Source organism: Dendrobium catenatum, unplaced genomic scaffold (genome assembly GCF_001605985.2).
Source record: "Dendrobium catenatum unplaced genomic scaffold, ASM160598v2 original_scaffold_76759, whole genome shotgun sequence".
NCBI classification, from domain to species: Eukaryota; Viridiplantae; Streptophyta; class Magnoliopsida; order Asparagales; family Orchidaceae; genus Dendrobium; species Dendrobium catenatum.
This window is the reverse complement of record NW_021395205.1, coordinates 587,349-731,527: the sequence shown is the minus strand read 5'-3', so window position 1 is coordinate 731,527 and position 144,179 is coordinate 587,349. Positions and strand designations below refer to the sequence as shown.

The 144,179-nt window shown below is 33.5% G+C and overlaps 7 protein-coding genes across 16 annotated transcripts in view; 4 read left to right on the top strand and 3 right to left on the bottom strand.

Annotated features, from left to right (window-relative positions):
- The window catches only part of LOC110095135 (DEAD-box ATP-dependent RNA helicase 22), a 26,493-nt gene extending 11,870 nt beyond the window's left edge, over nt 1-14,623 (top strand). The window contains exons 6-9 of one of the 6 annotated variants that reach the window (XM_028691869.1): nt 4,649-4,801; nt 5,362-5,413; nt 12,816-12,884; nt 14,280-14,623. In XM_028691869.1, the coding sequence (XP_028547702.1) occupies nt 4,649-4,801; nt 5,362-5,413; nt 12,816-12,856 (246 nt within the window). In that variant the 3' untranslated portion in view covers nt 12,857-12,884; nt 14,280-14,623. Of the gene's footprint in view, nt 1-4,648; nt 4,802-5,361; nt 5,428-12,815; nt 12,948-13,373; nt 13,837-14,279 lie in introns of those variants that run through there. The other 5 variants (XM_028691868.1, XM_028691866.1, XM_028691867.1 and 2 more) reach the window with 5 other exon arrangements.
- A 3,333-nt stretch (nt 14,624-17,956) lies between these two features.
- LOC110095713 (snakin-2) lies at nt 17,957-19,376 on the top strand. The gene is made up of 3 exons (XM_020821358.2): nt 17,957-18,319; nt 18,409-18,511; nt 19,182-19,376. Exons 1-3 carry the CDS (start codon nt 18,260-18,262, stop codon nt 19,364-19,366), a joined length of 348 nt encoding a protein of 115 aa, XP_020677017.1. The 5' UTR covers nt 17,957-18,259; the 3' UTR covers nt 19,367-19,376.
- Nucleotides 19,377-24,373: 4,997 nt separating this feature from the next.
- Nucleotides 24,374-27,167, bottom strand: LOC110095678 (xyloglucan endotransglucosylase/hydrolase protein 2). The gene is made up of 4 exons (XM_020821313.2): nt 26,953-27,167; nt 25,691-25,791; nt 25,035-25,231; nt 24,374-24,934 (listed from the first exon to the last, which is right to left on the bottom strand). The coding sequence occupies exons 1-4, from the start codon at nt 27,155-27,157 to the stop codon at nt 24,550-24,552; spliced, it is 888 nt and encodes a 295-aa protein (XP_020676972.1). The 5' UTR covers nt 27,158-27,167; the 3' UTR covers nt 24,374-24,549.
- A 14,241-nt stretch (nt 27,168-41,408) lies between these two features.
- Nucleotides 41,409-82,121, top strand: LOC110095149 (GPI ethanolamine phosphate transferase 1). Of its 2 annotated transcripts, XM_020820567.2 has the most exons (18): nt 41,409-41,849; nt 41,943-42,134; nt 47,025-47,180; nt 49,198-49,491; nt 50,958-51,175; nt 51,259-51,333; nt 51,526-51,592; nt 51,784-52,112; nt 61,121-61,354; nt 61,453-61,640; nt 67,730-67,871; nt 67,964-68,072; nt 70,705-70,807; nt 70,948-71,134; nt 72,277-72,375; nt 72,470-72,528; nt 80,304-80,409; nt 81,772-82,121. In XM_020820567.2, exons 1-18 carry the CDS (start codon nt 41,639-41,641, stop codon nt 81,934-81,936), a joined length of 2,934 nt encoding a protein of 977 aa, XP_020676226.1. In that variant the 5' UTR covers nt 41,409-41,638; the 3' UTR covers nt 81,937-82,121. The 2 variants fall into 2 exon arrangements, with proteins under 2 accessions (XP_020676226.1, XP_020676240.1); XM_020820581.2 differs by lacking the exons at nt 51,526-51,592; nt 51,784-52,112 and having other exon boundaries at nt 81,772-82,120.
- Nucleotides 82,122-84,022: 1,901 nt separating this feature from the next.
- Nucleotides 84,023-91,464, bottom strand: LOC110095168 (UV radiation resistance-associated gene protein). Of its 2 annotated transcripts, none has more exons than XM_028691862.1 (6): nt 91,095-91,464; nt 90,214-90,420; nt 87,363-87,528; nt 85,778-85,944; nt 85,252-85,479; nt 84,023-84,298 (listed from the first exon to the last, which is right to left on the bottom strand). In XM_028691862.1, exons 1-6 carry the CDS (start codon nt 91,320-91,322, stop codon nt 84,182-84,184), a joined length of 1,113 nt encoding a protein of 370 aa, XP_028547695.1. In that variant the 5' UTR covers nt 91,323-91,464; the 3' UTR covers nt 84,023-84,181. The 2 variants fall into 2 exon arrangements, with proteins under 2 accessions (XP_028547695.1, XP_020676251.1); XM_020820592.2 differs by having other exon boundaries at nt 87,363-87,531; nt 91,095-91,461.
- An 11,683-nt stretch (nt 91,465-103,147) lies between these two features.
- Nucleotides 103,148-104,624, top strand: LOC110095178 (peroxidase 31-like). Its single transcript, XM_020820613.2, has one exon. It carries the CDS (start codon nt 103,262-103,264, stop codon nt 104,243-104,245), a length of 984 nt encoding a protein of 327 aa, XP_020676272.1. The 5' UTR covers nt 103,148-103,261; the 3' UTR covers nt 104,246-104,624.
- A 6,201-nt stretch (nt 104,625-110,825) lies between these two features.
- Nucleotides 110,826-143,712, bottom strand: LOC110095186 (chaperone protein dnaJ 16). 3 transcript variants are annotated; one of them, XM_020820630.2, is made up of 12 exons: nt 143,191-143,712; nt 136,338-136,461; nt 136,038-136,120; nt 135,847-135,958; nt 135,661-135,765; nt 124,532-124,582; nt 116,449-116,535; nt 116,245-116,353; nt 115,999-116,147; nt 115,857-115,910; nt 112,292-112,509; nt 110,826-111,019 (listed from the first exon to the last, which is right to left on the bottom strand). In XM_020820630.2, the coding sequence occupies exons 1-11, from the start codon at nt 143,343-143,345 to the stop codon at nt 112,294-112,296; spliced, it is 1,245 nt and encodes a 414-aa protein (XP_020676289.1). In that variant the 5' UTR covers nt 143,346-143,712; the 3' UTR covers nt 110,826-111,019; nt 112,292-112,293. The 3 variants fall into 3 exon arrangements, with proteins under 3 accessions (XP_020676289.1, XP_020676296.1, XP_020676280.1); XM_020820637.2 differs by having other exon boundaries at nt 110,826-111,010; XM_020820621.2 differs by lacking the exon at nt 110,826-111,019 and having other exon boundaries at nt 112,164-112,509.
- Between the last annotated feature and the right edge of the window lie 467 nt (nt 143,713-144,179).

Sequence of the window (144,179 nt, the reverse complement as noted above, 5' to 3'; positions counted from 1 at the left end):
ATTGGACAAGGAGATGTTGATATCAGGATGTCGGATGGTTCAATTTGGAGACTCAAGAATGTTAGTCACGTTCCTTGTCTGAAGTGGAGTTTAGTTTCTGCGAGTCAGCTTATAAACTCAGGCCATGTGACATCATTGGTGACAAAAGGGGCTATGGTTATTGCTCGTGGCAGTATTGAAGGCACCATTTATGTTATCAATAGAAGAGCATATTCTATTGTAGTAGATTCAGATGTTGATGGAGGGCTTTGGCATCGAAGGCTTGGCCATATGAGTAAGAAATGTATGCATCCACTTCTTACTAAAGGAAAGCTTCATGGTTTAAAATCTATATATTTAGATTTTTGTAAAGACTGTGTATATGACAAGCAATATAGGGTGAGTTTTTCAAATATTGGTTCAAAGGTCAAGTCAAAGAAGTTTTAGTTAGTGCATACTGATGTATGGGGTCTTACTCTAGTTACTTCAATAGGAGGATCTTTGTATTTTGTCACATTTATTGATAATCATAGTAGGAAAGTATGGATGTACTTTTTAAAACTTAAGTCAAATGTGTTTGATGTTTTCAAGAAGTGGAAGGCCATGGTTGAGCTTGAGACTGGTCTGAAGCTCAAGTGTCTCATATCAGATAATGATGACGAGTATCATGATAAGGAGTTCAAGGGGTATTGTGATTTGAATGGAATCAAGCATGAGTTCACTATTCTAAGAACACCGCAGCATAATAGTGTTGCAGAGCGCATGAATAGAACTATCCCTAAGCATGCTTGAAGCATGAGGTTACTTGCAGGTCTACCCAAATTGTTTTGGGCGGAGGCAGTGAATTATCCATTTTATTTGATCAATCGTGGTCCTTCAATTCCTCTGAATGAGGGATTACCTGAGGAAGCCTAGAATGGAAAGGAGGTTAGTATATCTCACCTCAAAGTTTTTTGTTGTTTATCCTATGTTCATATAGATGAAAGATCTATGAGTAAGATTGATCCAAAATCAATTAAGTGTACATCCAATGAATATGGCTTAGTTGAATTTGGCTACAAATTTTGGGATTATCATAATCAGAAGTTCATTAGGAGCATGGATGTCAAATTCAATGAAAGTGAAATGTATGGGGTTAAAAATGAGACTCATGAAGATTCTTGCAAATATGTTGAAATTGAGGATGATGATAATCAAGAAGATAAAATTGATAAAGCATAAAGAGTACCCCAAACTCCTGTTACTGAAATAAGGAGATCAAACAGAATCTCAAGGCCAGTACAAAGGTATTATCGTCCCTTGTACTATATATTGCTGATAGATAGTGATGAATCAAAGTGCTATAATGAAGCCATTTCATAGGGATGTGGAGGAGATTGTGTTTAGGTGTGAGATATGTCAGAGAAGTAAGTACATGGCTATGGCTCTAGAGGGATTACTTCAACCCATAGCTCTTTCATACAGAGTATGGGAGGAGGTCATCATGGATTTCATAGATGAGCAACCTCGATCTGAGGGGTTTACAATGATTCTAGTGGTGGTTGACAGGTTAAAAAAATAAGCTCATTTCATTCCCTTACGACACCCTTACACGATTGTGACAGTGGCAACAACATTTAGTAGAGGGTGGTCAAATTATATGGGGTCCCTGACTCGATAGTTTTTGATCGGGATAAGTTGTTCCTCAGCTATTTTTGGAGAGTTATTCAAATTGCATGGCACAGTTCTAAAAAGGATCACCACTTACCACCCTCAGACAGATAGACAAACAGAGGTAGTGAATAGGGGTTTGGAGATTTACCTGCGGTGTTTCGCTTCAAAGACACCTCGGCTGTGAGTCAAGTGGCTAGCATGGGCAGAGTACTGATACAACAGTTTATATAATTTGAGCTCCCATATGACTCCTTTCAAAGTGTTATATGAAAGAGACCCTCCACACTTGGTGTATTTTGGGCAGAGGAGTATAGCAGTCTCTTCAGTATATCAGTATTTGGAGGAAAGAGATAGGGTGTTGGAGGAATTGAAGAGGCACCTATTGAAGAAGCAGACAGATGGACACCAGAAGGATATCTAGTTCAAAGTGAGGGAGAGGGTGTTCTTAAATTTGTATCCCCACAGATAGAGGACGGTCGCCAACATGAGGAATGAGAAGCTGGCCTTAAGTTACTTGGCTAATATGAGGTATTGGAGAGGCTTGGAGCAGTGGCGTACTGCTTGTGATTGCCACCTACCACTACTATACATCTACCCAACTAAAGAGAGTCATTGGGGATCATGCAGCTAGCTCAGAGTTACATGTGACATTGACAAAGAATTTAGAGGTGTTAGTAGAACCACTGAAGTTGAGAGGGTTCTAACAAGGAGACGAAGGGACCAGGAGGTTTTAATAAAATGGAAGAACTTACCAGACTATGATGCCTCCTAGGAGCCATATGAGAGGTTTGAGCATCAATTTTCATCTTTTCACCTTGATGACAAGGTGATTCTTTCAGAGGAAGGTATATTTAGACCGGTCCAGCCGGCCTAGCACTAGGGCCGGCCTATAGTGTATTCCAGTTGGATCAAGCAAGTTGTAGGCCCCCTTGTGGGGCCCATAATATGAATGCAAATTTAAAAAAGGAGGGGGCGGTTTAGGAGGGAATTAATTTGAGAGGGGCTATTTAGTAATTATCATTATATTAATATTATCTAAATAGGGGGGAAAGTGTTAGGGTTAGGGTTATGTTATGTGTTGGCTGAATTTTATTTTATCTTTGGTTGCTTGGACTCTAGCTGCCGGACTCTAGCCGCCGGCTAGAGATTGGGAGAGCCAGATTTTCCTCTCGAATTGAAGATCCATGGTATCTTGTTTGTTTTCTTCTATCTTTCATCAATTATCAAGTTTGCTTAGTGTTTTGCCTCCAAATTTCTCTCAATTTCTGCTTTTATATTGCTGAAATTCCAAATTTCAGCCAAGATCTTTTAATTTCTGAAAGTATTCCTATAAGTATGCCATCAAATTTCATCATGATGAATCTAGTTTGATCGGAAAAAGCTTGCCTGGTCTCCCTAGTTGTAAACTTAATTTTGTTTGAATTTTAAATTCTTTTGCTATCAATTAAGGTTACTCATTACTTCAAATGGATTCTAATAATGCCTTCCTCTACATTGACCTTGCTGAAGCTGACCTTGCTGAAGCTATTTATATAGAGTAATCTTCTAGGCTTGTTGAGGTCAACCTTCATATTAACACAATAGATCACATCTTCATCAGCGTCACATCCTCAAGGTCTATTATCTCGGTTGTCTATTAGCAATATTCTTCTCACAGGGAGTGATCAAGAAGAGTTAACTATGGTAAAAAAACTACTTCAAAATAATTTTTTTGACCAAGGAGCTGGATAGTACCAAATACTTTTTAGCATTAAATTTATCCACAACAAAGTAGAATCTGGGTTAGTGCTAAGGCATAGCACAAGACTGTGGCACTCTACACATGATATGATTCGGGTTAAAACACTTCCAGAGGAATTTTATTTTTAGATTACATAACTTATTGTCTTATATTGTGATAATCATGTGGCTGTCTATATTACCAATACTTAAGTATTTTATGAAAAAACCAAACACATTAAGGTTGACTATCACTTTATTTGTGATGTGCTATTAAAAAAATTATTAGTCATGTTTCAAATCAGAGTAGTTTGCAGATATACTTCAATGCTTTGAGCCCATTTTAGTTGCAGAATTATGGAACAAACTAAACTTTACTGATATATATGCTTTAGCTTGAGTTGGAGTGTTAACGTTATCATTTATCCAAGAAAATTATTCATAAAATGGCTAGTGGTCCTCTGTGATATAATATTATTTCTTCTATTATAAGTAGGAGTCCTTCCTTCCAACTGACTAAAGACCAAACCTTTTTCTCTCAACAATTACAATGAAAATTTCAAAAATTTAATAGTAAAACCTCAGTTCAAGGATCAATTGACATGCTAGAATTCTTCTAGAATGTCATATTTTTGCTACCCTCAATTTAATGATGTTATATAGCTTTAAAAAAAATAAAGCTAACTTCTTGCACTATTATTTCAGCGTAGTAAAAATCTGAACTATACTTCATGGAGTAACAGTTGCAGCAGCTGCAAAAATCCAAGAAGCATAAAAAATGATCATTATTTGAAAGATCTTATATGAGAAGACGAAGCCAGAAATAAAGAGTAAATTTGTGGGAGGAGAAAATACCCAGGAAAAAAATAAGGATTTGGAAGAGAGTCATTTTAGACGTGGAACAAGACCAATGGGCTAGCCTGATACACTTCATTTTCCGTAGTTTCGTTTCCATTTTGTTTTTTAATATGAAGTACGATAAAGAGGGTTGCACAATTTAAGTACAAATGATATTTGCTAGTTGCTGTTAAGGAATATGAATATCTAGAACTGTAATAGATGAGAAATTGCATACCATAAAACATAAATTCTGTCCTTTCTTTCTCCTTAAGAAGCCATTGGCACTAGCATGAGGTATTCTCATTGTAATGTAGATTAATCGAGCTTCATGATTTGCATTTCACATGCAAATTGAAAGTCTTGTTTTATTTTTTGTTCCTCGACAAGAATAACGTCTTGCATATTTGGTTTTGAAATAATGTCATTTTGCTCATATTTTTTTACTTTGAAAATTTAGGCTGAGTTTGCAAGCTCTGCTGTAGACTTTTTACACAGAATTGGTCGAACAGCTAGAGCTGGTCAATCTGGGATTGTCACGAGCTTATATACATATTCAAATAAAGATCTTGTAGCTTCTGTGCATCTGGCGGTGGAAACAGGCCAGCCTGTGGTAATCTTTCATTACATATACTTTTTAAATCGTCCAAGAATTGATCCCTACCATACTAATATGTAGTTACTGAATCAGTATTGTTACTATCTAGCAATTATATTTAAGTCGCTTTATGAGGCTTCGTTTGGGGCGGCTTTTTTACTGCTTCTTAAAGCAGTTTTTTTGTACAAAAATTATAATTTTTCTGCTAGAAAATTATTTTAAGAAGCAGTAAAAATGCCGTCCCAAACTAAGCTTAAGTAGGCTTAGTGTTTGTTTGGGGTGATGGACTGTGCATAGTGGTGCACTTTCTGCTGTTGGGGGCCGCATTTGATGTCTCTGTGGCCAGTCACTTTCCTGCCAAACTTCTGCAGATTAGCCGCAGAAAAAAAAGTAACATAATTTCTGTAAAGTTACTGCCACCGCTCCAAACAAACTCTCAGCCGCACATTCCAAGCGCTCTGAAGCATGAAACAAAGATTAAAAGCGCAGCTTTACTGCCCTCCATGTTGCTTTACTGCGTCTACTTGGAACAATCTTCTAATAGGTAGAGCTTTTCTTTTTTCAATGCTTTTCAGGAGAATGCATTTAGCCGGAAAAGGAGCTTCAGGAATAAGATAAAGAAAAGAGGTATGCTTCTCAAGGAAAGAATGCTGATCACGTATGGATGTCACACCTAATAAAAAGGACTATATCGGGTTTAGGACTAAAGAACTTTCTAGATATGAAGATTCAAATGCTCTTAACTAGCTACCTAATCATTTAATTGACTGCTTTAATATTTATTCAGGCAACACTTACACATAAATTATCATCATCATCATTACATGTTTCGACCTTTTACTTATTTCAACAAAGGCCTTAGGATGTAAGACAAACATGCGAAGAGTTGCTTTGGAATTGTGACAAATAAGATAGAATTAGTACATTGCTAATTAGTAACTCATGCTTCAATCAAGTTAAATTCTTAGAACTTTCTATTGGAAGATTAAGTAATGGTAATCCGGTACAAGAGGTTAGCAAGACAATTGCAATAACAACAAAATTTAAATAGTAGTTCTAATAGCAACTAAACAAGAATCCAAAGCGTAACATCAAGACATGGTCACTTAGAGTTCCTACTCACTCAATCACTCTTAGGCTTAGCGGTTGAAGATGAAGCATACGATGAGAGAAACTGCCACTAGAAAGATAGTACCGAAGGTCTTTGTTGATGGAGAGGTAGCCACGGACGGAGAAGGGGTAGATCTCCCAACGAGAAGCCAAGGCGTCTTGGGTTTTTGGAGGTCGATCGTTTCCTCTAAGCAGTAGAGGATGCGCTTAATGTATCTTTCCACAGTCTCGTCGTATTCCCAATCAGGATCGTAGAAAGGAGAGAGAATAATGTCGATCTCCCCACGATCTTTGTAGTTGAAACCGTGATCAACCTTGGGATCGGCCATTCATCATACGCATGAGGAGGGGACACAAGAAGGAGGAAGAAGGAGAGAGATGGTGGTGGGGAGGGAAACCGGGGGCTTGAGTAGGAGGGAGAGGGGCCGGCGGCTTGAAGAGGGGAGAGGGGCTAAGGTTTGAAAGAAGATTTTAGTAAATATGAAATAAATTTCAGATTTAATTAGATTTGGAAGGAATCAAATTGAAAATCAAATTCAAATTCAATTAGGATTGAAGCCTCAATAGGAAAGACAATGGGAGAGCCCATTAATGGGGCCGGTGGGTTCAAGAGAAGCGAGAGGGAGTTGTGGGAGCAATTTGTGAGCTTCCAAATCAGCACATAGGAATTAGGAAAGTTATTATGAAATCCACCTCAATTTGAATTTCAAATCAATTTGGATTTAAGTACTTTCCTAATTAGGATTTGCAAATAAGGAAAGTTGAAATTTGAATTTCAAATTTCAAATTTCAAATTGTGGTAATTACTTTCCTTTCTATTGGAACTAAATTAAGAGGGGAGTTATGATGATTGAAATCATCATAATGAGGGAATTCATTGGGTGGGCCAGCGATGGGTTTGGGCTTGGGTGGGGACGGGTGGTGGAGCCGGTGGGTTTGGGCTTGGGTTGGTGGGGTTAAGTTGACGGTGGGCTTGGGGAGGTGGAATTATGTGGTGAGCTTGGACGGTGGTGGGGGTTATGAAGGCCGACGGGTGGGAAGGAGGAAAGAGGTGGAGAAGACGAAGATAAATGAAAAACCACGAGTTGAGGACTCTTCCAACGACTGGTGGGCCTTGCACTTGCTCACTTTGAGCTCTCTCCCTTCTCTCTAGCTCTCATGCAAGATGAAGAAAAGCAAATAAAATTTCATTAAAACATTCATCATCCTTTTACAACACAATGGGCCACTATATATATGCCTCTCAACATGAAAAGAAAAGTACAAACATGTCCTCCGGGCTACAATGACAAGATATTCCCCATAAGGGTAAAAGCAGAAAAATAACAAAAACTAAATAAAACATCATGCATACAACTAGATAAAACATAAAGCGTCAAAAGTAAATACACTGAATCGTAGCTGTCGATCTACGATTTCGTCGCCGGTACATGTGTCTGAATCTCTGAGCGTTGTCCTCATCGCCTCATTATCATTTACAATAAGCGTATATGTTAATTGAAAATTATGTTGTATTTTATTTAGTTAATTCTAGTAAAGATGTGTGTTTTAGTTGATGTTATGTAGGAGTTGTAGTAGCTCAAACTCTTAACTATTGATATATTGTCCACTTTAACCTAAGGGACTCACGGTTTTGTCCTGTTAATATAACTTCCTATGAGGTCACCCATCTCAAGATTTCTCCAAGATGAGCACACTTAACTGCGGAGTTTCTTATGAAATTCCAACAATTACACTAAAAGGCGCCTAGATGTTTAAGAGTTTAGCTTCTTTTTATTTAAGGGGTTTCACAATTTCCCCTACTTAAGTAACTGATGTCCTTGTCATTATCTTTATTCTAAAATTATCTACCAGACATATAGAATTCTTGAGGTGGCCCCTACAAGTTCAAGTGATCACTTCCGCCTTGTAACACTTTCTCCCATACAGGGTTCAAGAGGTGACTCCCATGATGTAGCACTTTGTCTTGTATAACACTTATTTTCCAGCTTTTGGTTGGTGTATTGCTTTGATATCATTTTGTAATCTCCCAAACTCTTAGCTATAAAGATATTGTCCGCTTTGGTCTAAAGGCCTCACGATTTTGTTCTGTTAGTGTTACTCTCAAGAGATTATCTATCCCAGGATTTCTTCGGATGAGCACGCATAACTGCTAAATTTCTTAATAAAATTTCAATCATTACTCCAAAAGGCGTTTCAATGTTTAAGACTTTAATTTCTTTTCACTTAAGGGTTTTCACAGGAATGTCTAAGGAAACAAAACAAAATTTGCAAAATTTAGAACAAGTGTTGCAGCGCCACCACTATTAGTGCCGTAGCGTCTTCGACGCCCTGACTCCGATTTTGAACATTACAGTGCCTGAGTCTCAGGAAAATTTCTCTGAAGTCAGTTTTCCAGCGGATCAAAGGATAGCATCGCAATGTTGAAAGTGAATATTACAGTATTAGAGTCTCAGGAAAATTGCAAATAATTCAACGCTGGAGCCCCAAACTATGAATCACTGCAACGCTGGAAAGCACAATCAAGCGTCGCAATGCTAATCTTTTGTAGTGTCGCTACAGAATAGTTAAGGAAAAAAAGCGTTGCCCTGATTCTACCAAAAGTCGCATCGGTTTAGTCAACAACTGCACCGGGTCACCTGCAGAGCAATGTAAGCATCATTGAGGCGCTAGGTCATATTCAAGGGCATCAAAATGGGTCTTCAGACCCGAACTCGACTCGCAACCAGCTGACCCAATCCGATTAGGAAAATAGGTCGGGAATTCGAACTTTGGGTCATCCCGAAATGACCCGCCTACCTTTTTTTCTTAATTTTTTGAAATTTTTGCTATTTTAGATTTAAGGCTTTAACATACAATGAAAATCTCGTATACAATTTAATTGCATATTGCAACCACAACCACAACCACAACCACAACATTGTATTGTTGATTAATTGTATATTGCATAAAGAAAGCATAATATACTGACAAAAACATAAGCCAACAATTCACAGATCATGGTTCCAACAATTCATGGTTTTTATGATTTTGACCTAAATGATTGCTACAACAAAGAGCTAAAGAGGCAAAGACTAATAGAGCATAATATATTAACCCTAAACCCTAAAACAAAAAAATCATAATACTAAAAAATTCCTAAATAGACGAAACCCTAAATTCAAAAAACACTAAATTCAGAAAACCCTTGAATGATTGAAATAGGCAAAGTGATAGTGAAATTTGGATACGAATAACTACTAAACCGACGACGACAAGAATGGAGGCTGCGAGATATAGCCTGTAGGCACGACCCGACGACGATGAGAGTCAAGAGGAAGTGAGTAAGAGCGACAACCATCCAAAACCCTAAACGGGCACTCGATAACTTGAGAACGAGAGTCGAGAGAGAACTGATAGCGACTAAACGAGTGAACGAGCGAACAACCCAAACCATGCATCACAGATTTATACGTAGGGTTTAATTAAATTTGGTTTGAAGTTGGGTTTTAGTCGGGTTCTCGGGTCAACCCGACCCGATTTTAAATCCGGTCAAGTTATTAAACCCGAACTCGACCTGTTTGATAAACGGGTGACCCGAACCCGGCCTTTTTCGGGTTGGGTTTAGGTCAGTTTTCGGGTCGAGTCAAGTTTTGACATGCTTAGTTATATTCAAACCTGCAGCCCTACCTTGTGCACTACGAGGCTCGAGTCCATTTTTGTATTAAGTATAAATAGTTTTTCTGTCTTTTTTTTGTGGGAGATTTTTAGAGAAATCTAGAGGAGAGTCTGATAGAGACCAGAGAATAGTGAGATACATCTTCTGGAGTGGTCGGTCAATATTATAGTGAGCAACAAATCAATTGTAGAGGAAAGGAGTGCGGATATCAAAATTGTAAGGGGAAATTCACTTTGAAAAGGGTCCATCCGCGGGATCTGTTTGAGATTCTTCATTTCGGGTGATGTTTTCTTCATCTTCTCTACTTGTACTTTCTTTCTTGAGCAAGTAATAGAATTTGTGGTGTTCAATTTTTATTCAATGGCCGGCTAAACTCATAATTTTGAATTGATGCTGTGAAAACCTTTCTAATTCCTAATGTAGACTTGTGTTTAGCGTATGAATGGGTTTTTTTAATAACACTCACTCTTCATTTAATTTATGCAATAACCATGTATAAAATTAACATATGGTGTGATACATTGTCTCGGCAGAGGAATGCTGGAACAATTAGGATAATTGAGATGGAATGCTTGCATCCTTATTCCTTAGATATATGATATTTCGTATTCTTAGGTCTATGAAGATTTAATAATTATAGGAAGTCCAATATCCTTATAAGCTCGATAGAGATCTGAGGATGGATATGCTCTAATTTATATTTTGACTGTGAATCAGAACATATGCATCTTTAGATGTGTTTTGGACTGGTGACAGTGAATACCCTAAGTTTTCTTAAGCAGACTCCTCTATATTAGAGATAGAGATTACCGATGATTACATTTTGTTGGATAAATACCGTAGTTTGAGTAGATGGTACTAGAACATTTATGTGTAGCACAATATTTCCTCGTGTGATCGACACTTTCTCATATACTTATTATTTGATCGACATGTGCACTTGCATTTATTGGAATTATATTCAAGCAAACAAATTAAACAAAGCCCCCTATCAATACGTCAATGTACCTTAGTTTGAATTTCCTTTGCTATCATGTTAATAATCTACAATCGTATACATACTTATTGGTGATACTTGAAGAAAATCTACTATGATAAAAAATTTATTGGTTAGTTGACAATTAATTTTAATTGTAATCAATGTTCCATCCTATAACTTTTTGATATCATCAACATGCCTATGATGTATACTTTTTTTATCCTAATGCGCTCCAAATGAATTACCATGATACTCAATTATATGCTTTCTTAATATTACCACAAATAATCTTTTTTTCCTTCTATATTTTTTCATTAATTACCGTTGAATAAAGTTTGTTCATAATGGACTTTCCTAGCATAAATTCAAATTGATTCTTCCATTTTGTTATCCAATATCATTTTTCATTACTCTACCAAAACTTGCATGAATGACAAGCTTAAATCTCTAAGTACTACAATTCTGAACATTTCCTTTATTTTTTTCATATTGGTTCGTAAATGTATGCTTTCCTATCATATGCATACTGGTAGTCTATGATATTTCATTGTTAATATTTGTTAATTAAATAACTCTAATGATAAATCTGCAAATCTTATTGTTATTTGATCTTTTCAAATTTTTTACTTTCATGCATTTTCCTTAAAATCAACTCTATATTTTTTAAGATTACTTTATAATATACCTCATCATTTTTACTAGGCTCCTTAACAATGGATTGTTTATTAGAACTCTTGATTGTTTCTCAAGGTAAAACTTTTATGATAATAAAATCTTAGTTAGAGATGATAAAATCAAATAAAAATGAAATTAAGAAAATAATACATATATATATATATATATATATATATATCTTTTAATTGAACAAGTCATATGAATTCACTTTAAGTTTGGCTGAGCTATATAATTCTAATTTTATTTTATTTAGAACACATTTAAGATTAAAAATTTATTATGTTTGAAGCTCGTGGTATTTATCTTGAGACAATTGTCTCTTTTATTCAAATGTGTTCAATGTTGCTTGGTCAATGTTTTCCTAAATCACTCTAAAATCATTGCATAAGATTTATTTTTTTCGTCAAGTCTATGGATGATTTTGTCACTTCACTTTTAAAAGAAGTTATGTGATATTTGTTTTTAAGTAGTTGTTAACTGTTATATTGTCATATACTACTGATGAATCAAGCATAACATCTATTGTCACATTTTTTATCTCAAATTTCACACCATGAAGCTTCTCATGGCTATATCTATTAGAACTTAGTACATCTACAACCGAACTTGAAACAATTGTTTGTTGTTCGCTGTCATCTCCACTCGAACTTAAATTTCAGCCTCATTTTCGTGACGTGAACAGTTGCACTGATCACAAACGGTTTTTTTTTTTTAATTTAGAAAATCATTCTAAAATGATTAAAGAAAGAGATGAGAAAGAATATGTACCGAATATTTTTTTTTTAATGTTAAGATATAGAGTTTAGTTGGAGCTGACTTACTATTTAATATGATTGTTATTGTATTTTGAAATAAAAGATGAATTTTTCCATTAGAGATGCCCTTATATTTCTATTTAAGTTCCTAACAATAATTATCCTTTCTTTACCCAATATAGATTATCATAATTTGTCCTTTTTTTCATCAAGAATTGACTATATTTATAGTGTCTTTATTTATAATCAGTTTAATATCAAAATCTTTTTGCTAACTATGTTTGTGTCATCAATTTTATTTTTCAATTCTGTGTACGTTATTAAACCTATGCCATTTTCTTAGCCATTTATACTATTGCCTTCTTGATGCCCAAGTGAATGAGTGGTTGACACCTACCGTTGTTTGTCCGGGTGGTGAAGAGTCAGCTAGGTAAAGCCTAGGTCCCTGATTCAAATCCCTTGGGAAGTAGTGAAAGTCTTAAGTGTTGTCCTGTGTAATTTGGTGTGGGTTGCATGTTAGGTTAACCGGAATTTTCACTGACTTAAGGCAATGCTTTCTCATTAAAAGAAAAAAAAAAGTGATTGACGGGATGAGAAACAGTAAATAAAATGTCAGATGTAGTCTATATGATTTAATCAATTAACTAGGCCTGTCATAGTTAAATCAGAGCTTCAGATATATTAAATGTCCCATAAATATTTCCAAGCATTCTGTATTCCATTCATCACCAAATCTGTCCTGTAAATAAAATTTCTTGGAAATGGTGTTTCGATTAGCATTTATTATTTCTCTGAAAATTCATTGATCTCATTGTCAGTATTAACTATTTCAATTTATTTTTTACCCCACAGGACGCAGCAGGGCTGAAGAGACATTCAGAGTATCAGCATAAGGCTGGTTTGATTGGGACTCCTTATCATGTAAGTGGTTGAGAAGAGTTAAAAAAAAAAAAATACAAGCAGTTTCACTCCATTTTTAGCAAATTTTTGTAAGTAAAAGTAAAAAAATGAAGTTTAAGCTTTTTCTTAACCAAATACGGGTTGTCTTTGCAACAATTTTCTAAAAAACCAATAAACAATGCTAGAAATTATCCTGTGCGGATGTCGTACGCAGCCCAACGTCCGGAGGTGAATCAAGTGCAACTACGTCGGCAATACCAAGCTGCGGTACTGAGCTATACCGACCCGTACCAAGCCACGGTACCGAGCGAAGAGGTGATGTGACACATTCTGGTTGGTCTCCGGACGGACGCCGAGATGACGTTCGGCGTCCGCACAGAATAATTTTCCAACAATACAGATTGGGCCATAAAATTTTCAAATCTAGATCATCAAACAATCTTTAAAACATAGAATTAACTCTCATTATCCACAGTAGAGTGCATGTTTGTGAAATCCTGATCAAATCAGGTGGTTGAATCGGTGCTCAAATCGGTTCAATTGGATGACAAAACTGATTTGCAGCTTTGCGAAGTGCCAAAATTAACCAGTAAAAATTGGCAGTCAAATCTCTCAATTCTTAAGTTGGAAGCGTTTGATCGATGTGATTTAAAATTCTATAGCAGAGACAGTTGAAATTTAATATTTTTTATGACATGTTTCATCTTTATGTATTATGTATTATCATTATTATAAATATTATGGTATTTAAATAATTTAATTTAATTTCATGATTTGCATTATCATAGTCGAACTCTTTCTTAGATCTTGGTTAAATTTTTGAACCTTGGATTTTTCTTCCACCCGCTTAATATCAAGATCCTGGTAGATTGGATTGTTGAAATTTGAGAATTTTATTCTCTAATTACTAACGACAACAGCAACATCAAGCTTTTATCCTACTATGTGGGTTGGTTATATGAATTATTTTCCTCTATTGTATAATGTTAAGAGTCAAATTCAACATGATAATTAGACATAAAAATTTTGCTTTCAAATTACCATGATAATTAAATATAATCCGAGTCCTAAACAAGGCTTAGGCTTTGTTTGAGACAACTTTGTTGCTTTCTAAAATGGTTTTTTTGTACAAAAATTTCTTGAATTAAAAATTTTTGTATTAAAAATCAGTTTTATAAAGTAGCAAAAAAATTGTCCCAAACAAAGTTTTAGTCTAAAGCCAAAACTAAGGCTTTGGTTGAGAAAGCTTTCATATTGCTTTATAAAGCAACTTTTTAATAATTATTTTTGTTTAAAAGATCATTGTACAAAAAAATTGTTTTAATCAGCACTAAGAAAGTTGTCCCAAACGAAGTTTTAGACAACTTGCACTGTACTATTTCAGATTTTTACTACTAACAAAAATTGTTTTTTCAGATTTGATACTTCACCAGGAGAGAGAGCTGCAGCTTCAGCATCTCAGAATTTCTCCTCTTGGTGATAAAACAGTCTCATTTTATTGTCATTGAAAGGTAAAATTTACGCTGAGATAAATGTAGATCATCGGTGCTTGAGGAAGATAGATGTCAAGTTCAGCAAGTAGAAAGCTGTCGAGTGTACTTCAACATATGTGATCGCTATGGAGCTTTTGAGATATGATTATTCAGGCTCTGTTGAGGTAGAAAATGAAAGTATATAAAATTTTTTTTGTAATATTAACCTATGTTGCAGAGAAGAGTTGATAAGAATTTGATAGAAAAAGATTTCTCAGGTTGTTTTTAGTTCTTATTTGAAGCTTTTGAGGTATGATTATTCAGTTCTTTGTGTTATATTTTTTGTGGATAGAAGCATTGAGTGTCACGACCCGACCCGAGACGAGACGGATCCCGCCCGCGCTGGATCGCGACGGAGCTGCACTAACCAGGATCTAGCTTCCGAGTGGTACCGAACGGTACCGAACACTGTTTTATACTAGTGTGCAGACGGTTCTCCAGTCCGCACTCCGTACCTAATTATTATGTGCAGACGGTTCTCCAGTGCCGAGCGAAGGGGTGATGTGACACATTTTGGTTGGTCTCCGGACAGCATTCGGTGTCCGCACATAATAATTTTTCCTGAGACTCACATGACCGTTTGTTTTATCAATTCATTAGGTAATTTAAAAAAGTTAACTAGAGGTAAATGCACTGTTTTGTTTGCATTAAGTGAGAGGTTTTGAGATAAAATTAAAATGAAATCTTCCTATAAATAGTTTATTATGTGCTTTTTTTAGTGTAAGTAGGCGAAGTTTAAAAAAAGGGTTTGTTGTATGATAAAACTAAGAATGATGGAAGAATATGAGAGTTTTGACTCTCAACAGGATAATGGAGAAAAATAATTCATGTAACTGATTTTACGTAGTGAGATGAATGCTTGATGATGATGTTGTTATTGGAAGAATATGTGATATGTTAGATAAATGTTAGTGTAAAGGAGTTGAGTTGATTATCTACCTAATCAAGTGAAGCTCATTTAATTTTTACGTAGCTGAAGCTCATTTGTTGAGCTCAAATTTGGCTAGTTTGAAAGTTATTAGCCTCCTCGTCTGTTTGATTGCTTGAGCTTGTTTTGAAAGCGTGAGTTCTACTCGAAAAAATAATTAAAAAATATTTAGTATATATTTTATTATATTATTTCAAAAATAATTACTAAATATACTTTTTATATGTAAATGAACGGCTTGACAAGCTTATGAGCAGAGTCATATTGAGCTCAACTTGTAGCTTGTATAATGTACATGCTTTAGAACTCTTAGTTCGTTGACTAGTCCAATTTGCGTCAGCCAGCGAGCCTTGCGAGCTCATTAATGTATCGCATTCAAGCTGAACTTGTGAGATTTTTATAGGTTCGAGCTCATTAACGAGTGTAGGCTTGAGCCCAGAACTCATGGCTACTCGTGTCAGTTTGTCTCACGAGTTTGTTAACGAGTTGAGTGCGAGTCAATTTGCTCTTTTGCAGCCCTACATAAATGAAATTAATATATTATTTGATACTTCTATGAAGAGAGAGAATTGTTTAAGTTAATATAAAAAGTTGAAGTGGTTGATGATGACAGCAATTATTTCGGGGTTTGAGCTCTGCCAGCTGTTAGCTTATTTTCGAGGTTCAAAATTTTAATTTTGGATCCAATCACCTTGAAAAAATTAAACAATTTGGGAATGATAATTGAGCTATTATTTTTAAATGGCTATAATATTTAAATTTAATTGATATACAATTTATAATATTTGAATATTGTAAGAATAGTGTATTATATTGTTGATTAATTAAAATTTATATTATATTCCTTTAAAATCAATATTTTTAGTGACTCAATTTTTTTTTTAATTTTAATTAGGGCTTTGAAAGGTGTGCTAATCCTTTGAAAAGGAAGAAGGTTAATTTGCAATAATAAAAAAAATATTGATACAATGCAATACACGATAAAGTGCATTGTATTTTGGGATCTAATTAGTTGAATAAATTTAAAATTTCTTTTAATATGAATGTAATATTATAATCAAATAGATATTTTAAAATTTTATTCTGTTTGCGTCCTAAAATATTTGTGATGGTAGAGAAATAAACGTAATAACTTTGTACGAAGATCCAGCACGGTTATAGATAAAAAGAGATGGTACATCATCAATAAGAGATACCAAGATTTTTATGTGGAAAATATTGAAATGGTAAAAAATCAAGGGGCCTAACTCAGTTTGAATGAGTCAACTATTATTTGCAGTTGATTACAAATAAGGCCCTTCCTTTGGGGGGGGGGGGGGGGTACTTTAAAGTATCACGATCGATATGTTTGTTGGGCCGGCAGAACCATAGTCGATAGGCGAAAGATGTTACTTTAAAGTATCACGATCGATATGTTTGTTGGGCCGGCAGAACCATAGTCGATAGGCGACGGAGGTCGGATTATCCCCTCTCCCCTTACTATTTTGCTTTGCTATGAATGACTTGTCCAAAATGTTGGAAACCTCTATTGATGTTCAGTCCTTTAAAGACATTTTTGCTGCTATATTTAAATTATGGTCAATGAAATTGGGCTCTTCTCCTATTTTCAAAAAAAAAAAATAATAATAATCTCCTATGATTAGATTTTCTTTTTAATTTTAAAAAAATCTTATAACATAGAATCTTTGATTGAATTCTGAACAACATTAAAGAAAAACACTTCACCTAATATGACAGTTCAATGCCAGAATAAATGAATTTGAAAACCACTAGTTGCAATGACACACTGTGATCTGAAGTCTTCATGTCTTCTTCAAAGTGTCAAACCTTTCAAACTGATCAAACTCTCTCACCCCCAAATTAATATACATATATATAAAGCTCCCTTTCATGGCACACAGCAACACATGAAGTTCACAAGGCATGACCTAAGCATTAATGTACAACCTTCAATGTTCTATGTTGTTGTTATCCAGGCTAACCTTCAATGTTCTATGTAATTTTTTTCATCCTTTTTTTTGGACGGGTCGTTTGGCAGTGTGGCTAATCTTCGGCTAAATTAGAAGAGCCGCCAACTCCAGAAACTTGCTGGCTCGCACTATATTGGGCTCCACTTTAGAGGCTCAACCGTAATGACCTACCAATCAAACTAAGCAATGACTGTTCTCTTGTAGGGATGTCAAAATCAGGTCATGGGTCGGGTTGGGGTCCAACCAGAAATTGATCAGACATTGTTCAACCCGATCCGAACCCGACCCATTTTTGCAAATTGGTCGATTTTTCAAACACGAACCCAACCCGCTTCAGATATAATTTATTAAATTTTTTATTTAATTCAATTTATTTAAATCTAAATCAAATTAACGTAAGATTTAATTCAATTAATTTAAAATAAATCAAGATTAATTTAATTTGGGCAACAATGTGTATAATTTTTTGAAATATTATTTCTTTATTTCATAAAAAACCTTTAAATCCCTCCTAAATTAATTAAAAATGGGTCAAATCGGATTTATTTCTGGTTTCTGGGTCAACCCGAACCCGACTCAATTTTACAAACTGGTCGAAATCCCTAACCCGAACCCAAATTGGATCGGATTCGGGTCGGATTTTTAAACCGGGTCAAATATTGACACCCTAATTTCTTGGTATTTTAAACTTTATATTATAGTGATTAATACAAACAATAATGAGGAGAGATAAGAAAGACTCGAACCCTACTGAGTGATAAGACTTCACCTTCCCACATCACATGCTCATGCGTCCTTACCCTTTTTGCTTACCTTTTGACAGCCAAGACTGTCCCATCTTACTTGCCTCCTCGATCCCATTATATCTCCTTCCTTCCTTCCTTCACTCTCTATATAAGAATCAAATGGTCTCTTAGCAGTATTCGAACTTCGAAGTATCTCCTCTTCTTTGACTTCAGCTTTTCCATGGCTCTCAAAGCAGCCATCTTTGTCCTGGTCTCCCTCCTGTTGGTCGCCTCTACTAGAGTAAGTCATCGATCTCTGGCTCCAGTCTTGATTTCTCTCTATTCGTCCAATATTGAACGTGCTTTGACCTGAAACTTTGCTATATGTAGGAGGTGGCGACGCCGGTTGGGGGTGGCGCTGTGGCTCCTTCGCCAGCTCCGGTTCCTGCTCCAGCTCCAGCTCCAGCTCCCCACATATTTGTGAACTTTGAAGGTAATTTGATTACTTTGAGCTTGTTTGTTTGCTTGCTTTGTTTGTTTGCTTATGATAAATTAAAGTCAAAAATAAGAAAAAAATGAAAAAAAAATATTTGGATGTATTTAGCTGATATTTATATTTAAAAGAGTAAAATACTGTTAGCATTACGTACTCTCCTCATTTATTTTTATACTTTATGTAAAGTAATAGTCACTATTTTTTAAAATCATTTTCTTTACTTCAAAATAAGTCAATTTATTTTCATAAAACATTTGATTTTGAAGAATATTTAAATATTTTTATTAAATTTTTTGACACTATTTTGAGAAGTTATTATGTGCGAACAACGAATGATCTGTAGAATAATCAAAATGTGCCACGTCATCTGGTACATTGTAATACCGAGCATTAGTATTGAGCAAAAAAATAATATTGCGCCTGATTGGTCTCCGGATGCTATTCGGGTCCTCATAGTATAGTTTTTCTTATATTTTATTGATTTTATTATAGAATTTATTATTTCTTAGTTTTTGGGTGATATTGTTTTGATTCATATTTTTAAAATTATGAAATTAAAATAAAATTTTAAATAATCTGAGATTATTTAAATTATTCCAAAATAATTAGAGAACTCCTTATCTCTTAAAAATTATATTAACTAAGTATTTATTTGATTTGATTGCAGAGTGCCCGTTAGCATGCAAGGCTCGATGCAAGCTGCATTCAAGGCAAGGGCTTTGTAACAGAGCTTGCATGACCTGCTGCAAGGGTTGCAAATGCGTGCCACCGGGAACAGCCGGTAATCGAGAGCTCTGTGGGCCCTGTTACACTCTATGGACGACCCATGGCAACCGAACCAAATGCCCCTAATTAATCCATATAATATAATTAATATTAATTACATATCTATTTAAATTAAATTCGATGTAGTTTCTATTTTCTGTTGAAGTTTTGTTATATTTATGAAGCTTTCAGTGTGTGGTATGATTTCGGTATTTAACTGATGCAATGTTTTTTTTGGATGAAATTTTTATTATTTTTAAAGCAGTTATTTAGCACAAAATTAAACAAAAAAATATTCTAAAAATTATTTTAAGAAGCAGCAAGAAAGTCATCTCAAATGATCGATCCCTTTTCGTGTTAAATCTTGGATTTTTGAAATCCTATGATTCTATGATTTAACGTTCTGTTAGTGCGAGAGAGAAAAAGAGTCCGCTCGTTTTTAAGAATTTAATGATCTAAATTCAACTTAAATAAAATCCTGTACGATATATAAATAAGATGAAATAATTTTATAATTTTAAAATTATGGCCCGCGTGTCTGTCCAGCTGGACTCCACAAAAATAAAAATAAAAAAGCACTGATCGTGAACTTTTTTAGCATTACAATTATGAATTTGTAGGGGACAATTTATTTTTTTGCTGTTTTTTTATATAATAATTATAATTTTATTTTATTATTATTTTTTAAATATTATATTTATTTATTTAAAAAAGTTTATCTTGTAAAATAAAAATAATGGAGCTTTCATTTGGACAGTTTTTAATTATTTTATTTTTTAGAACATAATAATAATTTTTATTTGTACATTATTTTTTAAAATTATGAGTGGAATGGTGAATACTTTAACTAATATAAAGATCAATTAAGAAATAATTTAATCTTTTTCATTAATAAAAATAAATTAATTTTAATTTAAAATATTTCATGTGCAATAAAAAAAATATATGCCATCTTTTTAGTATAACATTTCAAATTGAAGCTTGTACATTATATATTTAAATTTTTTTATTCATTAGAAAGAAATAATTCATCATATTTGTCGATCTAAATGTACCCCTGCTTTTGAATTATTAAATTTACTAAAATTTGATAAAATTACTATATAATTCTTAATTTTTCAAAATTATATTGTTTGAAAAGGATGGAGAAAAGTTCCTCCAAATTATGATTTAATGATATTGTGAATTTTTTGGGATTATGTCCAACTATTCTAATAATTTATTATTAAAAAATGTAATTTATTGGAATTGTGAATTTGAAGGTTAAAACCATAATTGAATGCAAAATTTAAATTATCATAATCATAAATAATTACTAGCTTTATTCTCTTAAATTATGTTATGCTATCATTATTTATATAAGAGAAAATTGCATTTCACCCCCTTAAGGTTGACCTCTTTGTTGCCTTTTAACCTCCTTTTACTACACTTCAAAAAAGTTTTGCCCATGCGTCTGCTAGGGTTTCGCCCCCTTCGGGCTTAGCCCGCCGCCTCCCTCTTCTTCCGCTTTCCCTCTCTCTCTAAAAACAAAAAACAAATGCACATAACTCTCTTATAGTAAATAAAATATAACTATTTTTTGTGAAGAAATTTAAATTTATAACTAATTTTTAATAAAGACTTTAATTTAATATTATAATAAATATCGTGTATTAAGAAGAATACAAATCAATATCTATTAAAAAAAATCAATATCTATTGAAATCTATTGTTTTGGCATATAGAATAACTAATATCCACATATATCTTTATGTGGTATGTTTATTGTCAATTATTTTCTTATAATTCATAAATTTTATTGATTTAATTTGTGAATAAAATAGTATAATTTATTTATTTTTATTTGATTGGTTTTAAGAAATAAAAATCAAATAAAAAATAAAAAATAGAAAAAAAAAGGCAAATTCACAATTAATAACTTACTATTATTTTAACAATCAAATGGAACCTAAAAAAATAAAATAAAATGATCAATTTAAACCAAATAATATACACCCCCAATTACAAGTGTTTCTTCCTTAAATCCATTTAAGCCTCTCTTCTATATTCGATAGCCACATTTTTTTTATTGTGTTAGCTTAATGAGGAACAATGTTCAAACCAAACAAATGCAATTAGCTAAAAAATTTACCAATGGATGTGTGCTTTCATTCTTATTACTAAGGTTTTGTTTGGAATGAATTTCTAACTGCTTTTATTAAAGCAGCTTTTTAGTATAATAATTAAAAATTTTGAACTTTTTTTTTTTAATTAAAACCCGCGGAGGGGCCTACGTGTTAATATCAAAAATGAGGATACATAGTCCTTAAAAGGATCCACTAGCTCGCTAATGCTCGAATGAGCTACAAACAAAATGTAAAAAATACATATGAGCCTGTGGTTCCTTAATCTAATATTACAAGAAAAGCAAGGAAAATAACTAGGGCTGAAGACACTCAGCACCCAAAAAAGGAAGCTCAGAAGATTAGCATTCGGCATCAGCTTCCTGCAAAAAAGATAAAACAAAAGGGAAACCAGCATAAAAATAAACCAAAAAAGAGTTACCTAAGTGTCAAGGCAGTTCATTAAGAAAAAAGTGGAATTAAACCTGCAAGGAACTCTCCAAAATGCAAAATTAGAAGATAAAAAGTTTAATAGAGCAGTGAAAAAGAGCAGAAAATAGTTGGCAGAAGACTTGATACGATTACAGTAATATTTGTTGCAGAATAACACACAAGAATTCCACTGGCAGCAAAGATCCAGAATGATACAAAGATACCCCAGCTGCAGCACAAAACACCAGTAGTCCACACAATAAAACTGCATAGGACTCAAGAAACTACTCATCTTGCAATCATACATGCACCCAAAAAGAAATAACCTGCAAAGAAAACTCTCCAAAACAGTCTGAAAAGATAAGTAAAGAGAGGTACCAGGTTTTCTAATATCCTTAGAAGTTGAAAGAATCGGGACAAGGATATATCCCCAAAAAACGAACTGGCTCAGGAAATTAGCCTTGCTAATGATGCTATAAACAGACACAAAATTCTTACCAGCGACCATCACCAGAGAACCAAAAATCCAAACAACAACATACTTAAAACACTTACTTCCCATAGAAGTATTAATTTGAGCATGAAAGTCAAGAAATGCCTGGACGGACTCAAAGCTCACACCAAAATGGTCCCAGATAAAACAAAACCGTCTAAAAGAGTGATGGCAATAGGAACTAAACCAATTACTAAAACGAATCCAGTAAGAGTGATTACTGATATTCAGAATATAAAAGATATAAATTTCAATAGAGACACCCTTCAGCAAATCGTAACCAACAAAGAGGAAGATGAAATTAATCTTACCAACCAAACTGCCAGAACTAATGGAAGCAAAATGACAGAATAATTGAGCACAATCACAAACATTCCCAGAAGACATAACAGAGCTTAAACAAAGGTGCCCAAAAAAAGCAATATATCCTACACAACTTAAAGTTCCAGCCAAATTTAAAAAGGAGATAACTAGTAGCAACACCCAAATAACAAAACAAATCAGTCAGCACAGAGAACCCCAGAAAACAGAAAAAAGGGACAAAACAAAAACAACTAAACTTACTCATTCCTAATATAAGGCATACCAGCTTTATCCAAATTGACCATACCCTTCAAAACAGGATTTAACATCCTAATATCCAGCTCTTCATAATTAGATAAAGAGCAACCTTTTTTAGCTAACCAATCCGCACAAATGTTAGCTTCCCGGTAAATATGAGAAATAAAGAAATTCATAGAGGAGATACAGTGTTTAATTTCCCTAATAAGGTAAAAGTTTTGAGGATTACCAGGAATAGTATCGTTAATGATTTGTATGAGGAGCATAGCATCAACCTCAATCCAAACATTGTTGAAACCTCTATTTTTGCAAATTTTTAACCTGTAATTTAAAGCCAAAAGCTCAGCAGTAATAGCATTAGGACGATGGATAGGAGCAGCAAAAGCAGCCAAAATCGAACCAGAATTATCACGGATAATACCACCAGCACCCGCAGAGAGATTATTAACAGCACCATCCGAATTAAGTTTCACAAAAGGAGGAGAAGGTTTCCTCCAATTAACAATTCTCTCAGTGACAATATTATGCTCCATATCAACAGTGATGCCAAAAGAACTGATCATGTTTTTGCAATTTTTGAAATTTTGAGAGCTAACAATATTGTAACAAAAAGATTGCAGAACTTTAAACTTAATATTAGAAATAATCTGAAGGGCATTCATCTTAATAGAATTGTGTTTAGCATCATTTCTAGCCTTCCAAATATACCAAAATATAAGAATGGGAATAAAATTAAAAATATGACCTTTCTGAGCATAAGCCCATAGCTCCAAAACAGAAAAAACTGTATTGTGATTAGAATTAAAATTCTTTCTGGCAAGTTTACTGAAATAACTCCAAACTTCTTGAGCTATAGCCCCATTCACAAAGATATGATCAATAGTTTCCACGTTAGAGCAGCAATAGCATTTGGAAGGCATAGAAATACCTTTATTTTGAAGCACAACATCAACCGGAATAAAGCCTTTAATACATCTCCATAAAAGAATAGAGTAGGATAAAGGGAAATTAATATGCCAAAAGGCCGAATAAATCAATTTAGGCTCCTTCTTAATTCTGAAATTTTCCCAAGCATCTTTTAACTGAAACTTACCAGTGGAAGAAAGATTAAAAAGTAAAGTATCATTGCAGTTAACATCTAAAGGAATACTCAAAATAATCTTGACTATACTAACAGGAAGAATTTACCTAAGCTTGGCAACATCCCAACAATTGTCATTAAAAAAAGGCGACACTCTAATATTGGTAGTAGAGTGAGTGTAAAGCAGAGCATCAATATTAGAACAACCTAACCAATTGTCTTGCAAAAATAAATGTCACCTTTTCCCACTCCCCATTGGAGAAACTTTTCCGCCTCCCATTTAAAAATTTTGAACTTGAAAACTGCTTTAAGAAGCAATCCCAAACGATGTCTAAACTAATTAGGGACCGATGGAGAATTTACATCAAAAGTAAATGCAAGAAGTATATAATTTATAATGTATTGAAAATGGAAATAATTTATAATTACAAACAAACCCATCCCATAATAATTTTAATAATTTATGCCAAAGAACATACATCATTTAATTTAGAATGATTGAAAATGTCAAATATATATGATCCTTTACATTTATTCCATTTTCTTCATAAAAACAAAGCACATGTGTAGCATTTCATTCAAACTAAAAGTTCCAAATTCTTCATTGAGGGCACTCTGGTGGAGGGTTTGGAAACCTTTGAACATCATTACAGTAATCATAGGTCATATATGTTCTCCTGACGTTCTGATAAGCCGATTTTTCAGAAGCACTTAACTGTTGATATCTTGCTGAGTTCCACCATAATGAGGGAGATGAACAGTGAGCATCATGTGAACTTACTGAAACGCATCCATCTACATCAAAACCTTGAAAAATTGCATTAAATGGAGCATAAGACCAGTCTACTTTAGTCTTGCCTCCATCAGTAGCCCAGCTATCTCCATTCCACAAGCTTGCTATTAATTGCATTGGTTGAGATGGATAACCCACTCCTATATTCTCTTTGTTAGCAAATACTCTAATTGGTGTATCATCCACATAAAACCTATAATAGATTAATTAGTCAAATATGATGAAATGGATTAACAGTTTAATGATTTTGGATTAACTTTAATCAGCTAAGGATTGGATTAATCATAACTTACACTATTTGATTAGTGTTCCATAGTATTTTGTAGTCATGAAGGTCAGCAGAAGGATCAAACCATAATCTGATCCTTTGTTCTCTATTTCCTTTCCCATTTGCAAAGACATTTGTCTGAAGAATTATGGGTTTCCCTTCAAGGTTGCCAAGGAACTCAAAATCCAGTTCAGCATGGTTGGTACTTGAGTCAGAAGCCAACTAAATAAAATTAAAATATAAACTTTAGTAATTTGAATCATTAACAAGAATTCATTTGTGTTCTAGAAAGTGATCATATTTGAATAGAAAATATAAATAAAAATAATTGAAGCCTTGAGCTCAAATGTGTCTTTTGATTAAGATATATAAGAGAGACAACGGGTTTGTTTGGGATAGCTTTCTAAGTACTTTTTAAAATAATTTTTTAGTATAAAAATTTCTTAAACAAAAAGTTTTTGTACTAAAAAGTTATATTAGAAAATGATAAGAAAGCTGTCCCAAATAAAATCTTAGTACTATTGTGGTTGGCTGATTGAACCTTCCTTTTTTAAAATATTATTATAGTATAATTTTTATCAATTTTTTAAGCAAGTATATTAAAATTCTTGTAGTGTTTGAGGAAGCTTTGAGAATTGGATTATCCAAACAACAAAAAATGAAAGATTTGATGAAATTTACATAGAAAGCAGTTACAACTCCAGCTGAGTTTTTTCCTGGCAGCTTTATCTTCATATGGAAGAACCCAGAACCGTATTTAAGCTTTGATCCAAATCCAGAACCTGATAAAACAAACACGAAGCGTTAAAGGGTAATAATCATATATGTATTCAAATGCTCCTTAGGTTGATTAAGGCTTCGTTTGGGATGACTTTCTTATTGCTTCTTAAAACAGCTTATTATAAAAAAGCTTTCTAGCTAGAAAGCTAAAGCAATAAGAAAGCCGTCCCAAAAGAAAAACATGTACAGTTAATATATACAGACTGTATAAATTGGCCATAATATTATTTTAATAAAAAAATATCTTAAAAATGGTTTCTATGATAGATAGATAGATTATCAATCAATCTTGATACAATTATAAATAAATGATATATCATCAACGACTCTTCCTAATATGAACGGGATGAATAATAATTAAGAAGAAATTTAATTAAGGCTTTCACGGGTTAATTATCAGGTGATGTCGTGTTAAAGGGTTCATATACTAAAACATGCATCTTCCATGCATGATATTGACGTAGTATTAATCTGAAATATTGCCATTTAACCGCATAGATTAAAAAGAAAATTAAGATAATGATAATTACTATGTTTGTTAAGTACAGACATCTGGGATTGAAAATTATTTTATTATTTTTTAAATATTTATTTATGTTTGATGATTACAGACGTTAGGGTGTCAGTAACAATAAAAAAATTATATATACTCAATTGTTTTGCAATTTTAATCGCTACAAATGCCTCTATTATCGCCATTACAGTCTTTATTTACTGTAATGGAGTTATCAATATGGTTTATTAATTTTTACATTGAGCTTAATCAATGAATCCAATAAAAACAAGAAGTTCTTTAGCTTTTTAATTAATTTGGACTTTTCTTGAATTTGGTTTGATAGAGATTAACTTAGGCTTTGTTTGGAACAACTTTTTTATTGCTTATTTAAAGCAACTTTTAACTAAAAAATTCCTTTTAAAAGTAGTAAAAAGTTGTACCAAACAGAAGCATCAATTAAACTCCAAAGATGACAACTGTTAGCAGTCCATACTACTGCATAAAAAACCCCAGAATAAAATTGATAAATAAATTTCATGCTAAGAAATAATTTCTCCATAAATTTAAGAACAAGAGTTTGCATATCTCAACGCCTTAATTTTAACTATATTGTTATATCAACCCTTTTTTATCCCAGATAAAAATAAAAATATCAAAATAATAAAACCTGAAGCTTTGTCCATGAAAAGCGAAGCCTCAGTTTCCTTATTCAATATCTGTATTCGATCTCCACCCCATGATCCTTCATAATTTTCATAAAAACTTGTAGCTGGCCGATCACTCTTAGCCCAGTCCATGCAAGCAGCTAAGAGAAGAAGATGAAGAAGAAGAAGAGGAAGAGTAGTAGAAGCCATTGCTTTTGTTGGAATCATGAGAGATGAAGCTTCCAAGTTACTTAATGAGTTTTTGCATGAAACTGATCAAGTATTTATATATGTTAAAAGACATGCCAAACTTTCTTATGAGGTCCTTATCATAGCATAGCTAAGAATTAGTGAATATAATATGCGTCTCCTATACGCAACAACTTGCACTATTTTGAATTAGTCCCCTTTGTGAGATCATAATTTGGATGGCTACCTTTCTTTTTTGACTATTGCATTCACATTTTTTTTTCTCCTATGATATATATGAGCATCCACTTTGTATGGGATAGGTGATTTAATGAGCTTAATTAGGATAGAAATCTCTTAATTAAGAATATTTTTACTTTGATTTTATTTTCTTAGAATGTTTTGGAGCTGAGATTATTTTTATGATATTTAATATAAAATAATATTGAAATTTGTTAATTTTATGGGTATAAGTAAATTAGAATATGGTTGTTAGAAAATAGAAATTAATAATGATTTGATTAAGAAAGTAAAGCCTAAAAACTTAATTAGAGTAACAACAAATTAGATTTCTAAACAGTTTGGATACTAAATCTCTGAGAACACAAAATAACTATAATTACTTGTGAGTGTAGCCATGCTTAATTAGGATAGAAATCTCTTTAGCTTTTAGCCTAATCTATTGAGATTAAGACCTTAATCAAATATAGAAGAAAGAACATTTATGCATCATATCTTTTGATCTTTATCTTACCATATTTTTTCAAAATCATGGAACAGAATATCTCATGTGATCGAGTTACAATTTAGCCCACATACGTAGATCCAACTATATCATCTAGAGGTTGTTAGGATAATTCATTAATTATGCTTACATAATCAAGATGTGCCCATGCTTATATGAATGGTGCCTTGCAAGAGTGATTAATTGGTTTGGCCACCTTTCAATTAAAGATAAATAAAGTAGTATGAAATTTAAGATTTTTTTTTAATGAAATATGCTTTTTAAGGGTGGTTCTATCTTTTATTATAATTTTGAATATAGAAACCACTAATGTGATATAAACGGGATTAAATTCTAAGATTTTTATAATATTTTCTTAAAAATCATTATTAACTAAATGAAATGGCTTTAATAAATTTGTATAGCTTATGACTTTCAATTAATTCTCTCATATCACTTCTTCTATCCATGTAGAAGGTGAGCTAAAAAATTTTCAATCATTTATGAATATTGAAATAGTGTGCATGAATGTTGAAACACAATTAAAGATCAATGTAGCAATGCAATAATGGGTGATCCAACAAGAAATTAGTGGCAAAATTAGAATATAAAGTGATAGAAGGTGAAATGATTTCCTAAAAAATTATTGGGTGGGCAAGATAGTTTTTGGATAAGAGTTTCATATTTTACATGACCAAATAGGGTTTTGTCTAATGTAGAGAGCAAAAGCCATCCCAAACCCCATGATTTCACCATGACATGCAACAATAATAGAAGAAGTTATGATAACACTTAGGTTTCTTTTGGGAGAGCTTTTTTATTGCTTTATAAAATAATTTTTTTGTAAAAATTTTTTAACTAGAAAAATTTGTACTATAGGAAGCTGTTTTGAAAAGCAATAAGAAAGCCGTGCCAAACAAAGGCTTAGCCTTCGAAACGGTTTGAATTTTGTATGTATTTCTTGGCAAAGAAAACACTATAAAAAAACTACTCTTGCTATTACAATTAGAATACTGGTGGCTTATAAATTAAAAAGAATGAAACAAATAGATGATTGGTCTAATGAGGTTAACGAATTGTTTCATAATAATGACTCATTTGGCTCATCTTTTGGTTTTTGAAGTCTTTCATGTTTTTTTCTACCTGACTGTTTCTTTAACAATGTGGATGGATGATCATCAGAGCTTCATTCCTTTCGTGATTTCTTATCAGTCTAATTGTATTTGGATCTTTAAGAAGCTATGATGTTATATTTGAATATATGCTCCACTTGATCAAACACATGTACACAAAGGCTTCGTTTGGGACAGCTTTTTTATTGCTTCTTAAAGCAGCTTCCTAGTACAAAATTAAAATTTTTGTTCTAGAAAATTGCTTAAAGAAACAGTAAAAAAGCCGTTCCAAATGAAGTCAAAGTGTAAGGCTTCATTTGGGACAACTTTCTTATTGTTTTCTACAACATTTTCTAGGTATAATAATTTATAGTTCAAAAAAAAATTAGTATTAAAAATTACTTTAAAAAACAGTGAAAACCTCTCTCAAATAAAGCCTAGAACTTCATTGATACTATGAACTAAGCCCACTGATCCTTGCACAGTTTTTCATATTTTCCATCAAATAGATTTGGATGATCTATATATGATAACGACTGAAGAAAAAGGATTTATGTAGCCGATCCTACATAGTGAAATAAAGACTTGATGTTGTTGTTGTATATGATAACGGATTTGACTTTGTTTGAGATGATTTTCTAACCGCGTCTTAAAGCAATTTTATAGTAAGAAATTTGCTTTAAGAAGAAGAAAGCCGACCCAAACGAAGCTTTATGCTTCGTTTGGGACAGCTTTTTTCGTGCTTTTTAAAACGGAGTTCTAGTACAAAAATTCAAAATTTTGAACTAGAACTCCGTTTTAAAAAGCAGTAAAAAAGCCGTCCCAAACGAAGCCTTAATGTTATTTGGCTTTTGCCCTCAACTTTCCATGAAAAGGAAATCCCAACAGAACAAAGTTGTTGACGATTTATGGTAATGTGGCCATTAAGATTCTATATGGAATTCCTTATAAGTAACACCTATTTTTCCCTCATATTAATATTTTGTTCAAAAGTCTCAATAACTAATACATATTTGTGGTTAAACAAAAATATGCTTTGATGCAAAATAGAGGATTATTCCAGGCCATCTCCTAATGCTACAACCTGTCAATTTATGCTAGCTGGAGATAGGAGAAGGCCAGTTCAATCTGAGCTGTGCAGATTGGCTTGATCTTCTATGTTGATTTTCATTCCCATTGAAGGTTTCTCTCTGTGACTTTAGATTAAGAATTAATTAATCAGGATAAACATGATTATTAATTATTTATTATGATCATTAATGTCACTAAAATCTTTAAAATATTTGAAAAAAAAACATTATGATATATATAGGAAATAAGTTGATGCTAATTACCATTTTACAAATTCTTATTTGAAAAGAAAATTTTTACGTTAGAATATTCTGATTAAGATGAGCTTTAAAACCATTAAATTTGCTTTGAGATTGATGTAATATGAATTACTTATATATTGCAAGAGGCTTCTAACATTTGGAAAAATTCATCTCTATATGCATGAGGAGAGTTGAAGAGAATATTTTTAAAAAGTATTTAAATCATTTTATCATAATATATTTTATGATTCAAATGATAGCAATAAAATAAATTGTTTCAAAAATACAAAAACTTAAGTCCGCAATGTAAAAAGTCTAAATAATCTAAATTATTAAATTTAAAAATATGTTTTATTAAGTAATTCATATTTTTTAAAATTTTAAATCTATCAAAATAATATTGAATATTTGATAAATTAATATTTTGTAATACTTCAAAAGAAGCATAAATTTAGGATAAAAATTACAAAATAAAAATAATTAAAATGACAATTGATGGTTAATTAAGATTTATAAGATCTAAACCAAATGAATGGACAAGATTTTTTTTTGGGTGACGAAGCGTTAATTAAAGTTTCCTTTTAACACTAATATGGAAATAAATATTTGTCATAATATTATAAATATATTTAGGATAAAATTCACATTAATAAATTAATATCATCTTCATTTATTAAGATATAAGATAGATGATTAAGATTTTATAAAATCTAAAAGAATGAATGGACAATTTTTCATTTTGGTATAAATGCTAAACACTTTTTTTATAGTTGTAGATATCATGTATATCTTCGTGCTTAAATAATTAGTATTAAGTGGGCCTAACTAATCATAGATTAGTAATCAATTAGTTATTCTCATAAAAATTATATTTAATTTATTGTGGCTATATATATGCTCTATTATTTATGCATTAATGGAAGTTCATATTCTTAGAAAAATTCAAACTATTTGAGTTTAGTGATTATAATTACTATAGATATTATCAAAGCAATTATATTAACACTAAATAATCTTAATTAGAGTATAGATTCCATCGATTGAATTATTATTGTCGAAGGCATGATCATCCAATAAGAATGATCTTAATAAGAAGATTATTGAAGCTAATGATTTTTTATTTAGTACTAATCTCAATGTAAATCTAAGAGCTTTGAAGTATATTCTAATATAGAACCCGTCATAATATTCTTATATAGTTTCTTTAAAAATTTTTGTTCATATAGAGAGAGAGAGAGAAATAGTTGATTTTCATTGAAAACATTTGAAATATTCATTAAAAATTTTCCCATACGACTGAATAATATTGTCACATTCTCCTTTGACGAATAATTCGGTTTGATCCATAACGTGAGCAGGACTTTGTAGCAAAGAAGCAACATCTCAATATTAGAAGCAAGAGTCCCATGACTACACTCTCCTACATTTTCTTAGCCCCTTTCACTTGTCAATTCTGATCTGATGTAATCCAAATTAATTTTCTCGTGATGTTAATTGAATCAAATCCATCAAAAGAAAGGTTAAGTATTTATGATATATAATTTTAAGAATGGTTTCAAGTTTATTTCAAACTCTTATTTTTGATCGTTTGTTTTAAGGTTTTGTTTGGAACGATTTTCTTACTGTTTCTTAAAGCAATTTATTAGTTCAAAAATTAAAATTTTTATAATGGATAACTGCTTCAAGAAGCAATAACAAAGGTGTCTCAAACGAAGACTAAGAATTTTTTATTTCTTTTTAAAGCAGTTTTTTAGTATAAAAATTAATTTTTGTACTAGAAAATTGCTTTAAAAAGCAGTTCCAAACCAAGCCTAAGGCTAAGTTTGGGACGGCTTTTTATTGATTCTAAAAGCTTTCTAAATATATATATTTTAATATCTTTTTTTATTTATTCAATACCTAAATATTTAACTCACATAAAATTAACATTAAAATTAATTTATTTAAAGGTAAATACTAAATACACATTTATAAAGCTCTATTTGTTTATTTTAATATATGTTATTAATAAATATTTTGTCTTTTCACTAATCCTACTTAGATTTGATTTAAATGCCAAGAATACAAGCCTTGACAGCCCATTGGATTTCTGCATCTTACATTCTTACTGTAGATTTATATATTTTTTAGAGAATATAATAGTGATATATGATTTTATTTTATTTTAATAATTTAGTTTATATGGAGTTGGGCTTTGAACACTAATTAACCAAATGGAGCAAATACAAAATGAAATTATTATTATTTATTGACATAAATTGAAAAGAAGAACTAATCTAATAAGACAATGTGTCACACTAATTTGTGATTTAAAAATGATTTTTAATAAAATTTGAGCCCAATCACTTCATCTATTTATAATGTTTTTTTCTTTTTATCTATTCATAATTTTTTGGCATATTTTTCAACTTGCATTATGCTTCTCAAATCATAGAGCAAATATTTTATTTATTGGATACATCGCATGTTTTTTTTTTTTTTTTTTTTTGAATAAAACCCTCCTAGTTAGAGGCCTACGCGTTAATTTAAAGAGAAGTTATAAGTCCTTAAAAAAATCAAAAGTATACTAAAAATACATAATTTGAAGTAAAACCTAGGAGATAATAGTTCTACCTAATACAACAATAAAGCAAAAGGATAGAAAGAACTAAAAATAAAATATGAACAAGCCTAGAAGAAGCAGGTATGAGCATATCCACCGAAAAAGGAGCCACACGAACAGTCCAAACAACCTCATGGAAAAACTTAACAAAGGAGTCTGTAAAAGAAGAAAAAGAAAGAAGAAGAAAAAATAAACCCACCTGGGTACAAACAGAGCCATCAATGAACAACCACACAAAATCATTATCAAAACTGCCAACTCAGAGGACATACATCAATTGCTAAGAAGACCAATAGCAGTGCATCAAACACAAACAACAAACCCATTAGGAACAAAATTACAACAACTCCACAAGCCAGCAACCAACATAGGCCCAAAACACCCAAACAACCCAAGAACACCACGAGGAACTAAGAAAACATACAACAACCGTAGCCAAACCAGTTTCAAGCAGAAGGAGAATGGAGACTAAGCTTCAAAAGGAAGATTATTTATTTTTGGACTTCCTCCATTTTTGTTTACCAGCTTAAAAAAAAAAAACCTTCCTCATCGATTTGAATATCATTTAAGTTATAGGTTTCCCAATAATCCACCCCTTGCACATCAATTTCCTCCCCAACATCCCAATCAGGTGAAGATTCACAATCAACAAGCCAGACACCTTGAACCACCTCATTTTCCTTCGATTTGGCACCTAATTGAGCTAAAAAAACATCATTAAGTACAAGAGAAATGTGATGCCCCAGAATCTAAATTGGAAGAATTATTTATTTATCCTTTAAATAATCAACAACCATAACTATTTAATTTCATATATCAGTAATAAATAGTACAACATATTCTATAATTTAAAATATCAATGTATACATCTATATTCATTCCCAAAAGTCATATACACTACTCAAGATCTACACAATCATCACATATTTATCATGTCATGAGTATAAAAGAATAATTAAAAAAAAAAAAAAAACAGAACCTAAAGAACCCTGACCAGCCTCACACTCCTGCTCTTCTACCATGACCTGAAAATATTAACCACATATAATGAGCTTAAAAAGCCTAGCAGATCACCAAAACTTACAACTGAACTCAAAGCACGATAAAGGAGCAATATGCATGTTAATAGTTAAATCATACCAATTGCATCCATATGATAATTAAATCAATGCAGAAATAATAAAAGTCACAAGCAGCAGTAGTAGAATCTGTAAACAGTATAAAAGCCCATAAAGTAGTAAACAAGTACGAGTGTTAGATCTCTAAAGAAATCATCATATCTATAACATCAGTCAGTATAAAATCATAGAAAGCATCAAATCAAAATATCGTTAATGATTATTGAAATCAATTCAATGCAGTAAAATCATATCATAATGTATACATGCTATCTAGTTATTCTATATCATGAGCTCAGTATATCATATGCATAATATCAGTATAGTGAATCAGTAGTATCAAATAGTATCAGTGTCTATATCAGTAATAGTAACAATCTAGTGGCACGAACAGTAGAATAATACAATAAAAGTAAATCCGTGCAGTAATAATAAATCTAGATAATAATAAGAATAATGCCTCAAAAATATGTATTTCAATAGTCATACTAAACAAGTAGAAGTCTTGGCTATCACCATGTTTTTTCAATATTGTATCAGTATCAGTAAACTGTTGGATCAGTAAACAAAATCGTCACTCTTGGCCCGTCTGCACAATAAGCTTGTCCTTATAACTCTCAATCAGTATCACATGAATTAATAGAGGATAACACCAAATCATAGTATTTAAAGGAAAGCTCATCGGTCCACCATCCTGTATAGGTCAATCAGTATCCAAACAACGGGTCAATTAGCCTTTACTTGTCTTTTACACACACAATAATATCATAGTACTATAATAGTAATTTCAATCACATGTTCACATTCATTATATTGCAGCAAATAATGTAAAATTGAGCTTAATTAAAAAGATGTCAAATATTATAATAGTAGATAACAAATAATCCTATTAGACAAAAATGTATATTTTCAAAAAATTACTAAATTACCATGGATTATATAAAATGATATTTTAAGACTTTTATTTTACTACACTACTATATTTAGATATCAAAATAAATTTTGGAGTAGATAAAAATCACTGTATTTTTAAAATTACACGGTGAAATTTTTTTAATAAATAATTAAAATGCTCATAATCACGATCTCTATAACATACAAAAAGTTACGCGATAAAAGTTTTGTTAATACAAAGTTGTTCATATTTTTCAATAACAAAAATACAAAGTTGAGCGGAAAAATATAAAAAATATAAAATCTTTGAAATCATAAATAGGATATAGATTCCTTATAGTGAGACGAGCAAATCTCTCAATTGCATCGATGGACGAAAATCGCTCTGTGGCTTTCAAATCTAAACTTTTCTTTTCTCTCAATTATCTTTTTCTCACATTTCTCTCATGCTAACTCTCAGTTGCCGAACTCAAGAGAAGAAAAGGATTTTTAATGAATTTAGTTTAGTGCTTTTTTAGATATTTATAATAAAATAATATTATAATATTAGTATAATAATTATTTAAATCAATGTTTTAGTATAAAATTCAAATAAATCATTTTAAGACTAAAAATATTACATAAAATATCCATGAAATAAAACATGATATTTAAAAAATATCGATGAAATCGGTTTACAAATTGGACATAGAAGGTCCCAAAATCCTCACCTGTACATATAGGTACAAATTCCTTAAGAATTTTCACCGGTGCCCAAAAATTATGAAAAAATTCATGTAAGTAAAATAATTTGATCAAAATATCATGACAAAGATGGATTGTGATTTGGAGTTATTATAACTCTAGAAAAAAAACTGACAAAGTGAAAATACGGGCTATTATAAGAAATAGGAACATCAATGAGAGAAACTTCAACATTCGTATCCACATGATTTTCACCATATTAAGAACCAGAGCATCCAAACCAACCCCAACATCTCCACACTTAACAGGCATGCCCGAAACCAAAACAACCACAAGGCTAACAGCTTCATTTACCACAGGTTCCATAGGAGTAGAATGACCATCAAAATCCACAACAACATCATGACCACCTCCAGCATTAGAACTAGGTGACACAATGTGACTAGCTATAAGGTTAATTAAACAAGGGTTGGTGTCCAAAACCTCATTAACACCCTCTTTGTTTTCATAGAAATAGCCATAAGCAAGATAGCAGTTGATGGAGCAGCGATCTCGTTAGTGTAACTGACAACACCATTGCCGACATCCACGTCATTAACCATTTGTAAGAGATTATCCTCATTAAGCACCATAGCATTAATCGGCGAAGCAATTATTATAGTAGGGACATTATGTAAAATTTGCAAAACACTAGTTGCATTCTCATTAAAAATGGCATTAACATTACCAGGATTACTAGCATCAGTGTTAATCGTCACCGGAATAGAGGAAGGAGTGGGGAGATTGTCACCCTTCGAGTGCCGGATACATATACATTGAGCACAAAACAAAGGGAAATCCTCTATCGCAACATGTTGGATGTAACCAAGTTTTTCAAGATGTTGCCATATTTTATGAGAAATTTTTTTATTAATATCAAGCTCAACCAAGATACACGCTACAGGAGGACAACAACTCACAGTGGTAGCATTATCAACTTTTAACGGTCGGCCAAATAACAATCCTAAGCCGTGAAGGATTCTCGGGGAGAATAAGTGTGGCCGTAGGTTAGGAAAAGATATCCAAATAGGGATTATCAGAGACTCAACACCAATATCAACTAAGGGAGACCATTTGGTCAATTCCATGTAACAGTTGTTAACGAAGTAAGATATATGAAAAAAAAAAACTCTAATGTAGTCAAGATCATTACCCAACTTAATCAAAGCATGTGAATGATCCAACAAGAAAAAACTCTAATGTAGTCAAGAAAACTTCTCTAAAATCAGCACTGACACAATAGTGGCGGCCAGCGCCGCAAGGAGAGGGCTAGGGAAAACCCTAACAGAGCGAGGAGTGAAAGGCTTTGTGGAAAAAAATGAGTTATGTACTTATATATATATTCCTCCTTGTAAATTATGTGATAAATATTTAGATGTGTGTGTGTATATTATAGAAATTTTTATTTAGATCCAAAAGGATTTATATTTGAAGTTCATAGTATTTTTTTCAGCATGGATAAGAAAATTATCTTCCTTTAACATGCTCAATAATACTCAAAATTGGATAAATATGTTTGTTATTTTCTTTATTGGGGAAATATATTTGAAAGTTCTCTTCATACCAAAATAATCTTGAAATATGATGGGATTCTCTATTTTATCAGAGCTACCTTTCACCCAATAAATTAGCTGACCCCTCATATTCTCATTTCCTTTTTTTATCTCGGGTGATTGTTGTTTGTAAGTGAAAGTATTGTGGTAAAGTCCCAATACAAGGTTTTATTCTTTGTCTTTGGACAACTAGCGATTGTTGTTGAAGGTTAGAGATGTAATAAAGTTTTCAAAGTTATCATCTTCGATTATGTCATATATTTATACATTAAACCCTAAACGTCAAAGGACATTAATGGGATTACCATTTTTGAATATTTCTCAAAACATGTTTTCACCTTGATGGAAAAATATTCGGTTCATGATTGAACATTCTTTAAAGCTTATTCAAAGTATGTTTGTTTTTAGAATGAATATCAAATAATAGTTGAAGAAGTTTCAATTTTGTGTTGAAGATGGTTTGGTCAAACTTTAAAATTTTCTTATGTATCCAGGAACAACATTCAAATAACTTATATAGAAAGGTTGATAAAGTTTTAATCAAGTTTGATGAAGCTTAATGCAAAGTTTAAATTGTTGTTTTTGCGCCATCTTTTGAGATATACTAATTGGAGTTATTTTGCTATGCATGCAGATAAATGCTTGGGTCATATATAGATCTAAGGGCGTGATGAAAAAAAAAATTATTATGACATTTGAGTATTTTGAGGCTAATGATATTATTGTATTGAATGCAAGAAGCAAGCATTGAATGACAGAGAGATATCACATTACTCTCTTCGGATGTACGGATGTGATGGCGCTTTCAGTGGATTTGGTAGCGAAGATCACTGTAAAGCTTGGTTATTTACCTTCACAATTACAAATAAAAATGAACTTACTATTGCTTGTTGAAATTGAATTTAATCTACATGATGTAAATATAGATGTATATGATCAACTTTTAGTTATTTACAGTGATATAAATGTAGTTAGATAGGAGCATTTTATATGTAGTGATGTAGATATATTATAACTATTATTGCATTAAGTTTATCAAAGTTTTCAACAAGATAATGCAAAAATTTTAATTACTTTAATTTAATGGAAGGTTAATTTCCTATTAAAAGTTTATCCTCTTTTGTGTTTGTCTTACTATTTCATAGTTATTAATTAGTATTGATCCCAACTAAATAAATCTTATTCGAACATGTAATTTAACTATTTTATAATTTTTTTCTAACAAGTTCTTATTGAATATTATTATTATTATTATTATTTGGAGTAAGAACGGTTTATGTTCAATTAAGATTCAAATAATATTCAATCATAGATTGAATTTTTCAACCCATATGTTGCCAATCTTGATCGAATGTTATTATAAAGCAAGTAGTAATTACAAAATATGAAATTACTTTTGAAGAAACTTTAATTTTTTTTTTATTATTTCATACTTAAAAATCATTGATTTATTAAATATTTAAGTTTATTTTACATCAAAATTTCTTAATTTTTGAGCTAATAAATCAAATATTATTGACTCAAATTTGATATATTTTTTCGTCGAATTTCTATCACAAGCTATTTGTTAAGCCCAACACAAGCTAATTCTCATAAACCAGCTTGACTCAGTTAATCATTTGTCTGCATCTTTCTTTCTTTTCATTATATGATTCTCTACATTGAATAAAAAAAAAAAATGCTCTATATTGAATAACAATTTTTTTTAAGAGAAAGGGATAATGCTTAACAAATATTTATTGAATATGAACTATTCAAATTCATCACAGTGGAGTAGTTGAAATTCCATACAAAAAAGAATTTTCTACTCATTTTGTCTTAATCGAGCAGCTTGAATTCAAACATAATAGCATTGAATTTTATAGTTTTATGAATAAAAATATATTTATCCACATTATTGAAAATGCAGCACACTAATTATCTTTTTTATATATAATTTTGTGTGAAAGTGAATTCATTTGTATTATTATTCTTATTATTATTTAGGTTTCATACTGCGCTAGAAGACATGTGAAAACAATAATCTAGTGACAGGCCGATAATGTTTGGATGACTGTAATTGAGCAATGGTGGTTGAGGATCTGATTTGGCTGTTGATTATCATAAAATTGTAGTCAAGTGATGGTAGTCCATTGACTATAGTTTTGTTACGGAGATTGAAGGACAGTTGTTGGGAAATGGAAATTGGATGATCGTATTCGTGTGATAGAGATTGAGGACCGTAACAGAAGATGATGGCCAAAGAATTGTGGTTGAGTGATGATGGTTTGAGGACTGTAATCTAACGGTGGTGGTCTGACAATGACAGTTCGGTGATGGCCCATATATCCCGATCCAAATTTTGCCAACTCGAACTCGAAACAATTAATAAACAAGTTAAAAAGATTAATTCAAACCTAACCCGCTGAAACCCAAATGACTCTAACTATATCCATTTACATGTTTTGGTTAAAAAAAAAATTAACTTATTAACTATAGAGTTTGACATAATTTTTTAAAAAAGTAAGAGAAAATAGTGATCAAAAGTTTTCTTATTGCTTTATTTAAGAAAGCAGTAAATAGAAAAAAAAATTTAGCTAACCTCCGTGAGGAGCAATTATTACATCCAGTGTCCGAATGCATTCAGAGACAAATAACCACGCGCCACGTCACCTAAAACTCAGTATTTTTGACTCGGTATTGCTCAGTATGCATTCGAACCGTTTGGTTTTTGACCGGATGTAATAATTTCTCCTCCGGAAGGGGATAACTGCATAATATTGTCGTTGTGGTTCAAAGGCTGATTTGTAATACCTAGCAAATACAATGATTGTGGATTAGAGCTCATCGGAGCCCTAGCTTTAGTGGGCTCTGTGAAGAATGCGGGCCTTTAAATATTTGGGCTTTTAATAGTTATGGTACATTGGGATCCACTTAAGAAAATAATATAATTAATTTGAGATTTTGAATAATTATTTAAAAAAGAAAAAAATTATATCATGATACTCATATATAATTTGTATTAGAAGAAGATACAAATCTATAATATGTGTTATGTGATTACAACTGTAGATTACACTTATTATAAATTAAATAATAACTTTCTAAGGGGCTATTTAATTTGTTCAAAAAGTATTGAAAAGTCGAAGGAATATATTGTAAACTAAATAAAATATTTTTTAAAACATTTTAAATTGTTTTAAATAATATAAGAATGCATATAATTATTTTTTATGTAAACTAAATGCGCTATAAAATAAAATGATGATGGTGGCTTGCGACGATGGCTGACAGCGGTTGCACCTATAATTGGCTGTAATTATTGGCAATAACAACGATGAACGATGATAACGGTGGGTGGCAGCGGTCAATGAATGCAATGTAAAATTAAATGATGGCGGTGGCCAATGATCATGGTGTGCGGCCGTGAACAATAACAGACTATGGCAAAGTAGAGTGGCAAGCAGAGGCTGATGACAACACATCCAACATACAATGAAAAATAAATTAGGCCAATACTTAGATGAGTTCACAATATATGATAAAATGAAATATTTATTGACAAAAAAAAATTATTATTTTTTCATTCAACAAAACATTTTTTATAGCATAAAAAAAAGCGTTGGCTGCAGCGGGTGAGACGAGGATGAGAATTGTTGAGAGAAATGCTGAAGACGTGCTAAACTATGGGTGTAAGTTAGCCGAGCTGATTCGCGAGAGCTGAGTTATTGAGCTAACAAGTCGAACTCGAGCTCAAACTCCAACTTGTTTATTAAACGAGCTGATTTATTATTATTTTTATTTATTAAATATGAATATTATTAAAAGTTAATAATAAATATTTTTGAAAAATTTAATTAAATCCCATGTCCCGCTCAAATCGCTTTGGCTCAAGGTAGATGACCCACGCGAGGCAGACTCCGTTGGGCTTGAGTTGGAACTCGCGCTCAACTCTCTCGGATGATGCGCTCGACTCGCTCGGAAGATGCGGACTGCTGGTTCAGGACTCGCGTTCAACTCACCTGGACAACACGCTAGGACGACATGGAGTGCTGGTGCAGGACTCGCGCTCGACTCGCTAGGATGATTCGGAAGGCGGAAGACTCTCCTGGACTGTCGAGGCACGCGAGACGGTTTGAGCTCATTTATAATGGGTCGAGCTCTTATTTGAGCTCACTTTCCACCTCATAAGGTGAGCTCCATAGTGCCAATTAGACTGGACTTGTTTACACCTGTGGTAGAAAGAAAGGAGAGACAATGACGTGGACGACGCTGATTAGAGACAAACTTGGGTTTTATTGCGGGCGGGGGCGTGGTTCCTGCAATAGTTTAGACCACGGGCTTATGAGGGGTTTTGGCATTCTTTTGTAGATGATGCTAGGGTTTGTTAATCGAGGGAACCATTTTGTAATTTTATTTAAAAAACTGTGATGTTAGTATGGTAAATCTAAGTTTTTGAGTGTTATTCCGCCCCATATCGATCTCTGCCCCATAGATCTTTGATGGCCGGCGAAGGCATTCTATCCGGCGGCGAGCAGCGGAAGCAACAGGTTTGGCGTCGCGAGCGGTGGCTGGTAGCCCTAGGAATCGTCCTACACGCCGTTTACATGCTCAGCATATTTGACATCTACTTCAAAACCCCAATCGTCCACGGCATGGATCCTGTGCCGCAGCGTTTCCCCGCCCCCGCCAAGCGCCTCGTCCTCCTTGTTGGTTTGCTTCATTTATTGCCCTTCTTCTGGATCTCATCTCCAATATTCCTTATTTGACTCGTAAAACTCTGAAGTCTCTATTATCATTATGCAGCGGATGGGTTGCGAGCGGACAAGTTCTTTGAACCGGAATCTGATGGGAGGTTTAGGGCGCCATTCCTGCGTAGCGTGATACTGGAGAAGGGTCGGTGGGGGGTATCACACGCGCGACCGCCTACAGAGTCGAGGCCCGGACATGTGGCCATTATTGCTGGATTCTACGAGGATCCCAGCGCTGTCACCAAAGGTTTGGATTGTGATCTTTTTTTTTTGTGTTATTGAGGTTGGCTGCCTTGAGTTATGATGTAAGTGACTGTTGGGTGGTTTCCCCCCTGTAATACTGTTCTAGTGGTGATAAGTGCTTTGGCCTGTTTACTTCCAATTTAAGTTCGGATTGATCCTGCTGGAATGATCTTGATCTAGGAACTTGTTAAGGGGCTATTTTTTAAGTTGAAGTGACTTTATTATTTTTATTTAATAAATTTTGGCTTTAATTAAAAAACATGGGTAAAATATAATCATCGCCAGTTTAATTATATTATAGTAATTAAGCACTATATGATTTTATAATAGCATATGATTTTGTAATATCTCTTAACTCTTTGACTTTTTGGTGAAGTGAGTATGCACAAAAGATTATTGAGAAAAAGAAATGCGCTTTTAATGATAAAAGATAAAGACTTTTGAAACTTATAATAATTTTAAAATAGGTAAAAATATTGTAAAGAGGGTAGTGAGTAGTGACCGAAGAGAAAAGTTACTACTTAGTGATTTAGGTAATATACCAAGTACTAAGGAGAAAGGAGATATATAAAATAAATAAGTCATAGAGTTAAGAGATTTAAAGATTTTGGTTAAGAATTAGAAATGAAGATAATAACATCTTATTAAAGAGGAAAATATTAAGTTAGAAAAGTCATCTCGTACAATTATTAAATGATTTTTTTAAGGAAAATATTATATTTCAAGGGTATAATGGATGAATAATTGAGGTATATTATAAATTTCTCCAAAAAAAAAATGATGTTGAGTTAACTTTGTTGAATTTGCATATGGGTTAAACTTTAAGCTTAGATGAGATACATATTAAAACGTGGAGAGTTATGAGTGATCTTATGGTGATTTGGTTAATAAATTTGGAGAAGATGCCAAAGTATTGAAGAAGAAAATTCTTTCTTACTAATATATAAGATTAATGGTGATTAGATAGTAATTGAACATAGGAAAATTACTTGATATAGGATAATATTGTGTCATGCTAGGAAGATAAATTACGGAAGCAATTTTTGCAAATAAACAAGTAATGAAAAAGTATACGTAGTAGAGGAAGAATCATCATACGTTTTTTGTTGAAAGCTTATGTTCGAGTACAAGAATAGTGTATGTTGAAGTTGCTACAAATATGTATATGGAGCATTGAATAGTGTTATAAGTAACCATTGAGTGACCAAAGAGTTCCCAATTATCTTAGGATGAAATCAATGACTAATATTATGCCTTCTAAATTGTTTAATAATTTTTGAAGATGCTTATAAAGGAAATTCAAAGTGAGATGTTTGGGCATACATATTTTTTATAGATGACATAGTACTAATTAGTGAGACATCTGTTGAAATAAGTAAATATTTAGAATGATGGAGATAATGTTTATAAGATAGAAAGTTAAAATTTGTAGAAGCAAAGATAGATAATGATATGCATTTTTAGTGGGTGTGATATTAACAATTATTTATCAATATTATTAGAAGATAAAGTGATCCATTGAGTATCTTGGATTTATGATACAAATGAGAATTTTGAATAACACAATATCATCAATATTTTATGTTTTCAATAGATTTGGTCAATGTATACTTAATTTCTCATTAGGCTAAGGCCAAGCTCTAGGAGTCAAACTAGCCAACAAATAAGTTAAACCAAACTTGTTTTCATATCTTTTTGGGCCCCTTATCATTTATGACCTATGTTTTTAATTATTATTTTAGCTTTTTGAATTAGTTTGAATTTAGTAGGGACTATGATAGTTTATCTTGAATTAGGATTTAAATTCCTTTATACATAATATTTTTAGCATGGCCGTTGATAGTTGTTGCTTCATAGTTTTGTTTCCTCTAGGATTTGACTACTCAACGGCTTAAGGATTTGACATCAATAGCTTGAGGATTAACTATTGGATATCTTTTTCTTTTATTTTATTCCGATTTCCTATTTCTTTTCGCAATTCTGTTGCGTACACCGCATAGTTTTGGTATCAAATGGAATTCCTGTTGTTTGCTCTAATTTTGATCACTTTGTTATTGGTTTTGTCTTGATCAGAAGAACTTGCACTTTGCATCTTTTATTATGAAAAAAAACATTAGAAATCACATTTCTGTACAACCTTCTCTCACTCCTTACAATGAAAGGAAAATACTGAATTTCCACATGTCCCTTGCTACGTAATCTCCCTACATATCTCATGCTTTGCTTCTATTCCCTCTCCACTCCATCTCTTAAATTCCTTCAAATAGTCCTAAAATATCTCAATAACCATCTAAATCTGAATTTAAATTCAAAATGTAAAATTAATCTATTTGTTAACCAATTTTCAGCATTCCTCTACTAAATCGGTCAAATCAAATCCAATCTAAATTCAACTTAAGCACTATATATGATTCTATCTAGAATTTGGAAAGCAAAAAAATCGCGACTTAGTTTAGAATTTAAGAGAAGCCATGTATTCGGATATCCTAAGATGTGTATGCCTCTTAATCCCTTGAAATAAATGTGATGCAGACATCCAACCATCCATGCCAATCCGAGGAGCTGAAGATCGACGACCGAGATCACTTTGTTTTATTTTCATTTATTAAGTGTATTTTAATTTAGTTTCGCAATTTGCCTTTTTACCCTCTTGTCTTATGTAAGCCCAAGGGGCAAATGTGTCTTTTAATTTCTCTTGAGGCCTATATATAGAGGCTCATTCTCTTGTTAGGATGATGATTATGATTAATGAAAATTTCTACTTTTGATCTCTTTGTGAGTTCAAATTTTCTTGATCTCTTGGTGAGTTCAACACTCCTAGATCTCTGTGTGAATTCTATGGAAAGTCCAAAGTGAGGGCAAAAGCAATACCCGTCAATCTTTGGAAGAGTCCGAGGTTCGCAGTTCTTACGATCTCTTTGTGAGTTCGTTAGTTATCTCTATCTTTCTTTCTTTTTGTTTTTGTTCCCTCTTTTGTCCCTAGCCATCGTCTTTCTTCCTCCTCCCCTCTCAACCCCTCGGCCAAACCTCCATACCGAGCTCACCAAAAGCCACCGGCCACCCCTCCAGGAATTCCTCCAAACTGCCGGTCATGGCTCCCTAGCCGCCGGCCTCATCCTTTCCCCTCTCTCCTTAGACTTCCTAATTAGGAGTGCATGATATTAGAAACTAATTTGAAATTCAAATTGTTCAAAATTTGAAATTCAAATTTCTTTCCTAATTTAGCTCACCCATTTTTGGAAAGTGCTCAATTGAAATCATAAACCCATGACAAATTTTGGATTTCAAATTTCAAATTTGAAATTTTTCCTAATTGGGTTTGATCCACATTTGGAAGGATTTAACTCTCCAATTCAAAATTCAAATTTGAATTAGGAGTTAAATGCCCCCTCAATTTCCTCCCTTTAATTAAGGAATTAATCGCAGCCTTAAATCTGAAATTTAATTTCAGATTTAAAGATTAATTCACTTAAGTAATTGGGACCCACTTATTTGAAATCAAACACCTCTCCCTTCCTCTCTCCTAGGCTGGCCCCTCTTCCTCCTTCCTTTGCTTAATTAAGAGCCAGTTAATGTAATTAAATCAATTTGGATTTTCAAATTCAAATGGATTTTAATTAACTGAATTTCCTATTTTCCCCAACCAATTAATTCCCCACCACAATTGAGTGCATTAAACCCATATTTCCCATTACTGCCACCGGCCCCATCTCCTTATTAAATTGCCTTTGAAATCTATCCAGATTTGCAACGTATTACTTTGGCAAAATTTCCTTCCCGTATTTCCTGCTGGCCGAAATTCTCCCAGGTTTCCCTTACTGTTGGTCCTCTACTAATGTCTCCAACAGCTCACAAATCATGAACTCTCTTGCTCCCTAAAACTGCAGCCGAAATTCTGTGCCATTGGTTTGCATCCTAAGCGTTTGAAGGCCCCTACTTGCTGCCCATGGGCTCCCAGCCTCCATACGTGGTGGTCCAAAGTTCCCACTGCTTTATAGAAGCTGTCCAGGGTGTTCCTCAACATTGCAAGTTGCTGTCTAGATTGCAAGGAAGTAGAAAACTGCTGCCCAAAACCTCTCCAGGCTTCAATCTGCTGTCCTCTCTTTGTCGACAACCACAACGATCACACCTGAGCTTCGTTTCCTCCTCCATTGGTTGCTGTCCAGAATTCCTGCACATAGCCAGGCTGCTGTCGAAACTGCTGTCCTGCAGCCCCAACGACTTTCCCAGCTTGCAAGAAGGCTGAATTTTAACAATCCAACAAGAAGAGCTGCTGTCCAAGAGTATGGAAAACCCCAAAGCTACTGAGAGATCCTCTTCCACGCAAAGCCTCCTACCCGTTTCACATCAAAATGCGTGGTGTCATAACTGTTACATACTGTTTTTGGTATGACTTGTAACCGATTGCTTAGTTTGTAAAATAAAAAGAAAAGAAAGGAAAGATAAAAAAATCCTTATTTATCTATCTATTTCGCTTATAATATGTGGATTCCTGTTAGATCTTACAACAAATCTAACCAACTTCCGAGAACAATGCATTAAGATCAGTGTTTGATCATTCAACAACAATTTATCGTTATAAAGCATTTTTTAATGTTAATTAGCAATTCTAGTGTGTTTCCATTCCCAATAGGATGGTAGTTTGCTTGCTTTTGCTATTTTTGTGGTTACCCTTTTTCTCTATAGTTACATAATTTTATTTGTCATACTTTTTTTCTTTGTACAATCTTCGATATCTTTTGTTTTTTTGTATTATTTATATATGTACTACAAATTTCGCATCTATCAACATTTTGAGGGATTTTCCTTACATTACTGGTTTCCATGACCATCGTGATTTGTTTACTTGTTTTTTAAACCATAAATTTGGTAATTGTCCTATGCTTTTTTGCAGGATGGAAAGCTAACCCTGTTGAGTTTGATTCAGTTTTCAACCGCAGTAGACATACATTTGCTTTTGGTAGTCCTGATATTATCCCAATCTTCTGTAGCGGTTTGCCTCATAGTACTTGGGGTTCGTACCCCCATGAATTTGAAGACTTTGCTACTGGTTAGTTTGTAGTTTATCTTTCTATTTTTGTTGATATTATGCACTTGATTCTTTTAGGTATTCAATTTGCTTTGTATCTCCTCTTTTGGACATTGTTCTTGATATGGTATGCTTTATAAGTCTTTTTTTAGTATGCAAGACATTAAAAAAATGATAATAAAAGGCTTTTGATGTTTATTTATCAGATTAAATACCAAAGTAATCCTCCAATTACTCGTGTGGTAAAAAAAAATCCTCCAATTACTCGTGTGGTCAATTTAGTACCAGAGTATTACATTTGTTAATATAATTAATCAATTATGTAAAATTGATTGAAAATTGTCCTTTACGTAGAACTTGTGATAGAAAATTGATCCCAATTTAGTCCATTAACCATACAAAATTGATCCCATGTTAGTCGTTGAGGGTCCGTTGTGAATCAATTTTGTGTAATTGAGAGTCTAAATAGGAAAAATTAAATTCTCGGAGATTAAATTGTTCAAAGATAATTAGTTAGAGGCCTATTTTGATGTTTAATGCTTTATGTATCAGTCCACTGAATTTTGAAATCAGGAATTTTGCTAGACTATTTGCAAGGCTAGAAGCATTGAGAAACTTGATACTACGCCTAGGTACTTGGTGTTTGGTATTACATCAAGGGCCAAATTTAAGTTAGTATTTAGTTCAAACATGTTTGTTCGCTCTCAGGAGTTTTGAAACTCTGTCAGTCAAATTAAATATTTCATGAAGGCAATGATTCTTAGAGTATGCAGCTTGAAAATTTTCTCTATTTAATCATTGAATAGCTGCACGACTTGATAACTTTGCTTTATTATTGATTTCTTTATTATTCTATTTTATTCTGTCAAAAATTCTATTAGAGAGAGTTTAGTAATGCTAAATCTTATGTTTGTTTGGGACAACTTTTTTTATTGCTTTCTACAACAGCTTTTTAGCACAAAAGTTTTTTGAAAGCATCAAAAAAATAGTGGTCAAAAGCTGTCCCAAATAAGACCTCAATTATGTAATTTAAATCACCTGTTTGAAAGCTCCCTTGAGTGGAAAAGGAAAGGTGTCTTCTCCTTGGAGGGCACTTTGAATAACCAATGGATAGTGTCGGTTTTGACTTGAGCAAACCTTCAACATCTATTGAGCTCATTGAGCCGTCAACTGCTTGATAGAATCTCTATATGATTGGAGATGGAGGAATATTGCTTCATTCAGCATCACATTTGAGCAAACAAAGATTAGATATTCTAGCCAAAGCAACCTCCATAACTACATTTGTACTAATATGGTGAAAACCTATTCTTTATAAGCTCCAGAAAAAATGATTTTCAACTAAGAAAAAATGTTATTTACAACTCAAAAGCAAGGCTAAATTTTGTACCTTAAAAAAAAAGCAGCAGCAGCAGCCACACCTAGTTTGAGCAACCCTCCTCCCCCTCTTCCCCTCCCCCACTAACCAAATTGTGCTCTTTTTCAGTGTATGTGGGTTTGGGGTTTTTCTGGAGAGGGTTCTATATCTTCGTCTACTTCCTTACAAAGAAAAGTCAACGTTGATGATTCACTGATGATTAGCTTTACTGCATTTTGAAGTCTTCTAGTTTAGGTGATTCTTCTGTCAGTACTACTGGATAAGTGATGTCAAGCTGTAAAAGATACAGGCTACAGCTAAGCATGTTCATATGTGCCCTTGTTTGAATCTGGGAAACAGTCTATTATTGCTGTTTATGTGATTTAAATATAATATGACTAAGACCAGATCTATTGGGACATGTTCATAGCTAAGGTCATGTAAAGATTAGAACAGGTAAATCAGCTTCAGCAATTGCTATGAATAATTTATAAATTAGTTTTAGAGTTTATAATACGGGTACTGTTTTTCTGGGAATATCTTTTAATGTCATTCATTTGAAACTTCGACTTTGGTTTGGACATCAATTGATGCTAGAATTATGTATTATAATCAGGAACGGTTATTTTGTTTTTTTCTTTGTATTGAACTAGCTTTTATTGGAGCGAGTTTTTATTGCAGATGCATCTTTTCTGGATCAGTGGTCTTTTGATCAATTTTACAGCCTTCTGAACAGGTCCTATGATGATAATAAATTAAGGGAGCTGCTTCTGCAGGATAATGTGGTCATTTTTTTGCATTTGCTTGGTTGTGATACAAACGGGCATGCACATAGACCCTACTCCTCCATATATCTGAATAACGTTAAAGTTGTTGATCAGATAGCAGAGAATGTTTACAATATTGTTGAAAACTACTTCAAAGACAATAGAACAGCTTATATTTTTACAGCAGATCATGGGATGAGCGATAAAGGTATGTTTGGATATTTTGCATTCTTTTCTCTCTTTGTTTTTTTTTTAATGAAGATGAGTGTTGACATTGGAAATATTTTTAGGAAACTTCTCTAAATATGGCCAATTGAGCATTTTTATTTCATTGTAATTGGTCTAATTTATGATTCTCTTTTATAAATAGACAATTCATCTATTAATGCACTTCAGTTATTTTCCCTCTGATATGATTTTAGACCTTGCCCCTCGTGAGGAGCCTGCAATAACATCTTTTTTTTTCTACGATATCATTAGTGGCAGACCTATGCATGCTACCCAACCTCTAAAATTTAATAAATTAGTTTAAGTAAAGGGCATTTTAGGCATTTCCCCACCAGCAACAATATTTTGTGGGAAGAAAAAGACAAACTCCAGATCGTTCAAACTAGTAGAGCCGCAGGCGCCTGCAGCTGTAACCTTGTTCTTCATTTTTTCCATAATCCATACCGCGATTGCAATCCGTGCCAAGCTCCAAAAGTGGGAATGATTTGGCCATTAAGAGAGAATGGAGGAATAAGTTAATCACTTCAAGCTTACAAAGAACATCCCAATGGCATCCTCTTTTTGAGAATATATGATTTTAAATAAATTTAAATTTCAGTCCCAATCTAATTTAATTAAAAAAAAGGAAATTTTCTTGAATATCTTAACAATCTAATAAACAATAATTAAATGTAATAAAAATAATCTAAATATCCGTCCTTAATTTTGGATTTGCCTTTTATTGTCTTGATATTTGATGCCGACACCTTCATATATTCTAAAAATTATTGGGTTCATCTGGAAAGTTTCCTTGTTTTCTAGACTCTTTTAGAAAGATCTGGAATATTTTATAATTATTGTAATTTCTATGGCTGCAATCCTCTTGGATCAATGTGTTGGCCCTTGTAATTGAGATTCTTTATGAATCATACCATCATCATCTTTTGTTGTCTCAAGTATTCCACATCACTTTATAAATACTTCATTCCCACACTTTTTTTGTTACTTATTAGCTTAACTCTTTTGGATAACATTGCTGATATTGCTAGCTGAAATGCTAACCTTAGCTGTCCTAGTCTCCTTAATAACCCTTATACACTAATTGTGGCTCCCTACCTTATTAATGCTTATTCTATGGTTTTTAATGCATGAAATGCCATCTGAACTTTTTTGTTTCTATTACTTTATCTTAAAAAGTTTTTACCACCCTAACTTTGTGTAATTTACTCTGTTTTCATGGTTTGAAATGCATCCATCTCTGACTATTTCTGGTCAACTCAACTTTGCTGTGCTATCCCCTACTTCCAAAATAATAGGATATACATGAACAGTCATCTAATTATATGATACATTTTTATACTGGACAATTGATTGCAGTTTTCCCATATTGTATGGTTCTTTGCTAAACCCATGGTTTCAATTTACTTCTCAATTGAGTGTTCATCTCATTCAAGTGTTAAATTTCAGGAAGCCATGGGGATGGACATCCTACAAACACAGACACACCGCTTGTAGCATGGGGAGCCGGTATAAAGGGTCCTAAACGGCTATCCAACAGCTATCAACGTGATAACAATTTTCGTTTTGTTGATGACCACAAGCATGACATGCCTACCCCTTCTGAATGGGGCCTTACAGGCATAGAAAGAGTTGATGTAAATCAGGCTGATATAGCTCCTCTAATGGTTAGATGCTTGTGGACCTTAAAATTTTAATATGGTCTACATGTTCTTTCCGTTCATGTTTGTAGATTATGTGATTTGTGCAGGCCACACTTGTTGGTTTGCCATGCCCAGTTAATTCAGTTGGAAATTTACCGCTGCAGTATCTTCAATTGAATAAGGTCTGGTTTTGAGAACATGTTAAAATTGAATATCTTTTCAGTACACATTGTTTGACCACTTATTTTGTTTGTTTTGCAAATTATGCCGATAACTTCATACATAAATTTTTGCTTTAGCTGGGTGCAAAACTCTGAAATTTTTTCCTGACTCAACAATTACTTTCATTGCTACGTTTTGTTTGCTTTTTTTAGGGAGAAGAAGTTGAAGCTGCTCTTGCAAATACAAAAGAAATTTTAAATCAGTTTCTTCGCAAGTCACGTATCCTTGTTTGGTTGCATTTTTTATTTATGAGACTTTTCGTTCTGTCTGCTTTAACAAAACCTATTTCCTTAGGCATACCATGCCATCAATCATTAAGTGTTCTCCATTAGTTGTATTTTGCTATTTAGAAAGAGAAACAGTTTCCTGGGATTCAAAATTTATTTCTGTTTCCTTGATGAGTTGTTAAGAGCTAAAGCAGTCGAGCTCACTTCGTTTTAATCCATTCATGCCCTTGATAAATTATTCCTCTGTTCTTGGTCAAATTGAAGATTTCATATCTGCACATGATTATGATGCTGCAATGAAATCATCTGAAAATCTCAGAAGATTATCCTTGACAGGAATTCACTATTTCCAAACCTATGATTGGTTAATGCTGATGAGCACCGTAACCCTTGGTTATGTTGGATGGATAATTAATCTTGTTTTACACATACTACAGTCTTACACGTTTTTGTCAAGAAACCTTTCTGTGAAGAAAAATCAAACACAATCTCGTGGAAGTATGATGAAAAAAGTAAGGACATCAAGATTTTTATATATTTTTAATATATATTATTCATGATTCATTTTATGATTTTTCATATTTGATTTTATGGCTTAGTTGTATTTTGTTGGTTAGCTTAGCACCCTATATCTATTTTTAGTTATTGCTCAGGCTGTCCCATAAGCCATTTGCATTTTGTCTACCTTGCTAATGGCGTATGATGGTGATATAAAAATGTATTATTTGCTATAATTAGCTGATCTTAGTCGATTTGTTTTTGAGCATGAGAGTGACCTTTGAAAAATAATGGTTTTTGAGTAGCGCATGCAGTGATTATTAGGATTGACGACTTGATTATTAGGATTGATGACTCGATTGTTTTTAATTGACATGTATGTGCTGTAATTAGTTTTTATTTCGGAAAGTTTTTATTTAGTGATAAGCAGGTTTACTTATATATCTTTTAGGAGGATTGTTCCCTTATTATAATTATGAGTTTTAATACTCAAGAAGACAGTAATATTTTTTTTCCCCCTCAATCTGATCAACATAATATCAGAGCAGAGTTAATAATCTATTTATCACCCTTCCTTTCTATTTCCTAGCTTCTGCACAAATCGTCAGCTCCTAATCTTGCACGTGACATTGCTCACACACTCCAAAGCTTGATTCAATCTCATGATCTAGCGCTTGCACTCCCACACTCACTCTTCCTATATTAGTGCCGTTAACACATATTTATCTGCTTGCCCACTCGCTCGCCCACCCACTTAACTGCATATGTTTGCTCGTCCATGCCTGCTCTCACTCTTCAAACACATTTATAAACTTAATTAGCTATGTAGCCTTGTTGCATTCAAACTTTTGTCTTCTCAACTTGTTACCTTTGGATGCTGCAGCCTTTTGTTGCCATCACATTCTTGCTTGCTGCAACTCTTTTGCTACCCTAGGAGCACGTATCTGTTATCTCATTCGTTTATCATTCACCATTGATTTGAGTTAACTCACGATTTTCTATATCTATCTCTTATGATTGCCTTGGCTTTTCGATCTCCCCTTTATGATTGTAAACCCTCCATCATTATTAACACAATAAAATTCAATGGTGCTAATTATCTCATATAGTTGAGGGCCGTTGCTCTCTTCTCGATTCTCATGTCAAGCTTATTCACTTTGATTTGCCTTCTTTGCCTTACGATGACACCTCAAATTACTAAATGACAAGCTTTTAATTGTGATATTCTCACCTGGATGCTTAATAATCTCGATTCCTCTTTTGCCTCAGCTGTCATGCTTCATGAAAAGACCAAGACAATTTTGATTTTTTTTGCTTCACCAAAATTTTTAGGAAATTAACATTTCAAAATTATATATTCTTTACTTTGAACTATTTACTATTCAATATTTACCCATCTTGAAATGCTATAGTACTCTCTACGGGATAAGTGGGATGAGCTACTGCTTTACATACCTTTTACTACTTATTCAATGGTTCGACAAAAATTGAAATAAGGATTTTTTATTGCCAAATTTCTCAATGGTCTGCATCCGTCACTTTAGCATGCACAATCTTTGCTGATGCTTGATTCTACATTTCCCAAATATTGAGTTTGTCTCCTTCGTCAGTTTCTGATCAATCTATCCTTTGATTAGGGATATCATCATGGTTATGACTTATGATTGTAGTGGTTCTAATGATGGTTGCCATGGCCATGGGGGAAAGGCTTCGCCTTGTTTTAATTGTGGACATACTAACCACCCTTCAAAATATTGTTAGGTGAATTTTAACTCTCATCTCAACTGCTTAACAGCGTACGTGATTGCTGATTATGCTTCTGTTCTAATTACTTTTGGATCTGTCACTTAGAAAGATTATGAGCTCCCACTTTATTACTGTCAGGCATATGCATATGTTGTCCATGCCATTTTCTACTGTGGTTTTGCATTTGTTGTTTTTGTTACGCTTTAAATTTTAGATTATGATGCTTCATCTCATATGATAGCTAATCAATAATTACTCATATGATAACTAATCAATAATTATTCTCCTTCACCTATTTTCTCTGTCCTATCCTTATTGCTGATGATTCCTTCTTTCTATGTTTGTCTCTCTTTCCAAGGGCTCTTCGCTCCTATATGTGTTGAATGTTCCCAAAATTTCTCTCATTTGACTTTTCATTCATTGTATTACTAAATGTCCACAATTTACTTTTTATCCATCTCAATATGATGAAGTTAATTGGGGGCGTTGAAGCTAGTTGAGTCCATTATTTGATGAACGAGATCCCTTCTGCTTTTCCTCCACTAATCTGGATCAACAAAATTATCATTTGGGTCATTTTCTGCCACCATGTCTTTAAGATTTTGTTACTATCACCTCCATTCTAACTAAGTTTGAATGTGATGATTATGAGCTCGGTAAACATCATCAGATGCCTTTTCTTTCTTCAATGTCAAGTCCTATTAATGTCTTGTTTGATTTATTTCATTTTGGTATTTGTGGTTCTAGTCTTGTTCTTACCTAGTTAGGGTTTAAGTACTTATAAATTTTTGTTGACAGTAATTCTCAATTGTATGGTTGTTGACCTCTAATTAGCCAAAACGATCATCCGGGCCATGTTGGAAAACTTAATCAGCAAAAAGGCAAGACACTTAAAATGCTAGAGCATGACAAGAAGTTCGTCAGCATGATCATACTCCCATAACAGAGCCTGACCTAGTGCAGTACCCGATAAGTTTTGAGTTTTAGAGTTCAATAATTTCAACAGGAATGTTTGCTAATCACAATCTCGGACCTCTCACAAGAAGAGCACGAGGATGAACAATTCACTTTCTCACTAGCTATTAAGTATGTACATGAAGTGACTGGTATATTATCATGCTAGAGATAGCCAACACAACCAGCCTCTCCTCACCTGATCTTCTCACATTCTAACGTATGACACATCGCCAAACACGTTCCAAAGAAAACGGCTTGTATAAAATAAATGGAAATGAAACTTTTTGGTGGGGGCAAGAAATATAGGGAGCCTATACCCCTCGCCCACACGAAAGAGATGAGCACCCGGACACCCGCTAACACTCGAAAATAGACGAAAATTCTATGACGACGAGCAAACTCTTACATTTCAATTTAAAGACAGAAAAGAAATTAAAAAATTACAAACGACGACGACTTGCAAACTTAAAATTAAAGACGACACCCTAAAGTTGCTGCACTTGGAAGAAAGATACAGATGGAGTGGCACTTGCAGAGAGACAAAATAGATTAGAAGCCGAGACGAAAGGTTGGAAAGAGCTCGCAAGATTTCCGGAGGGGATGAGAAAGAAGACGGACAAAGCTCGCAAGCTTTTCCAATAACCCGCAGGTTAGATTCCAAAAATCACATATCATTCAACTTTAAAACAATACATAACCCCTTATATTTATAGGTATGAAAGGGGAACACAAAAGGACACTAACAATGAATTCACATAGGAATTCCAAACAACAAAAGCTATAAAAACCCAAATGCTTTTCACAGAAAAACAACCGAAGCCCAATAACCGAAGGAGCAGCCGCGGGAGCCAAGGAACCGCACGGAACCGAGGCGCCAAAGCCACGGGAAAACTCCCCCAGCTCGGAAAACCAAAAGCCACCGTGGGAATCAAGGAGACAATGCACGGAAATCAGCCACCCGTGGAAGCCAAGAAGCCAAGGCATGGGAAAACAAACTTTCTTGGGATTCCAAAAGCCATTTTTGAATCCCAAGAGACTAACATAAATTAAAACATAAAAACCATAAAAAATACATTTAATAAAAAGATAACTATAAACTAAAACGTTAGCTAATAATGATCTAACCCTTAGTTCAATAAATGAACTAAAGACCAGCTCATAAATGAGCTAAGATTTCAGCTCAAATTGATTGAGCTTGTAAACTCGGGGGAAGCCAAAATTGATTTATTTTGGATATGAGTTGACCCCCCTTTGTCTACATCACTTTTTGAACTTACGCTTACTGGAAATTGGAATCTCCGGCTCTCTTACTTTGGCGATCCTGTTCGAATCTGGTAAACAAGCTGCCTTTGATCCCGCTTTTGTTCACGGTACTTCCTGAATCCGAAGCCAGCCGCCCGACTCCTTCCCTTTATGGATCTCACATTCGATTCCACTGCACCCGCCCATCTGTGACTTAGGCCCAAACAACGTCCAAACCTCCCGCTCGACTCCATACCACGTGATTTAGCCCTCTTTCCTCTTCACTATTCGTCTACACATTTGAACGGACCAAACCGACCGAGCCAGATGCCCTTGTGGCATCAATTGGCCGCCCTCCCTTTGTTCATGAACGAACGAGTCCTATCCGGCTCTCACACCCGACTTCTGCTTCTCGCCTGCCTTTAGCGATCTGGCACGGAGTATCCATGCCCGAGCCACTTCTCCCGATCGCAATATCAGGCTGTCCCTTATTCCCCCAAATCAACGACGCCACCCTCTCTAAGTCCGAACGACAACAAATAATTCGACACTCTATGAGTTCAATCAACGGAACCTACGCCATTCCACTCTACTTATTGAAATAGTGAGTGTGCGATGAGCGATTATGTGCATATGATAATAATAATAATTATTATTATCATTATTATAATAAGAAAAAAAATATAATAATAAAATAAAAGCAATCACTGCAATCATCAAGTGGAGGACTTGAAGATATTCCGAGATCGATTTACTCCCCCGAAATCCTCGGTTATTGATTCGATCTGATCGAGTGGACCTAAAGGGCAAGTGGCCTCCCAAATCTCCCCTTGTGGGGAGGGGAATGCTGCCGAAATCCCAAGAAAATGCTAAATTATCGTGATCGTCAAATTGGAGAAACTTGAAGATCAATTTCGTGGTCGATTCACTCCCCCAAAGCCATCGCCGTCGATTTGATCTGCCCAAGCAGCCCTGAAAGGGCAAGTTCCCTCCCCAACCTTCCATCGTGTGGAGGGGATGCTAGGAGGCTACCAAAATTTTGTCAGGAGGCTACTGAGCCTACAATTTTAGAGTGCTACACTTATAAATTTAATAAACTAGTTAATTTAAACTAACTAATTTATTAATTAACTCAGTTAAAATCAAATTCCAAATCAATTAATTAATTGATTAATAACTAGTTAATAAATTTTAAATCTCCAAATTTAATTAAACTAATTAATTTGCAAGAGAGAACTCTTAATTAATAAAATACATCAATTTGAAATAAATTATATTAATTAAATAACTAATTAAATAATTGAAATCAGTTAATTAAACAAATTGAATCATAATCTAATTAGTTGAGTGACTAATCAATTTAAAATAAAATTCACTTTAATTAATATAATGAGTTAATTGATTAATATTAAAATTAAACCCCCTTTTTAATAATTAATAACTCATTTTAAATGAATTATTTTAAATTGAGACCTTATTTAATTAATTAAATTTGATTAACCACTTTAAAATAAAATTTAACAATTTAATTAAATTAAAATCCATTTATTTTAAAATAAAATATCATTTAATTAATTGAGCAATTTAAACTTTGATTTAATTAACAAATTAATTTTAAACACAAATGAATTAAACTAAGCAATTAATTTTTAATTAAAACTTAACTTTAATTAAAAATCTTTTTAATTAAAACTTAATTTTAATTAAAAATCTTTTTAATTAACTAATTAAATCAATTAAATCAAAATAAAGAAAAGTACATGAAAGTAATGTTTTACACTAAATTGATACTGAGTAACACACACACAAACTAATAAAATGATGACCAAAACATAAAATAGAAAGAAAGCTCCAAAATCCTAAACTAAACCCCTCCAACTCCTGGCAAGCTCTCCAAGCCTTAGCTCCGGGTAAACCCTGCAGTTGCAAGCTTCAGCTTATGTAACTGCTAGCCACAATGTACCTGCAAGTAAACAAACAAAGCATTAATATAGTGTAATAAATCAAACTAGTACTTAATTATTAGTAAACTAAGCAGGTACTGCAAGAACAAAACAAGCATTGGCAAAACAAGCTTGTACTAAAAGACCAAAACTAGTAAAAACAAAACGGGTATTGGTAAAACAAACATATACTAAAGTAGAATTGGTATTGAAAGCAAATAAAAAAAAAGCGGGTACTGAACAAACAAAGCTACTAAAATAAAAGCCAAACTATTGAAGTAGGAAACACTATAGGAAAAACGTCATTTTCCGGCAGACATTTTCGCCGGAAAATTGGCCAAAATCCGTCGGAAATTAGCATTTCCGGCGGAAATATTTCCGCCGGTTTGATGCGCGTCGAAAAAGATCTTTCGACGCTGAAAGCTTGGGTAGAAGGAAGTCAAGGAACTAATGTCGGGTGGTAGGGTGTGTAACTACTTTAAAGCTAGCCTAATACACAACTACTAGCTAAAGCATGGCAAATCCTAGTTAAATTAATGCACACAACCTTCCAAAGGAAGTTATGAACCCTCCTAAGGGGAGCAACAAATCCAAACAACGGGCCACTTCTAATAGAGGTCGTAAGACCCACTATTCAGGCTACTTCTAATAGAAGCACTAAGACCCACTTAAATGTAGAATTACAATGCTGCTACCAAAACCCCACTAAACTAGATCGCCGCTAACCCAAGCGCCACTGAAAACTTCTAATAGAGGTCGGAAGTCCGAGGTTAATTAATACTTTAGGGAAAACAGAATAAATATTACTTTCCGGAATCCTCACCCCTACTATTGTTCTTCGTTTTCAGTTGAACTAGCCTTTCCACTTGTTTGTCTTTCTCTAAAAGTGTCTATATCTATATTTTAACCTCTATAGGTTTACACACCACAACTTCATTCTCCTCCTGCAGCAACGCTTTCATCCACATCTTATTTCCATTTTTTTATTGCCATTCACAAAGGTGAACGACAATGTAATGATCATCTTATTCAATGTTTTATGTCCTTTGGTTATCTTTCATTTGGTTTTTATTTTTATGTTTTGTCTGTCATCAGTTTCTATTCTGAAGAAATATTAGAATGCTTCAAGATCTTTGTTGGAAATAGGCTATAAGGTTACTTAAATGATTAATATGCTAAATTGACATGTATAGATCTGATTTCCTCTCCTCTTGGCATTATATTGGTCCCATGTTGGTAGGTTTACACCATTGGATTTCATTGAGATGGCTCCGTCTATAGATACAAGAATTGTGTAGTTGCTAAAGGTTTTACTCAAGTTTATGTGATTGACTACTTTGATTTATCCTTAGTTGCTGATTTTGTCCCAATTTTTTGTTTGTCGCCAATAATTAAAGTTGGTCATTGCTGCAAATGGATGCGAGTAATGCCTTCCTTATGTGATCTCATTGAAGCTGTTTATATTGGAACAACCCATAGGATAGGTTGCTGAAGGGGGAACCAGTGTTTGTAAGTTCAACAAAACCATTTTGGGCTTAAGCATAGCCCTTGCGTTCAGTTTATTAAGTGTTGCAAGCTTCTTATTGAAGCTTGTTTTCGCAGCAATGCAACAGATTTAACGTATGAAGAAATGAAAGATATGCTATGAAAACTTTTAAATGGAAATCTTTACCATTCATTTCAATGAAAACTAGATTTTTATGACTGGTTACTAGTTGAAGATTCAAGAAGGATTTTAAACTCAATGAAATTTTCATAATTTGTATTTTGTGAGTTAGTCTTTTAAATTGTAAACTTGCTGTCACTCTCATAGAGACTAGAAATATTGTTAATGAAGAATAAATTTTTGAGGATGTTATCATTATCATAAGTTGGATGGTAATCAATCCATCTTATCATCACCATACTTGATACCTCCTTTGGTGCAAAATTGTTAGTTAACATGCAAACTCTCAAGCAAAAATATTATGAAGGTTTTATGTGATCTATAGGCATGCCAAGAAGACCCACAAGAAAGGAACACCATACATCAAGAATAAGAACCTCAATGTGGAGTCATTTTTCCACTTTTGGATATGCTAGTTAGTTTATCAAAAACCTATATCTATATATTGTAATTTGTTGGAGACAACTTTATCACATGGAAGAATAGTAAGGAAACAGTAGTTGCCAAATCAACTGCTGAGGCAAATACAAAGCCATACCATACACTATGTGAAATGATGCTGATGAATACTCTCTAGGGGAATTTGATTTTTGATTGCACATCCCATGATCTTAAGTTCTGACGATCCTGTTGCAATTCACATTGTTAATAGTCCTTGTTTCAGAATCGAACACATTGAAGTTGATTGTTATTTTATTTGGAATGTAGTGCTATCAAAGCAAATGAATATCATATTTCCATCGCAGAACAACTAGTAGATATTTTTATGAAAGCTTTGAGTTCACTTCAATTTTCTTAACTATAAAACTAGCTCAAGCTAATTAATATATGTACTTCAACTCTACTTCAATTTTCTGAACTATGAAACTAGCTTGAGCTACTTATTATATATGCCTCAGCTTTAGGAGTGTTAATATTAGCTTTTGTTTAGGAAAGTTTCCTTTTTATAGTAAGTGGACAATGTTTAGTTGGGTGTCCTTTGAAACATTGTATTCATTCCTTTATTTTAAATAAGGGATACATCTATTAAATAAGACATAGAAATCCTTTTTTTTCCTTACCATTTTGAAATAGTGAAGTAAATATTTCTCTTATGGTGGATCAAAAGTTAATAGTATTAATTCTTGCATTGATGAACGGGCCTTGATTGGGATAGAAATTTGCATGACCTTGTTAATACCTCATGACATGTAATTTGCACCTGTGGAAGATTTAACTATTTAACACGTTCGCTTTAATTATGATCTCAATTGTTTGACTACACATTTCAAAATATAAATGAAAATATAGCCTATTTATGCATGTGCGGTAATTATTAAAGGGCTTTTTCAGTGTGTAACATTTAGCTTTCAATATATTTTTGGAAGCTTTGTTTGCAACTTTGGATGTTTGATAACATTCTGCATATTTGTTTTCTTTTCCCAATCTTGTAAAATTCTGTCTTTATAATGACCTTTCCTTGTTGCAGATTTATCTTACTGGGAGCGTATTAATGGGATTTATTTCTGTAATATTCATCATAGAGAAATCTCCTATTCTTTATCATGCTTATGTTTCGATGACAGTTTTCCTTTGGACCCGAATTTTCAGTAATATTCAGTTATTGAAAGTGATATGGAGGCTACTTAGCAATAGATCTTTAAAATCAAATTTGAATCTTCTGGCAACTTCTGCTCTGGCTTTCTTTATTCTTGAACTCCTGGTAAGCATATTTAAATGCTATTATTTGTTTAAATTAGTCATTTGAAAGTATGAGTTTGTATTATGGAAGTTTAAATTTCTTATTTGTGCTCTGCATAGGTGAGTAGCTTCTTCGAGAGGATGCTTTATACTTGGTGCTTTCTATTTGTGGGAGTAGTTTCTGCAGCTTTTATGGTTACATTTGCTCCACAGAGATTTCTTACGGCAGCATATGTTTTGGTGGCCTGCTGGTTTTTATCTTTGTTCACTTTAATGCCAGCGGAAATTCCTGATAATACCAACTTAGTGTAATTATCTTCCTTTTCATGAGTAGAGCATTTTGTCCTTTTTTATGAGAAGTTGCATTCCTCAGATATTTCTTCCTCTAAAATTCAATTTAGATCGTCAGCCATGCTTATAGTTAGTTTGCTGTTGATTCTAAGTTTTGGTTCTTCATGCTTCTCTGTAGATCAACATTAAGGTTCATATGGATAATCAAATCGTGTTAAATATTTTTTTTCACATTTCTATCAACTTTGTTAGCGTTAACTTGATAATTTAAATTTTATGGGAAATGTGCATGGCCGTTTTGTATTTCTGTTATTCATATTAGGTTGCGGATTTGAAAGTAAGGATTGCATGGTTTCAAATGTTCTCAACTTAAACGAGTCAAAATTCATCATTGCCAGCATCAGGCATAATATTCTTCTGGAAAGGAACATTAATTTGTTAAGAAGCGAGCATGTAATTTTTGTTTTGTGGTATATTCAAGTTTTTGTTGAACATGACAAAACTTAGAAAGTGAATTGATTATTTGTTGCTTATTGATGCTAATGGTTATGCATGGTTTTTAGGGCAATCTATTTCATTTTCGACTTGCATGCTCAATTGTGTAGCACTATATTTGGACCGAGTAAAGCCTTAATCATCGCACATTAAATTGGAAAACTAAACGTTTGAAGTAAACTCATAAGCTTCTTTAGTGAAACTCTAATGTAAAATTTTATCTAATCAAAATTCAAGTTAATAGAACTATATGATCATCGGTATAACCTTGACATAAGAGATCATACGCAGCTCACTAGGAATTAATTCACCTCTAAGCACTAAGGTCAGCAAGGTTATGTTTTCAAACATCAAACTTGAATTTTTGGTATATCAATATGATGCTAAATTTGTAGCATGCATTTGCAAGTGAATTCTCCATCCACTATGTTCGTTGTGTATGAATATAATTTTTTTTTCAACAATCTTGGATAACAACAAACTCCCATGCCCAAACCCAATGCAACCCCCACATGTTAGCGACTACATTATGTTGAGGTGTGACAAGTGAGGTAAATATTAGCTTAATTCATTCATAACTTCCATAGCAATATTCTTCTTAAAATCTAGGATCTATTTGGAGAGATTGTCTGCCTATTTACATTCCCACAAAGCCACAAATAATCCATCATAGAATGTTAAATGTGGAATTAAGGAAACATTATATTTATCTTACAAGATTGTATGTTTCACCCAAAAGAAACATTTACATTAATCATAATCTTTTGTCTTTGTACGCTACCAAAGTATACTTGTAAATTAGGGTTACAATTGATGACATTATTCAAAATAGTTTTTGAATAGAACCTGCAATTTTCTAGTCTCTATTCTTCAAGTTTCTTACCCTTCCCTTAAAGCAAAAACACTTGCAGATACAATATGGTGAGCATAAGATCCAGTGTTAAACTTAATACATGAAAATGGAGAGACAACATGCTTCTCTTAATATCGATGAAATAATTGTACCAATAAATATGTTAAATATGCATGCATGACACCGTTAGGATAATTTGTGCATGACAATTCACATCAATATATTAAGTCGTATGCTATCTGTTAACATTACTGGCAATCAAGCAAAGTATTTGTAATAGGTTAACAATAATATCTATAAATACGTCAATAACAATACCTATGTTATTAGTCTATGCATTAATAATATTGATTATTGTATCGATAACATAATCAATCATTTCACTATGCACTCATGCAAGTAAAGCATAAGCCATTTTGTTATTAAAAAAAATCCTATATGTCAATCTCCATGGTGGCTCTCCTATAATAATAATGTCATCACATTTTTCCCATCGGCAAGAGGGATGATATGTGAATATCACAACCAACCTTATAACTCCCTTTTTTAAGGGGCTTACCAACCTTCTATAAATAAGGTAGATCCATTAGTTTACACTCTTATGAAGGTTGCCCATATTTTAGCTAACTTGTCAGGTCTTAGCCGAACTTCTCATGTTTTGCATTGTTATAATGCAATTCTTATTTCTATACATCACACGATCATGTGGCACACTATTTATTAATAAATAATTCATGAATATTGAATATGAGTGTAAACAAAGCATATTTACCCTATGGAATCATTTCTGCCATATGAGGCTACATGCATGAGTGATGCAAGCAAAACTAGAGTAAAGAGACAAATTAGAGAATACCACGACAAGACTTAAACCAAACTCGATTCAAATGTAGCTTGCAAACAACCAAACAAACTTCGAAGAAACAAAAAGCCAAATCGAACGAAACAAAATAAAAATCATAAAAGACTATATTGTGGTAAAACCGTCTAGCGGTCTCCTCACATGCAACGAGAAGATGAATATATAATAAAATTGTGCTTAGGCTTGCAAATCGATGGTCCACCACTGCAAAAGAGTCCAACGTCCTACCAAATTCCTCCGGGAAATGTCTCCAAATTTCAGCCAACATACACTTCCAAAGCTCAAGAAGAAGGATACAGGTGGAGTGGAACTTGCGTAGAGAAGAAGAGGTTAGAAGCCAAGACGAAATAGAGAGGAGCAAAGGGGGTGGAACAAGCTCTCAAGCTTTTCCAAGAGAAGAAACCCTCAGGTTTTTGTAAAGACTTTGCTCACAATTTTCAACAACCTTTTTCATGCCAAAACAACTCATTTTTATAGGCAAAAGAAGGTAGACAAATAGCCATAACACCTCTAACCAAATCCAATAAGAATTGGGGAAATGAAAGGCCAAAAATCACCAAGAAGAAGGCCAAAAGACAGCAAAAACTGCAGCAGAAATTCTACACAGAAAACAGGGAAACAACCCACGGAAAACCCACCAGCAACCATGGGAAACTAGCCAGCAAGGGACTCGAAAAGCCAGCACAGGAGGCAAAACATCAGGCCACGGGAAACCAGCCAGCAAGGGACTCGAAAAGCCAGCACAGGAGACAAAGAGGCAGAGCATTGGAAACCAACCAGCAAGGGAAAACCGAGAAGGAAAAGGGAGGGGAAGAGGCACAAGTCCACTCCAATAAACTCCTCAATAACGAGCTTGAAATAAAAGCATACCTTTTTTATTTAATGAGCTAGGAAGTGCATTTAATCTCCAATCATTGAGCTAAACTTCAGCTCAAACATTTATGAGCTAACACCAAGTAGAATTCAGCATTTTGAACTCAACACCAAGCTACCAAGGCCCACCCGAGAACAACAACCTCACCAAACCGAAATCAGCAAGCAGACCAAGGATAAAATGGACCAAGAGCAAGCAAACCCAAGGCTTGCCATGCCTAGCACATTCCTACCATGATCATTGGAAGCCCAACCATCATAGGATATCTTAAAAAAAACATAAAACACAACTAATAGTACAAAATACATTAAAACAAAAATAAACTTAAAATATTGAATGCATCAATGAGATATGTACATAATTAAGTGCGATCACTATTATATACATAAAATGCATAAGATTGTACAAATTTTGGTCGACCTAGTGCTACATACTATATAAATCAATCATGCATATAAATTAAATCTGATTCATAAAAAACTCAATAAGAAAGTAAAAATACATAAATTATTATGGAGTGTGGTAGGTCATTACACAAGCCCTCCACAATTAGCTAGTGGTTCTATTAATCCATCATGGGTATTTGGTAATGCTAAGTAGTTTGATAGGAAGTAGGTGCTCTTTCAACCAAATCGGCGAACCGTAATGAAAAAATTAGGAATACAACACACCTCAAACTTTTTATTGCAAGGAATATGAAAGAAAATAACAAGATGCAGTTGTATCCTCAATCAGAGAGGCGGATCTGGCTTTCCCAATCTCTAGCCAGCAGCTAGAGCCCAAACAAAACCTAAGAACTCTCCAATTTTTAGAAAGCACAATATAAAACCTAACCTTAAGATAAATAATATATTTAAAGTATATAAAATATAATTAATGCCAAAATAGCTCTCCTAATTTGAATTTTCTTCCTAATCCTCTCTTTAATTTCCTCTTAATTGCTAACCTCAAATGGTGCTGGATTGCTGGCCCCACACCACTTAAATGGGAGGAAGTCTGGGGTCCGCCTCATAGGCATCTAACATATTCACCAGTAGAGAATATATTTAGCAATTAAATTTTTACTTCAAAATGCATGCATATCTGATTCTAACAATTTTCTTTTCATCCTTTTTCATGATCTTTTGTTATATTGATCTTCTTCTAACTTATTTATAAATAGAAGAAATGATCAAAATGGTCCCTTTACTTTTTATGAAAGACCAAAATGGAACTATTTCGATTCATTTTTAAAAATTTGAGGGATTAATATGGTCCTTTAATATAGACAGTGACTATTTTTGTCATTCATAAAAAGTCAAAGAGACATTATGATCATTTTTTCTTTAAAAATATAAGTCCAACAAATTAATTAGATTGTAATATATGAGTATCTAAATATTACAAAATTAATCCTAATGTTTGTGCTGTTATTGAAAGTTGAAGATATAACATATAATATATGAATAATAATGATAACTTATGATAGTTAATGGGGTGTTATAGAAGGATCTCTAACATATATTGAGGATCAATTGAAAATATTTTAAAATAACTTGAGATGATTTGGGGGGTAGTTATTGCACAACATCGATGTCTGGCTCTCAACATCATTTTCGCCTCCCATCTTAATGCCTGACACACAATATTGATGCCTGATTTTTGACATCATATTATGAATCATTTTAAGCATACCTTATTAAGTAACTTATTATTTCTCAATTATTCTTAATATTTTATTTATTCAAATTTTATACACTAATTTGAAGATATAAATTATAATACGATGTCTCTATACAACAACAACATAAAGCCTTTATCCCACTACGTGTGGTTGGCTACAAGAATCCTTTTTCTCTAATGCTATGTCTCTATCTATGTTGCACTGATACACCTATTTATGAAGGCGTGCTGTATCCGATACACCGATACACAGATACGCCTCCGATACTCCCCGATACGTGTCGGATACGCCAAAGCCGTATCCAATTAAAATACTATTTAATTTCAAAAGGACCAACATAGGTCTCTATATTTTCAATAATTGATATCTCCCTTGCCCATGTTGTGTTGTGTCCGTTTATGTGCATCATAAGAAGGATTCAAAGTTGATGTAATACTACTCAACTAATTTAGTTAATAAAGACCAATTTTCATCGGCCAACTAAAAGGAGTCGGACCAAATTATGAAGAATTTGATCCAAGCAAGTTTTCACTTTTTGATAACGTATTTAATTATGGAAGAATTTTCTCATATTTTCTTATGATTTTTTTGTTAAATTTATTTATTCTTATTGGATAATATTTGATTTAAATTTCAATGTTTGATAGGTTTAGATTTAATTTCAAATAAGATTATATTTAATTAAAAAAAAAAAAAATTGGCTTCACCTTTGTGATCCTAGCTCTATAAATAGGGTCCATTGGTTGTATTCCGATAATTGACCATTGAACTCTCAAGTCAATTTTTAAGATGAAATTTGATTCTTTCTGATGTGGAGCTGTTTTGATTCAATAATTGAGTCAAAATGTTTTACTTCATAGTTTTTAAGTTGTGGTCATTTCAAAACCTCTTTTACATATTTGGCCTGATGTATCCATAAATTGGGTACACCATACTCATTTAGCACAAACTTCAAAAAGTGCCTTCTAGGTAAAATTTAGGTGGAAAATGCTATAAATTACATCCTTTTACTTCGGTTCAAACAACGAACAGGGAAATTATAGTAATAGTAGTGCTAAAGAGAACTAGTAATCCACTATAAATTAGGGTAGAACAAAGTATTCCTGAAGCTGGGTTGCAGACTTCAAATAATTGGGAATAGATGAATCATATTCCTATGTTGAATACTTAAGATTATCTTTGGACATTAGCATGCACATTTTATTTTTCATTTGTCATCTACCTTAAACAAATTGGTTGCAGCTTTTGCATCATATATTTGTTGTTCTGCATTTTTTTTAATAGCTGTTTCAATCGTTTGATGGTCTTATCCTTTTATTAGACATTAATGAACTTCATTTAATCAACCCCATTATGTAGCATTGCTAGTGGAGCTTTTATTATAATTGTGGCACTGTCTTCTATGTGGTTTGATGCAACAAGTGAAGGCAACAATTTTAAGCAACTAATCACTCAGTCTGATAGAAATAAGTTGAAATTTCCTGTCCTCTTCTATGCTCAGGTAACAAATCATATTCACTCATGTGAAATCCGTGCATTTATGTTTTATGGATTGTCTAGGTGATATTTTCTCTTAGCTTTTTATTTTATTAGGTCCTTTTAGTTGGACTATCATCGGTGATGGTGGTATTATCTACAACTCATAGAGCTGAGAAAAGAGAACTTCTTGTGGTACACCAGTTAGTTAACTGGTTAATTGCTGGTGATTTCCTGATCTTTGTTTTTTAACTGCTCTATGGCTTTATTTTCTTCTAAAGTGTTCAATTTTTATCACATTATGACGCTTTATTTGGTATATGTTTTGTTTTTAATTTCCTAATCCTCTCCCATTTGCTTCTGGCACACCAATTTTGTGTTGTCTTTATTCTGCACTGCAGTATGTTTCGGAACACTCTAGTGAAGTAGATATGGTCCTTAATTTATGAATATGTAGAGGTTATTATCCTCAAATTCAATTGTCTCTTTCTTCGATGGCTGTTGAATGCTTTGCTAGTTATTGTTTCATTTGGAATGACAAAAATAGATTAATTAGTTAGATTAGTTTAAGATGATATGGAATTCTTTATTATTATTATTATTATTTTTTGGTAAAAGATATGAAATTTTCATTAAAGTTTTGGCAGAAAGAATAAAGGGAAGAGGAGCGGTATAATTAGTTGGTTATATATCAACATTTCATAAGTATTTTATTTCTTAGGCTACTAGCATTGCTTTTACGTGCAAAGAAGTTGCCACAATGATCTATGGTGTCTTTATATATCAATATTTCATAAAATATTTTAATTCTTAGGCTCCTAGCATTGCTTTTATACAAAGAAATTGCCACAATGATCTATGGTGTCTTTATTTCTATTCCATGTTTATTTGAATGAGCATATATTTTCTATAGAAATTTCTGTTGGCTAATAATACCTAGTGGGGTAGGAGGTAACTTAAAATCTTTCTTGTTTTGGGGAGCAGCCTCAACAATGTTTTGGTGAGATCAATATATTAACTTTTCATGGGTATCACTTAAACAAAAGACTTTTTTTTTTTAATTTTGAGATTGCCTATGTGAACAAGCTCCCTTGGTTACCTGTTAGAATTCATAGAATTGGAGAGGGAAAAAGGATTCAATTATTATTACACAAATTTATCCCTATTTATAGATCTATGCAGGATATCTTAATAAAAAAACAAATAAATACAAAATTATTCATAATTGCGCTAATATAATCCTTCCTAAATCAACCACCCGAATATGGAAGGAGATTGGCGTAATCCAGGTGAGCCTCCCACGGATCTCCATCCTTGGCCGTGGGATCAAGGGCCAAAGGGATGGTTGGGATTTTAACATTACCTCTCCCAAGTACGTAAGAGATCTCGATTAAGGAAACCACTAGGCCTTAATCATTGTGCAAACATAAGTATTGTAGTAGTCGCATAGCTGTACTCATATTTTTTAGATGACAATCTACATAAGTCTTGTGCTGCATTATTTATTTGTACTTGAGGCAATGGGGAGATTGTGTAGATTGTGGCAAATTTTATTAAGATTGTTTGATTTTATCATCCTTGGTCTTATTGGGTGGATCTTATTAAAAAAGCCAAAGAGCCTTTGCTACAGACTTCTATGTGCTTCATTAGGAGCCATGGATTCTCTCATTCGAGGTGGCCTTTGACTCATACATGGCTTGGCCATATCAGATGTTCAAGAAGATTAAAGGCATAGGAGCATGATAATATGTGGTTTGACGTATAATGCTTTAGAGAGCCTATTTTGAATCATATTTGAAAAGTAAGGATTTAAATTATCAAATCACTTTGATTTTTTACTAGAATAGTTTTAAAGTTTGGGACAATTCTATTACACTGATATTCCAGTGTCAATTTCTTTAAACTAACGACACATGAAGTTTAAAACACATTGGAAGCATTCCCCTTTAAGAGCTGTTAGTATGATGGCTTTAATTTTATTTGTGCTTATTATTTTTCAAAATTTCCCTGAAATAATTGGGATAAGGCTAATAATGATGATAATATTATTCAAATTTAAGGGTCATGGGTAACTTAAGACTGCTAATTAAAGATATGAGCAGCACATGTAAATTCATAAGCCAGCAGTATGCATTATAGTAACTTATTGCAAATTCTTTATGAATCTCAATCATTAGGGAGTTATTCTATGAGAAGGTATTAAGTTGCAAATTATGGCTAATTGTTTTTAATGAATTTTAAACCAAAGGGCCTTTCATGTAGCTAGGGTCGTACATGAGTGGTGCAATTTGTTTTTTTTGTTCAACTTATTTTTGTTTGCATTTGTGTCCCAGGATTGATGATAAATTTGCTCAAAATTGTGTCACTGGCGTTAGGGCTTGATATCCTGCCAACTTGAACTACTAAACACTGAACCTGATGATATTTTTAGTACTGAAAAGTGAGAACTTAGCTAGGAATCCCATCTAGACCACAGTTCTTTTTATACCAAGGGCCCCTTGCTCAAAATTGTGTCATTGCCCTTCATTTTCTTTAGCTGGTACTCTCATAGGAGTGCAAGCTAAGTTTTTTATTCGAATGGGCTGCAGACCAGTGCCTTAGATTTGTTTTAGAATATCATGTTTCAACTATAGTATTTCTTAGTCATTACTTATAACGTAACCTTTATTTTTAAACGGTCCTAGTTGGGATTTTGTTATTTACAAGTGATATCTTTTTTCGCTGCATCTTTGTTTTTGCTTTTCTTATGATGACAATATTTTGGAACTTTTCAGTTGTTTTCGTATTTTGGTTTTTTGTTTCTTTTTCTAGTTGATTATATTGTCGCAATTTTCTTAATCTGCAAACTTCTCTTACAGGATTATCAATGATTCTTCCATTTTTTTCAAAGCCTGCTCTCTTGACCCGCCTCACATCTATATTTTTGGGCTTTGCTCCTCCTTTTCTCCTCTTGTCAATTGGGTAATTTGTTTTCGTTAATTAATAATGATTTAATTTTTCTTACCTTATTTTTCAGCATTCTGATATTCTGTTTCACTTTTTTTCTCTATGAAGATGTTAAAATTATCATTCATATTTCTTTCACAAATTTGATTCTACAGATATGAAGCTGTCTTTTATAGCGCACTTGCTTTAGTACTCATGGGGTGGATTTTGGTAGAATGTACAATAATGTGTGTGACTAAGGGCAAAGAATCTCCTTTTATTGCAAATCTTGAAGACAAGTTGATCAGTAGACATGAAGAAAGTACATTAAATCTTTCTCACATAAGGGTTCCCTTGGCTTTTGTAAGTTATTTCACGTTATTCATAACAATGAAATGAGATTGCTTCCTCTCTTAACTGTTAATTGTGAAATTGCTCCAAAATAATCGGTTATCTGAGCCGCATTGTACATTACATCACTTCAATGATTTATTTCCATAACCATTGAAGTTTTCATATATTCTTCAAGTAGGTTTCTTTATAGTTTCAGCCTAGACTAGATATTTTAAATAACTTCTACATGTGCCACCCAAAAAGAAAAAGAACAGAAAAACACAATTTATATAGTCACACATTCGTAGATGCTATAATCAATTAAGCATGTATCAATTGAAGAGGAATTTGGATGACCTATAGACGGTCATGTAAAATTTGCTATTATCTTGTCTTTAATCCATCAGAATGATCAAACATGCTCTAAATATTACAATACGCCATTTTGTTAGGAAGTTCAAATGATTTGAATGAATTTATATAATCTTTTTTATTTTTTTTATAGAGATTTAAACCTATGACCTCCACTTTGGAGGTCAAAGATAATATTGCTCAACCAATTGGTCGGTGGTGTAAGGATGTTGAAAATATTGCTCAACCAACTTTTTTTTTTTGTACAATCCAATTTTGAAAATGATGTTGAAAAATAAGGATGGTATTTATTTGCATTTTGCTGGCCAATCACCTCTGGCCGCCACCTTTGATCACTATTGATTGCCACCTCCAACCACCACCATTAGCCATTGGCGGCCAATGACTGCTGCTTTTGGCCACTGCCACTACTCTGCCGATGATTGTCGACATTACCATAGAAATCAATTTTTCTACTATTCTATATAAATAAAATATGTTACTAGGGTACAAAACATGTTTATTTCAAATTAAGACAAACCAAACAAAATAAAAATAAAATAACAAAAGTGATCCCAAACCATCTCTTAGGTTGTGGGTCTTATTGTTTGTCCTACTCGTGGATTTCTAAGGTTAATTTTTTTATATTTTAGATGTTGATAATAACATAAAAAATGTTGGCATTGAAAAATAGTTGATGCCTACAGTGTCTTGAAGTAGATTGCAATATCTGTCCTCTTTCTTTCCATGGTCAGGTTTAATAAGATATCATTTTATTCAAGATTAGCACTTATTTATTTGGAACTTATCCTCAACTGCAGATGGTTTTGTTTAATGTCGCCTTTTTTGGAACTGGTAATTTTGCAAGCATTGCAAGTTTTGAGATATCATCTGTTTACCGATTCATCACAATATTCAGTGTAAGCATCGTGTATAGATCTGTGTTTGTGTATTAATATATTTTCATTGTCCAGATTGGTACTCCTTTGTTAACTAAAATCTTCTTAATTCCAGCCTTTTCTTATGGCGGCATTGCTTATATTCAAGTTGTTTATTCCATTTATGCTTGTCATGTAAGTATTCCTTCCTTTAATTTATGTTGATAGCATTCTAGTTGAACTGTTTAATTTGGTGCACTAATTAGCACTTTTTGTTTTTTGTACATCAACGATTTGAGGCTTTATATGCATATCTATTACAACTATCTTATTGCAATGTTATGACGTGTCTTTTGTGTGGACCCATTTCAGCTTCATTTTTTCTCAAGAAGTATTACAGTTACTTTCCTAATTATAGCTGTGTTTTTATTATGTTTGTGATGCATTTTGTTCGGATGTTTTCTTAAAGATGCATATTCACATTATGTTTTGTATGGACGCTGTAAAACTACTATCACGTTCAAATTGTATTATATCTAGCTTACAACTCATCATCAGCAGCCCTGCTAGCTATAGCAGCCATTAGGCCTTGAAACTTATCCCATCCTTTTATAAGCCGCGGCGAGATATATATCCTTGGGAAAATTTAGTTTTCCATGCATACTGTATTACATACAAATATAGTACATTTGAATAGCTATGGGTTGTGCATTATTTGAGCAAAAGTGGAAATCAAACCAACTCAACACAAATTAATCAGTTTGATTCTATTTGAAAAAAAATCAGTTAGGTTTTCCGGCTAGAATTTGTAATATATTTCAGTTGATTAATTTTGGTTCAGTTATTTTATTGCAGAAAATGAATTGACCGATAAAATGAACAATAGTTCATAATTGCATAAACACATCAAAATTTAGTTTTTGGATGCACAACTAGAGTGGTTTTGGTTCATGCTAGTATTTATTTCCAATTTTGAAATTCACAAATTTTGTTTAAGCAACAAAAACTAAATAGGCAAAAAAAAAAAAAAAAGGTTTTGTTGGTTTCATTCTTGAACTTTGTTCAATTGGTTCAATTTCCAGAACAACAAAATCAAAATTGATTGGCTTAATCAATCTGATAAATATATCACTGAATTGATCAAATGCGCACCCTAAAGGTTGAGTATTATCAGCAATACGTTATTTTATATTTAAATAGAGTTTGATATTGATCTGAGTCTCCATTTGGTATTGTTGTGATGTGTTGTAGAGTGTTGTCAAGTCGGTTAAAGTTTATGCCTATTTTACTAAAACGATGTTAAGATTATTGTCTAACGTGTTGTAAGAATTGTGATTTTTGGTAAAAAAAAAATTATTGCGTTTATATGAGTCAATTGAATGATCAAAATGAATTTGTATTATAAATGTCATGTAATAATAGAATATCTTAATCTTGTTTTTTATATAAAAAATTAAAAGAAGTGGTTCATTAATCAATCATATAAGATAATATCCATTCAAGATCTTTCCGGAAAACAGCCTAAATTACAGCTCTATGGAAGGAGTTGTTTAGCTTTTATTTTTTTGAACATCCTAGAAGTGTTTCTATTATTCAAGAAAGCAAAAGTGCATAGCAGAAAGTTATTCCTGGTAATGCTTTCTACATCCTAATTATTCTATCTATGATGATAAAATTAGTTTTTAGATGTTTATGATAGGAAACATTTGTAGATCTCAAGTATTTCCTATCTATCTTCAGAAAACAGCGAGAATTCTTCTGAAATCCAAGGAAAATAGTAGATTTTATTGTAAGAAATCAACTAACGGAAGAAAAATAAACAAGATACAATTGATCCTCAATTCGAGAGGATGATCGATCTCTCCCAAATCTCTAGACGCCGCTAGAGCCCAAAGAAAACCTAAATCTAAGAGATATCAAATTTCAGTCAAATTCAAGATGCCCTAGCCCTAGGAAAATAAAGTATTTAATGCATACAAATCAAAAGGAAATCCCTAAACTGTCCCTACATTCAAATTTCCCTCCCAAATCCCTAAAAAATCCTTCCTAAAATACTTTGTTTGTTTCGGCGGTGCGTGCGGCTAAAGCAGGAGGCGGAGGCTTCCGACTCGTTTGCGCCTAGGCCTGTCCCGCGTGGACCGGTCTAACAGTTTATTAAGAATCTAGTTAGTTGTTGTCAGGAAAAGTTAGACTCTATGAAAACCAGTAAACAGCTTTTTAATAAGTATGAGTTAGGTTACAGTTTATAAAAGGGGGTGAGCTTGAAGGGGGTTGAGTTTGTTGAAGTGTTTGGGGAGGGAGCAGTCAGAGGAGGAGAGGAAGGGTAGGTTGTGGTGGAGTATCGTGCTATGGGAGAGGGGTAAGGAGTCAAAGACGGTTAAGTAACCAACAAGAGGGTTGGTGCATGTAGAGAACAATGTCAAGTCAACAATTGGTGGAGGCTACTTGATGGAGGGAGGGATTATGAGGGGTTGAAACCGTTGTCAGGGTTAAACTTGGGCTAGTTGATGATGAGAAGTGAGGACGATTGAGTTCGCAAAGAAGGCTGATGCATAAATAATTAAAAATAAATATTCTAATTAATCATAGATTGTGTAACTGTTGGATTTTAAATATTAAGTATTAATTCATACCTTGGGAAAGATATTCTGATTAGTAGAATAGTCGAACATTATGTAGAATTAATTAATTATTTAGATATTAAATTATACATGAATTATTTAATTGTGGATTAATTATGATTAAGTATCATTTATTCTATTATGCTTTATTTTTATTGATGCACTAATAATTAAAAATAAGCATTCTAATTAATTTTATTCTGATTTATTATTAGGGGGTTTGATTATTAAGTTTTAATTAATACTTAGGATATTAAAATTTAAGGTTATTATATTAAATAATAGCTGATAATAATAATTTTTAATGGTTAACTTTAAATTATTAAACATTAATTAATTAATTAGTATAGTAAATTTGGTAGTAATTAATAGCTATGGTGGTAAACTAATTTTTTTAGAATGGTTAATAATTAATTTGCTTTCAACTAAAAATAGTAATTTCATGATTAATTAGCAAATTAATTATTTAATAAATTTATGTGATAAAAATAATTATTTTAATTTTTATGAATTTTGTAATAATGTCTTTTTTAAGCCATTATACTACCCAAGTTTTGTATTTAATTATAGTTAGAGATGTCCTAATGACAACCAAAACAATGTAGTAATTAGGATCCTTTGAACTTACCATAAATCTACACACGCCTTTGCTCTAACTTCAGCAGTCATGCCACCAACTACCTTGTAGCTACTTGCCAAGGTTGCCATTATTCATCTAGGGTTTGCTAGCTAGCCTAAGCTCACCTGCATGACACATTCATTTTGATTTGTTCTTGCTAGCCGGACACCTCCTTATCAAACCCATCTCCCCACATCATCTTGTATGACATATATGTATCATTTCCTGCCACTTATTCTCAATTCCTAGCACCTCTTGTTAGCACAAGCCTTCTAGGCTCCTAGCTTCTGCCTACATTTGGACTTGGTTGCATTAATTGGCCTATAGCATCGTTAGCTGTTACCACTCATGTGCATGCACCAATGCCTGCATGTGCCCCATATGGTCCCAATAGTGTTATCGTTTTAGTTGTCCAATGGTTCCCAACCAAGCTAACCTAGTATCTTTTCATGCCCACTTCTCAACGTATCTCATCAACCTATAAGATCTCGACACACGTCCCTTGATTTTTGATCGATTCGAAGGGTGTCCCTGCATGACAATCAATGAACAACTAGGATGATGGCATGTATTATATGTCTGTCAATGCTAAGTGCTAATCAACTTCATCGCTTATCAAATATCAATGCCTCCTAACTTATAAAAAAGCTTATTCTAGAATTTGAAATCATTTAAAAATCTTTTGAATCAATAGCTCATTGCCCTAACCAAATCACCCCAATGTGTTTGGAATGCCTAAATGATATGGGAATCCCCCTCATATTGTTCGCATTGTGACGCGAGAGAACCTACAAGTTAAGGAATAACTAAAAAGATAACTTTTTCACCTCTCTTTATGATTCTATGCTTCTACAAGTAATGTGCTTAGAAAGGGGAACCAAATTGCCCTACATCACTTTAAAAAAACAAAAACAAATAATTGGGAGTGACAAACTCCATGCACCCTTACCTGTCTACCGAATAACATGCATTTTTTAGTGCCTTAATAGGTTCCTTTAGGGTACCAAAAATGGGACCATCGCATATATATATGAATGGCAATCCTCCCTCACTCACTTTTGGCACTTGCTTATACTAAACTATGCATTGATTTGACCCCCTAATTATTTTAATTTTTTTAATCCCCTCCCTCCTCTCGTTTTACTTTCCTTCCTTTACAAACTCCACCCTAACCCACAAGCGGGCCCCTTTTCGTGGTTGGGGTTGCCTCAATATCCTTGTCTCTCATCTTTTGTGTTACTCATTTGGTTGTGAACTCATTGTGCGGGGATTTTAAAAATAGGAATGATTGCTTTGCGTGAAACCTGTTTGTGCATTTTGATGCAATGAGAAGCATATTTTCATGTAGATTTTTTGCATTCTCACACAAAACACCACACCCGAAGGCCCCTAAACACATTTATTGGTGTGGTGGAATGAAATTTTAGGTTGTGGAACCTAGTGCACTACAACACCCAAGGGGCACTGAAGTGATCAACATAGGAATGGAGGTACCAACATAAATGATGAAAAGTAAATCCATATGTAAATTCCCAAATAAAAGAAGACATAAAATATGCCTCATAAATTTTAGGAAAAAAAATCACCTTCAAGGGCACAACGCAATAGAACTTGTGATAAAAAAAGTGCTTCAAAAATGATGAAAACATAATTTCTAAGGTTTTAAGAATGGAACCAGAACGGCCGTTCCAACCATCACTGAAGTTTTTTTGCATAAACTAAGTCCTATCTTAAATGCTTCAAAAATGATTGAGAGAACTTTCACTGAAGATTTTTGCGTAAACAAGTCCCATCTTACATGAGTGCAATGCATGCTTTTCTATGGAATTATAATATAAATTCATCAACTTCGACAGGCATGCAAGTTCATATGTTCTCAATTTTTTTTTTCATGACTCTAATTGCATTATGTTGTTATGTGTTGAACTCAACTAAGAAGTTTTAAATGAGGCTTCATATATTTTCTACAGTATAAAAATAAAACAACAGCATCAAGCCTTTGTCCCACTACGCGGGGTCGGCTACATGAATCCTTTTTCTCCATTGTGTCCTGTTAAAAATTAAATTCTCGTTTAAATCTAATAAAGAAAGATCATTTCTAATATTTTCTAACCAAGTCTTTTTAGGTCTACCTCTACCTTTCTTAACATAAGTCAAATTTAATACCTTACTTTCCTAATTGGGTCATCTGAAGGCTGCTGTTTTATGTGATCAACCCATCTAAGTCAACTCTCTCTAATCTTATCTTCCACTGGCGCTATTCCAACCTTTTTACGTATATGCTCATTGCGTATCCTATCTCTAAGGATAAAGCCACTCATCCACATGAGCATCCTCATCTCTTTAACACTTAACTTAGTGTTATGCTTCTCTTTTAATGGCCAAAATTCGGCATCATAAAGCATTGCAGGTCTCACCATCATCTTATAGAATTTTCCCTTAAGTTTTAGGGGGAGTTTTCTATCACACAACAAGCCGATGCATTCCTTCACTTCAACCATCCAACTTGAATTCTGTTGATAATATCCCTATCTATTTCACCATCACTCTGAACAATAGATCCAAGATGTCTAAAATTTGTACTCTTATTAATGATTTGATCACCCAAAATCACAATCCCCTTATTAGGTCTATTACTACTAAAATTACTCCGTATATTCAATTTTAGATCTACTCAAGTTTCTACAATATGAAAATAAAAGAAAAAATTATAAAAAAAGGAAAGTCTTGGAAAAAGAAAAAATAAATACCCCCGCCCTCACACGCGCACACACAATTGAAAATGAGGAACAAAAAATTAAATGAAAAATATATCCAAAATTTTGAGATGATTTCAAGAGTCATTGCTAGTGCCTTGAACCTTGATTTCAAAGGTCAATCCTCTATATGTAAGAGTAGAGTAGATATGACCCTTAGCTGTATAACTATTCAAATATGGATCCCCTAGATATGAGAAGTAAAGTTGATAGGGTTAAGCTAATAACATTTTAGTGCTTGTTCTTTTACATATTGTGGTAGAGTAGACATGGTCCATAAAGAATTGTCCAAATCGATTTTTTGTAAATCATGCAAATTGATGCTGCTACTAGCCATCTTTTCATACCATTAGTGGCTAGGGTCCTAATGGAAATGATGTTTCCTCTCATTTTCATACGAAGATGTGGGCTAGTACGTCATCTTGTGGTTACTAACAAAATATTGAATTTGAAAGCTTTACCTACTTTTGCTATTTTTGTAAGATCTTTGGCCATAATCACTTTGATTTTTTTAGGGCCCATCCAATTTTGAGAAAATCAAATATTCATCTCCAAGAAGCACATTTAAATGGTGCAAACTTCAAATAACGATGAAAATTTTAAGTTTTGCTAAAGCTCACAAAGAGCTAAAATCTTACCAATTGTTTCCATTTAATCACACATAAATTTTTTTGCAAATAAAGATGTGGGCATGTGCATCTAATTGGGTGGTTAGGTCAATTGTGATGTCGCCATTATATTACAATTATGGCGCGTAAGTCTGGATGTTGCCCAATGGTAAAGTTTATAAATTGTGAGCCATAAGAAAATAAGCTCTGTGTTAATTAGCTTGGCTTAAAATTGAACTTTTCAACAAGTTTTCATCCAGGCCTACAAGATGCCCTTGGTAAATGCAACCCATTGATAGGGATATTTATGTTTAATCGAGTAGATTATCTCTACTAACTAACTAGATCATGATACTTAACAATTCGAGATGATGAAATCATATGATATTGATCAAGTTGTCCCCAACTCCCCCAACTATTTACTTTTGAGTTAATAGTAGTATGTTCTCTTGCCTTGTTCAAATAAAGCAAAATATTGTAGTGCATATAAACTAGCCTTGATAAAAAATTCACTGTTGCAATCAAGCATAGTAAATAGTTATAGGGGCTTATGCCTATGAGAACATCAAATCAAATCATAATGTCCTTGTTAGAGGGAGAAATATTTGAGTAGTTCTTATCTAAAATTCAATCTAGTTATTTGATAGAGTTGGATTGGGTTTTCTTAGAGCTCATATAGCTTGGCACATTCTCAATGAGGAACTCAAATGATGAAAGATTTAGTTAACTTTATTCTCCCTCCCTCTCTGTATATATATATATATATATATATGTGTGTGTGTGTATATATATATTGGATAAATGTAATTAGTTTGCACTTCTTTGAAAATTTAGGCACCTTTTCTGTTGGCAACTCAAGTCTGTGCACGGTGTGTACAAATTCTGATACACCATTTTGATTTTCCATGAAGAATATGTGCCAATTTTTCATTGCTTGTTACAAGAAAATCAATGCTGAAATCTTTTGCTTATCAAGATTATTGGTAGTGAATAATCAGTTAAGGGAAAGAGTTTGCATGTTAAATCCGTTATGTTAATAATGACTCCAGTTCATTTTAATTGATATCAAATGTCTCCCCCTGTATATTTGATGGTATTTAGTCTAGGTTGAATAGCATTGTTGGTTCATTTGATGGCACCATTTTCTCAAGTAATAGTTCTATTTCTTGATTGAACTGTTTTAACATTTCCCCAAAATTTTCACATCGATATTATTATAGTCCTTTGCCTGTGTAATGGTTTTCATGATTAGTGCACAATTTGTCACTTTGTCAGTTAAAATCCCTCCAATAAATTTTTTTTAAATATCCGCTAAGTAAATCTGAATACCAAGTTCTTACACGTATTCTTGTTAAAAATTATGCAGATGTGTCTTCAGTGCTCTGACAAAGCTTCTTCAAGTTCCACGTCTAGGCTGTTATTTCCTCGTAATACTGTTTTCTGATGTGATGACGATACATTTCTTTTTCCTGGTAAAGTTTGATATTGCTAATTTCATATTTTGGTAATTAACCATTGCCTTTCTCAATTAAATGCGTTATTTTCTTCTAAAATCTAAAAATGAGAAGAATTTAGTAGTAAATTGCTAATTTTCGTGCTTAAACGTTCTACCATGATGCTTCTATAGTGATCTTGTCCATTGAGATTCAGAAAGCACTTCTCTATCTTGCTTTATCATCTCCTAGTGCAAATGTCTTTTCGTCCGTGTGCAGTTAGCACTGCCATTGCATCGAACAAATTGGAGAATTGTTGTTTGTGAAAATGCCAGACTAATTTCTTCCATTTCAAGGTCATTTAGTATTGGGAAAGTAATGGGCTTGGATAATTTGGCTAGTCCACCGAACTACGAACCCGTTGCGTATGCTTTTTGGAAACTACTAGGAAGCAGTAGCCAAATTGGATCTGTGATAGCAGTTTGAAAGCAAAATTATGAGAAAGCTATCTCAAATAGACCCTAAGTTTTAATATGCCAAAGATTTGATTGTGAAACCGACTAAAAGCACTACAAGGAGATCCATCTATAGGGTTTATTTGGGGCACTTGCAATTGTTTTTAAGGCATAGAATTATTGTGAAAAAAAAAGCTATTGTGAGTATTATAAGTTTTCACTTTTGAAAAAATTAATGAATTTCTTATAGCTATCACACTAATATATTTAGTTATAAAAACTTGTTTTTCACTATTTTTTTTTTTTAAATAGCAATAGTTGTAGCAAAATAAAATCAGTGAAAACATTGCCACAAATGGGAACAATTATTACGTCCTCCGACCGGACATAGAGGAACGTTCGGTCGGAGGCAAATTCCCGCCCAAAAACGAATTGTACCGAGCAAATACTGAGCAATACCAAACAATAACGAAGAATACCATCATTTGAAGATCCAATACCGAGTTATACCGGGCTTTACCGAGCAAATACCGAGTTATACCAAAGTTGTACCGAGATTTTCCCAGAAAAAATCGGTACAACTCGGTATTTCTCGGTACAGCTCGGTATAACTCGGTATTGGTCTTCAGAGAACGGTATTCCTCATTATTATCAAATAATACCTAGTTGTACCGAGCAAATACTTAGTTTTTTGACGGGAAATTGACTCCGACCGGACGTTCCTCTACGTCCTTGCACCGGACGAAATAAAAGTTCCACAAATGGACCCATAGTTTCTTTCTTGAGTTTAAGATGGTTTTATGGTGACTCTTTTTAACTAAATGTCAGTTTATGATGTTTATATTTTATTTCATTGATTTTCTTATGTCAATATTATAATCTACAATATGAACTGATGATATCAAGATCTAGATTTTTCTCACCATGAAATAACATTCGACTGTAGGTTCGAAATACAGGAAGTTGGATGGAAATCGGTAACAGCATCAGCCATTTTGGAATCATGAGCGCGCAGGTTGTTTTCATATTACTTCTTTTTGCTCTTACAAATATCTATACAAAGGATATTGAGGTTAGGTCTTTCTCATCTTTATCAAGGAAGAAAATGTAGCATGGATGATGTTTTGTTGATATCTATTATTTAATTTCCTTACATTGATTGAGCTGTTGTGACAGCAAAGCAGTTTAGATGTTGGCTTCGTTTGGGATAGCTTTCTAGTAGATTTTTAGTACAACTATTTTTAGTTTAAAAAATTTTTGCACTAAAAAATTGTTTTAAGAAACAGTAAGAAAGCCGTCCCAAAAGAAGCTCAATTTCTCTAAATTTTTTGTTTGTTGTAGAAAAGTTGATATTTGCATTCAATTCATTGTTGCTTTTTTTTTTCCTTTTGGTAGGAAATAGTTAGATCCCTTATTTCCTATTTAAGTTCTCATTTGAAAGATTTCTGCTATTTTCAGTTTTATATAGTGGTGGCTAAAACATTCAATCTGTTGTACAATGCACTGAAACTTCATAGATATTTAACAAAATGTAATCTTTAATATCTCTAAAAGCAGCATACAGACTTAGCAATTTTCAAAATATTCTAAAACCTTAATATAAGGAGGATATAGATACAAACCAACAATATAGATTTACATATTTAATAGTGTTAAATTTGATATTATTTATGTAATACTTAAATTAAGACTATTATTTAAAATATAATTAAGCGTTAATTTTGTGCTATAACTGATACGATGTTTACAAATGATTAGCAGATGATAAATTAACTTTGATCCTCAGTATGGTTGCTGAAACGAGTGATCATCGAGGCAACAAAATCAAGTTATTAAGTAAATACTTTCAGAAATAAGTGTTTAATAACCTGGATAACTAAAGCTCACAAAATTCTGTAAACGTCGTCTTTAGTATTAATATATTCATCTATATTATGGTCTTACAGCAAAACTTATATATCTATATTTATTGAATACGATCCATGACTGACATTCCATAATTCAACCACCGAGCCAAATGGGGTCCTTATATTATATATATATCTATCTCGTAAGCTATCTTGTTGAAGTTCAAATGCTATTTGAGTTACAAGACTGGAGTTTAATTCATCCGATTTAACGAGCTATTTAAAATAAAGCTCTAGAATAAATCTAACGCTCGACTGAAACTTTAAGGGATAGTCCAACGAGCAAGATACAATCCATACACTTACCAATGCCATACGAACGGCTAGAAAGGTACGAGTAACATAAAATCATTCCGGCCGTTTACCAACAAAAACTCTGCAGATTGCGCTACAACAATAAAAGCAAATTGATATCCAAGCAATGAATGGGTTGTTTTGAATTAATAACCGTTGATCTAGGTTTTATATACAGTTTTTTAACCGCTTTATGGAATGATTATTTAATATAAATTTTTTAATTAATTTTTTTTTTTAAAAATTATTTCATAAAATAATAAGAAAATGATCTCAAATTAAAATTTAACTTGTTTTTAAAACTTCCTTCAGTCAATACTAACAACATAGTGAAATAAACAAGGCATTTAAATTAAATTAAGTTGGGCCCCAACACAACTACTTAATATTAAATGTTACATTCACTTACTTTTTGAAACAAGCACAAATAATATATCTGAAAAACGAGGTACTGCTCAATCACTACTAAATACATTATATCCTATAAATTAAAACTTGGTGAAGCAAAGGGAGTTACTTTTTCACATTATTGTAGGAAAATAATTTCCTCATAAAAATTATTTTTGAAATTAATAAAAAAAATAATTACAATATAAAAAAATTAAGCAGTAAGACCGTAGTTCAAACAAAGCCTAAATTAGATATTAATCCAATTAGACATAAGTATTACTCAATTTGTATCTCAACAATAAATTACCAATGAAAAATCAGACCTCAAAAATATATTTATGGAGCTCTTCTTAATCTATTGGTTGAAAGATTTGACTATCAATCAATAGAGAAATTATTACATCCGGTCAAAAACCGAACGGTCCGAATGTATACCGAGCAATACCGAGTTTTAGGTGACGTGGCACGTTGTTATTGGTCTCTGAACGCATTCAGACACCAGATGTAATAATTGCTCCAATCAATAAAAGCATTATAAAATTAGCCAAATAAATAAGAACTGATGGTAAATTAATAACTTAAGGCTTACTGAGCACATCATCTGGGTCAGAAAATTTGGCAGAAAAAGCATTTATACCAATTATAAGAGTTGCTTTAAGAAAAAAAATATATGTATGCACCTCTGGAAATTAGATGGGAAGCATAAAAAATATAAAATGGAAAACCTATTGAGCTGCTTCAGGTTTATTGTACAGATGAACTCCATTACTTGTCAAGAAATTCTGGAGATTGAATGATCCTCATTAGTTCCTTTAGATTGGCTAATATATTACGTGGTCCCAGACTTTCAGCACCAAAGAAATTCAATAATTGCTCCAAATCCTTCACAAGGGGATAAATAAAATCTGTTAGCAAAGGTAGATTAATAATTTTTTTTTCTGTAATAAAAGAGGTAGTTTTAATGCTTTGATGTCTCTTTCAAGATATTATATTTGAGTAAACATTGGAAAGGACGATAGAGAAAGATGCATTCATTAAGCCTATGTGAGTACATATTTGGTAAGGTTTGTGTATGACAATTAACAACAACAACAAAAATCTATCTTTTTATTCAATGAGTAACATTTTTCATTCAATTAGGCATCATAAAGTATATTCAACTGTGATTATCGACTAATGCAGGCTTCATTTGGGACAATTTTATTGCTGCTTTCTAAAGTAATTTTTTTGTACAAAATTTTTTTTATAGTAGTAAACAAGTTGTGTTTAAAAGTTGTCCCAAACAAATCTTTAGCTTGCACAAATTTTAGAATTTGCATCTTCTCAATAACCATTTCCCAAAAACAATAAGAAATGATTGTCCATGATTCTTTTGTTCTAAAAAGATAATATAATTATGTTTAATAACTTACATTAATATAGTTATTGAAAGAATGATCAGTGGTTTTGTGCAAGTCGTACATAATTCAAATGTTCTGTAAACTTCTTCCAAATAAAACAAAGATGGGGAGCTGTATATGTTTTGGTAGTGACTTTGATATTTCGAATATCCTAAAAACTTTTTTCAAATAAAACATGGATGGGGAGTTCTATATGTTCTGGCACTGACTTTGATAACTTATGTTTGATCTGAATTGCGAGTTATTGTTCTACTATAATCCAATTCAATGTGATTAGCCACGTGTCAAGATCTCATTGGGACAAGTACTGATGGTATGAACGAATTTTAAGAACTTAATTCTAGCTTGATGGAAAATAAATAGAAGGACATTTGTAAGAAAGGAAAACCAATTTTTGACATATAATGAGAGATGTGCAGTAAATTGAAACCAAACCTTATTTAGTAAGAATATTGCATATGCGGCTCTTGTAGAATCTTGGCCTTCTAAGAAAAGGGGAAACTCTGCTGGCTTCGCATTTGCACCAACAACTGGATTAACAATCAAATCAGATGTTGCAGTCTCTGTTGATGGTGCATAGTCACAAATGTGTGAACGAGAACCCCCTAAGCGCAGGGGGTATCGCAGAGGAACATCAAGATAAGATGCAACGAGCAAGACTACCTATAAAACATGAGTGATATTCATAAATCTACAGACTGCGACAAGGGAACCTAACAAGAAAGATTTTGTCAGGATCTCTACCCTCAGTACCATTACACTACCAAAAAAAGTATATCATATCATCAAAATGGAAAAAAAAGAAGGGAAAATATTACTAAAGTTTCGTTTGTGATGGTGATGACTTTCTCACTGTTTATTAAAGCAACTTTTTAGTACAAAAATTAAAAATTTTACACAAAAAAGCTGCTTTAAGAAGCAGTAAACAAGCTATCCCAAACGAGATGTAAATTGAACTTACATGTGCAACATAACCAAGAACAATTGAAGACTTCTGAATCTCCTTTTTGTCGCTGAAGAAACTCGTCTTCTTCAGAGGGAAGGCAGTAAGTTGCTGACCCAAAATAGTCAAAGATGACAATGTTGGTGACCTTGTCATATCTGGTAAAGATGATTGTACTTCATCTCCTAAAAATGTAATTATACTAGGATCTAAGCGCATTCAAGGGAATACACTGATGAAAAAATTGTAAATAACTAATAACAATACAGTCAAGCGAGCAGAAAACATATATTACGTATGAAAATAACCAAATCTCAGCTAATAAAAAGCATCGTATTCTTAGAAAAAGATGCCAGGAATCAAACGTGGTAAAAATTGACCAGTATGAAAATGATGACCAAAAGTAGAATGTAAACAGCATCAATTTGTTACAAGTTGCCAACTAAATTTTGAAAAAAAAAATGATCATTGTATTGATGCATAATGCGCAAGAAAAAGCCCAACATAATCCCCCAATTACTGTATATGGATAATTTAATCACATTTCTTCAATTTAATCTCTAGACAATAAAATATTATCTCAAATGGCCTCTCAAATAGAAACAGACATAAATGAGCATACAAAACTGATCTTAATTTGGTCCCTTGGCTACACAAAATTGTTCTCGTTTAGTCCGTAAGAGACCATTTCAGATCAATTTTGCAAAGTTGAGAGACAAAGGATCGGTTTGGAACGATTATAACTTTTTTAAAAGGTGGTTGTAAAGCTGGAGTAGAAAGTAATTTCCTAGCACAAAATTCCTTGCAAACAGGCCAAACAAAAATTGTGGTTGGGGTCTAAAAATCAAAACTGTAAAAAAGCTATCACAAACAAAGCCTAAATTGAAGAATTGTGATACTTTGAAACTAAATTGGCCACATACAAATAGTTCGAGAATTATTTTGGCCTTTTCCCCTATAATGTGATTTTTATAATAGACAAACTTAAAAGTGGTTAAGACTGATATTGAACAGCATAATACACTATGGCTAAGGCAAATCTAGTATGCAAGTTATACATGAGGGCATGCCAAAGCACATTCTGTTGAGCATATACTTCAGGCACAAAAGTGGAGGCATGGAAAAGCAATAAAAAGTTATACCAATGAGTGAACAAAGGTATCAGAATTATTTTCTTAAGCCATGAGCAAAATCTGATCTAGTGATTATTATTTCACAAGTATTTTGCAGTCTACAGGTTCCTATACCATGGTAGCATGTGCAATGTGTCATCTATCTAATTTCCACCATCCAAAAAGAATGAGTATCACAAAAGATTAAAAAAAGTGTGGGCATGAATAAAAGCTGTTACAATGTTACCAAATCCATGCAAAGTGCTAAGCACAGTCAACACTTATCAATAACTAAAAATTTAAAGCACCGCAAATTAAGCACATTAATACCATCTTTCCAAATGCTTCTAGCTTTATTGATGTACACGAATTGTAAAGCCATAATTAAACTTAGGAATGCGAGTTGTCAACACAAGTCCTCCTGGCCATAATTTTAATGAACCATAGTCACAACAACAAAAATGACATAGCAATAAAGCTTGACATTTTACCAGCACAAGGTTTATCAAACTTCTCCTTGGATGCATCTTCATTCGATGATTTTACTGGATACAATGAATTAACTTGAGTAATCATATGTTGTTGTCTCATCCGTAGCATCGTTTGCAAGCTTTTGGCATTCCCGTGTCCCATTTTTCCAATTACCAACTTATTAGCCTCCTATCAAAAAGGGAATGCTTATTAAAATGAGAGAGAGAGAGAGAGAGAGCAATTCATACCATTAGTTTTAACTCAACTAACGCTAATTTCACGCTAAATGACATACCGATAGATTGACCAACATAAATAGAAGATGCTGGTGCACTTATACAACAAAGTGTTAACAATATAAAATTGATTATACTGTAATCATACTAGACAAAAAAACTTCAATTTATTTGAATTCTTTTATTTCAGAGGGCAAATCTCACAGAGATCAGTGAGCATATGCAGGTGGGGTAATCATGAATAGAGGCATGATGGGGCCCCACCATCTGACTGGTTGAATTTTGAAGGCACATCTAGCCAGCCCAAACAAAAATAAAAATAAACAGCTCCATTATCTAAGCCGGCTTCTCTAACGCTACATAAACAAGACAATAGCCATGTGTCAAGCGCACAACCTAGTAGGAGGGTCTGGTAGCCACCAGCTAAAGCATTTGTATATAAAGCTGCCATCACTATCAGTTATGGAAATAATCTTCTAAAGGTACCTCCAAAGACTACCTTTATCTCTCTATTCCTTTGCCCATCACCACCAGTTTGTCCATCTAGTTAGCTTTCAATAAAAATATATTCATCATTTTCACATTCCTTTCATGCCAGTACCCGACATGAAAATGATAATTGAAATAAAAGTAACTGAACATGATCCAGAAAAGAAATAAGAACTAGGAGCTGAAACCCCTAGAGAAATATTTATTAATGCCAAAAGAGAGACCAATTAGAAGGAAAAGTTACATTTAATTCCAAGAGATTTGCTCATAAATTGCCGGCATGTTTGTGCGTGCTAAATGCTAATATAACATAATTAGTACAAATGCCAATCAATATGACCATGGAAAATGACATTCGTCGTTCTACATCTAATGGCCAGAACACAATGGAGTGAGCTACAATATGAAGAAATGAATCTCCCATTTCTGAAGGCTATATATTATTCAACCATATGTAGACCTTTGGCTTGTATTTGGTTTGTATTTTTTGCTTGGCACAAAAACTTAGATGTACTAGCAAATCATTATAATATTAAAAAATATTATACTGATATACATTCTCAAAATAGGTATGACAGAACACGCAGTCAAAGGGTTTTCACATTATACAAGTTAGTGGATCTATGTGGGAATAGAGGTAAAGTGCATGTTCTTGCAAGCCCAGTGCACCAATGCATGTGCATGTCCATGAAGTCTAGGCTGTTAACCAAGATTAACCTTTCCAATGGTATTCAAATGAGGATGCCAAAAGGTTTGAAGAGGAAATCAAAAAAATAATTCATAGCATTATTTGATGAATATTTTCGCCATTTTTGAAGCTTACGTGAAAGTGCTTTGGCTTTCTCTTTAACCAGAGGGTTGACATTCATGTGAATTAGTTTCCTAATACTCCTCCTAGACATCTATACACTATAAAATCACTCTCACAATGTATTCACAACATTGTACCATATCATACAAAAAGTTTTAAGATTAGACTAAATCCAACAATATTTTTTTAAGCTGCCAGTTATATCTTTTTTTTTTTTTTGTTATTCTTGATTGAGCCATTCCGTAGAATATTTTATTTTTTAGGTTACAGTTGTTTTGAATGCAGCCACTATTAAATGCCATTTTTTAAGCTCATCATCCTTTCATGCTTTCCTACAGTCAAATGGAAAGGTTTCTTGAAGTAGATCAAGTTGGGATCATTCTTAGTAATTGTTCTTCTTGAGTGACCGAGTTCCTAATCACAATAAGCTCCACATAGAACAAAGAGACAACAGGAAGCTTTCTTTCCATTTTGCAAGCCAATTCACAGTAGATAAATAACAAAGGCAAGGAAAAACAAATGGTTACCCTGCATTTAAATGTGGAAGAAATTTTGCAATATAGATTAGGTTAATACAATTATAGTAATTATCGAACCATGCACAATCCTGAGAAAGATAGGATGACATGAGAGGTCTACTATTTATGAGGAAATGTTTTGACATGCTCGACAACTTGTATTCCACATAGGTTAATAGATAACAGCACCTAAACAAAAGAAGAAAGAAAAAAATACGGTAAATATAGTAAACAAGAAGAAAGAATACATGGATTAGAAACAGTGCTCCATCAACAACTTTTGTGTCATAGTCTACAGTTATATGGTCATGATTGTCCGGTTAACCATCCCCAAATAATTTGGAAATGGAATTATATAATGTTCTTAATCAAGTCCCAAGAATTATATACTAGGGTAATATCATTGTGATTTCTTTGTGATACTACAAATGCTTCTTCCTCATCTAAAAGCACCAAACGAAAAGGAGAGGAGAAAAGAATATAATTTAAGTTAACTAGGAAAGACAATACTCAAAGGCATAACAATATTGGACAAATACAAGAGAGAAGCCATTGGGCAACAAGAAGCCTGGAAGAAATTTTGCATCCATCCACTTTCACAAAAGCAAACCATGTAATTGAACACTATAAATAACAAGGATGCAAAAATGTCAAAAATGAGCATAAATTGCTGAGAACACGAGCATACTAAGTATTATCTAAGTGTTATCGAGACAAAACAGGAAGCAGCATCAACATGACTACAACACTCTAACAAAATTTTCAAATTCACTTAAAAAAAATACACTCCATATCATATTCACTTGAAATCAGTTACCTGTAGCTGTTCCTGTGCTGCACATACTCTCTTTCCAGCAACCAACAAAGATCTAAGAGAATTAGCAAGCTGCTCTTTTTTGCATTTCACGTCCTCCTTTGTCTCCCTCATCTGCATTGCCATCTCCCCCATCGCAAGCTTCCTTGCCTCGAGCTTTTGTCTCATCTCATACAGTTCATTGGACTGTTGCAGATACTTCTGCCTGACCTGTTTACCATATTTCCATGACGTTAACCATCAAACCAATCAATTAAAGCATACTAATTTTTTATTCATACAAGGAAAAATAATAGAATCCATAAGGATATGCTCCGTTAAGAGGAATTAAGTAAAAAGAAATCTTGTTTACCTTATAATTACATCTTGCTTCTTTGGTTTGAGTGAAATTCATAGAAAATTATTTTGACCAGGAAAATTGGAACATATGCATATTTCTATATCTACTCAAGGATTAACCAGTGAAAATTTTAAGTATAACTGAAGTACGAAAAACATTAGGTTGTATTCATTCTTAAATTTATCTTTGTATCCATTCAAGCCAAACAAAAAAGATCAATCACACTTCCACACAAATTCTCCTCAATCAAACAAGTAGGCGAAAAATAATTTTAATTTAATTCGTTTATCGTATCCTTTCCAGCTCTTCTCATTCAATCCCTTCAAACGAAACAGACAATAAATCCTTGCAGTGTTTCTTGCATGCCAAACCCTAAAATTACTCAATGAAAAGCAAAAGAAAAGCAAATTCTTCATAGGAGATGGTTTTTACTCATTTGAACAATAATCTAGATTCCAAAATATTAACCCAAGCTTAACAATGGAATCAACCGGGAAAAGGGAAAGAGAGTGATCAAACTTAAAACCCTACAGAGGAATCCTACCTCGATGACGGATCTGAGCTGCTGAGAGAGGAATTCCTTCCGTTCCTTGGCCTTCGCGTGGGCCGAGGAGAGGCTACACAGTCTGGCTAGCTCCTGCTGCAGCTCTTCCCACTCGATGATCTTAGGATTTTCAACGCAGAGGATCTCCTCGCCAGGAAAGGAATCGGCCTCCGGTTTCTCCGTTGATGCAATTTCTGAATCTATGTCGTCGATCTCTTTGGATTCCATTGTCTGATTTCATCATCTCCGGCGAACAGCGTCGGACGGGACGACGCTCATCGGCTATTCATAGCGGGAAGTCCGAGAGAGGACGCGCGCGCGAGAGCGAAACTCATTTTACGGAGACAGAATCGGGCTTGGGGGTTAGCTGGGCCCGGAAAAAATATATAAGGGCTGTTTGGCAACAAGTGGGATTTAATTTTAATGGGATTTAATAAATCATGTAAATCCGAATTTAGTAAATTTAAAATGTGTTAAATCCTAAAAAGCTGTTTGGTATGTTAAATGTTAAATCTTGTTAAATCCTGAGAAATTGTTTGGTAACATATATCAGGATTTATGGCAGTTATGAATTTAAGTTTAAAGGAGATATTTATAAAATTAAGATTATTGCATAAAACATAATAAAATCAATTTTAGGTCATATAAAATGACCAAAAATTCAATAAAATTTTAATTACAAACTAACATGGACCAAAATGAGAGTTGAAATATTAAATAAGCTAATTATATTAATATTTAATTACTAATTATATCATTAATTAATCAATTAAGTTAAATTAGATAATTAATTTATGCACTAATTCTACTATTAATTATTTAATTAATTAACTTAATTATTATTTGTTTAAATTATATAAATTAAGTTAATCGATAATAACTTTGAGGCGTCTAGGGTTTGTATTTCATCTTTTCTTTTCGTCGTTGCTGTTCGGCTTCGTTGATTTGCAGGAGGTGTACATATTGCGCGCGTCGCTACTTCGGTTCCTTTGTGGCTGTTCGACTTCGCTCCTTCGGCTTCGTTGATTCGCAGGAGGTGTACAGATTGCGCGCGTCGCTACTTCGGTTCCTTCGTGGCTGTTCGACTTCGCTCATTCGGCTTCGTTGATTCGCAGGAGGTGTACAGATTGCGCGCGTCGCTACTTCGGTTCCTTCGTGGCTGTTCGACTTCGCTCCTTCGACGACTTTCCCTTCTTGTCGGATCAGAAGTTACGACATTATGATCGGAAGCAAGAACAGGAGCTCGCTGGCTGTGAAGTTAACTTTCTCCCTTTCGCGCGCTTCTAATGTTAAATCCCGTTAAATCCACCAAACCGAGGGATTTAGTAAATCCGGGATTTAAGCCGTAAATCCGTAAATCCGGGATTTATGGAATCCCGGGATTTAACGCGCGCACAAAAACCGTTTGGCTGGATTTAGCGTAAATTCGACTTAAATCCCACGATAAATCCGATACCAAACAGCCCCTTAAAGAAGTTCCGAATTTAGACTTACTGTATAATTAATTGTTGGCATTCCATTCAAAAAAGAAAATGGGGTGTTTAATGAGATATGAAATTTAATATATGGTTGAATGAAAATTTTGAGAATTAAAATCCTTAGTATTCTAATTTTAATTTTAATAAATTCATATTCAAATTAAAAATTTTAGATGATGAATCTGTTAGGGTTGTGCCCTAAAGAAATATTATAATCCTGTTTTTTTATTTCCGCATTTTATATTATGATATAAAAATTCCTACAGAATCGATGACAAAATGATCTAATTCGAGATCAAATGATTCTAAATCAAACATACAAAGCGTAATTGAATATTTTGATTTATTAATTGGTTAATCAAATGATTTTTAAAGTATATGTGATTATATTTAAAACATGAGTCTCAATGAAATAAATCCAAAAAAGGTTGAGATCGTCTAATTCTGACATCATTAAAGTATTCAAATACTGAAAAAATGATCTATCATCAAATGAAATGGTATTGGTCATCTGAGTGTTTTGAATTTTAGTTGTTATGGAAAGTGTATGCAGAATTCTAATTTAAACTGAATCATGTGAATTAATAATTCATTAGATTGCGGTCTAAAATAATTTGGAATCGACAACCCTAAACCCTCATCAGCAACAACAATCTGACGACCCTAACAGTCTATGTTGTTTTTAGTCATTATCCTTCCATGTCGTAGAAAACAATCAAAACATAACATATTTTATTTTTCAGCAGACCAAACACCATTAAATGAAATTTCATTAATTTATTTTTCAAACAATTAAATATCCTTAAGAAAATCAAATTACAAAATATTTAATTTCCATTATATTTCAAATGCAAATATATATTGAAATATATATTACAAAACAATATCTAAATATCTTCCTCTCACCAACATCTCAATCCATAATGAACATCTGACAAACTTAAAGGTCAAAATAAAATTGTCACAACTCTTTTTGTCTATTAATCTCTATGTAAAAAATTCTTTCTATGTCAATCATAATGTTTTTTTTTTTTTTTATACTGGTTTTTACAAAATGATAATCAAATTCCTTTAGTTTTTGATATTTTTTTTACCCATCTCCACAAAAGGGATGACAATAATCCTCTATGAAAGTTAGCTTATAAAATAATGAATTGGTTAAAGTCAAGTTTGGACCAATTTAGTTGAATCATAGCCGTGCAAATTGATGTAAGTCCTATTATGACCATTAGATTTACCATACGAAGGCAGCACTGATATGCTTTCAGCCGAGGAGCCCACTAGTACTATCTAATAGCGGCCATGGCCTCTGTTGAAAAGCCAGGGCTTTTTCTCTCTCTTGCCTTTCTTTCGGCGAAATATTACGCTGATTCTATATATTTCTTTAGACTTTTTAGACTTTTGAAATATCTTTCTATGAGAGAGGCATTGTTCATCACATTAAGATTGAATGACCTTCAATGAATGTGAAGACATCACAACTTTCAAAATTGAGAATGCAGTGTTTTTATTTATAACTTTCCTTCAATGAACATAATTAAGATCTAGTCTATATTATGTATATTTAGTTTATTATTTGACTAATGAATTATTCACCATGTTAGGTATGACTCAAATTCATAATACAGGAGTTTAGATCGACTCAAATTCAGTTCGAAATATATTCTTATTTTGAGCTGAATTAGCTTGAGGGTCTCTTTAGGATGGCTATAGCATTTTAAAAAGTTTATTGTGAAATTGTTGTGGGTAAAATAACTTAACTATTCTTGTTATAAAAAGCAGCTTTCTACCTCATAAATCTCTAATAAACAGTGAGAAAACAATAGCCAAACTAAGGCTTCATTTGGGAAAGCTTTCGTACTGCTTTTTAAAACTGTTTTCTAGTACAAAAAATTAAAATTCAAGAATTTTTGTAAGAATTTTTGTACTAGAAAACTGTTTTAGAAAGCAAGAAGAAAGCCGTCTCAAACGAAGCCTTTTTTTTTTTTTTTTGCTACCTGAAAAAAAAAACTGTGAGGAAGCTATCTCAAACATACCCTGAGTCAATATGTTTCGATTCAGTTTAAATATGCTCGAAAACTCATATTTATCTAATTATAATTATACTCTTAATTTTATTTGTAATACTTTCATTCAAAAATCAAGCAACTTTTCATATAAATTACAATCTTTGTCTTCTAAAAGTTTCAAATCCAAAAGTTTTTCAATATTAAATAATAATTGCCTTTCAAAATACTTTAAATACAATCTTTTAAAAATAAATAAAATTATATATTTATTTGATTGAAATATATTATTTTGAGGAGATCTAGCGTGGTTGGAGGAAATTCAAATCTAGTGTTAAATGCATATTCTGGTATTATATGCACACTTTGTTTCTTGATAGTCATAAAGGTCAAAATTCTCTATATTTTATCTTATAGGAGGCATAAGGATCAAAATTCTCTAAATTCTATCTGTTGAGAAGTATAAGAGTTAAAATTCCTTTAGTTTTTTATAATTTTTTTTCATCTCCACAAGAGGGATGGACAATAATCCTCTATGAAAGTTAGGTCATAAAATAATGAATTGGTTAAAATCAAGTTTGGACCAATTTAGTTGAATTATGGCCGTCCGATTTGAGGCAAGTCCTATTATGACCATTTGATTTATCACCATGAGAGAGGCATTGATCTAGTAAGTATTATGTCTATTTATTTTAGTATTTGATCAATGAATTATTCACAATGCTAGGTTTGACCCAAATTCGAAATATAGTAGTTTAGATCGACTAAAATTTAGCTCGATATAAGAATATATTTTGAGCTGAATTAGCTTGAGGGTCTGTTTAGGATGGCTATAGTATTTTAAAAAGTTTATTGTGAAATTATTGTGGGTAAAATAACTTAGCTATTCTTGTTATAAGAAAATAGCTTTATATCACATAAATCTCTCACAAACAATGCGAAAACAATAGTCAAACTAAGGTTTCGTTTGGAATAGTTTTCATACTACTTTTTAAAACAGCTTTCAAGTACAAAATTTTCAAATTTAAGAAATTTTTGTACTAGAAAGCAAGAAGAAAACCATCCCAAATGAAGCCTAAGGCTTCGTTTGGGGCGTCTTTATTACTACTTAAAACAGATTTTTAGTATAAAATAAAAAAAAAATTATACAAAAAAACTCATTTAAAAAGTAATAAAAAACTGCCCCAAACGAAACCGAAATTATGGTTGCTATCTGGAAAAAAAAAGTTGAGAAAAAGTTGTCCCAAATACATCCCGAGTCAATATGATTCGATACAGTTTAAATATGCTCGGAAGCTCATATTTATTTAATTATAATTATACTCTTAATTTTATTTTTGCAATAATTTCATTAAAAAATCAAGCAACTTTTCATATTAATTACAATATTTGCCTTCTAAAGTTTCCAATTCAAAAGTTTTTCAATATTAAATAACAATTGTCTTTCAAAATACTTGAAAATATATATATATATTAAAAATAAATAAAATTATTATTTTATACTTATAGCACATGCAAGCAAATATCCCCTAAATGTTTTGTCAAACTGTCCAATAATTTGTTAGTATTATTAGCTAACAAAAGTTCAATTAAATTATTTTGCGATAATGGACAAATCTTTGAAGCGTCGACAACAGCTTCTTTGAATTATTATGCCATAAGACAAAATAGTGTCAGAGCTGACGTATTTTTTCAGATTAATATTTTATATCAAATTTTAAATTAAATTAATTTTAACATAAATTAAATAATTTTAAATTTTATTATAATGTATTTTACATTAAAATATTTTGACATTATTATGTCTAAAAATAATAATATGAAAATATTTGGTTATAAATACATCAAAATTATGATTTTTTGTTATTATTCATACTTTACTAAAGCGTAACCAAAGCGCAACTAAAGCGCAACCAAAGCGCAACTAAAGCGCAAGTCAAAAAGCGCAACTAAAGCACAAGGTGACGCGGCAAATTTTTATTGGTTGTCCGAACTTATCTTTTGGCTCCGGTCACCTGACCCAATAATTTGCCCTAAGGTTGTATTGGGCTTTGGAATTATTTGATTATCGCCGTGATTGCTGGAAGATAATAGAAATTTCAAAGACCGATTGCTTTATATATTTTTATATAGTACTAACATTGTTATATATTTGATATTAAAGTTGTTTATGAGTGATAAATATAAAATATTAAAATTTTAAGTATTAGAATGCAAATAATATAATATAAAGCGGTATATATGTAAATCCTCCTAAAATTAAATAAAGCAAGAATATTTGTACTCAAATGACATTAAAATAAAAGGTTATCATCATAATATATTTAGAAAAGTAGTAGAAGTGCTAAAAATATTTATTAGAAAATATAAAAAATGATTTTTTTATTAGATTTAGATGAGACCGAGTCTTATTAGGACACAATGGAGAATAATAATTGATGTAGCCGACTCTGCATAGTGGGATAAATGTTTATTGTTGTTGTTGTTGTGCAGATTTCTCATCAACTAATTACATATGTTCCTCATTATATCATGAGGGACTGAAAATAATGGCAATGATATACTTGGTATTGTCGACGTTGGACTTAGATTGGAAATATGAGTGTATGGTAGGTTGGGGAATTAATTTCATGATTATGTTAATACTAAACATGTTGAAAATCATTGAGATGTTTTGGTTGGGTGTTGGCCGGATTGAAGAGGAATATGTGAACATATTGGAGCCAAAATGTAGGCTAACTTGAACTAGTATGGAGTTTGGGAGGCGGAACCTAATCGCCGCATAAGGAAATTTATGACTATGGTGATCTTGATGATGATAAATAATGGTTTAATGCAACAGTGTTGCTGTTGCAAGTCAACGAAAGCAACATTGAAGAGAACATGCTAAGAGGTTCCAATTTTCTTCTGAAATAAAGCCTAATTTATATCGAAAAAATATATTTATACACGAAAAAGGAGAGAGCACAAGCATACTCAAATGCTCCAATTTCTTCTTAATAGAAGATAACTATCCTAGAAAAATATAATTGTAACTTGCACTAAAACTAACATTTGATATATCAAGACCAATTCCTACCATCGCAACTACATACGTATTTGTGCCACATACGATGTCAAATATGCCACAACCTTGCCCACTATAGTAGCATCATATGAACTTGTGTCACAACTATTATCAAGTAAGACAATCATTGCCCTTTATTAGCCACAATTACTACTCTTATTCAACATTACAATTATTAATAATGTTTACCATCATTAAGCTTTGTTTAAGTTTTGTTTGTGACAGTTTTCTTATTACGTTTTAAAGCAGCTTTTTAGTACAATTTTTTTTTTAAAAATTAGTGAAAAAATAATGATAAAAAGCTATCACAAACAAAACTTTATTCATTCTAATTGTATGTTCAAGATTGAAAAAAAAAAAAATAAAATAAAATCGGTCGATAAATCAATCATCAATATATGAATTCAAGTTGGATGATTGAAGTGGAGGAATGCATCGGGCTTGTTATGTGATAGAAATGTACCCCTCAAACTTAAGGGAAAATTCTATAAGATGGTAGTGAGGCCTGCAATGCTTTATGGTGCCGAATGTTGGCCTTTAAAAGAGAAGCATAATACTAAGTTAAGTGTGGCAGAGATGAGGATGCTTAGGCGGATGAGTGGCTTTACCCTTAGAGATAGAATACGAAATGAGCATATACGTGAAAAGGTTGGAGTAGCTCCAGTAGAAGATAAGATTAGAGAAAGTTGCCTTAGATGGTTTGGTCACATAAAACGGCGGCCTTGCGATGACCCGGTTAGGAGAGTAGAGGTATTAGATTTGACTTATGTTAAGAAAGGTAGTGGTAGACCTAAAAAGACTTGGTTAGAAAATATTAGGAATGACCTTTCTTTATTAGATTTAAACGAGAATTTGACTTTTAATAGGACACAATGGAGAAAAAGGATTCATGTAGCCGACCCCACGTAGTGGGATAAAGGCTTGATGTTGTTGTTGTTGTTGTTCTCTCATGCAACAATGAGTAAGTTATCTGTTATGAGTTGTTTTAGTTTTAGGCTAGGTTGCTCATGCATGTTATCACACCTTGGTGAAGCTCTATAAATAGAGGCCTTGGGTTGATGTAAGAGTTGGGGAAAAATCTGAAAAGCTTATTTGTATTTCCTCCAATTTTGTGCCTATCTCTCTCCCTCCCTCTCCCTCTCTCAAGAACATCCTCCAAGATCCTAACAAATGGTATCAGAGCTAGGGAGATGGAGGGATGCGTTCTTGAGGTGGAGCATTTGGCTTTGAGTACGCGAGTTCGGTCGCAGGATTAGCAGAAGGCAGATGAACGGGAGAGCCGAACTTGGGCGCTCGATTGGCGTCGGGCCTTGCTCGCAGGTGAGCAGGCGAAGCAGCCACGCGGTGTACGGCGGTGTGCGTGAGGAGCGGAATCGGGCGCGGAGACAGGGTCCGGACTGTCATGTGGTTGGAGCCTCGCGAACGGACTTGTGGGCTCAAGAAGGAGGCGAAGGGCGTCGGGTTGGCTTACTGGGCGGAGGCAAGCACGCGGAAGAGGTAGCTTCGGTTGATTGTAAAGCTACGTCAGCAGGAAGCTCCGCAAGGTACTGTAGTGGGATTCTTGATAGGGAGGAACAACGGACATTTTGGCAAGTGGAGCCGGTTGGGCTGGTTCGGCCACGAGACGATAAGCCACTCGGTGTGTAGCGGTGTGCGTGGGGCAGCGCAGGTGGGCGCTGCGGGTAGGCACATGTGGTGCGTGCGCAGTAGGCGCAGTGTGCACGAGGCACACTGGCATGCTGCAATGCTTCCGGCGGAGGCACGTTGGCCGATGGCGAGCCAGTGTTCTTGAAGGCTTGATCGGAGCAGACGAAGGTAAGGTTCGCATGCGGGAAATTCATGCGCCTTTGTACGTGAGAAAGAATCGGATTTGGAACAAGAGCGGATGCATGGAAGCCGTTGAGGCCGAATTTTTTGCTTGATATTGAATCAAGTTTCGATCGGTCTTGACTAGCTTGGAAGCAAGATTTGTTCTTGTATTGAAAATCAGTTCAGATCTTTAATGAAGAGATCAGATCTTCTTTGAGGTGGAGTCTTAGATTCAGGAGGAGTCCGGAAGGCAGCTGCAGAGGCGGAGAGAGAGACTCTTGATCTTGGATTCGTTCAAGGTGGAGAATTATAGGAGCATGTTGAAGCATCAAGAACCTCGTGGAGGCAAGATGTTCGCGAACTTGGGATTGGACGGGTGGATCGTGTGAAGTCGCAGGTATGAGCGTGCACGTGTGTCCAGGGCGATCGGTTGGATTGCAACAAGTTCGAGTTCTTGTGACGAGTGGTTCTTTGATTTTTGTAAAACTAAATCAAGGTGGAGATTGTTATGAGTTGTTTTAGTTTTAGGCTAGGTTGCTCATGCATGTTATCACACCTTGGTGAAGCTCTATAAATAGAGGCCTTGGGTTGATGTAAGAGTTGGGGAAAAATCTGAAAAGCTTATTTGTATTTCCTCCAATTTTGTGCCTATCTCTCTCCCTCCCTCTCTCTCTCTCAAGAACATCCTCCAAGATCCTAACATTATCACCAACAGATTATACCAGTGATAATTTTAGTTCACATATAGGCTCAAAATTTTGTAGTGTTAGTACTAAATAAATTAAAATTTCAATAAGATTTTCTTATTAAAGCAATGCATCAAAACTATATACATCATCCACGTCCTGAATTAATTTTACTCATTGGGTTGCATACTTGTTAACCAACACTCCAACACACAATTTACAGAGCCGTAAGCGCGATCGAGGGTTCCGATAGGACCAAAAACACAATATGGCTAACTGAAAGCCATCATCACTCGTCAAGATAAGTAGAAATTTATAACTAAGAGGCTATTGCCGACAGTAGACGATGGTTGTCAATGGGTGGTGGCGGGCAGCATCGGCAAGGGGTGTCCATATTTGACACGATTTGAAAATTCGGCCCGAATCTGACACAAAAATTTCGGATTCAGGTGAACCAGAATCCGAACCGGGTCGGGTTCGGGTTAGAAATTTCTACCCGTTTGTAAAATCGGGTCAAGCTTGGGTTGACCTGGAAACTCGAAAAGACCCCGGTAGCCCTAGGAACCGTCTGTCTTCTTTGTCTGACCTGGGTCGCGTCCGTCACGTTCATGTTGTGTCCATCATCGTCTGTCGCGTCTGTATACCGATGTCGTTGTCAGCTTACCGCTACAGCTGGCGCTCGAGTTGCCACGTCGAGCCCACTGTCGGCCTGCATTTGGCTCCATCCCGAGAATCCGAGACCATGATGATGAAAAGATCAGAAGTAACGAAGCAGCCACTAGCGCCCGAGCTGTCGCTACCGGCCTGCATTTGGGTTCGTCCTCAGAATTCGAGACCACGACGATGACAAGCTCATAAGTAGCGATGCTGTCGCTGTCTGAATAAGGGCACGAACAGAGCCTTCCCCGGCAGGATTTGGCTGAATAAGCGCGTGAACGATGGGTCGATATTGACTTATAGGTCAAATTTAGGTCTGAAAAACTGACCAGTTGGCAAAAAAACAGGCCAAGTTATGGTCAGGTCAAGTAGTGCCGGGTCAGTTCCGAGTTCAACCCCAACTCGACCCGTGACCCGATTTTGATAGCCCTAGCATCAGCGTCAATAGAGATAAATCTATGGTGTATTTAGGAATCCCTCAAATCAGATGAATTCCAAATACGTAAAATTTGTATCATAAGATGTATTTCAATTACACTACAATTATTTTACTTCAAATTAAACATCAATATTATCAAAACACCTATATTTGAAATAATTTACATGTATTTTACTTCAAATCAAACAGCCCCTAAATAATTTTTGCCCCACCAAAAATTTAAGATTGAAAAATGATAACAAGCTTTTCTCCTTGCCGACGTTCAACAAAAATCTTACAAGTAAAATTGAGAGATCTGATCCCATGAAGGCATGAACCCACCCTCCTATTAAAAATAATGAGACAATAGCAAAATTGGTTGGCAAGCCCTTCTGGTTATAGCTTGATGGAGACACTTCCCCGTGAACACGTGATACAACACAAGCTAAGCTGGCTTCTCATGTCTCAAATCTCCTAGAAATTATTACGTGCCGTCACCAAATTATTCGGAGATCAATTAGGACGTGCCATATCACCCGATACATAGCTGTATACAATAACGATACACAATAAATTGATGACGTGGTGCGTCATCATTGGTCCCAGTGACCGCGCGTAATAATTTCGTCAAATAAATAAATAATCGGAGGATTTAATAATTTTTGGAGGCACTCGTATTAGAAGAACTCAACCAATGAAGGCATTCAACTCATAAGAACTCGCCTCTATCAAAGAATAAGTTGCCTCATTAGGAGGCGACGCTCACTTTTTCCCACTCAAAAATAGTGACTCTCCTACAAAACCGATGCCTCAAGCTAAGCGGTTACTCCGTATAAGCACTCCTTAAAAAAAAACTCATCAAACTTCATTTGGAACAGCTTCAAGCCACACATTAATTTCTGCTTTCAAAAGATTTTTGTATTGAAAAACAACTTTATAAAGCAATAAAAACTCAACGAATCCTTAATGTTCATAAAGAGAAATATAAATTTATGAGCCTTTTCTCCTCATTTTCCCCATCTATCCTTTTGGGTAGGATCAAAATATTGCAAACGAATAAATTTGGATTCAATGATACTAACAAAAAAATGTAAAAAAAAAAAAATCAGAGAAAAATATATAAAATATTTTTTTAATAAATAAAAGTTATAATAATCTCTAAATGACTTAAAAGAAGTCACGAATTACAATTGAACCCCTATTTTAACTTTCTTATCTTATTTAAAGATAAACTCAAATTCATTTAATCAAAATTTTACTGTTTCTTAAAACAACTTTTTAATAAATTTTATATTAAAAAGATACTTTAATAAGCAGTAAGAAAGCTATCTCAAACAAATCATAAAACTTAAGCTTATCCAAACTTGATTATAAAATCTCTCCCTCCCACCTCAATTCAATCAATAAATACAAAAATACTAACTATTATTAAGCACACAATTTTACATTTATCAACAAATCAATTTTTTCTTGTAATTAAAATTTACACAAAAATGAATAGATAATATACATTTGTCTAGTTGTCACATTTTTCATTAAAATTAAAATAAACTATTTTTAATTAACATTATGCAAATAAATACCAAATAATTATAAAATAGCAAATATAATTGTTTGGGAAATCATCCCCTTCCTCATAAGGCAAATTATTGCGTCCGGTGTCCAGATTCGTTCTGACACCAATCCGATGTCGCCACGTCACCAAAATGCACCGGGACCCAGTGTATTTGAGTGATGTGGTGTCACCGGATTGGATGTCCAGACATTCGATGACCGGACGCAATAATTCGCCTCCTCATAATCCTCACTCTCCTTAACATCACAATGCCCAAAAATAAACAACAAAGAAATAAAATTGAATCCATCTATATATATTATTATATACACTAAAACAAATCCCTAAATCACCTCCCCGCCTCTCTCTCTCTCTCTCTCTCCTCCCTTCCTTACCCACAAAAGTTATCGCCCTCCCCTCCAAGGTCCTTCCTCCGCCCTTCTAACCAGATCGCCTCGGCCGCCGCTTCCGCTGCCGCCGCCCCCGGAGCAATGTTGTTCTTCCTCTTTCTTCTCCTTCTATCCGCCGCCTCCTCCGCCTCCGCCAAACTCTCGCTCGATTACTACAACGCGTCCTGCCCCCGCGTCCACCAGATCATCTCCGACATCATCACTACCAAACAGATCAACAGCCCCACCACCGGAGCTGGTGTGCTCCGCCTCTTCTTCCATGACTGTTTCGTCTCCGGCTGCGATGCCTCCGTCCTCATCTCCACCAACAACTTCAACGTAGCTGAGCGCGACGCCGACATCAACCACTCTCTTCCCGGCGACGCATTCGACGCCATCGTCCGCGCCAAAGCATCCCTCGAGCTCCAATGCCCTGGCATCGTCTCATGCGCCGATATCCTCGCGATTGCTACCCGAGATCTCGTATCCATGCTTGGCGGCCCGTTTTATCCCATCCGTCTGGGCCGCAAGGACTCCTTCACTTCCAGCGCCGCGTACGTTGAGTCCAATCTCGCTCGCGCGAACGCATCTATTGATAAAATCATTGATCTATTCGCAGCCAAGGGTTTCACCGTCCGCGATTTCGTCGCTCTCTCCGGCGCGCACACGGTGGGATTCTCACATTGTAGTGAATATGCCGACCGGATATTCCATTTCAATAATGGTGGCCCATTTGCTTATGATCCGACCATGAATCCTCGATTCGCACAAGCTTTGCAGAAGGCATGTGCTAATTACCTCAAGGATCCCACCATCGCGACATTCAACGACATCATGACGCCGGGTAAGTTTGATAACCTGTATTACCAGAATCTGCTGAAGGGATTGGGGCTGCTCGCCACCGATCAGAAGATCGCGGCGGATCCGCGGACGGCGCCTTTGGTGAAACTATATGCTGAAAACCAGTCCGCGTTCTTTGAGGACTTCGTTCATTCGATGCAGAAGCTCAGCATCTATGGTGTCAAAACTGGAAGGAACGGTGAGGTTCGCCGGAGGTGCGATGCCTTCAATAACCTCTCAGGTTAGGCAATCTTGCCTCTTGCGATAGATTGGGTTACAGAAGAGGGAGAAAATATGGATGGATTCTAAATCGATGAATTTGGGCGTACTGTGTTTCAAACTTTGTGTTGTCTAATTATGTTTTAATTTGTTATGCTTTTTTTGTTGTAATTCGTTACCGGTTTTCTGAATGGGAGGGGAGAATCAGGAGATAGAGACAGATAAAGTGAAAAGAAATAAAGAAAAAAAAATTATTGAGAAAGGAAGATGGAATGAAGCTAATGCTTTTTCCCCAATTTCCATTACAATTAATAAGCTTTATGCCCCATTTTATTTTCTATTTGTCCATAAATTCAATGGTGAGAAGGAGAAGTAATGAGAATTCAACTGTTATAGATTGAAGATTTGTGCTTTCTTTCTTGTATAATTGATTTGTTATCTTATAATTTACAGTAAATTTTATCTTCTTCTTCTTCCTCTTCTTCTTTAGTTTTGATTTTTGTTGTCAATAGAGCGATTAATTCTTTTTTTTTCTTCTTCTTCTTTTGTTGAAAAGGGTTCTTTAATTTAGTATTATTAAGATCTGTTCAGTATCTTCTTCTGTTAAATGCTGTTATTGATTCGGTGTTTAGACCGTTGGATAAAAACCAATATTGTTCCATAAAAACAGCATAAACTTTTAATGAAATAAAATATGAATATTATTTATAAATTTGTCGTGAGAGGTTGTAAGCTTGTTGACTTAGTGTTTACACATTTCTTAATCAAAATATGAAAAATAATAAATAATAAGAAAATAATATATGCTTTTCTCATAGACAGCTAAGCAAAAGGCTGCCAGAGATGTGAAACGGATGAATGGAGGGCAGTGTGACTAGAATCACGGATAAGTTAACAGATTTTGGTAATGTTTGTATGGAATGCTGGCCTGGTGGGTAACTAATCTCTCGGCAGCTTCTAGAGAGGTCACCCGCTGGCATCGAGTTCGTACTTATTTTGCCCCACTGAAGAGGCGAGGTTGTAGTGGAGAGGATTCGAACTTGGGATGGGGGGCTCCTAATTGTGCTCGCCTACCAACCACCGTAAAGCCTACTCGATTTTCCTTAACGAGCGGCTCGATAAGGTCTAGTAAACGAACCAGATTTTGAACATGAACCAAGCTCGAGAATGTTTTCTTTTTTAAATGAGCTCGAGTTCGAACAAATGTTAAAAATGTTCGTTTCTTATCGAACCAAGCTCGAACAGGTGCCTAGCAAATGAGCTCGAAGTCGAAAAAGCTCAGCTCGGCTCGGTTCATTTGCAGCCCTATGCCAGAGGTGGTGTTAAAATTAACAAATGATGTGATGCATTGGAGAAATTATTCTTTGCGGACGCCAGACGCAACTCTACATCCGGATGCCACAATACCGAGCTGTACCGGTAACGAGCAGTACCGAGCTGCGGTACATTAAAAGGATGATGTGGTGCATTTTTATTGGTCTCTGGACGTCATTTGGTGTCTGCACATAATAATTTTTCCAGAAGTTTGGCGATGGAAAATCGGGTTATTGACTACTAGTTTGATTCTTCAGGGACATGCAAGACATGACAGAGGCATATTAGTTATGATCGGTACTTGGTAGTTGTGCACAATGAATAAATGTTGCATCTTTGTGGGACTATAAACATAACATGCTTTGTTGGTGACTTATAAGAGGGTTGATGGGGCACCTAGTACCAACTGGACTATTGCCACTGTGAAGTAATGCCAATAAATGACCCATGGAGAGTCATCAGTTGGATGCAAAGATAAAGAAGAAGCATCCATGTGAGAGGAAATATGAAGATAAAGCTTGAGAAAGCTACAATAAGTGCGAAGACAAGCATTCATGTGATGCAATTTATTTATTTTTATTTTTTTTTTTGAAAACGGGGTATCCACCCGCTGCTAGGAGTGTCACTTTCGGGTCATGGGCCGGGTTCAGATCTAATCCGAAATTGAGTCACGGGTCGGGTTCGGATCGAAACCGAAATTGACCCGGCACTTTTCGGGTCAACCCGAACTTGGCCTTTTTTTGCAAACAGGTCAGTTTTTTGGACCCAAACCCGTCTATCTTCAGGTCAAGGTCAATCTGAGACGACCCAAATGACCAGGGACCGACCAAAAATTGCTAGTTTTTTGGTCAAAATGGGTCAATATTTGATTTTCGGGCCAAGAACGGGTTAATCTTGGGTTTCCAAGCCAAACGGGTTTTCGGTTAAAAAACAGTTCAATTTCGGGTTGTTGGTCAACCCGAACCTGACCTAGTTTTTGAAACTAGTTGATTTGCTGAACCGAACCCGACCCATTTTGGATTCGGGTTGACCATAACCTGAAATTTTCGGGTCGGGTTCGAATCGGGTTCGAGTTGTGTCAAATATTGACATCCCTACCCGCTACCACCCCCAATATGGCACTTGGCAATGTGACTAATTCTCTACTGACCTAAAAGAGGCACCCGCCCCAGAAACCTCCTCGTCCATACTTGATTGGACCCCACTTGAAAGACATTGCCGTTCCAGAGGAATCGAGGACGAGTTGAGGGTTCCCAATCATACTCGCCCATCAATCAAACTAAGCAACTATGGGTGTGATTCAATTTTATAGCCCACATCCATGATATAATGACATTGACAAGCCAATATGAAAAGTAAACTATATGATATAAATAAGCTTGACACTTAAACTGACGGAGAGCATTGATTGGAAGTAAGATGGACGAAGGGAGGACTATTTTTCTGCTTATATAGGGGAGTTTTTTTTTTTCCTCCAATGAGTTAAAAAAAAGTCCTTTCAATTGATTATGAGTAGAAAGGTGGTGCTGATAAGGATAGGAGATATGGTCCACGTGGCGGGCCTAGAAACAATTAAGTGCCAAGTGTCGGGAAATGACCAATAGTATGGTTAACTACTATATGTAAGGCATCACATAGAGTCATTCTGATTGGGTTGATGTCTATGATGGACATTTGCAACATCTTTATGAAATTTGGACATAATAAGCTCCAATGATGCTTTGGTTTTAGAATCTTATTTGTCAAATGATTGGCTTGTGGTTGGGTAAATCCTTTAAAGATGAGTCAAGTTCTCTAGAGAGATGACTCGGGAAAGTTAGTAAGATGATCGAGTTAGGGAAGTCGATTATGGGGCCAAGTTATCAAAAAGGTTGGCTTTGAGAAGTTAACTAGGAGATTGAGTTATTGGAGATGTCGTTTTAGACATGTTTATAATTAGGCCTAGTTTGTGAAGAAGGCGCCAAGAAAACTAGGTCCACAGAGGAGGCAATAAGGTCGAGTTCGGGCGAATTATTGTGTATGAGAGGGGATATTAATAAGGCTGAACTACGTAGAGGAATTTGTTGAGCTTGATTTTTCATTTTGATTGTCGATGGTTCATAATGGTACATAGTAATGATGTGTATATTTTGTTATTTTGTTAGTACATATAGATTAGGTTTGTGGTATCCCAAAAAATTTGTCTTCTGATTTAATTGATTTTTGGTCCTCTATAAAAACAAGAACCAATTTTCAAGATTTTGTTGCCATTCAAGTCTTTAGAGATTCTTAACCTATATCTTTGCATTTAACACATTTACCTAAAATTATCAAAATCATATTGAAGAGCCATAAAATTCATCAAAAGTTATTCTTTATATCCAAAAATAAATATTTCAATTTTGAGGGCTCATATTTCCAAAACAATCAGGATTCATTTTTCCCAAGATTTTATTTATTTATTTTACAAATTGATAACTTTGTTTATAATAATTATTAAAAATTTAAAATTAGATCCCAAAAATATCACTCTTAAAACTTTGTAAAAAAAAAAAAACCTATTTTGATTGAGCGTGAATCTTAATACTCATTTGAATTAGAAATTTAAATTAAATTTAGCACTATTTGAACTCCAATTTCAACAAACTTATAATCGAGACGAGCATCTAGAGATGAAAAACCCAACAACATCAAATGTGATCCAATCTAAGTTTGATTAAGCCTAGATCAAACACTAGAAGCTTAATTAAAAACTTCAGTACATTAATAGGATGACTAAATGATCTTCAAATATTACAAGCTTATAATCAAATCGAGCATCTCAATGAGACAGAACAATGAGCTCAATATCGCTAAATTATGATATCATTAAGGCACTTAAATGCTGAAAAAAAATAGTCTATAATTAAGTGAATCAATAAGAGTCGCATGATGGAGTGCTCCAAATTTTATCTATATTTATAGGATATGCAACTCTAAAAAAATCTATAAATAAGTCATCACTCTCTTTATTAGGGTGGATCAAGAGCTAGAGCTTAGACTTGGGTTTAATATTCAAAAAAACTCAAAGGCACTAAGAATCCTGAAGTACCACTTGATCAGCATCGCCAAATAATTGTTTGATCGTTGTCTAACCTTCAACAACCATGGCCTGATTATAGGACATTGACCACCGGTGCCCAAACATAGTCTTTCAATCACTATCGCTCAACTAATATAGTCACCCAAATACTATCCTCCAACCTTTTTTAACCGACTAGGATCCTCTAACCTCTATTAGCTAATTATGGTCCTCCAACCATTGTCACCCGACTACGAACATGCGACAACCATCGCTTGATTATGGACATCCGACGCTCTAACCTTCATTGATAGACCATGGTCGTTCAACAACCATTGTCAAATCATGGTCCTCCAACCACCACCATCCTATCAAAATCCTTAGACCATTGTCGTTTAACTACAATCCTCCAATCTCCATAGATCAACTATATTACTCTGATCGTTGTCGCCCAACTATGATCCTCTGATCATAGTCACCCGATTGAGATCCTTGACCACCATCACTCAACTACAGCCCTTCAACCAGCATCTCCTGACAATTGTTCTCTTGCCTCTGTCAAGCACCATCATTACAAGACAAAGGTCTTTTGTCCTACGTACTTCTAATTTATGTCACATAACTACACCAATGTTCGCTAACTTTATTATCTATCATCGTTAATAATATCAACGCATGTCGTTGAAACATGCCATCGACGTTAACTCTAACTCCTGAAATTGAGGCTCTGTCAACTTTAACCATGTAATATGTTCTATAAATTATATGTTTACTACATTGGCTCTATGACTTCCCTCAAAAAAGGGCATTTGTAACAGATGACTAGTGAAAAGCCCGAGATTTTTTATTTTGTTGATTTTGTAAAGTAAAAAAATTGGTATCTATTCAAATTATTGCGCTCCTCTATCATATCTATATGCAAGATCATCATATAAATGCTAAAACAACAACAACTCAATCTCTCTACCACCGTGAATGTTCTAACCAAAATCCATCATATAATGAACAACAATTACACTTAGAATCATATATATGTTTGTTTAGTTTGATTACATTTCATAATTTCACTATTCTTTTAATTTTTCAAAATGAATTTCACTATCTCAGCGTATTCAAATTTTAGTATTCATTTAAAGCTTTTAGCATTATGTTGTTGTGCGGCTAGGACATTTCCCACTTGCCAACAGAGTCATGCATTGGGTACCCATACTCACATCCACCCACGTACCCACCCATACCCACACGTACCCACCCATACCAAATGGATATAGGTGGGTATGGGTACGCCTATGGCCTCATTGGTGGGTATTGGTGGGTACTCAACATCAGGGGATAAATTGATTTATATTGCTAATCATAGTATGTTGTATATTAACGTAATCCTCACTACGCAGTGCTCAACATTGAATTGTGTTGCGAGTTGCGACCATAGTAAATTCTGATATGCAGCTTAGAAGTTTGCTATCAAAGTAAAGTACAACAAGCCTCAAGACCATCAACCTGTGATAAGTTGGTGGTTATGAGTATGTACGACGTCCCAAAAGTCACAATGGGTGGGTGTGGGTGGGGGAAGCCCGCCCGCACAGAGTGTGGGTACCCAATGGGTACCCAACCAGGAGCTCATGTAGGACTTTGCTTGCCAACTATCAATCTATCTAATAAAAAAGGCTATAGTAATCAAATCTACTACATTAAAGATAGAAACATTAGGATTTTTATAAAATTTTCACTTAAATGATTAGGTTTTTATTGGCAATTCACAATTTTTTTATGATTCCTAAGAGGCTACTTATTTGGTTGAAAAAAGAATGAAATAGATTTGAAAATCCTAAATTATTTAAATGAATGTAAAATAAATGCATGTGATTATTTCTTATTTGATTTGAAATAAATAAATATAACGTAAAGCCCAATAATAGCGATGGCTGACGGAAAATGAGCGGTAGGCCAACAACATAATTTGCTTGTAGTGTATTTGGAATTTGACCGACAAAATCCGATGAGTTTTAAATTCATAACAAATGAATTACCAAAATGAAGTTTGAGTTCATCAAAATTTTATTTTGTATTCTTTTTCCATCAAATTAAACACCTAAATTTCTAAAACTCTACGTTTGAAATACTTCACACATTTTTTATTAAGGAGCGAATTGATTTCAAATGAAATGGGTGTAAAGCATTTCAAATGTCAGGGTTTTAAAAATATTCATATTTTTGTTTAAAATAAAAGAAAAGCAATCAAATTTTGAAGCATTTGAATTCATCATCTAATTCAATTTTGATATATTTGAAAACTATTAGATTCAATCGATTTTCAAATACACTACAAATTCTCTATCATTATCATCATTACAGTCGTCCTCCGCCTGCCAACACCGCCAGCTTTTACTGTTACTGCTAGCTGCAACTACTGATCACCACTAACCATCATCTTTGACCTATATACACTGCAATCATTTTATTTCAAGACAATCAATGAAAAAATATAATTATCTACATTGACTTTAAACTAATCCAAATAACTCAAAGAGTGTAATGTAAAGGTGATCATTAAAAGTTTATAATATCACAAATTTTTTGTTCCAAATAATTTTTAAATTATTTACATTAGATTTTATTTTCTTGTCCAAAATCCACTGGATTGACTTATTGTTTACTATTGATTGCAGGTCATATTTTCTTTAAATAATTTTATTATTGCTAATATCACTTCTTTGAGCTTTACTATAAGCAAGTTGCCTTTGCTCTCATGGGGTTGAAATTTTCTCTTTTTATCTGTTTTCAATATTATTATGTTTCCCATTAAGGCTGATAATTATGTTAGAAATACAAAATTTATATATATATTATTTAAATTTAACAAACAAGTTCTAATACTTTCTAACAAAATCTTTTTAGATCTATCTCAATATTTCTTAACATATGTCGGATCTAAAATATCTACTCTCCTACTCGAGACATCAAAAGGTAGAAACTTTATGTGACCAAACCATCTAAAACGACTCTCCCTTATCTAATTTGCCACTAGAGCTACTCTAACTATTATATGTATATACTCATTTTGCATTCTGTCTTTAAGTGTAAAGTCACCCATCCACCTAAGCATCCTCTATAACACCCAAAGCTTTCATGTTATATCACTGTAGAATACACCATTTATTGTTTCTTATTTCTTATACATTGTCTGTGTATTTTATTGATTTCTAACTCATTAACAACAGTTGTAGTACGAGAAAGGGGAGTGTCTAACAGTACACTAGACGAGAAGGTTAACTGCGCTTTTTGTGTAATACATTTTGGACGTAGAGCTCAAGGTAGAAGTTGTACATACACTTTTGAATATATAAATATTATTTAAAAGTTTAGTAAAACTCTGTATTATATTTGATGTATTGTAAATTAAGATGCAGATTCTTCTTCTCTGTTACACTCCATGTTAACTTTTGGGGGTGTGAAAATAATGGCAAAATAAGAAATTGTTGACCTAAGCAAAAGAATCTGCTGCATCGATCTTTTAAAAATTGCAAAAACCTTTTGCACAAAACAATCAAAAGTAAATGTCGTGACAAAAACTAAAAGGTGCAAATGTCGTGAGAGAAAACCTAAAGGTTATTAATGCTTCTTTAGAAAACTTGTGAGTGTTTGATAAGAACATTGATGAGAAACAAAGCCAATGGAAATACAATTACAGGACAAGAATGATGGAATCATCACCATACCTTCAACACGGCTTCCGCTTGTCAACTTTCAAGTGGAGTTTGAACCATTTCTTCTTTCTTGGACGATCTCTTGATTTCTTCTCCTTTGCTGGGTGTTCCTCTGCTACAGATCCCTTGAAGGAAGATCTTATCTTGCTGCTACTTGAGCTCCGCGATAGCGGTGGGACAGTGGTGTATGATTCATGAATCGTGTTTCTTTTCCTTAGAAGCTCATCGATCTAAATTATAAAAAAATATATATACACATTTGTGTTTTCAAAAGGTGAGTGCATAACAATGACAATCCAAAAATTGATAAAGAGAGATAAAGGTATCGTTTGGGACGGCTTTCTTAGTACTTCTCAAAGCAACTTTTTAGTACAAAATTTTTCTTTTTGTACTAGAAAGTCGCTTTAAGAAGCAGCAAAAAAAGCTGTTTTAAATGAAGCCAAAATTATGTTATGTAAACAAATATTCAGTGGATCATTTTGCAAAAAGCAGATTGGGATCTTTTGCAATGAACTTTTTGTCAGGCCAATGAGGGTGTTACTTGAGTTGAATTGTAACTTGCTTACATTGTGATTAATCTGGATTGACTCTAACATCCAGATCCAGGTTTGATGCTACCAAAATATAAGCATTGACAAATTGGTTTTTAGAGGTGGGAAGAAACTGAAGGGAGAAAGGGGTTTGGTACTCAAGATTCAAAATTTGTAGAGGATAATTATCAGGTAAAAATCAAAATAGATGAGTGATAAATATAACTGCTAAAAACTTAGGTGATAGCCTGAACCAGGGACACTTCTCTTTCTTAGAGTTTTTACAGCACTGCGCATTTTCTCTCCTATATAACTTTCCCAAAGGCCACTCAATACCCCCAATACAATCTTCATGTCTCCAAAGTATTCAACATCTTGAAGTTAAAAATGCTGAAATTCTTGACGATAACTTAATCACATTGATTTTTGACTTCATTCACCGCCACACAAATAAAAAACTGATTTAAAATACGACACTTCGGTAGGGTAAAAGAGGTATGAGATGGACATGCATGAAAAATATATATATTTTTTTTATCTAGTGAAAAAGAAGCCAAGTGGATGAGGATGGAGGAGAAAGCTAGCAAAGGCAGGTGAGGAAACAGAAATAATGGTGATGCTGGAGTTTTGAGATGGGAATAGGATGTAGAAGCATTGAATAGGAAAACTAATAACAGGTTAAGATATGAATGGGAGATGGCAGAGACATGAAGGTTGGCTCATGGCTGATGAAGGAGATAAAATTAAGGGACATAAAAATTCGGTCAAGATATCCGAACTAAATTTTGGTCAAGTGATGGGGACATCAGATTTCGACACATGTACCATCGCCGACGGTGCAGATCGACGGCTACGATCCAGAGCCTCTACTTCTGAGTTATTTACAGCTTATGTCATGTGTACTTCTTTAGTTTTCCTAGTTTGCCCCTGAGGGCATTGTTCTACTTATGTAGCCCAGAGGGCGTTTATGTCTTTTCATTTTTCTTTATTTGAGCCTCCTTATATGAGGCATGATGCATTGTAAGATTTTAGTACCTTGGTTGAATAAAAATTATCCCCTTTGTTCTCTTTGTGAGTGCATTTCCCTTTGATCTCTTAGTGAGTTCAAAGGGAGAACTAGATCTCTTAGTGAGTTCTAGAATTAGTCCAAGCTTATTGTGTGGAGGTAGAGTTGTGAAGAAATATCGAGGAAAGGGATTTCAAAGTCAGAGAAAATCGCAACTTTCTTCAGCTTTCCTCTTCTCCCCCTAGTGCCGCCGACCCCCCTTGGGATCTAGCCAGGCCGCCGGCTTCACAGCCCAACCCGCTCCCTGCAAAGCCCCTCCCGCCGGCCTGCCAAACCCCACCCGCCGGCCTGCCCAGCTCCACCCGCCGACCCCTCCTCCGTCCAGCAAACCGCCCAGCCATACCCCAAGCCTGCAGCTCCTTTTCCAGATTGCCGCGCCCCACTCCCTCGCTCTTTCAATTTCAAAATTCCCTGAGATTTTAAAGAGTTTCCCTTATGGCCATTAAGGTTTCCCTAGTTCCCTTGATTATTGCTAATCAGATTGAATTGAGTTGAATTCGAATTCAAATCCAATTCCAATTTTAATTGCTTTAAAATTAGAAACCTCCTATTACTATTAAAACGAAATTTTAATTTCAGATTTTGCTTATAATTGAAAATTGATTTGTGGTCCCACTTTTGTTCCTTAATTAAACTCCTCCTTCTCTCTCCTATGGCCGGCCTTATTTGGGCCCCTTCTCTCTCCTACACCTCATATCCACAATCAGCCCCAAATCCCCCCCGGCCGCCCATTTATCTCCTTGGTTAATTTTGGATTTCCAAATTAATCCATCCCATAACCCCCTCCAAACTTAATTTTCTGCTGAAATTCCTTGCACCATTATTGAAGCCCACTTGGCCAAATTTCCCCTCCCACCTATCTTTGGCGTTTCTCCCCAACCCCGAGCCACTTCTCGCCTTCTCGGAGACGTCTATGTGGGCGCATTCACTCCCATCTTCAAGAATGCATGGAGGAACCCGAAGGAATTTCGGATTTGAGTACGATCCCAAGGAGAACGACATCCCAAGTCTACCCTCTTCGAACGTTGCTTCGACTTGTTGACGACACTCCTCAGAAGAATACTTGGATCGATACTACACATTACGGAGTCATCGACGACCACTTCTCCGTCTACACGTGAATCATTGAAGGCCGTCCATCCGCTCCTCCGAACCCGGCTCCCTTCCCGGCGACAAGTCCTCTCAAGATCACTTGCCTCTTAGTGGCGTCGCTAAGTCTACTTACGGTTCTCTTCCGCTAGCCTCCACTTTAAATATGAGTGACGGATCTTAAGGTGAAGGATCTAAATCTTAAATTTGGGGCTTTGTTAGTCTTAGCCATTTGTATTACTTGAATTATTGATGTTATTTTGAAAGTCTTCTAATCTCTAAATGTGCTTTCTTGTCATTACTTAATTTATCGTCATCTAATTCGTGAACTCAACTTGATTAAGCAAAGAGTTTTGGTAGCAAGTTTTGAATCAATACTTCTATTATTTTCCTATGTGAAATTCGCAATTCATCGTATGATTGTTTCACATCATCAAGTTTCAAAATCTTTGAATTTTTTTTAGGATCAGTGCAATATATAGACAAGTAATCAACTTTTATATTGCATTCATCTCGAAATAAATTCAAGAATTTTAATTGCACTCATCTATCCTCACTAAATTATAGTTTATAATGAGAGCCTCCACCAATACTTGGATTAGTCAGGCCAACTCCCCAAATACCGTTCTCGTCCTTCATTGAATATTCAGATCCGTTCAAATCAAAATCAAGTCAAATGGTAAGATTGAAATTTGTTAGCAAGGTAGCTAAGATTGTATTTCAAGTCGAAACTTAGGCTTTGTTTGGGATGGCTTTCTTACTGCTTTTTCAAGCAACTTTTTAGTATAAAAATTAAAATTTTTGTACTAAAAAGCAACTTTAAGAAGCAGTAAGAAAGCCATCCCAAACGAAACTTTAAAGTATTAGTTGCATATGGGAAATTTGAACTCACTTCCTCCACTTCTTTTGCATATCTTTTTGTCATATCCGTAAACTGTGCCAGAACCTGCCAAATTACAAGTCATAAACAAAGTCATGGATGGGGCCAAGTATCCCACAGATGGAGAGAGCAACATTTGGACAGAATAACAAACCTCTCGATATTCACTCTCAAACTTGGACAGTTCTACTCTCTTGGCTAATATCTCAGCTTCCACATCCCGAAGTTTGTCCTTCTCAGTGGAAAAAGCTTCCCCGCTTAAAATTTCTATCGTGTAAGTAGCGCTTCTGAAGAAATTATCACCTATTAAATAAGCCATTGAAGGATATCAAATGAGATAACATAGAAGCGGAAGATAAAAAATTATGTTCCTCCTAGAAGTTAAAACCAGTGAACGCACCATAAACAGCAAAAATATGCGTCCCAGCTTTCAGTTCATTTATTTCGCAAGGCTGAAATCCATCTAATTTTCTGAAAAAGGCTGAATCAGGATCCTTAGCAGCTGCCATCTGAGGGTATCAGGAGTTCAGAGAAAAAATTACAAGGATCTATACAAGTACATCCTGACAGAATGTTCAAAGCATATAGTGAAGATGATCCTTACAGATTTAGTCTGATCAAACCGGTATACTGGAAAACAAAGAAAAAACATGCCAGCCGAGGAAACCTTTCCCGTTTTTGTACTGTCTTCCTGCAAAACAAGTGTGCCCAAAGAATCATCATCGCAAAAGTATATTAGTAATAAACTAATAATTCAGTCTGTTTCTTTTGCCCAATTCATAGCAGCAGATTCTCATGAATATCGCTGCTCTATGTAAAAACTCTAAAATGAAATTGCAATCAAACTGACTATGCTATAAATTTGAGGGCTGAATAATGAAAAAAGAAAAATCCTTGATAGCCAAGTGTAGTAGCACAAATGCCAATGTTAATATGGATGTATAGTAAAAACAATAGTATAAATCGAGTAATATTTATATTATAAAATTTATGGGAAACTACATATTAAAGATGAGATAATGAAAAATAAATAAGATGATTGGGCATGTTCAATTGAGAGTAGAAAATGGGACAAAATTTAATAAGGAACTCGATTTGTGCACAAGTTACAAGGGATCATCGACGATAGGCACCTGCAAAAGGCTACCCTCCCATCATCCATGCTAGCTATGTAAGACAATGTTTTATAATTGAAAAAAAAATCATTTAAATTGAACCGACAACGTCAGTTGAATGGAACCAATGTTATGGTCCCGTGGGAGAAGCAAGCAAGCCATCACGGGGGGCTCGAACGTGCCTAAACAAAGCGAGGGATTCATAATGGAGAGAGAGAGATGAAGAGGCGGTAAGGAGATAGAGAGGGAGAAAGGGATCGAGGGAAGAGAAACAATCTTCGATTGGGATTAAGCCTTATTTACTCAGTCTTTAATAAGGACGGGGTGGTCTTTAATAGTGAGTGAAAAATGAAAGGTGGATCTTGTGAATTGGGAAGTGTGGTCGAGCATGAAGCTGCGCATCCAAGCATGCTTTTGCATGAGATTGGGCCAAGCAAGCAAAGTAAGGGTTTTATTCTTCTTTAATGTTATAATAAACCATTATGCTATATTTTATTGAGAAACCCTATGCCTATGTTAATTTTTAACAAATTATTTCAGAATTTTGAAGTGAAGAGAAGCAAATCTAGAGAAGAGAGATTCATAATTATTTCCTTTCTACTTTCTTCATGATTGGTTGGAGAATATTAGAAATGATCTTTTCTTATTAGATTTAAATGAGAATTTGACTTTTAACAGGACAATGGAGAAAAAGAATTCATGTAGCCGACCCCACGTAGTGGGACAAAGGCTTGATGTTGTTGTTGTTGTACTTTTTTCATGATTGAATTAAGGAAAGTTTAAAAATCAGATTTCAACATTTTAATTATTATTAACTCAATAAGGAAGCTTATATATAATAATTATTTTTTAAATTTAATTTTAAGAGTTTTGTGGGAAAAAACAGAAAATAGCAAGAGGTGAGATATATTGCTGTATTGCATTAAAGCAAGGAAGCAAGGTATGTACATGAAACATAAATTAAGAGTTTTATATGATAAGATTAAAAAATTGAAATGTTATTATCAAATTATATTGTTTGTTATATTCTAACATTTAATTAATATAAAACATTTTAGATTTATTTGGTGTGAAGGATAATAGAATGAGGGAGTAAAGAAGTAGTTTGTGACTCGAAATGTTAAGAAATATATTTAAGCTGCATTGTGAGGATGATTTTGGGGCACTTTATTTTATTTCATAAGCTTAAAATTATGAAAATGCAAGTAAATTAATATGAATATATACCTGATGTGTAGGTTGTGAACTAAAGAAGAAAATATCATGTTTTGCAAAAAGATATTCTCTTTACTTTACCTGAATTGATTAAATCATGACTGTTTAAAGTCCTTTTAAATGAAATGTTAATGATTACTTATAATGACTTGCATGCAATATTTTATTTATTTTTGAAATTGCTATAATATAAACTATAATTAGCCACTAAGTTGTTGTGTAACTACTAACTAAACCCATTATAAAATTTTAAGATTCAGGAAGGGCTCTTTTAAATTAAATTGGAGGCAGAGAAAGATTTGTTTACAGGAGAGTAGAAGTGAATGAAAATAGGTATTTAAAGATCACATTTATTTGATTTTAGTCAACTGTTAAAGATGTATGAAATAGAACTATCTGTTATTAAGGAGCTCTTCGCAATTTGGAAGATATTTATGTGGGATTACCTGTAATATTAATATTTTAACCTTTTAGGCAGGTCATTAAAAGTTACAACTTGAGTGATAACGGCACCCTGGCCCATCCCCTCCACCTTCTCTCTTAGGATATCACTTCCCCGACCCAACCACCAAGATCTCCCCATGGTGTTTAGAGCCTCTAAGAAGGTTAATCGATGGCCCCCCTTGACATGTGGAGTTCAACTCAACTAAGTCCACCTCAATTGTAAATAATTTGCTTCAAGATAATTGTTTTATCCTGCATGAATCTTGATGGTGATGTATCACTGACTTTGGAAAATGTTTAGTTAAATGAAAAAAGAATGCAAAGTAAAATGAAATATAGTATTAAAAAAATGCAATGCATTTGAAATGTTTGGTATTGTTAGCATGTGTAAAATAAATGCATGTGAGTACTTTTTTATTTGGTAAAAAGTAAAATTAATGCAATGTAAAGCCTACTGAAGGTGGTGGCCGGTGAGCAGCGATGGTGGTTGGCAGTGGTGATGGTGGTGGGGACAACGACAGGCAGTGATGCCCGACATAGGGCCACGTCAAACTGCGACAGTGGCGATGGTGGGGGCAATCGCCAACAATAGCAATTTGAAATGACAATGGCAAAAAATTTAAAGTGTATATAAAAATAAGTCAAATCTAATGATTTTCAAATGCACCAAAATTGAACTAGATGGTGAATTTCAAATCCACCAAAATTTTACTCTATTGCTTTTACTTCAAACCAAACATCAAATACTTTTTAAAATCTCTGCATTTGGAATACTCTACATCCCTTTTATTTCAAACCAAACAGTAACTTAATGAATAAGGACAAAACCATCATTTCCATAGCCACAAAATTCTCATTTGGGAAAAGACGTTCTAAGAATTTATTTGAGAGTTTCTTGGATGATCCAAAATCTTCTAGCTCAGAAATCCACTTTTATCATTGATGCAGCACAATGATGATTATAGAGTCACAATATCCACAAAAAATATAGTGAAAAAAAAAAAATTACTTCGCCAAGGCTATAAAAAGATTAAGATATTCACAAATGACTCATGTTGAAATTTTGCTCAAATTTCATTCATTTGAGCCTCAAAAACATATCTTAATTCAATTAAGCTCAATTGTGACACTTGCTATGACACGTGAGACGATCAGGTGTAATTCCAAATCGAATATAGGAAAATTATGTTAGTAATGAAATACCAAGGGAATAACCATCACTTAGAAACTTAAGCTTTTTTATTAAAAATAGATTTGGCAATCGATGTATTAGGCCTAATATTGATTCCCTATAGCTCACACACTCTAACAATTGGTAACAAAGCCAATGTTTAGATCCCATTGGAATTTGTTGCTTTCTATCATGGTTATGCAAGGTTCAACAGTTAGTGCCTCAAATGATAGCTCCAAATGATTAAGTGGACTCTTGGAGCATAACACATGATGATCTTAAAAAATAAAGGCTTTTGTTTGAGGAAGAGTTATGATCGATGTGAAGAGATCTAATATGAGAGGAGAATATTAAGGCACATGAGAGTGTTGGGTTTAGCCCTATATTGGATGATGAAATATTTGTTGTAGAAATATCAAGTCGTTGGATTTAATCCAATAGTGACAAACATACTTACATCACTATATTAGTTTATGAAGTGTATCTAAACTGCAATAGTTTGGCTCTATCTGTAGAAGATTATTTTACAGTTATTTCTTGATGTTTTGTATCACACGCCACTTGAAGTCAGTCCAACATGCATAGGGTTCGACCATCCCAACAAGGACCTCAAGCAAACATCACATCCCTTCGCTTCTCGCTGCAACTAAACTCTCATTTCGCCAAGGATCAACACAGAAAGCAGGTGCAAAATGTGCTTTGCTATTTGGTATCAATAGGATGCACTCTACCTTTCATCCAGCAATCCTTTATTAGAACTTGTTTAACCCCCATGAGCCCATGTAACTCATGTGTAACTCATAATTGATTATATAATAACAAACTTTGCAAAGTATCATCCAATGGTTTGCTAAGTATTTTCTCTCATAGAACCACGGAGATGATTATGAATTCACTAGGCTAACTTAGAGGATTTATCATTTCGTGGAGAGCTAAATTATATAAGTGAAGAATTAGAATATCTAAGGGTTAGGTATAGCATAGGATATGAGTAGTTTAGTTTCAATGTAAATTGATTAAATATAATTTATAGAAAAATTCAAAAATGATGAACACAACTAATAATGAACAAGATATATTTAAAATATACTTTAGATGTTACAAAAATTATCTAATATATTTTTGGTATCTATTTGGGTTGTTTTTCAATCATTTGAATTATTTAATATTTATTCATTTGTGAAAAGTATTTTAATTATTATTATTATTATTATTACTAGTATTATATATTGTGATTAGGGGTGTAAGTAAGCCGGGCCGGCTTGCAAGCCGGCTCGAGCTCGACTCATTTATAGGCTTGCGAGCCGGGCTTATCGAGCTCTAGTTTGAGCTTGATGAGGCTCGGCTCGTGAGCTCACGAGCCGGCTCGAATATTTTTTGGATTACTTAAAAATAAAATAATTAATGTTTTTATTAAATTTAAATCTTAAAAAAAGTTGTAGTTCGTTTTTAAGAAAAAAGTTAAAGTTGCACCTATAGCCTACAGTGCAACATTTTTCAAAATTATAATATTAAAGGTACAGCTATTTTATCCACCGAAAAAAGCAAGACGTCATTTTTAATATATATTAAAGCTAAGAGATTGCAACAGTTTCCAAAAAAACGCAAGATAGCTTTTGTTATCCAGAGGATAAAACAATGATTCATCTATTTGTTTATCTATTTTGTCGGACGAGTGCCTCAAGGACTTTGCCCCTCTGCAATGTCGCTGACCCACTAGCCGAGGAACTGGGCGGAAAAATGGCAAATGGTGGGTAGGAAACTAAAATCGAGCGGCTTGAAGGCTCGTTTCGGTGTCGCGAGTCGAGCTCAAGCTCGATTTTTGAGCTCGACTCAAGTTCGAGGTCGGTATTTAACTCGCGAGTCGAACTCGAAAACCTTCTGACTCGAGCTCAACTCAACTCGTTTACACCCCTAATTGTGATCATGTTCTAAATTGACTCATAAATCCTAGTCATCTATATATGTTAGCAAGTTAAATTGATTCTACAGTTATTCCAAATTATCCAAAAAAAAATTTACTTTAAAAACCTTAGCCACAATATTTCATTACGGGCCAGAGTCGTTCTCTTGAAGTAAAATCAAAGTTACAATGTTGAACAGATCCGCACTAGAAAGTTGCAACGACCATAGAAATCTCCATTAAAGACGAGTGACTTTGGATTTATGAAATGCAACAATCATTTTAAAGCCAAATATATACCATATATTGCATAACTATTTGCCTATAAATATGAGGCGCTTTGGATGATTTTTATCCAATGGAAAATCCATTTTAAGGAGCTTAGAGAATGTTTTGTTGGAGAAAAAAATGAAGAGCAACAAAGTGTTCATTCATTATGAAATGTTCTTTAAGGTTTCATTCATTTTTAATATATTTCTTCTATCAGCCTAGGTTTATTGTAAGGTATTTTTTCATTGTATATCACAATCTAACCTTTGTATAGATTGTTTTCATAAGTTGCAAGTGATTTCCTTGAATCATCTACAATGTTCAAGAGAACTTTTACTAAGCTTTTCTTATAATCTTAGTGTACCAAATGAATCTTGAAAGTTGCAATTGTCGAATCAAACAAGGACCACCTTACGTTTCAATAAAAATAATGTAAAAGCATCTCTGCCTCCTCGAGGAGTCAAATAGTGGGTTTTTATGGCAAGTCAAATTAGTGGAATCCTAAGTTTGTGGAGGCAGCCTTAGATGTAGTTGTAGAGGCCTAACCATGTAAAAAAGTTGTGTTGAATCTCAATTAGTTGTAAATTTAAATTTTCTTGCATTTTTAATTATTTGTTTGTTCTTGAATGTTATGAGTGGTGAAAGCAATGCACGTTCTTACACTTAAATTTCTATTGCTCTTACTTGATGCATGACTTCTTATAGATCACCATAAACTTGTATTTGGATATTTACAAAATGTTTTAACTTTGTTGTTTATAATCTAATTATTGAAGCTAGTGCAATTGAGTTATAGTTTTATATTCTGACTAAATAGTTAAAACTCACTTACCTAATTACATAGACTACATCATAAGTTAAATTATATGGTTCACACTTGTAGCATTTGATTAATTGATTACAAGTGTACATGAACCAATGTCTTTGAGTGAAACATTTTTAAAGAATAAGGTTATAAATTAAGCTCTCTTAGTATTTGTTTATCCTCATTGATAATTTTATGTTTCCTACATTTGTAGACTCTAGTATGGCTTTAGTTTGTATAAAATTGATATATAAATTGCTTTCATCAGGATTTTTCATTATGAGGATTTGAATTGGTGGATTTTAAAGGATACCTCAAAGTGATCCATAGCACACTCAACTAACCCCCCTTCTTAGCGTGCAGTGAACCATTGACAATCAAAGCTAAGTAGGCCCTACATATCAATTGGAGTTTAGTTGGCTCCGCACACCCATCAAAGTAAGGTATGCTCTACATGCCATAAGAGTTTGGTTAGTATGCTCCATAGACCCATCAGAGTTAGGTATGCTTTGCATGCCATAAGAGCTTGGTTAGACTCTATATGCCCATTGGAGTTAGGTAGCTTGTGTATCCTTCGAAACTATAAAGGATTAAAATACTCATTTGAATTGGTGGGCCTCTGATGTAGGCAAAGGAGGGGTCAAACCTAATCCAAAAATTTTTGGTTTTGACTTCCCTTGAGCTTATTAGCTCATTAATTTTTGAGCTGAAATTTAGCTCATTATGAGCTGGTTTTTAGTTTATTTATTGAACTAAGAGTTAGCTCATTATGAGCTATGTTTTTAGTTCATTTATTTATCTATTTAAGTAGCTCTTTATTAGTAGTTTTGTCTCTTCTCCTCCACTTTTTCTTCTTAAAATAATGTGAGCTTGTCTTTTGGGTTCCTTGGCCGGCTGACTGTTTTCCATGCCTTTGTCCCATGGGCTTCCGTGAATGGCTTTTCGGTTGGTTGTGCTGGCTGGTTTTCCCATGCCTTGGTGCCTCGGTTCCGTGCGGGCCTCCTTAGTTCTTGCAGCTGCCTCTTCGGGTTCCGCCTGGGTTGCTTTCCCGTGACTGTTGAGGGGTTTCCCGTGGCTTGTGGTGCTTTGTTTCTAGTGTAGAATTATGTTGTGGCTGTTGGCTTTTCATTTGCTTTGAATATGAAGGGTCATTGGGGCTGTTTGGTTCCTCTTCTCTTGCCTATAAATATGAGATATTTTGAGTGGTATAGAGAGAATTTTTGGAAAGAAATCTGAGTGATTTTCTTGGAAAAGCTAGAGAGCTTTTTCCACTTCTTCTTCTTCTCCTCCTTGGGGAAAGCTTGCGAGCTTGTCCTCCACCTTTCTTCTCGAGCTTCTAACCTCTTTCGTCTCTCCGCAAGTGTCATTCCATCTGTATCTTTCTTCTCGACGAATGAAAGCAAGTTTAGGTTTCTTTTATAAGTCTTGTTTGAGTCATTTGAAAGCGTCTTGTAAGAGTCTTTATATAAAAGTGTTCTTTTATATGAAGTGTAAGAGTTTGTTCTAAAGTTTCTAAATTATCTCTCCTATTATTCTGTCTATTTAGTAAGTTGTTTAATTTTTGTGTTCAAAAATTTGGGCCCCTCCCCAAATTTTTGGGCCCAAATTTTTTATTGCATTAGCCTCCATACCCATCAAATTGGGCAGACACCACAAACCCCATTAGCCAAGTAGCCTCTATATACCTAAATAAATAAATAAAGTGAAATTAAGTAGTTCTAAAAATTTCTATAGTAGTCAACACATCAAAAGAGAAAGGCAAACCTGTAATGCAAGGCTGAGCCCACCGTTATCTTCCTGCTCAAAGTAAAGCAACTGCAAGAAGAAAATATACATTAGAAGGACAAGGAAAAAAGGTATGGCACAATAAGACTGGCAATGTTGCACTAGCAAGGGGTGCCCTTAAATTCCAACAAAGGCATACAAACCATATGATGTAACCAACCCAAGTGATTCAGTCATATTTCACCAATCAAAAACCTTTTAACAACCTAAATAAACCCAGGAGCATTGCCATCCAAGGTACGAATGCATCAAATATCAGAACTTCCCACCATCTTCCATTTGATTCACCTAATCGAATTTCCACCCAAATCAAGGTCACAACAACCCTAGCCATCCAAGAGGGGACGGTTTAACTTTTATTGTGAATAAATAATATTAACACAATGTATTACAAGATTCATATCATGATTATTAGACAAATTTTACGTTGACTGTCACTGCAAATAAACAATGACATTTTTTTTTTGCTTTTTAATAATGTTTGATTTGTGCTTCTTTGTCATACTAAGAATTTGGTGCTAAGCATCTTCTAAATCATAGTGGAGCTGTGTGAACATGCTAGTATTAGGGCAACGTATATGGGGAACCAAGTGAGTTGTTAAATAATCATCCTTTTACGCCAACTTAGATGATGTGAGATGCAGGGAAAGCAAAGGTTTTGATGTAGGCTTTGGAAAAGGGTTTATTGAATCACTCCAAACAGTAGCAATTGATGGCATCAGATTACACTCCTCAAAGTGCTTAAAAAAGAAGAATGCCTAAATCTTATAGGATTTTGTAAAGACTTCATGAAATGAAGCAATTAAAAAATTAAATAAAACATAAACATCAATTTTTAGACAATTGATCAAAACCACTCAAGACTAAAAATGAAATAATTAAATATAATCAAATAGCATTAAAGAGCAAATAGTATCAGGATAATGGTTTATAATCAAAACTACCCATGCTGAAGTAAATTTAATGATATTTTGTAAAATTAATAAAAATTCATGACAGCTTCTTTCTTTTACTTGCTCTCTTCCATTGTTCCCAACATGGAGAAACCTAACATCCAGCCTTGAGAAAATAGTATTTAAACCGTTATCCTGAATATTTTAATATTTGTTACATTCAACCTCTTAATTTGTGCCTCCCATCTTCCAGATGTACAACATATTTTGCAATGATTCTTCTTTTTCAAATAAGTCAAGCTTCATGACAAGACTAAAAATTTCTAAACCACGTAAGACTTTAACTTGAGATATTCTTCATGATTTATAAATAAATATCATATCCACTGATAAAATAATCTCAAACTTTTTTACTTGGCTAATTTTTCTTGTCATCTCGATATTTTATTATCAAGGTACTTGAACATGCTCCTCCAAAGAGGAACTTCTTAAAGTTCTGCATTCTTACCCACTAAAAATCTTTTTTTTTTTTCACTTCAAAATTTTCTTTTCTTTTAAGCATAGATGCCTTCTGATCATTACCGGCTTCATTTGGTATGATTGTTACTACTTAAAAATTTAGATGAAAAGCTGTTGGAAAACTATGGTGAAAAGGTATTGACTTATATTTGTTAGACCTATGGTTGAGTTGTTTTAATTCAAAAGTTTATTCTACCTATATAATTTTTAATGAATTTTGCATAAATAAATTTCTCCGAACCATTAGAAACTTGTACAAAATAAAAATTATAGAACTAAAACTTAAAAACTCATAGCGCAATCTATTATAAAATATATTCATGCATCGAATATGATGCAATATATAGCAAGAAGCCACTAGCATAAGGCATATCTCCAATTGCAATCGAAACCATCAACATCTCCAAAGAACACGAAGGATCTATCAGGTTTACATGGTATGGCTATCAGCAATAGGCCTTTGTGGCAAGACACAGCTAAATGTATAAACACCTATATAATTAAAATGAAGTCACAGGAAAATTTTAGTCTTTTTAGTACATAAAATGGTAGATCAGAAAGCCACTGCTCAACTAAATTGGGCATTGACATCAAATTTTTGGATTTTTAGCGAAGAGTCAAACGCGGTTTTTGGGAGGCACTTTAAAAGTTGTGGAATCGAAATCATATATATGTCGGTTGATTTAGCTTTTCTCAAAGCAATATATCAAATAAAAGCATCCAACAAGGTCTTTATCTATTGACTCTTTTAAGAATGATGGGTTCTAATATCTTCATGGAACATAGCTCTATAATCAATTCATGCTAGCTTCAAGCAATCCATCTTTTCAAAGACAATCAAAAGTAAAATAACTTATAAACTATCGATAAATCTTTGATAAAAAAAATTCTATAATGAAACATGGGGATTTTGAATGAGATGACTAGAATTTGTGAGCATAATTAAAAGAATAATAAATATTGCTTGTTTGCAAGAAACTAAATGTAAGAAGAAAAATCCAAGGATAAAGGTGAACGTTATAAGTTATTATAAGTTGTTAAAATTAAAATAAAAAACGTGATTATAATTTTAATAAATAAATAGTTGGTGATATGATAAATGTGATTAGTGTTTATGCTTCTTAAGTTATATACCAAAACATAGAAAAATAATTTGAGATGAATGAACTAAGACTACATGTACCAAAAAAGAGCAAAAAATTAATACGGTTGATATTAATAAACACATAAATTCTAAAAGGATAAGTTATAAGAAGACTAATATAGGACATGGAATAGGATGAATAATTATGATGGATTAAGTTATAGTTGATTTTGTAGTAGTATATGATCTTTACAAAAATGAATACATATGTCAGAAAAATAAGAAGAGTACTTCATTATTTTCAAAAGTTGAGCCGCCAAATTGTAAAAGCTAATTAAAAAAAAAAACGACTAGTGTTGATTTAAAAAAAAAACTGAACCGACTAGCTAGTTCTACTAATAAGAAAAATGGGGACGGAGGGGGAGAGCAAAAGCAAGAGAGGGACAAAGAAATTGGAAAGTAAAAGTAACCATGGAACTGAGAAAACAAGAGAGCTTAAACGAGTGCCAGAAGACACATGTGGATGGGCTAAGTCAACCACAAACGAGAAAAAGTGGGTCAACTTGAGGAGAAAGGAAAATATATAGAGTTCTTTTCTTCTTTCTTCTATTCTTCTACCATTTTAGCTTGAAGCAAGGTAAATCTAACCTACATTTGTTTTTCTGTGTTCTTCACGAAATTGATTTGGAAAACATTTGATCTTGTTTCTATGCATACAAAAGATGATAACATGCATATTATCATGTATGGCTATTTATTTTGATTACGTCATAAATATTCTAAAAAAATTGCTATTAAGATTGTTAAGTGATTTAATACCTTGTAATGTTTTCTCGGTATTCAACTTTAGGGAGTCCAATTGTTGTTATATATACGCTTCAATTAGCTGAAGCGGGCTTTACACTTCAAAGCAAAAAAACACCTTTGGGTTTTGCATTGTGCTTGGCTCATTCACAACACTAAATGGAGAATTCACTAGTATTAGTACTGGTTGGGATCAAAGAGTTCCTAATTACTTAGTATTATAGAAAAGATTATCACTAAGTCCATATTATTTTGTATTTGCTATGAAAATGTTCACATAGTCTATTCAGAATGATGGCCCTTAGTGTATGCATTTTTGTAGACAGCCTAATTTTAATTGGCGAGACAACTATTAAGAAAGCAAAAGTTATAAGTTAGAGAAATTGTTTGGAATAAAAAGGACAAAGTATTATGTAACAAGAAAATATATGGGAAATCTAAAAAGGAAAAGAGAGTTTAAAAAAGTGCCATCAGGCCTCTGAGTTGTATGGATCCAAAAGTTCAATAGCAAAAAAAGTCACAAATGACAAAGTTAGGCATGACAAATGAGAAATTTAGGTTGATTTGTGACAAAAAAAGGAAATTTTAATTGAAGAATGATTATTTTAAAGGGATTATGAAATTAGTATCAATTGAAGATAAGATAGTTCAAAATAGATGTAGGAGGTTTAGCGGGTATAATAAAGGTAGAAATTATAATCATAAGATGACTAGATAAAATTAATGTTGAAAGATTAGAAATGATAAATAGGCCAAACAAAATATGGATAAAAATTATGTAAATTTTGCACTAAATAATTTTAACATCTCATTAAGCAACCAATGGAAAAAACTTTAGAATTAGGTACATTTTGGCATTGTTGTGTTGTAATTTGTATTGATGAGTGGCAACTATTTGGTAAGACTATTATCTAAAATATTGTAAGAGCTACAATTGTTCAATAAAAAAGATGTCATGGCATTGATATGAGTCATTGAATTATTGAAATAAATATTATTACTATTTTTATACTATTAAAATGGATAAACTAATCTTAATTAATATACAATTAATTAAAATAATTAATTTATAAAAGAGAATAATTAAAATTCATTAAATCACTTTTTCAAGGAAGCCATCTAAGCCACCATTCTAAGAAAGCTGCTCTTTCATTTTCATACGGGTTAACTTTTTCTCACAGCAACTAAAACAAACACCTAAAAATTGCTTATACTGTTCAAAAAAGAAAAACACGCAACAAAAAGCATTACCAAATGGATGCTTAGGATTCACAATCCCAAATTTTTGGGATAAGACAAATTATGATAATAAAGTTAACTATGAATGTTATAATACCCACCTGAAGGAAGTGGTTGGAAGTGAAAAGTAAGGTCTTTCTAGTTATAAAGTAATTTTTTTTCAGAAAATTTAAAAAAAAAAATTATAAACACTTTCTCCATGACCAACATTTACGATTTTTCTACTCTAGAAACTGACATGACCTAATAGGAGGTTGTTTCCAATTTGTTCAACCAGAACCACTAGTCGAACTCACCAATCTGATTCACTATTTCAAAGTATTGTTACTCAATGTGTATGCAAGAAACACAATCATTTGTACAATCATTATTTACATATCACATTATTCTAGCTTTAGTTCACATTAGAACCAGATGTAATACAGACGGATATATAGCAGCCACTCCAAGATATCTTGCCTGACCAACAGCCTAAGAAGCACGATAAGGTTAGTGCTAATGCCATAGTCAGACACCACCCATTCAGCTATACAACCATACATGCAGACTTGAGATTCACATATGCTAGCACAAGGTTGTGTGAAGAAAGCAGAACACATGTAATCGCACAAGCTTGCATCAATGCCTATATTTTTTCAGGTACCACCAAAAAAAAAAAAAAATCAAAGCATAAGCAATCCACCACTGTTGAGATCCACGTCAAACTCATCCATGGCATGCAAGCATTTTTACAGAGAAACCAAATATGCATGAATATGATGAAACATCAAATATGAGACATAAACCAGACTAAATTGATATGAGAACAAGATGCTAATTCTTTAGAAAATGTTTATATCCCCAGGTGTAGAACTAACCATATCTAGTTTAAACAATAAATAAAAGGTTGAGCGACCTATGAAGCAAAAGAATCAAAGTGGACTCTTACATTACATGCAAATTCAAATGTCATGAATTATCTGAGATGCATGTCAAAACATCGGCCGAATCTCAAGATCTTGAATCTAGGACAACAAAAGGCTTATTTGTTGGAAGGAAAAACCACGGAAGCTCATGCAGGTTCATACTTCGTGCCAATTTTAAATGTCCTGGATCAATTTTGAGGGTAGGCCTCCTCGAATAAGCTATCTTTGAATCAAAGTATTTCCTCTCCCTCATAGTGGATGTTTGATGTATGGATAACGTTTTAAGATATATTATCAATTCAATGGTTTTCAAACCCTTAGTCTGAGCGTGGAGAATTCACTCTGGCAGCAAGTAAACCAAATAACTGAATCAAAAAATCCCACAAACAAATGCTTGGCATGGTAACTTAGGAAAGATTTTGATCCTTTCAAATTTTGTTTGTGAATTTCTATTTCTATCAAGTAATGGACGTTTTCAGATATTCCTTATATATTTGCAGGAAAGCTAGTTTGTTAATGCACTGTCTCCAAGCGATCTAGGCTATAGTTTATTCCTTAAAAGCTTCAAATTATCAATAAGTTTGCCTCCCGAAAACTGAAAACCTTGTTAGCAAATTCAGACTGAATGGTAGATCATTCCTTACATTTCTATTGCAACCCATCTAAGAATTCATTCAAATTATCGTGCAGCAACATTAGCATGGTACCTTAATTCCCACTAATAGTCATATTGTTGGAAGTTAAATTTAATTTTGGCCCATTGTTATTTGGATTTTTGTTATCTAAATGAAGCACATATTCTAGAATAATCTTTTGTGGAAGATGCTAGAAACCTATTATAGAGTAATTCATAGAAAAGTCTAGAATAGCATTTAACGTCTAATTATGATAGAAAATAGAAGAGTTTTCAAGGGGAATTAAAATATGTTGTCATAATCCTAATGGGATACTACTAGTAGAAATAGTTGAGGTATCTTTGAATTTGTATCAAACAAAGTAAGAAATAAAATTAGCAGCCCCTTTCATCTTCTCTCATCTTCTTCCTAGCCTTACTAGCCTCTTTCATATTCTTTGTTCTCTTGAGCCTTCTCTAGTTCTAAATAGCCTTTTCATTCCAACACATATGTGGTCAATGAATATTCCAGTGCCATCAAATCAAACATGCTTGTGTGATGTTCTTCATGGCTTTGTTTAAGAATCAAGAAAGCTAGATGCACAAAAAAAACAAAAACAAAAAAAAAAAAGAAAGCCAGTTGCACAACCTAGCCTGAATATGGGTCTATCCACTGAAATATTTAAGCTTTGATTAAAGAAAGTGCCATCATGCAATTGTTGAACCGGATTGGTTTCGTTAAGGTTCTAGGAATAGTTTTTTTTTTCATTTTCATTAACCATATGCCAAGGACATCATTAAATTAATGTTATGGAATTGAATCTAATGAGTCATTTCCTAAATGTAACTACAAATTTAGTCTTTGCAAGATAAAAATAACCAGGAAATACCAACTAACTTGAATTTTCTCCTTGTTTCTCGAGTAATGTGAAATTCTTACATAATTTTCACCACTTGAGATTCACACTCACCAAGGTTTCCGCCCTCTATACTTCCTCTTCGGCTACCATCTCATCAATACGTAGGATTCCTACTACATATTCATCAATCTGTTGACTATTATAATTATTTTATATTTAATTATTTTTCTTGATTCATTTTTTCCAATTAGATGGTTTCTTAAGATTATCTAAATTCTATACGTGTTGAAATGAAATACACTCAATGTACTATCTCAAATTCTTGTCATGGTATTAGAGCCCCAACATTTTTCTCTTCCATGTATTTCTATAACTTTAGCCTTCATCCATGTATTACCACAATCCTAAGACCTTCATTATTATACTCTCTTTTATCCTATTTTTCTATAAATCTAGCATTCATTATTACATTGCAGCAAATATTTCTCATTGTTACAGCCTTCATCATTGCACTACTGCAAATTATTCCCATTATTACAATAATCATTATTGCATTGCCGCATTTCTTTTCTTCTATGTTTTTTTCCTATGAACAGTGTCATGATGTTCCTCTCCATGGAAAACATTAGCAACATCCGCATAGCATTGGTCTTGAGTTCTTTATGGAATTGAGAGATGTAATCTAGACCCAATGGGAAATTTACAAAGCATTCATTGAACATATCGATTGAAGGGAAAGAACTATCTAAAATGACCACCATTGGTTCACAGTTTCCTTGAAGGAAGAAAAAAATTAAGACATTTACAAGGCACATAAATTCAAAAAAGCATGTTAGGGCCACCCAAAAAAAGTACTAGCAGGACTCTAGCATTCTCATATATTACCTCCTCTTCTCACATTTTTAAAGTTTTAGAAATAAGCATTTCTAGCCCATAAATCATTGATTCAAGAACAACATATCATATGACCAACTTCTCTAACAAAATTATTTCATCTACTCCTTGCCCTAACAACAAGCAATAACCAATTCTAATGGATACTCGACAACCATGACCAGTTAGAGAGATGTTCTTACAAATTCCCTCACAATTTGAAATATCATCCATATACTTAATTTACTTAACCTCCTTTTCATTCAAAAATTGACTAAAGATCCCAAGAATAGTGATGTATTTTATTAGTCATAATATACCTTTCAGGAATAGGCCACAAGAAGGATAATTGGTCTTGCTAAAGAAAGGGGTGGTATTCACCACTTTGTGAAATCCATTGATCGATAAACTTTATAAAACCTTCAATATTACCTTATATTATCTATTATAAACCCTTAAATCTAATAGCAAAAAAAATTCTGGCTTCAACACCTATATATCAGCCACTCATCCTTTATTATTCTCAAAACCATGTTTCTTTTAAAATAAATCAATATCAAAGGATTCATTGTGATGTTTGTGAACTAACAAAACAAAAACACAAGAACCCTAATTTCTTGTTCTCTCATTCATAAGATATTAAGGGACCAAAAAATAAAAAAATAAAAATTTAATAAAAATTTAAAAAAGACATCTAGGAACCATCTTTTATACCTAATATCTCTAGAGCTTGATGATTTATATCATTTATCCATGTTTTAACCCATGTGTCATGAATTTTTTACTAAAAGCCAAAAGTGATATGAGTGCCATCTTTTTCATCTTTTTCAACATAAAAAAATTACTTTGGTCTAGAGATTAAAAGTCACATCCAATAACAACAACAAGCATTTTTCCCACTATGTGGGGTCAGCTACATGAATAATTTTTCTCCATTATGTCAGTTAAGGGTCAAATTCTTATCTAAATCTAATTAAGAAAGGTCAGATCTAATATTTTCTAAATAAGTCTTTTTAGGTCTACCTCTATCTTTCTTAATATAAGTCAAATAATACATCTTCTTTCCTAACCAGAACATCGAAAGGCCAACGTTTTATGTGACCAAACCATCTAAGGAGACTCTATAATCTTTTCTTCCACTGAGCAACTCCAACCTTTTCACGTATATGCTCTTTTTGTATCCTGTCTTTAAGAGTAAACGTTGGCTCAAGAAAAACGGCACGAATACATGAATCCCTCTTTGGAGCCGTAGGATTCCATTTCTCTTAAGTTAGATTTTAATTAACCAGATTTCTCATGAAGGTAGTATCAATGTTTAATTAGATATGGGGTCCTTACTTCCCATTAACACAAGTACTCATAGTTAATTACCCCTCTTAACATGAAAGAGAGAACTCTCGGTTAAGGATGAATAATTTTTAGATGTTTTAGTCTCAATTGTGGAGAAAATGGAGGTAAACCCGATCAAGATCTTATGGTTCCATCATCCTGAGTATACCATAGGTTTCAATCTACTAACACTAACAATCATTGATCGTAGTATCCATAGAATCTGATTAGTAATCATGGGTTGCCTCCTCTCAGAGATTCCGAGAAAACTAAGGTGATTAAATATATATTATAATTTATTGGGGATATTGGGGTTTATATCTATTAGAATATCCATAAATTGATTTGGTTTGAGATTTATAACTTCGTTTAGAAGTTCCATAGAAATTTGAATTGAAGCGGGTCTTACAGCTTCTGTTGGAAGTAGCCCATGTGTTTGAATTTAGGTCGGGACTTACCGCTATCATAGAAAGTAGCTCGTAGGTTTAATTTGGAATAAGGCTTATAACTCTATTTATGAGTTACACAAAGATGGGTCTTACAACCTAACTCTACACAACAAGGCTACCCAGGGATTTTGTTTAGATATGGGGTATGTCTTATGTTTCCCTTAGAAAGTTGTCTGAAAGTAGGTCTTAGAACTTAATCTTTTAGCCTAAGATGCTCATTTGTTTGAATTGGATTGTTTGGGGTTTAGGATCAATGCAATTTATTTAATAATTTTTCTAAAATGTGGGTCTTCCGACTTCACTTAGAAGTTGCCCGAAAACGGGTCTTACAACTTAATCATTTAGACTAAAATGCTCAATTGTTTGAATTTGATTGTTTGTTTCTTTGTTTGTGGGCAATAGTTGTTTGACATCAGACCGTGATTTTTAGTTGATTGTTTACTAGCAGTTATGCTTACTAGTTTGACCAGTTGTCGTTGTGACACTAGTGCTTTTTACTACAATAGTTTTCATTTCTTGTTGTTTGGTAGCTTCTTTTCAATGCTAATAGTTTACTTTTCCTGCACCAGTGTAATAGTAGTTTATTGTAGCATTTTATGTTTTAGCATTTATTTGAATATTAGATTATTTCAATGTTTAATGAACTTCATTTGTTTATTGCAGAAGCTCGAACAGGAGAGACTTTGAGAACTTGCAGAGTGCGTGGTAAGTTTGTTTTTGTTGAGTTGTGTGTTGAGTTGAGAGTTTATAAGTTGGAGAGTAGTGTTTGAGTTGAGTGTTATTTGTATTGTTCTGAGTTTGAGAGATTGTTTTTTGAGTTGAGTTATTGTAAGAGAGTTTGTTGTTTGAGTTGAGTTAGTGTTGGAGAATTTGTTGTTTAGGAAAAATTATTCTGTGCGGACACCGAACGAAAAGAATTGTCCGAATTTGTTGCACTTTTGTTGCCCTTTTGTTGTGCTTTTGCAAAAGGGCGGTAAAAGGGAAGATAACATTCAATTATGAATGTGTTTTACTGCCCTTTTGTTGTCCTTTTGTAAAAGCGCAACAAATATTTAATTATTTAATAAAGATTAAATTTTTATTGCCCTTTTACTTCCCTTTTGCCTATGTTAAGAAAGGTAGAGCTAGACCTAAAAAACTTGGTTAGAAAATATTATAAATGACATTTTTTATTAGATTTAAATGATAATTTAACTCTTAACATGACAAGATGAAGAAAAAGAATTCAGGTAGTCGACCCCACATAGTGGAAAAAAATCTTCTTCTTCTTCTTTTTTTTGTAATGATTTCCCATGATTGTATAAATTTTGTAAGTGTTGAAATGAAATACACTCAACCATTTTTTATCAATTGTTCAACAATGTCAGTATCATTAAGGGTCCGACAATGGGTTTTTGTTTCTCTCTTACTAACCATGTGCTTAAGACTTCTTTAAATTAATGCCATGGAATTAAAACTAATGCATCATTTCATAAAAATGTAACTGTAACATTTAGTCCTCGCATGATATAAATAACCAAAAATAAATAAAAATAACTACCTTGAATTTGCTCCTTCCTCTTGAATGCACTCGACAGACTAGCCCCATTTTTGACTCATTTTCAGTTACATCAACGGAATAGAAATGGGCACACTGTTTTTCAACCTGAACAATAAAATGATAAACAATTAACCAGCCATTTCACTAAAATGGCCAAACAAAGTAAAAAAAGAAAGAGTTTCCAACTTTTCTACACAAAGAATTCCCAAACTGAAGGGACTGAACAGTCACAGAGCCATTAAGTGCCTCTTCCAAGACAGTAGCTGATACTGTTGTCTTAATTGGCACGCCAAGCTTACTGTTCACAATAACGAAGTATGAATATTAATTGAAATTTACATATAATAAAAAGGTGCAAATTATATTACATGGAATACCTAAAAAGAGCGGCAAACATGGTGTTTACTGTCCCTAGACTTGAAAGGTCCAGCTCCAACTCTTGGCTTTCAGAATCAATGGCCTGGACAACAAACACTAACACTGTTTCAGCAGCAATTGTTAACCGGCTAAAGATGATATAAATGAAATCGAGTTCATTCAGTAAAAACTAAATAAAAAAGCATGATTTAGTCAAAACTAAGTATCCGCCTTGCATTATCTTGAAGACGGAGATTTGAATGATTCTAAAGAGTGATGAAAAACCTAAAAGGACTTCCGCAAAGCTTTTGATAGCTAACCTCAAAACCTGATGTATCATATTGTCGCCTTTTATCTGGATCAGATAGGATATTGTATGAATATGTGACCTCCTGAAACATGTCGGCTGCTATTGGATCATTCTGATTCTTGTCTGGATGGTACCTGAAATGAATAACAATAGCAAAATGTAATAAATTAACATAAATTAGCTAGGGAATGAAAAAGGAAAAACTGCAGAATAAATAAAACATTTACAGAAAATGGCCAAAAAATATAGCATGCATCCATGATCAATTTGTTTTCTTAACCAGTATATTCCGTGTTCCATAATTAGATTGCCTTTGAGACATAACTATGGTAATACTATCATACCCAGATATCCACTGCAAATATCATTTTAGAGTGCTGCCATCGAGTTTCATCAAGGATCATCTATGATTCTAATTGAACTTGAAATATCTAGTTGAAAATTATATAAAGTATATAAGATTTTTGCAGATCATGAGAAAGCTAATGATCAAGCATAATGAATAGGAATCCAAGGTCAGTAAAAAAAAAAGCATGTTGAAGTTATTAAATATTAGCATTTAACAAAATTAGAAGCAGTTGCAAATTGATCAAAGATTTCCCAATTAAAGCTAAAGACAGATGATGCAAGGGTAAGCATTAAGGATGTATTTTTTATTGGTTATGAAGAATTATATAATGCATACTAGCAATGAGGTGTCTTTGGGTGCCCTTTTTGCGGATGATATAATTTTAATTGACAAAGTTTCCCTTGAAATAAGCAAGAAAGAATTAAAGATAAAGGACTTTGTATTTGTAAAATGAAGACTAAATGCATGATATGCAATTTTAGTAATTTAATATCAACAATTATCAATCAATATTACTGAAAGAAAAAATCACATATCAATATGATAGATTTCAGTATCCTAGATATATCATTAAAAAAAAAAGAGTTTAGATGGGATATAAAGTGTCAAGGAAGTAACATGCGATAAGAGAGAGATCATGGAGAATCCACATGTTATAAAATTGACATTAGGTTGGCTATGTGTACGAATCCAAGTGCTAGGCAACAACAGCCAAGTTGAGTATGATCAAAAGGAAAAAAGTTAATATGGATGTGTGGGAAAAATTTAGGAAGGGTGGTGGGATTAGTAATTGTCAAAGATATGAAAATAAAAAATTAGACTTAGGTGGTTAGGAGTAAAATAAGAAGTATAAAATGTACCTATAATATGGGTAAATAAATTTAACATGAAAAGATAATAAAGAGCAGTCAACCAAAGTTGACATTGATAAGAGCTCTTTAAAAATATTTTCATAGTTAAGATTTAATACCTCATGCAATGCTTACCAAGAAGCCAAAAATGGATTAAAAACTAGGATTCATAAACCTGAACCAAAATAGTTAAAATAAGGCTAATGATGATCATGAACATCAAGTTCATAAGCATAAAAGCGATACGCTTTTTCATCTAAAGTGAAAATTTATCGGCCCTCCTGTCTCAGCTCATACTCTATAACTAAAAACCTCTGCGGCTTAGAGAATGAATATCACAGAATTTTGAAAAGAAGAGACTTTCATAGCCTATTGCTCGGCAAAATCCTAAATCTTTTTACTGCATAAGAACTAAAATTGTTCTCATAATTTATCACAAATAATAAAAAATTTATTAAATTAATTATATAGAAGACACTAACAAACTCAATACACTAACAGAAGTAAGGATATAAGCTATCTTTTTCAAGCAAACCCATTTATGTGGCAAGTTTTCTGATGCATACTTTCACAAATTTTGAATTAAAATCAGCTCAAACTTTTTTTTTTCTGCACAAAAGAGCAACGCATTCTTATTTGTACACCATAAGATGGCCTTAAGTGATTATTCAGCATGGAAATGTAGTAAAAAGATCGTTGAAATGAATGATTTTAAAATTATAAAACTAAAACTCTGGCATTTTATGATAAAATGATTGTTGATCTTCATCTTTTACATTTGCATCTTCCAAGTTCTTGCTTCCAAATTTTTACATCAAAAACTTCTAAATTCAGCACATCAAAGATACATTTGATTCTGTTCTCATGATAATCTATTTAGACCTCTCATTTGCGAGATATATATATATATATATATATATGTGTGAAACTAAACCATCGAAATTAGGCTGCTTTGCACACTCTGGGTGATACTAATAAGTTGTTTGGTTGCAATGTTAGCCAGAATTTAGGCTAAGTCTTGCCAAAAACAGTTTTTGAGGTACATACATCTTCCCGGTCAGCTAAATTTTATCTTCTATTCTTTAGTATTAATTTTTTTATTTGATAAATCGTATTAAGAGTTAGAATTAAAGGATTTATCGAAAGTGTTGCCTCCTCTTCTCCTTCTCACCATGACTATTTGGCTACTTCCTACCATAAATCCTTTTCTTCATCTTGCTAGTCTTCCCAACCTCTCATACATTGACTTTGCTTGTGAACTCTAGTTACTTCCTCACATAGATTGCTCTTCTCCTCTTGTGAACTTGCATGTGAGATGTCGAGAGAGAAATAGGTGGGAGGAAGTCAAGGGAGGAGCACCATTGAGATTGAAAGAGAGAGAGATAATTTCAAATTAATAAAAATTATTAAAATAAGGAATAATTAATTATTTGTAAATGCTTGAAATAGTAATAAATTAATAGTTTAATTAAGGACTTGTTAATAGTAACTTAGTTAGACTGATAATTAAAAGAAATATTTATTATAAATTAATTAATGCTAAAATATATCCTAATGATGATTAGTAAATAGTTGGGCCCATTACTTATCGATTAGTAGTTATTAAAAATAAAAATATATTAAGAGAATAGTAATAGATAAATTGGGATTATTAGTTATATCCTTACATTTAAGGGATTATTCAACCACAAAAGAAGAGTTGACATAAGAGTACTTGTTCATAAGTTACAATATGGCAACTTGCATCTAGGAAAAGCTTCCTATTCTGTGCATCAGAGTGGGGGGATTAATATGTGGGTTCAGCAAAATAAAGCAAATAGAAATTAACAAACCGAAAGTTGAAATGGATTTTACATACTTGACATTAAAGTAAGGTCGCTATTTATTAGAAAAAAGTTCCATGAGAATTTTGCAGAAGCAATTTTTCCTTGAAAAAATAGCATTGCACAATGCAAATTAATTGGAGGGATGTGATTTCACTTAGTTGAAGCAAATGTAGAGGAACGACAAGATATTGAGGAGTTTAAGTTAGCATGTTGATTTGTTATTCCTTCAACACCAAACCTCTCAATTCTCAGTACCCTTTATGGCTCTTGTTTGTCCTTCCTTTCTAGGGCCAAAACTCAAAAGTTGCTCAGCAAACACTCAAACTTCAACTTTAAATAAAATTAATCTATCTATTTTAGATTAAGTCCCAAGTGGGTCACTTTAAACTCACGTTGGAATCAATTTCAAATCACAAGCTACAACAAACATAATTTTTCAAGCTAGAAATTAACAAAACTAAAGTTGAGATGGATTTTACAAATTGTTGATATTAAAGTAAAGATTCTAGTTATGGAAAAAATTTCAATGAAAATTTTGCATAAGTAAAATTTCTTCAGAAAAATAAAGCATTGTGAGACCCAAGTTAATTAGTGGGAAGTGTTACACTTAGTTGCAAATATTACAAGCTATTGAGGAGTTTAGGTTTGCATGTTCATTTGTTACCCCTCCACATTACCTCTCAATTTTTCTTTACCCTTTATGGTTCGTCTGTCATGCCCTTCTAGGACAAAAAAACAATGGCTAAAACTCAAAAGTAACATGCAAACTCAACTTGAATTGAAATTGATCTATCTATTTTGGGTTGAGTCACAATATGAGTTGATTTAAACTCATTTAGCATAAATAAAATCACAAGCCACAACTCCACATGAAATCCTCACCAATGAGTGTATGTTGAATAAGAATTTGTTGTTGAATACAGGAGGGCAAACTGCAGCAAACTTTTGCATTGAGATATCATCTCTGAAGGACAAAATTTGTCCTCACAGAAGGTGTATTACACATCTCAACAAACTTTCACTAATTCTAACAACTAATGCCTTTAACTTCTATTTAATATGAAACATATCACTCTAATCTGTCAATATATGCTTCACTGTCTTTAAAAAGTGGACTTCATCCAACAATATTTACACTCTACATAACATATAGTTCATATTTCCCATAAAAATGAACTAGGCATGGTAAACCAAGAAAGGTAGGTTAGTAGATCTCACACTATGGTGTTTACTCTACTCGTAATTGTTCTCTGAACAATAGTTATATTCCATTAATTATCTTCCCGGGTTAATCTTCTTCTTTTGAAAAAATATAATAAAACATATTAGTATATAAGATTTTAAATTTTCAAAATTATCTAAGAATTTTTTTTATTTCTTGAATTGATATTAACGAGCATTCAATCCATCCAACCTGCCAAGGATTCAGAAATTTTATTCCTATTGCTGTGACATCACAAAGTAAACTTTCTTTTCGTCATTCATCTATTTTACTTATTAAGAGAATTAACAATAGATCAAATATCAAGTGATTAACATCTAGAGCTTGTTTTGCTTTTTTTTTTTGTGCAAAAAATTAGCTATACTCAATTAGATAGTAATTGCTATGTAGTATTTAAACTATAGGTTTGCATTCATTGCAAACAATGCTGCTGTTGCTTAAATCCATGGAATGCAAACCAGCTAAGACATTTTGGATACCTTACAGTTAAATTGCAACAAATAACTCTAACTAATTACAACTAATTGGCTTATACAATAGGGATGAGCGGGTTATGTGGCTATTTGCTTTTACTTTGTGCACATTTAATATGTTTATGCTAACTATGATAATAGTGATGAAATGCATCAAAAAATTTATAAAAAAAAAAACATTATATATATATATATAAGAGACAGAGAGATGTGATATGCGAATATGTAGACAATATTATTCATAACATTTGTTCATTCCAAGAAGCTGCTAGCTTGCTTATTTCAAGCGAAATTGCTGATATATCAGGCAAAGTGCTATATATGATAGCTATTATGCGTCAGCATCAAGCTAGATTTTATTTGACAGTCATTTGTAGGTCAGCTCCATTATTTAATAATAAGTTCCTTCAGGAAAAAAAAAGCGATCAACAGTTTGAGGACGATTAGGTTATCAAGTTCACACTGGTTAAAAGATTTGTGCAATCCAAAAGAATTTCAAGGTTGTTGAAATTACAACATGACAACCTTAGCCCTCTGCTAACTTGACAGTTATGCACATATGTTATGTGAGTATAATACTGTATGTTGCTGGAGTAAGTCATGTCAGTATACTACACTGTAACTCTACGGAGGGGCAATCTCTTCAAATCTATCAAGTAATCAAGTAAATATGAATAGCTCAGCCCCTCATGGAACCTTTGTATTATCGTCTACAAAAAGGCAGGCAATGAGGTCAAGTGACTAAGAAACCTATTGGCATAGGCATCATTATAACACTGCCAAGTTCCACTCTTTCTGCAATGTGTTTTCTATAATTACTTTACCTAGTGGTTTTGTTAGTAGATATATATCTGACCCCACGATAACTCAGATAATTATCCAATTATTTGGAAGTTTCCTTCAATATCATATCTTAAGAAATTTCTCAAAGTAACCAACTTATACCCACATCTCTGAAAAAGATTTACATGGATAAAAATAGATGTTCCTTTATATGATTTAGGATGGTGTACAGCTCTATGACTCCATAATGGACTTAGTTTTAGCACAAACTTGATGGAATCACATACGTGAGAGTAGAAATGCGTCGTAACCTAGGAAATCTTGCAACTCTATGTGATGTTCATTGCATCATTATTTTTAATAAAATTGAACAATGTTGAAGATACTTTCAATTTTATGTTTCAAATTCATTTACATTATTATTTGGTGACCATTAATAGCTCCATTATTCATACTCTGTTGCGTAAGAACTGGTCCACCAATTTTATAACTTTCAATTTCTAGCATAGCTTTGTGCACAATCAATTTACTGGCTGTTCCTGCTTCAATGGAAAGTATTTATAGTGAACCCAATTAATACATGCCATCCTTCCCTTGATTATTGATACATGGCTAGCAGTTCTCCTTATGGAATTTATGCATCATGATTGCACTTCTATAAGATATAATACCATCTTTTTCCTTTTATTTCAATGCCATCTTTTTAAAATTTTGAACTAACATTCTCCTCTCATATGTTGATTTATGAAAAACTATGACCATTCTTCAGATCACTGCAACGAATGACACATGATGAATGTAGGGTTCATAAATCATAAATGAGGGCGTCATTGCCCTTATGGAGAATGCTTTGCCCGCCTCGATGCATTTACTCATTCTAATAAATTTTATTTCTTTAGATTCTATTAATGCAATCGCTACTAACTTCCCGTTCTAATTTATCGATCTTGTTATTTCACAGTAGCATTCAACAAATGATTCCAACAAATCTCACTAACTACTAGTTTTTTTTGTGCTTGTGCAGGTAGACCCCCCAAAAACTAGTTGGAAAAAATAGTTTAACGCTACCTAACACAAATTAAAAACAAATAATCAGGATTTTTAATCAGCTGCACAAAAGAAGAGGAGACCAGTCACTCCAAAACCACTTTCAATTCCTTATTTCAACTACAAATAACTCAAAATATCAACCTATCATACCACACTATATAAAACAAATAATCAGGATTCTTAACAAAAGTAGTGCACCTCGCGTGATAGTCGCATACGGAGACGTGCAAATAAACACAAATTTAAAAAATTAAACTCCACGTAAATCACAGTAGAAAGAGGCAAGACGTTTAAATTTAGGAGGTTTACTTTAGGGCCATTCGCCGGTAGGAGCTCTTGATCTCCTGATCCGTGGAGTTACAAGAGACACCGAGAACCTCATAGGGGTCTCTCCGCTGCTGTTGATGCTTCGCCGCAGACTCACCCTTTTTCTCCGGCTTCGAAGAGAAGCCCGGCGCCGGCATTCTCTCACGGACAGGAAGGTGATGCAAAATCTAGCCGTGGAGCTCCAAAAAACCCATGTTCACCACGAATCCTTCCGGAATGGCATCGATCTGCAATGAGGCTCAGGGCCTCGCCGATCTATCATTTCGAATTCGATCGCGGAGGGAGCAGGAGAGGAGAAGGAGGCCTGTGATAGAGGAAAATGAAGGATAGAGTGACGTAAGAGACGCCGATGTCGACTTAGTCTGTAGCGATTTCGACAGCTCCGGTGAAAAAGCGAGGGATTTTAGGTGAGCCGGCGCTGGGGAGAATGACGCGAGGGAGCAATGAGGAGAGGAGGAACAGCGATATCTGTTATCGTGTACCAATCACTGAGTACCTGCCGACGATCTCACAATATTATCCTATTTATATATAACTAATTAACTATGCAATTATATTATTTATTTATATAACATTCAAATTTTTAGATGTCAAAAAATATTGTTAGTCAAAAATCTCAAATCATAGGAAATTTTATAAAAAGTGAGTGATTTAAATTTAAATTAACTTATGGAACATATTAATGAAAAATAAATAAATATGGAACTTAATTATCCGATTTCAATAGAAAAAATTAAGAATTTAATGAAATCGGGGAACTAAAATCCGGCCAAATTAGAAACAGGATAATGAAGTTCCGGTTTCTATTAAAATCAAATAATTAAATTCCGTATTTGCTTCTTTTTAAATTCTTTTATTAATATGCTCCTTAAGCTAATTTAAATTTAAAGCACGTTCCTTTTTATAAAATGTCCCAAATCATATTGATCAAACCCGCTCCATTCTCACCGTTTTGGTCAAATCTTATGTCT

Coding starts and splice junctions, on each gene's coding strand:
- LOC110095713 (XM_020821358.2), top strand. CDS start 18,260: ATGGCTCTCAAAGCAGCCATCTTTGTCCTGGTCTCCCTCCTGTTGGTC. Junction 18,320..18,408: donor TGTTGGTCGCCTCTACTAGA/GTAAGTCATCGA, acceptor TGCTATATGTAG/GAGGTGGCGACGCCGGTTGG. Junction 18,512..19,181: donor CATATTTGTGAACTTTGAAG/GTAATTTGATTA, acceptor ATTTGATTGCAG/AGTGCCCGTTAGCATGCAAG.
- LOC110095678 (XM_020821313.2), bottom strand. CDS start 27,157: ATGATTCCAACAAAAGCAATGGCTTCTACTACTCTTCCTCTTCTTCTT. Junction 25,232..25,690: donor GAGTTGTAACTGCTTTCTAT/GTAAATTTCATC, acceptor AATTTTATTTAG/TTGGCTTCTGACTCAAGTAC. Junction 24,935..25,034: donor TGGAACACTAATCAAATAGT/GTAAGTTATGAT, acceptor AATCTATTATAG/GTTTTATGTGGATGATACAC.
- LOC110095149 (XM_020820567.2), top strand. CDS start 41,639: ATGGCCGGCGAAGGCATTCTATCCGGCGGCGAGCAGCGGAAGCAACAG. Junction 51,176..51,258: donor CTGATATAGCTCCTCTAATG/GTTAGATGCTTG, acceptor TGATTTGTGCAG/GCCACACTTGTTGGTTTGCC. Junction 68,073..70,704: donor AGTTAACTGGTTAATTGCTG/GTGATTTCCTGA, acceptor CTTCTCTTACAG/GATTATCAATGATTCTTCCA.
- LOC110095168 (XM_020820592.2), bottom strand. CDS start 91,322: ATGGAATCCAAAGAGATCGACGACATAGATTCAGAAATTGCATCAACG. Junction 90,421..91,094: donor AGCTCAGATCCGTCATCGAG/GTAGGATTCCTC, acceptor TATGGTAAACAG/GTCAGGCAGAAGTATCTGCA. Junction 85,945..87,362: donor GTTTGATAAACCTTGTGCTG/GTAAAATGTCAA, acceptor TTACATTTTTAG/GAGATGAAGTACAATCATCT.
- LOC110095178 (XM_020820613.2), top strand. CDS start 103,262: ATGTTGTTCTTCCTCTTTCTTCTCCTTCTATCCGCCGCCTCCTCCGCC.
- LOC110095186 (XM_020820630.2), bottom strand. CDS start 143,345: ATGCCGGCGCCGGGCTTCTCTTCGAAGCCGGAGAAAAAGGGTGAGTCT. Junction 136,462..143,190: donor TACCGGCGAATGGCCCTAAA/GTAAACCTCCTA, acceptor TATTCATTTCAG/GTACCATCCAGACAAGAATC. Junction 112,510..115,856: donor ATGCAAAAGAAGTGGAGGAA/GTGAGTTCAAAT, acceptor TTTATAATTTAG/ATCGATGAGCTTCTAAGGAA.